This window comes from Cherax quadricarinatus, chromosome 47 (assembly GCF_038502225.1).
Source record: "Cherax quadricarinatus isolate ZL_2023a chromosome 47, ASM3850222v1, whole genome shotgun sequence".
In the NCBI taxonomy this organism is placed as follows: domain Eukaryota; kingdom Metazoa; phylum Arthropoda; class Malacostraca; order Decapoda; family Parastacidae; genus Cherax; species Cherax quadricarinatus.
Window position 1 is genome coordinate 16,093,502 of NC_091338.1, and position 144,179 is coordinate 16,237,680.

Consider the following 144,179-nt stretch of genomic DNA (forward strand, 5'->3'; position numbering starts at 1 on the left):
TGTCCGGGCGTGGACCCTAGTCCACTGGTGTTGGAGGATGGTCCCTAGTCCACAGGTGTTCGAGAATGGATCCTAGTCCACAGGTGTTGGAGGATGGTCCTTAGTCCACGGTTGTTGGAGGGTGGTAACTAGGTGTTGGAGGATGAACCCTAGTCCACTGGTGTTGTATGATGGACGCTAGTCTATTGGTCTTGGATGGTGAATCTTAGTGCTCTGGTGTTGGAGGATGGACCCTAGTTCACTGGTGTTGGAGGGTGGAAATTAGTTCACTGGTGTTGGAGGGTGGAAATTAGTCCACTGGTGTTGGAGGGTGGAAACTAGTCCACTGGTGTTGGAGGGTGGAAATTAGTCCACTAGTGTTGGAGGGTGGAAATTAGTCCACTAGTGTAGGAAGATGTACCCTAGTCCACTGGTGTTGGAGAGTGGACCCTAGTCCACTGGTATTGGACTGTGGATCCTAGTCAACTGGTGTTGGAGGATGGACCCTAGTCCACTGGTGTTGGAGGGTGGACCCTAGTCCACTGGTGTTGGAGGGTTGACCCTAGTCCACTGGTGTTGGATGGTGGACCCTAGTCCACTGGTGTTAGAGGATGGACCCTAGTCCACTGGTTTTGGGGGGTTTATCCTAGTTCCCTTGTGGAGAATGGACCCTAGTCCGCTGGTTTTGGAGGTTGGATCCTAGTCCACTGGTGTTGGAGGGTGGAACCTAGTCCACTGGTATTGGAGTGTGGATCCTAGTCCACTGGTGTTGGATGGCGGACCCTAGTCCAACTTTTTGGAGTGTGGATCCTAGTCCACTGGTTTTGGAGTGTGGATCCTAGTCCACTGGTGATGGAGTGTGGATCCTAGTCCACTGGTGATGGAGGGTGGATCCTAGTCCACTTTTTTGGAGGGTGGACCCTAGTCCACTGGTGTTGGAGGGTGGATCCTAGTCCACTTTTTTGGAGGGTGGACCCTAGTCCACTGGTGTTGGAGGATGGACTCTAGTCCACTGGTTTTGGAGGGTGGATCCTAGTCCTCTGGTGTTTGAGGATGGACCTTAGTCCACTGGTGTTGGAGGGTGGATCCTAGTCCACTTTTTTGGAGGGTGGATCCTAGTCCATTGGTGTTGGAGGATGGACCCTTGTCCCCTTATGTTGGAGGGTGGACCCTAGTCCACAGGTTTTGGAGGGTGGATCCTAGTCCAATTTTTTTGGATGGTGGACCCTAGTCCACTGGTGTTGGAGGATGGCCCTTAGTCCACTGGTGTTGGAGGGTGGATCATAGTCCACTTTTTTGGAGGGTGGATCCTAGTCTCCTTATGTTGGAGGGTGGACCCTAGTCCACATGTTTTGGAGGGTGCATCTTAGTCCACTGGTGTTGGATGGTGGACCCTAGTCCACTGGTGTTAGAGGGTGGACCCTAGTCCACTGGTTTTGGGGGGTTTATCCTAGTTCCCTTGTGGAGAATGGACCCTAGTCCGCTGGTTTTGGAGGTTGGATCCTAGTCCACTGGTGTTGGAGGGTGGAACCTAGTCCACTGGTATTGGAGTGTGAATCCTAGTCCACTGGTGTTGGATGGCGGACCCTAGTCCAACTTTTTGGAGGGTGGATCCTAGTCCACTGGTTTTGGAGTGTGGATCCTAGTCCACTGGTGATGGAGGGTGGATCCTAGTCCACTTTTTTGGAGGGTGGACCCTAGTCCACTGGTGTTGGAGGGTGGATCCTAGTCCACTTTTTTGGATGGACCCTAGTCCACTGGTGTTGTAGGATGGACTCTAGTCCACTGGTTTTGGAGGGTGGATCCTAGTCCTCTGGTGTTTGAGTATGGACCTTAGTCCACTGGTGTTGGAGGGTGGATCCTAGTCCACTTTTTGGAGGGTGGATCCTAGTCCATTGGTGTTGGAGGATGGACCCTTGTCCCCTTATGTTGGAGGGTGGACCCTAGTCCACAGGTTTTGGAGGGTGGATCCTAGTCCAATTTTTTTGGATGGTGGACCCTAGTCCACTGGTGTTGGAGGATGGACCTTAGTCCACTGGTGTTGGATGGTGGATCATAGTCCACTGGTGTTGCAGGGTTGATCCTAGTCCACTTTTTTTGGAGGGTGGATCCTAGTCTCCTTATGTTGGAGGGTGGACCCTAGTCCACATGTTTTGGAGGGTGCATCTTAGTCCACTGGTGTTGGATGGTGGACCCTAGTCCACTGGTGTTAGAGGGTGGACCCTAGTCCACTGGTTTTGGGGGGTTTATCCTAGTTCCCTTGTGGAGAATGGACCCTAGTCCGCTGGTTTTGGAGGTTGGATCCTAGTCCACTGGTGTTGGAGGGTGGAACCTATTCCACTGGTGTTGGAGTATGTACCCTAGTCTTTTTTTGGAGGGTGGACCCCAGCCCACTGGTGTTGGAGAGTGGAACCTAGTCCAGTGGTGTCGGAGGATGGACCCTGGTCCCCTTATGGAGGGTGGATCGTAGTCCACTGGTGTTGGAGGATGGAACCTAGTGCACTGGTTTTGGAGGATGGATCCTAGTCCACTGGTGTTGGAGGATGGAACCTAGTCCACTGGTGTTGTAGGGTGGACCCTAGTCCCCTTATGTTGGAGGGTGGATCCTAGTCCACTGCTGTTGGAGGGTGGACTCTTGTCCACTGGTGTTGGAGGGTGGGTCCTAGTCCACTGGTGTTGGAGGGTGGATCCTAGTCAACTGGTGTTGGAGTGTAAGCACTAACAGGAATCAGTGGAGACTGAATACTGCCCAGTGTTCTGTTATTTACCTAAGAATGCGCCTAGTGTTAGCCATAAACCTTGAGTCCACTGTGTTGCAGTGTGACGACTTTTAGCTCTCTTGAGTTTTTATAGACTGAACACCGCTCAGCTCACTTGAGCTTTCTCAGAGTGAACACCGCTCAGCTCACTTGAGCTTTCTCATAGTGAACACTGCTCAGCTCACTTCAGCTTTCTCAGAGTGAACACCGCCCAGCTCACTTCAGCTTTCTCAGAGTGAACACCGCTTAGCTCCCTTGAGCTTTTTCAAAGTGAACACCGCTCGGCTCCCTCGAGCTTTTACAGAGTGAACACGCTGAACTTCCTTGAGCTTTTTAAAGAGTGAATGCCACTCCTATCATTCAGTCTAGAGACTAAATGCCATGGACTTTGTCCATACTCTATATATATGGGACTTTGCGATATTACTGAACTGTTCAGTAATATTGCACTGTGTCCCTTGTATATATTTCCATTTATATATGGGACTGCAATGTTACTGGACTGTGTCCAGTAATGTTGCGTTGTGGCCCGTATGTACTTCAATTTATATGGGATTGCAATATTACTGGACTTCGTCCGGTAATATTGCATTGTGTCCCATATCAGTTTATATGGAACTGTCTGTAATGTTACTGGACTGTGTGCAGTAATGTTGCTTTGTGTCCCATATATCACTGCAATCCTTCCCAGCATTTATGCTTCATAGTTTTTTCGTTGTATCGACGTTGTCTAAACATCATAATTTTTCATGTCCACATTGTGATGTTGACGCAACATTGTTAGAGCGTAAGTTATGTGGTGTTTTCTGGGGTTCCCAACCTTATCCTTCCCCCACCCAACTCTCTCTCGCGCCGCTCCCTACGGGAGCTGGCCTGCCGCATATCACCTTCAGCCTCTTGTCCTGGCAGTTGGTGAGCGATTTCTGGTGGTAGCCTAGCTGCCACTGGTTATCAGCCAAAGTAACCTTCGGTGCATGGTTTAGGGTTCCATGTAACAAAGGTTCTCTATGAGAACCTTTGGACGAGTAACCCTGGTCCGGCTCGAAGATCGCAGACCTCATCGTGGTAAGCCGGTGTAACTTGGAGCTGCATTTATCTCTTAAAATATGGTGAATTAGGCGCATGTACAACATCTGGGTATCTTTATTTGTAGATGTTTCGCCAGCCAGTGGCTTTGTCAGTACAATACAAGGCCATAATGTGAAGAATGTAGAAATATATGCAAAAGGTGACACCCAGCGTGACTGTCAGCGTGCCTCGTTGTGCTCCCGGTTTTCTGGTGTTTTCACGGTCGCTCTTACGTGCTAGAACTTTAATTTGTGTCATCAATCCTATACGATACATCCCTCTAGCGCCTGGAACCAATCTTGGGCGGAAAACATTATATACTGAGTCAAAAAAGGAGAATTAGTGTGCATTACCTAGCAGAGTTTACTGCCAGAGGGGAATCATAGGCCTGTTTTCCGTGTGAAAAAATAATAATTGAACTTTGTGTCAGAGGAAAGAAAGTCTCCCTGAAAGCATTGAGTATACATAGTGTATAGTGTATACTACAGTGGCTCCCTAGTATATTGATGATAAAGGCTAAAGTGTCATTTGAAAACAGGTGAATTTGTAAATGAAGTGATAAGCCTATAGAGGCAGGTGCCAGAAGTCGCCAGAAACTTACCACAGGTCAGCTGTTTTTAATAATCTTCCTGGCCTGCTAGTGTACTCGCATATAATCTAGTGATACCAGTGAATAGCAGAATACAGTGTTGTAGTAGCAACTAACCAGTATTATAATGGTACTTAGTGGAGTGGAGTGACTTTCATTAGTTTCTTTTTCTTGAAATACCAGACGTTACTGTGAATTTCATATAACCTGTAGTTACCAGCGGTCGCAATATACACAACGAGAAGCAATTATTACTACAGAAAAAGCGTCCTTCCTCCAAAATTTGCACCAGTCAACTATAGTGATAATATAGCATTTATTGTGGTGGAGACGGAAAAAACAAAAATAGAAAAGCCAGATACAGCGATTGATAAACAAAGAGGTCGACTGTACGTCATTGTAGGAGCTGCCAGATATCACCGGCTCTTCAACACGCAAGTTATACTTTTGTATCAGTCAAATCACATATTACTCGGGTAGATAATTTCCAGTAGATCCTTCATGTGTTAGCTCAAATCACCGACCAGTATGTTTTAAATAAGTGACCCACTGATCAGAGCAGATCGACTGGTCCGAACCCTTGACTGGTCCGAACCCGGGACTGGTTTCAAACAGTTTCGTTGGACAATAAAGCAGACTGTAAACGGATGGGTTTGTAGGCGCCCTTATAAACACAAACATTAAAAATCAGGAATGTGACGGTAAGCTGTCCAATATACAAAAAGAGTTAGAAACAGAAATACAAATAGCTAGAGCTTCATTTAAGGTTATTAATATAATATTCAAGAGGTTGCTAGTAGAATTGCAGTAAATCAACCATTCAAATCATTATGAAGCTGTGTGTAGTCTGTGGTCAGTCAAACAAACGGGCTTCCACATGGATAAATTGTCATTTTTGTGGAAATTGGTGTCACGCTCCTTGTGCAGATATCCCAGAACTAGCTACAAGCAGTATTAAAACAGAGAAGTGTTTTTGGGTATGCTCAAATGAGGAAAATCTGTGGACTAAAATCACAAGGGTATTAAAAGAGGATAACATCAAAGCTGCTTTCATAGAAAACCTGGAAGCTTTCTACAACAGATGGGAACATAAAAAGTCTGGGCTGAATGGTACTGCCCTTGATACTGGCCATGTAGTCACAAACTGTAAGGCTGGAGGTGATGTCCTGGTAGTCAGTAAATGTGGGGCTGATAGTGCTGTCCTGGGAGACAGTAATGGTGAAGCTGGAGGTGCTGTCCTGGGAGACAGAAATGGTGAAGCTGGAGATACTGTCCTGGGAGACAGTAATGGTGAAGCTGGAGATTTTGTCCAGGTAGTCGGGAATTATACGCAGGAAGGAATACATATAAATGACCTCATAGAGGACAGGAGCCATAGTAGGGAAACAAGTGTAGTCAAAGATAAGATAAAACCAATATTGCAAACTAGAAATACCGCAGGAAATAGCAAACAAGAGGACTCCAATAGCAACAGTGAGGATAAATTACCAAAAACAACTGGTGGGAGCTCCATTGTTGGTGCTAGGGAGGATAGGAGTAAGACAGGGAAACATGCACCAACAGGGAATACAGTCACAGAAACCCAAGGCAAACGGAAACCAAGCCTGTGCACATACTATGCACTTGGTATCTGCTGGCATGGGAAATCTGGAAAAACAGATGGGACATGCAACTATGACCACCCTAGAAAATGTCATGCCCATATGACAACAGGAAAATGCAAACTCCCTTCCTGTAAGCTTTTTCACCCTGAAATGTGTACCTCTTCAGTACAGGAAAGACTGTGCTATAACTTAAATTGCCAGGCATACCATCTAAAGGGGACAAAAAGATACAAAACATCCAGGCCATGGGAAAACCTGGGTAGCCACAGCCACTCAAGAGGGAGAGGTTTTTTAGTGCCAGGAAGGAAAAAAAAACTGGCAGGAAATGGCAGAAATCGTACACCAAATCCAGTCATTCCTGGAGTGGAACCACAGTCGATGGCCTCCACTCCAAACCAACAGATACAGATACTAATGCCAGAAAAAAAATCCCCCCCCAGTACCAACAATACCACCAGTCCGATAACATTCTTCTTTGCAAATATACAGGGTCTAAAGCCAGCAACAAACAACAAAATACCTTTCATCCGTGGACTGCTTGCAGAGGCAAAGGCAATGTTCGCGGCTTTCACTGAGACCCACATAAAGGATCACTTGGACAACGAAATATGGATCCCAGGTTACAACCTATACAGATGTGACAGAGTGAACAGGCAAAAGGGGGGGGTTGGCCTGTACATTGCAGAGTCACTTGTTTGCACAGAACTGCTTAATGCCTCAAATGACGTAGTGGAAGTTTTAGCAGTAAAGGTCGAGAACCAAAACCTAGTCATTGTGGTAGTCTACAAGCCTCCGGATGCAACATCCCAGCAATTCCAGGAACAGCTGTTAAAAATTGACCACTGTCTGGAAAATCTTCCAGCTCCTGCACCCAACATCTTGCTCCTGGGGGATTTCAACTTAAGGCACCTAAAATGGAGGAATATAGCAAATAATATTGTTGCAGTAATAACACCAGGAGGCAGCTCTGATGAAAACTCACACTCACACGAGCTTTTAAATCTCTGCACAAAATTCAATTTAAACCAGCAAATAATAGAGCCTACTAGACTGGAGAATACACTAGACCTCATCTTCACTAACAATGATGATCTGATAAGAAATGTCACCATATCAAAAACAATATACTCAGATCACAACATAATTGAGGTTCAGACATGTATGCGTGGAGCCCCAGACCGACAAAATGAGACTAGTCACGAGGGAGCATTCACCAAATTCAACTTCAATAACAAAAACATAAAGTGGGACCAAGTAAACCAAGTCCTAACCGATATAAGCTGGGAAGATATACTAAGCAACACAGACCCAAACTTATGCCTAGAACAGATTAACTCGGTGGCACTCGATGTATGCACAAGGCTTATTCCTCTAAGAAAAAGGAGGAGTAGATGTAAAATAGAAAGAGACAGGCGCTCCCTTTACAGGCGACGGAAAAGAATAACAGAGCGGCTAAAAGAGGTCAATATATCTGAAATGCGCAGGGAGACACTGGTCAGAGAAAGAGCAAGCATCGAACTTAAGCTAAAAGAATCCTTTAGGAGTCAGGAATCGCGGGAAGAACTAAAAGCCATAAATGAAATCGAAAGAAACCCAAAGTATTTCTTCTCCTATGCCAAATCAAAATCGAGAACAACGTCCAGTATTGGGCCCCTACTTAAACAAGATGGGTCCTACACAGATGACAACAAGGAAATGAGTGAGCTACTCAAGTCCCAATATGACTCAGTTTTTAGCAAGCTGCTAACCAGACTGAGAGTCGAAGATCAAAATGAATTTTTTATGAGAGAGCCACAAAATTTGATTAACACAAGCCTATCCGATGTTATCTGACGCCAAATGACTTCGAACAGGCGATAAATGACATGCCCATGCACTCTGCCCCAGGGCCAGACTCATGGAACTCTGTGTTCATCAAGAACTGCAAGAAGCCCCTATCACGAGCCTTTTCCATCCTATGGAGAGGGAGCATGGACACGGGGGTCGTCCCTCAGTTACTAAAAACAACAGACATAGCCCCACTCCACAAAGGGGGCAGTAAAGCAACAGCAAAGAACTACAGACCAATAGCACTAACATCCCATATCATAAAAATCTTTGAAAGGGTCCTAAGAAGCAAGATCACCACCCATCTAGAAACCCATCAGTTACACAACCCAGGGCAACATGGGTTTAGAACAGGTCGCTCCTGTCTGTCTCAACTACTGGATCACTACGACAAGGTCCTAAATGCACTAGAAGACAAAAAGAATGCAGATGTAATATATACAGACTTTGCAAAAGCCTTCGACAAGTGTGACCATGGCGTAATAGCGCACAAAATGCGCGCTAAAGGAATAACAGGAAAAGTCGGTCGATGGATCTATAATTTCCTCACTAACAGAACACAGAGAGTAGTCGTCAACAGAGTAAAGTCCGAGGCAGCTACGGTGAAAAGCTCTGTTCCACAAGGCACAGTACTAGCTCCCATCTTGTTCCTCATCCTCATATCCGACATAGACAAGGATGTCAGCCACAGCACCGTGTCTTCCTTTGCAGATGACACCCGAATCTGCATGACAGTGTCTTCCATTGCAGACACTGCAAGGCTCCAGGCGGACATCAACCAAATCTTTCAGTGGGCTGCAGAAAACAATATGAAGTTCAACGATGAGAAATTTCAATTACTCAGATATGGTAAACATGAGGAAATTAAATCTTCATCAGAGTACAAAACAAATTCTGGCCACAAAATAGAGCGAAACACCAACGTCAAAGACCTGGGAGTGATTATGTCGGAGGATCTCACCTTCAAGGACCATAACATTGTATCAATTGCATCTGCTAGAAAAATGACAGGATGGATAATGAGAACCTTCAAAACTAGGGAGGCCAAGCCCATGATGACACTCTTCAGGTCACTTGTTGTATCTAGGCTGGAATATTGCTGCACTCTAACAGCACCTTTCAAGGCAGGTGAAATTGCCGACCTAGAAAATGTACAGAGAACTTTCACGGCGCGCATAACGGAGATAAAACACCTCAATTACTGGGAGCGCTTGAGGTTTCTAAACCTGTATTCCCTGGAATGCAGGAGGGAGAGATACATGATTATATACACCTGGAAAATCCTAGAGGGACTAGTACCGAACTTGCACACGAAAATCACTCACTACGAAAGCAAAAGACTTGGCAGACGATGCACCATCCCCCCAATGAAAAGCAGGGGTGTCACTAGCACGTTAAGAGACCATACAATAAGTGTCAGGGGCCCGAGACTGTTCAACTGCCTCCCAGCACACATAAGGGGGATTACCAACAGACCCCTGGCAGTCTTCAAGCTGGCACTGGACAAGCACCTAAAGTCAGTTCCTGATCAGCCGGGCTGTGGCTCGTACGTTGGTTTGCGTGCAGCCAGCAGCAACAGCCTGGTTAATCAGGCGCTGATCCACCAGGAGGCCTGGTCACAGACCGGGCCGCGGGGGCGTTGACCCCCGAAACTCTCTCCAGGTAAACTCCAGGTAATCAGTCCCTCAGCCTTGGAGTTGAAGATCACCGTAGTCTTCAAGACTACGGTGCTGTTCACTACAAGGCTGAGGGACTGATTACCTCTTTGTAAACGTTTTTGCATTCTTCCTTGTACTGATAAAGCCACTGGTTGGCGAAACGTCCATTAATATGGCCAGATGTTGCAAATGTCTTAATTCATCTTGAAGATATTGTATACCATTCATATACATCTGTTAAGAGCAGTAACCGTATCTTGAATATACTTTTTATTTGTTGCCTGATAAATGCCACTTCAAGGCTAACATGCGATCATTTCTTTCTGAAAAAAAAAAACACTGAAATGAAACCTCAGAATCCTAGTGATCGTTTTATTAACCTGGATAAACTGATGGGTTTAAATAAAACTGTATATATAGCTTTCACTTGGCTGGTCAGCACCAGCGAGTTCTTGCTCTCCAGGACTAGCAACAACTCTTGCATGCCGGGGGATAGTAAGAGCTCTTGATTCAAGGAATTGACGGCGCAGTATGACCCTTATGGGTTTAGCGCTTAATGATCATTGTAAGAATTTAACCTACCCTTGCGCTGTATAGTCCCTACGGATTTAGCGCTCCCCCATGATTGTAATTCCCCGTGGACCTCATTATTCCTAAAGCGCTCTTTGACCCCTATGGGTTTAGCGTTTCAAAAAAATAAGATACAAATTACCTTAGAGGAGCCTTGCAAATGAGGGGCTCTTGATCCACGGCATTAGAGATGCCCCCTCTAGGATCTTGATGCTAGTGAGGGCAATATAAACACAAATGCAGTATAATGTGATCCTTTATTGACTACGTTTCGCCCACACAGTGGGCTTTTTCAAGTCACAAACAGAACTGTTTGTGACTTGAAAAAGCCCACTGTGTGGGCGAAACGTAGTCAATAAAGGATCACATTATACTGCATTTGTGTTTATATTGCCATTGTGTCGGTATTTTATACCATTTATTTCCATGCTAGTGAGGGGCTCTTGATCTAAAGAATTGGATCTGTGCAGGAGTTCCCCAAATTAAGCCTAAATATCTTCAATCCCCCACTGGCGCTGTATAAACCTACGGGTTTAGCGCTCCCCATGATTATGATAGCCTGTGGAATAAGCACTAGATTGGGTTTCGTGTGGAGACGTATTGTCCAGTGACTCCCGAAATCGTAACACGACTGCAAACTACGGAACAGATGAGGTTTGAACTCGTGGCGAATGAGCCGTAAAACTCCTGTGGTGTGTAAATACACCCAATTGGATTAATCGTATTGTAGTCAGTTGGCCCAGTGTCTTGCGCATTGGCCTGGAGTTGTACGACCCGTTCCGTGGTTTGTCCCAAGATCTGGTTAGGGGCTCTTGATCTAGGGAATTGGATCTGTGCTCCAGTTCCCTGAATTAAACCTGAATGCCTTCCATATCCCCCACAGGCGCTGTATAATCCTATGGGTTTAGTGCTTCCCCCTTGATTATAATATTAATTGTCCTAAGATATACACACTAAGAACATTAAGATATGTTTATAACTTTGACCATAATTTTTGTAGATGAATGGTTCAGAGAACCGACATGTTGATAAATTAGACACATGTGCAACTCTTGGGTATCTTTATTGAGGAAACCTCTTCAAGGGGGGCTCCTTGGCGTGGTGAAGAGGCTCTTGGTCTGAGGAATTAGCCCTGTCGGTCTTCTTCCTCAGACCGAACCTAATTACCCCCCATTCTCCCCTCCCCTATCCCATCCTCCCCATCCTCCCCTTTTTCCATTCCTCCTCCTCCTCCTCACCCCTCCCTTTTGCCCTTCCTCTTTTTAGCCTTCGTGATTTCTCCCACAGGCGCGCTAGTTCCTAGGTAGGGGAAAGGACACCGGGGTCCATCCCATTCCGTTGAGGTTTCTTGGCGGTGGCGTAGTTTGCCGTGGAATCTGGATTGCCTAGGGATGTCCCGATCCCTCTCCGGTATCCCGGAGTGGCTTTGGGTGTCTTTTGGGCGACGGGTGTATCTCTGGAAGCCACCTTTCGGATTCCGGGGGTGGTGGCTGAAGGAGGTATGCTTTGTGGCGGATATCCGGCCGCCCTCTCTTTTGTCCACCGAGGTAGCTCGGCAGATGTGAGGTTGCTATCCCAGATTGCTGGTTTACTGGCATGAAGGGTAGGGTATGGCACGGGTTCCATGCTGCATCTGCGCTACTAGCGGTGTCGAGTCCTCTTGGGCGCGGAGGGGGATTTCCGGCCCTTTCATTCCTCCTGGGAACTATTCCTCCCCGCTCCCCCCTTTTTTTATTCTTTTTTTTATTTTTATTTTCTTTTCTTCTTTCTTTTTTTTTTCTTAAAAACAAAAAGCAAAGGAGTAACCTAACCATGGCAGCCCTAGTCCATGAAACCACTACCCCCGGGCCCCTTCTTGATACCGCACCCCATTCTGACCCTGCCTTGTGTTTAGACCACTCTTCGGACACTCCTGATGCCCCTGTACCTCTTGCTGGTGCTGTTTCCTCACCCGCTTCAGGTACCGGGGCTTCGACTGACTCCTTCGATTTGTCTGAACTCCGCTCTCCTTTGACTATGCTTCCGGCTTCTCCCTCTACGGTACGGCAATTTTCGAATCGCCCACCCATTTCCTGCCGGACCAACTCCGGTCCTACTCCTAAACGCCAACGTCAATCTCCTGATGATGCTCCGTCGTTACCTTCCCATTCTACTCGGAAACGACCGACACGTCAAGCACTCCCTCTCCACGCTCAGTTTCGGACCACACAATGGACTAAATTCTTTACTTTAAGACCAACTTCTTCTTCTGCCTACCTTTCTGACCATAGTATTGCCAAAGCGCTCCTGCGTCATGTTGGCAGAGATATTTCATTTCACGCTCTCAAGAGCGGTACACGCATCGTCACTGTCCAGAATGCTACCCAAGCTCATGATCTTTCTCTCCTTTCGAATATCGATACTACTCCTATCACTATTGAAAAACATCTTTCTCTCAATTCTTGTAGTGGTACTGTCATTCTGCCCCATACCATAGTCCAACAGAATTTCCAGTCATGTGGCAATGACATTTTTGAACAGCTGGAACTCCAGGATCTCCCAATCCTCAAAGTAGACACTTATGTCCTTCCTGCCCGGGGGCGGAGACGTTACCCTTGCAATGTGGCTCGTTTAACTTTTGACAGCCGAGAACTCCCGTCCTCTGTATATGTCGCGGGACATCGGTTACAAGTTCGAAAGGTGATACCTACACCGCAACAATGTAGAAATTGCTGGCGTTTTGGTCACCCAGCGAAATATTGCAGATCTATGGCCGAATGCCCAGTCTGTGGTGCCGACAACCATTCTAATACATCTTGCAGTCAACCTCCATCTTGCCTTAATTGTAATGAAGCTCACCCTTCGTACTCCCGCCGTTGCCAGGTCTACTTAAATGAACGTGAAATCCGTTGCCTCAAAGAGGCAGAAGGTCTCCCTTATGCTATGGCAGTTACTCATCTCCGCCTCCAAGGGAGACTACCCCGTGTTTCTTATTCTCGTGTTTCCAAACGTCCCCCCACTTCTGGGGTCCCATCTTCTGCAGCCTCCTCTGTTGTTACCCCTCCCATAGCCACTACGGCATCTAATCCTTTTGCTGTCCTTGGCTCTGACGTCCCGACTACAACTCAGTCTGTTCTCACATCTTCGCGTCCTTCCTCACAAGCCCCAGTATCGACAAGACCTCGTACGACACCTAATACCAATCGCCCCTCTACTCAGAAGTCCAAAAAATCCACATTGCTCAAATCTTCTTTGCCCCTTCCTTCCCTTCTTCCACCTCCACACGTTACCTTTCCAGTCTCTGTACCTAGTTCTTCCCCTCTCTCTGGCTCTATTACAAGTGTGGAGATTCACCCTCCTCCTCGTACTATGCCTTCCACCCCCGTCCCCTCCCAAGTTTCTCCCTCTTCTGTCACCTCCCAGGTTTCTACCTCTTCTGTCCCCCCCCACACTTCATCTCCAGTCCCTTACACTTTTCCCTCCCCCTCTACTTTGGTACAGTCCATTACTGTCCCAATCTTTACTCACCCTCCTCCTCCTATCTCCAATATGGTTTCCCATACATCTTTGAATTCAGAAACACTTGAAGCCATTTCAGAATATATTGCAGAGACTAAACCTTCAATGGACACTGATTCACTTCCTGTTCCTTCTCTTCCCTCTCCTCCATCTTCACAACCCCACTCTTCGCAACGCTCCGTTCCTTCGCTACTTGAACATCTTCCAATGCCACCACACGTTGACTTTTCTAACCCCTGTAGTCCGTAGGTGCCTTTACCTACAGATTCCTGATATTTTCTTCATCGCCAATCATGGCCTATTTACAGTGGAATATCCGCGGCCTCAGGGGTAATCGGGGTGAGCTTCAGATGTTGCTTTCCAGGTTTTCCCCTGTTGGTGCTTGCTTACAAGAACCAAAATTACACTCGGCTGTTTTCCAACCTATCTCAGGCTATAATTTATTGTATTCTTCGGATCCTTTCTCAGATGGGACCTTTAATGAAAGTGCCCTGCTTCTACGCAATGATATTCCGTACTGTCAACTATTTGTCCATACCTCGCTGCATTACACTGCAGCCCGTATCCACTTGAATAAGTGGTTTACAATATGTTCTTTATATCTCTCTCCTTCTCGAGCATTTTCTATCCCAGACTTTGCCTTTCTTGTTTCATCCTTACCACCACCACTTCTGTTACTTGGTGATTTTAATGCCCACCATTTCCTCTGGGGGGGGTCTCATTGTGACTCACGTGGCATTCAGTTGGAGGCTTTTCTTGCCTCTCACCCCCTCCATGTTTTAAATACGGGTACTCCCACCCATTTTGATCCTCGTACTCATACTCTCTCTTGCATCGATCTATCAGTCTGCTCTTCCTCCACTGCACTAGACTTCACCTGGTCTGTTCTACCAGACTTACATGACAGCGATCATTTTCCGATCATTCTTACTTCTCCTTCCTATTCACCACCTTCCCGTAGCCCTCGCTGGCAATTTGATCGGGCAAATTGGGATCTTTACTCACACCTCACTGCTTTTAGTGAGGTTCCTTCTTCATCCTCCATTGATGAGCTCCTACACATCTTCTCGACATCAGTTTATACCGCAGCTTCTCATTCTATACCCCAAACCTCAGGCAGGCATTCTCAGAAGTGCGTGCCTTGGTGGTCTCCTGCTTGTGCTCGTGCAGTACGTTTGAAACGTGCTGCATGGGGCAGGTACCGGTACAATAGAACCGCTGAGAGACTTGTTGATTTTAAGCAGAAGCGTGCGATCGCTCGCCGTGTCATCCGTGAAGCTAAACGCACTTGTTGGCGAGACTATGTTTCCACCATCACCTCTGCTTCTTCTATGAGTGCAGTCTGGAAAAAAGTGAGGAAATTGAGTGGTAAATACTCTCCTGACCCGGCTCCTGTTCTACGGGTCACTGGTGTTGATATAGCAAACCCTCTCGACGTTGCCATTGAACTTGGCACACATCTGGTCCGTATTTCCCGAGGGCTCCATCTATGCCCCTCGTTTCTTTCCTCAAAGTCTGCCAGAGAGTTAGTACCCTTGGACTTTTCTTCTCTCGGAGAAGAACAGTATAATGTGCCTTTTACACTTCAAGAACTGGAGGCAACGCTCTCAGCTTGCCGATCATCGGCAGCTGGGCCTGATGACATTCATATTCGTATGTTACAACATTTACATCGGTCAGCCCTTGTAGTCCTCTTACACCTCTTCAATCTTATTTGGGCACAAGGAGTTCTTCCCCAGCTGTGGAAATCTGCCATTGTTCTCCCTTTCCGCAAACCGGGTACTACAGGACATGATGCCTCCCACTATCGCCCCATCGCTCTTACAAGTGCAGTTTGCAAAGTGATGGAACGCCTCGTAAATCGACGTTTAATGTGGTATTTAGAGACTCACAACAGTCTCTCCGCTAGTCAATATGGCTTTCGTAAGGGTCGTTCTACCATAGACCCCTTACTACGCTTGGATACGTATGTTCGTAATGCCTTTGCGAATAATCACTCAGTTATTGCCATATTTTTTGACCTTGAGAAGGCATATGACACAACTTGGAGGTATAATATTTTGGCCCAGGCCCATTCCTTAGGCCTCCGAGGCAATCTACCATCCTTCCTTAAGAACTTTTTAACTGACAGACATTTCCGTGTTCGAGTCAATAATGTTCTTTCCCCGGACTTCGTCCAAGCTGAAGGTGTCCCTCAGGGATGTGTTCTAAGCACAACACTTTTTCTCCTTGCTATAAATGATTTGGCCTCTGTTCTTCCACCCAATATTTGGTCATCACTCTATGTTGATGACTTCGCTATTGCTTGTGCAGGCGCTGACTGTCACCTTATTGCAGTTTCTCTCCAGCATGCGGTCGACCGTGTTTCCACTTGGGCCACCACACATGGGTTTAAATTTTCAAGTACCAAAACTCACCAAATTACTTTCACTAGACGCTCTGTTATCTCCGATCATCCTTTGTATCTCTATGGCTCCCGTATCCCCGAACGTGATACAGTCAGGTTTCTAGGCCTTCTCTTTGACCGTCGGTTAACCTGGAAACCTCACATTACCTCTCTGAAGGCAACTTGTCACAGCCGGCTAAACCTTCTTAAAACCCTTGCTCATCTTTCCTGGGGAGCTGATCGTCGAACTCTGCTTCGCCTACATTCAGCCCTCGTTTTATCGAAACTCGATTATGGTGACCAGATTTATTCCGCGGCCTCTCCTGCTACTCTCTCTAGCCTTAACTCTATCCATCACCAAGGCTTACGTTTGTGCCTTGGTGCTTTTCGCTCTTCCCCTGTTGAGAGCCTCTATACAGAAGCAAATGTTCCATCCTTGTCTGATCGCCGTGATGCCCATTGCCTTCGTTACTATGTACGCTCTCACGATCTACACAATCCTTCCATTTATAGAATGGTCACCGATATTAGTAGACATTCTTTATTCGTTCGCCGCCCCTGTTTGCTCCGTCCCTTTTCTCTTCGCCTACATTCACTCTTGTCTTCCCTTCAGTTACCACCTTTATATGTTCATGTAGCATCTCACTTTTCCCTGCCCCCCTGGGAAGTTCCAGCTGTTCGGGTCTGTTCTTTCTCACTCCCTTGCTCGAAAGCTCAACTGCCTACGGTGGCTTCCCGCTCTCTTTTTCTTGATCACTTCCACTCCCATTCTCATGCCACCGCTGTGTACACAGATGGCTCTAAGTCTTCAGACGGCGTCGGATTCGCAGCAGTGTTTCCGGACAGCGTCGTACGAGGGCATTTACTATCTTCAGCTAGCATTTTTACTGCTGAACTGTATGCCATTCTTGCAGCACTTATTCGTATTGCATCTATGCCTGTGTCATCATTTGTAGTAGTCTCAGACTCCCTTAGTGCTCTACAGGCTATACGAAAATTTGATACATCTCATCCCCTAGTTCTCCGTATCCAACTTTGGCTACGCCGTATCTCTACCAAACATAAAGATATTGTTTTTTGTTGGGTCCCTGGTCATGTCGACGTACAGGGCAATGAACAGGCAGACACTGCTGCGCGGTCAGCAGTATATGACCTACCAATTTCCTATCGAGGTGTTCCATTTCTGGACTATTTTGCTGCAATAGCTACCCACCTTCGCACCCGTTGGCAACAACGTTGGTCAACTCTGCTCGGTAACAAACTTCATTCTATTAAACCGAGCATAGGTTACTGGCCGTCTTCTTGTCATCAGTGCCGAAGTTGGGAGACCACTCTCTCCCGCCTTCGCATTGGCCACACTCGTCTTACTCATGGGTATCTCATGGAGAGGCACCCTGTTCCTCTCTGTGAGCAGTGTCAAGTTCCAGTATCGATTAGCCACATTCTGTTAGACTGCCCTCTCTATCAACGAGCACGCAGAATTTACCTCCAACGTCGTCTTCGTTCTACTACTCTCTCTTTACCTTCCCTTCTTGCTGATGGACCCTCCTTTAATCCTGACTCTCTCATTGACTTCTTGACAACGACCGATTTACTCCACAAACTCTGATGATACTTTTCGCACTCCCCTCAGCCCTTTCTGGTTCAGTCTCTTGCTGCCCTTTACCCTTTCACCATCCACTGCCCCGCTGTTATCCGTAACCTGTTGCTCATCCATCTCCCTTTTGCCACCTGATGCCCTCACTTCCTTCCTGCCCTGCAGCGCTGTATAGTCCTTGTGGCTTAGCGCTTCTTTTTGATTATAATAATAATAATAATTTATTGAGGAAACGTTTCGCCACACAGTGGCTTCATCAGTCCATACATAGGAGAAACTTGAAGAACAGGAGGAGAATGAGGTAATCAGTCCCTCAACCTTGAGTCGATGTGTTCAGTCCATCAATCTTGAGTAGAATACGGCATATGAGCGGAGAAGCAGCTTATAAACCGTATGGCAGGAGAGGTGCAGCAAGATAAGATAAGATAAGATTTTGTTCGGATTTTTAACCCCGGAGGGTTAGCCACCCAGGATAACCCAAGAAAGTCAGTGCGTCATCGAGGACTGTCTAACTTATTTCCATTGGGGTCCTTAATCTTGTCCCCCCAGGATGCGACCCACACCAGTCGACTAACACCCAGGTACCTATTTGCTGCTAGGTGAACAGGACAACAGGTGTAAGGAAACGTATCGAAATGTTTCCACCCGCCGGGAATCGAACCTGGGCCCTCCGTGTGTGAAGCGGGAGCTTTAGCCACCAGGCCACCGGGCCACCGTGTCACATTTGTTCAATGTGGAAGTAGGTCGTGCCCAAGAATTAGGCAAGCGAAACGTTTCCTCAATAAAGATACCCAAGAGTTGCACATGTGTCTAATTTATCACCATAATTTTTAAAGGGGTGGACCGGTAAGCCAGTGGAAGGCCTCGGTCAGATGACCAAAAGCTACAGTGACAGGTCATCTAAGACCCGCGTCAGGAAACACTTGTCCTGTTTCATAAGAACATAAGAACGAAGGAACACTGCAGAAGGCCTACTGGCCCATGCGAGGCAGGTCCAAGTCTCCTACCGGCTTAAGCCAATGCACCCAACCTAGTCAGGTCAGGTCACATTGACTTAAGGGAGGAACACGGCAACCGACCTGGTAGCACAAGCTTAGCGCTTCTTTTTGATAATAATAATAATAATATTTTGCACGATTTATTACCTACAGTTATCCATAATAAGTCGCCACGTGAAGGTGGCTGCTCTCCTGTATACAAGTGAACTAACTCATCACCAAGCCGATGCGCTGTATGATTGTAGGTTTAGCGCTTCTTTCTGATCATAATCATACCGAATATATTTATGGACTTCTTGAAGGAGCGGTGAATGTAGCTGCCACAAGGTCAGTCGCGTTGAGTAAGTCCTTGGCAGAAATAGGAAGGTCGAAACTGTCCTGTCCCTATCCTTTCCTATATATACTGGCTCCCTTGACTTGTAATGTTCCAAGATGGACCAAAATGTCTTTATAAGCGTCTCCTGTGTGCGGGTTATTTGTGTATTGTTCCAGTCACGGTATTGTGCTTGTGTGTTCCTCACTGTCGTGACTTTTACGTTTGAGTTGCAGCGCTGTATAGCCCTTGTGACATAGCGCTTCTTTTTGATTATAATAATACGTTTGAGTTGTCAGGTTCCAGTTTCTGTTAGCCACATACTGTTGGACTGCCCACTCTATCACGCAGAATTTACCTCCAACGTCCTCACCGCTCTACTGCCCTTACTTCACCTTCATTTCTTGCTGATAGAGCCTCCTGAACCCAGACTCAGTGACTCTGAGGATGCCTCTAGCATTCCTCACAGTCCTTTCTACCTCAGTCTCTTGCTACCCTTCTACCCCTGCACTAGCCACTGCTCTGCTGCACTCCATGCCCTACTAATCATCCCTCTCTCTCGCTTGCTACCCAATACCCCTGCATCCTTCCCTGCTCTGCTGCACTGTATGACCCTTGTAGGTTTAGCGCTTCTTTATTATAAAAATAATAATTACGCTTGAGTAGACCAATGGCTTATGTGCCTGGCACTCTGATGGAGAATAATGTCACCTCAGAACTACATAGCTTGTTCTTGACTCATAAGAACATAAGAAAGAAGGAACACTGCAACAGGCCTGCTGGCCTAAGCGAGGCAAGTCCAATTCTCCCACCGACTTAAGCCAATGCCTTGACCTAGTGAGATCAGACACTGTGTGGCCCTATATATATATATATATATATATATATATATATATATATATATATATATATATATATATATATATATATATATATATATATATATATATATATATATATATATATATATATTATATAATTATATATATATATATATATATATATATATATATATATATATATATATATATATTTCAAATTGTTTTTTTATATTATAAGTTTATATTATAATTCCTACCATCTGTCCATTTAACTTTTCTTACCATTACTTAATTTTAGTCCCTTATATATTTTCTCCTTTATTTTAGCTTTATATAACTATCCTAGTTTATATATCCACAACTGTTAAAATAATCAAGGTGCTATTCTCAGGTGCTAAAGTAGAATAAGCTCACAATTTTGCCATTATATTCCAAAGCTCATTTATTTGATTACCACTTTGTTGTTCACCACAACCTATATTAGTCCCTTTTTATTATAATTTTAAACTATAATTCTAACTTTAAAAAATTACCTTTATAGTACTACCTACTATCATATTCCCAAGTACTATTATATGATCATCACTTTATTTGTATTAGTCCCTTAGCTCATTATTTTACATTTGTTAAATAATTCAGGTGCTCTTTTTTAGCTTAAGACTATTTACTTTGTTTTATACTTAATTCTAACTATAAATTCACTACAAATCTTATGATTACAAGCATTGATCCTGATACCAACCTCTTATTTAATGACTTAAATGAATCAAACAGTTACTGTAATTACTACACTGCAGAACAATCAAAGGCACTTCTCAGTGCCAACAACAACATAACTATCTTTAACTACAATATCAGATCTTTAAGCAAGCATTACGATGACCTCATAGCATTACTAAATTCCTTACATGCCAATATGTCCATCATTACACTAACTGAAACCTGGCTAAAGCCTGATAGTACAGATGTCTATGCCATTCCTGGTTACACAGCCATACACAACTGTAGGCCAGACCAACAAGGGGGTGGCACAGCCATATACTACTCAGACCAACTAGAATGTATCACTAATACTTGCACAAGGGATGAACATGGGGAATATATAATAGCTAAATTCAAATCCAAATACCTACAAAAACCTCTCACATTGATAAACATCTACAGAGTTCCACAGTCAAACATTAGCCAATTTAGTCAAAATCTAGGAAGTATGATAACTGATGCACGCATGAACAAAGATCACTTACTACTCTCAGGTGACTTCAATATAAATCTCCTGCAAGACCAGGACCCACACGTTACTGAATTCACAAACACGATGAGTAACTGTATGTTACTACCAGCAGTAACAAAACCTACAAGAGTTACAGAGACTAGTGTTTCCCTACTTGACCACATCTGGACCAACACCATATCCCCTTTAAAATCAGGCATAATTACAGATAATACCACAGACCACTACCCTACTTTCCTCATAACAACTCTTGGTAAACTACCCCAAGACACTACTAAAGTCACCTTCAGACTTCACAATGAGGCAGCCATTAATAACTTCACAACAGCATTAGCAAACATTGATTGGCACACTGAGCTAGAAATCTATACAGATATTGACGAATGTATTAATAATTTTCTAAAAAAGACCAAATACCTCTATAACAAGCACTGCCCTAAAAAAACTAAACAGATGACAGCAAAGAGACTGAACAGTCCCTGGCTAACACCCAGCATTCTCAAATCCATAAATACAAAACACCAATATGAAAAGCAGTACAGAATGGGTCACATAACCAGAGACCAAACAAAACGTTACTCGTCAATCCTAACCAGCCTGATAAGAAGGGCAAAAAAATTGTATTATGAGAACAGATTATCCAACTTACGAGGTGATATAAAAAAGACCTGGAAAACCCTATCAGAAATTCTGGGAACAAAAAAGATATCACGAAATAGCGAAATAAAATTAGCAAAATCAGATGAACCCCAACTCCCACCAACAGAAACAGCAAACAGACTCAATGATTTCTTCTCCACTATAGGACAAAACCTTGCCAATAAAATCCCAAGCTCAGATACCCCACCAAATGACTACCTCACCGGCAACTACCCGAACACACTGTTCCTAGCTCCGACTAACCCATACGAAGTCTCCCTTATTATCAATGCACTAAAAAACAAGGCAGGAGATTTAAGTACCTTACCACCCTTTATATACAAAAAAGTGTCACAAGTGCTATCTCCAATCATTGCAACACTCTTTAACAAATCCATTGAATCCTCCACCTTCCCTACAGTACTCAAAATAGCAAGGGTCACCCCGATCCACAAAGGAGGAGACCAAACAGAGTTGAATAACTATAGGCCAATATCCAACTTACACCCTCTCTCAAAAATCTTCGAAAAATTAATTCATAAACGAATCTACTCCTACCTTATCTCCCAAAACATACTCAACCCCTGCCAGTTTGGATTCAGGCCTAATAAAAATACTAATGATGCTATTATACACATGCTAGAACATATATACACTGCAATAGAGAAAAAAGAAGTCCCACTGGGGATCTTCATTGACTTACGTAAAGCTTTTGATACAGTTGACCATGACTTGCTCCACGTAAAATTGTCACACTATGGTATAAGAGGGCACTCCCTCAACTACCTCAAGTCATACCTCAGCAACAGAAGCCAATATGTGTACGCAAATGGGGCAAACTCTTCTGCGCAACCAATTACAGTTGGTGTCCCACAGGGAAGTGTCCTTGGCCCTCTTCTCTTTCTCCTATACATAAATGACCTTCCAAATGCTTCGCAATTACTCAAACCCACACTATTTGCAGATGACACTACATACGTCTTCTCTCACCCGAGCCCAGTCACACTAGCCAATACTGTAAATACCGAATTACAGAAAATATCTACCTGGATGAGGACTAACAAACTTACACTAAACATTGACAAAACCTACTTCATTCAGTTTGGTAACAGAGCTACAGATGTCCCTCTTAACATAATGATAAACGGATCACCTATCACAAAGCTAACAGAGGGAAAATTCTTAGGAATCCACCTTGATAATAGACTCAAATTTCATACACATATACAACAAATTTCTAAGAAAATTTCCAAGACTGTAGGCATACTATCGAAGATACGGTACTATGTTCCACAGTCAGCCCTCCTGGCCCTATATCACTCTCTTATTTACCCCTATCTCACCTATGGAATTTGTGCATGGGGCTCAACAACAATTAACCATCTCAGACCACTAATTACCCAACAAAAGGCTGCAGTTAGAATGATAACAAATTCTCACTACAGGCAGCACACTCCACCAATATTCAATACACTAAACCTACTCACCATACAAAACATCCATACTTATTACTGCACCTATTACATACATAGAACACTTAACTCTGATATTAACCCTTCCCTCAAACATCTCCTTGCCAACCTCAACAGAACACATGACCATAACACAAGGCACAGATCACTCTTTGATGTTCCTCGTGTTCATCTCACACTATGCAAAAACTCAATGCACATAAAAGGCCCTAAAATCTGGAATTCATTACCTGTAAATATAAAAGAAACACTACCTATTTATAAATTCAAGTCTCTACTCAAAGATCACTTACTCACCCAAAACCAAATAAATACTGAATAACTGAACCTTATAAATTGTATATCTTAAATGTTTCTCACAATTATATCACATAAATGTTAAACCTAAAACCGAATCTAACTTTATTATTTTTTAAATACACTACCTAACAGAATCCTTCATATGACCTGTCTTTGTAATACTCACTTGTGCTTTATAGTAATCTGTTTACATTAATGTTTTATCACTGACTTCATCATTGCTTAGTTAATCTTAAGTTAATTTTAAGCCAGCCCGTAATGCTATGCATAGTATAAGTGGCTTTGGCATACTGCTCTTATCTGTATTTTTTTTTGTACCTCTGTATGTGTGCACAAATTTAAAATAAATAAATAAATAAATATATATATATATATATAGATATATATATATATAGATATATATATATATATATATATAGATATAGATATATATATATATATATATATAGATATAGATATATATATATATATATATATATATATATATATATATATATATATATATATATATATAAATATATATATATATATAAATATATATATATATATATATATATTTTTATTATTTTTTTTATTATCACACCGGCCGATTCCCACCAAGGCAGGGTGGCCCGAAAAAGAAAAACTTTCACCATCATTCACTCCATCACTGTCTTGCCAGAAGGGTGCTTTACACTACAGTTTTTAAACTGCAACATTAACACCCCTCCTTCAGAGTGCAGGCACTGTACTTCCCATCTCCAGGACTCAAGTCCGGCCTGCCGGTTTCCCTGAATCCCTTCATAAATGTTACTTTGCTCACACTCCAACAGCACGTCAAGTATTAAAAACCATTTGTCTCCATTCACTCCTATCAAACACGCTCACGCATGCCTGCTGGAAGTCCAAGCCCCTCGCACACAAAACCTCCTTTACCCCCTCCCTCCAACCCTTCCTAGGCCGACCCCTACCCCGCCTTCCTTCCACTACAGACTGATACACTCTTGAAGTCATTCTGTTTCGCTCCATTCTCTCTACATGTCCGAACCACCTCAACAACCCTTCCTCAGCCCTCTGGACAACAGTTTTGGTAATCCCGCACCTCCTCCTAACTTCCAAACTACGAATTCTCTGCATTATATTCACACCACACATTGCCCTCAGACATGACATCTCCACTGCCTCCAGCCTTCTCCTCGCTGCAACATTCATCACCCACGCTTCACACCCATATAAGAGCGTTGGTAAAACTATACTCTCATACATTCCCCTCTTTGCCTCCAAGGACAAAGTTCTTTGTCTCCACAGACTCCTAAGTGCACCACTCACTCTTTTTCCCTCATCAATTCTATGATTCACCTCATCTTTCATAGACCCATCCGCTGACACGTCCACTCCCAAATATCTGAATACGTTCACCTCCTCCATACTCTCTCCCTCCAATCTGATATTCAATCTTTCATCACCTAATCTTTTTGTTATCCTCATAACCTTACTCTTTCCTGTATTCACCTTTAATTTTCTTCTTTTGCACACCCTACCAAATTCATCCACCAATCTCTGCAACTTCTCTTCAGAATCTCCCAAGAGCACAGTGTCATCAGCAAAGAGCAGCTGTGACAACTCCCACTTTGTGTGTGATTCTTTATCTTTTAACTCCACGCCTCTTGCCAAGACCCTCGCATTTACTTCTCTTACAACCCCATCTATAAATATATTAAACAACCACGGTGACATCACACATCCTTGTCTAAGGCCTACTTTTACTGGGAAAAAATTCCCCTCTTTCCTACATACTCTAACTTGAGCCTCACTATCCTCGTAAAAACTCTTCACTGCTTTCAGTAACCTACCTCCTACACCATACACTTGCAACATCTGCCACATTGCCCCCCTATCCACCCTGTCATACGCCTTTTCCAAATCCATAAATGCCACAAAGACCTCTTTAGCCTTATCTAAATACTGTTCACTTATATGTTTCACTGTAAACACCTGGTCCACACACCCCCTACCTTTCCTAAAGCCTCCTTGTTCATCTGCTATCCTATTCTCCGTCTTACTCTTAATTCTTTCAATTATAACTCTACCATACACTTTACCAGGTACACTCAACAGACTTATCCCCCTATAATTTTTGCACTCTCTTTTATCCCCTTTGCCTTTATACAAAGGAACTATGCATGCTCTCTGCCAATCCCTAGGTACCTTACCCTCTTCCATACATTTATTAAATAATTGCACCAACCACTCCAAAACTATATCCCCACCTGCTTTTAACATTTCTATCTTTATCCCATCAATCCCGGCTGCCTTACCCCCTTTCATTTTACCTACTGCCTCACGAACTTCCCCCACACTCACAACTGACTCTTCCTCACTCCTACAAGATGTTATTCCTCCTTGCCCTATACACGAAATCACAGCTTCCCTATCTTCATCAACATTTAACAATTCCTCAAAATATTCCTTCCATCTTCCCAATACCTCTAACTCTCCATTTAATAACTCTCCTCTCCTATTTTTAACTGACAAATCCATTTGTTCTCTAGGCTTTCTTAACTTGTTAATCTCACTCCAAAACTTTTTCTTATTTTCAACAAAATTTGTTGATAACATCTCACCCACTCTCTCATTTGCTCTCTTTTTACATTGCTTCACCACTCTCTTAACTTCTCTCTTTTTCTCCATATACTCTTCCCTCCTTGCATCACTTCTACTTTGTAAAAACTTCTCATATGCTAACTTTTTCTCCCTTACTACTCTCTTTACATCATCATTCCACCAATCGCTCCTCTTCCCTCCTGCACCCACTTTCCTGTAACCACAAACTTCTGCTGAACACTCTAACACTACATTTTTAAACCTACCCCATACCTCTTCGACCCCATTGCCTATGCTCTCATTAGCCCATCTATCCTCCAATAGCTGTTTATATCTTACCCTAACTGCCTCCTCTTTTAGTTTATAAACCTTTACCTCTCTCTTCCCTGATGCTTCTATTCTCCTTGTATCCCATCTACCTTTTACTCTCAGTGTAGCTACAACTAGAAAGTGATCTGATATATCTGTGGCCCCTCTATAAACATGTACATCCTGAAGTCTACTCAACAGTCTTTTATCTACCAATACATAATCCAACAAACTACTGTCATTTCGCCCTACATCATATCGTGTATACTTATTTATCCTCTTTTTCTTAAAATATGTATTACCTATAACTAAACCCCTTTCTATACAAAGTTCAATCAAAGGGCTCCCATTATCATTTACACCTGGCACCCCAAACTTACCTACCACACCCTCTCTAAAAGTTTCTCCTACTTTAGCATTCAAGTCCCCTACCACAATTACTCTCTCACTTGGTTCAAAGGCTCCTATACATTCACTTAACATCTCCCAAAATCTCTCTCTCTCCTCTGCATTCCTCTCTTCTCCAGGTGCATACACGCTTATTATGACCCACTTCTCGCATCCAACCTTTACTTTAATCCACATAATTCTTGAATTTACACATTCATATTCTCTTTTCTCCTTCCATAACTGATCATTTAACATTACTGCTACCCCTTCCTTTGCTCTAACTCTCTCAGATACTCCAGATTTAATCCCATTTATTTCCCCCCACTGAAACTCTCCTACCCCCTTCAGCTTTGTTTCGCTTAGGGCCAGGACATCCAACTTCTTTTCATTCATAACATCAGCAATCATCTGTTTCTTGTCATCCGCACTACATCCACGCACATTTAAGCAACCCAGTTTTATAAAGTTTTTCTTCTTCTCTTTTTTAGTAATTGTATACAGGAGAAGGGGTTACTAGCCCATTGCTCCCGGCATTTTAGTCGCCTCATACGACACGCATGGCTTACGGAGGAAAGATTCTTTTCCACTTCCCCATGGACAATAGAAGAAATAAAAAGAACAAGAGCTATTTAGAAAAAGGAGAAAAACCTAGATGTATGTATATATATATATATGCATGTGCGTGTCTATGAAGTGTGACCAAAGTGTAAGTAGGAGTAGCAAGATATCCCTGTTATCTTAGCGTGTTTATGAGACAGAAAAAGAAACCAGCAATCCTACCATCATGCAAAACAGTTACAGGTTTTTGTTTCACAGTCATCTGGCAGGACGGTAGTACTTCCCTGGGTGGTTGCTGTCTACCAACCTACTACCTATATATATATATATATATATATATATATATATATATATATATATATATATATATATATATATATATATGTCGTGCCGAATAGGCAGAACTTGCGATCTTGGCTTAAATAGCAACGCTCATTTTGCCATATAGGACAAGTGAAAATTTGTGTATGCAATAATTTCGCCAAAATCATTCTGAACCTAACGAAAAAAATATATCTGATTGTGTTTGCTTAGTATTAAATTATTGTAAACAAATCTAAAATATATTTAGTTGGGTTAGGCTAAAATAAATTGTAATTGTTATAATAAGGTTAGGTAAGTTTTCTAAGATTCTTTTGGTGCAAAATTAAATTTTTTTACATTAACATTAATGAAAAAAATATATCTTTAAACGTATAAGAGAAAATTTCAGAAAGGACTTAACTTTAAATGAGTTCTTGCTAATTGACCAGTTTTACATATTCGGCACGACATATATATATATATATATATATATATATATATATATATATATATATATATATATATATATATATATATATATATATATATATATATATATATATATATATATATATATATATATATATATATATATATATATATATATATATATATATATATATATATATATATATATATATATATATATATATATATATATATATATATATATATATATATATATATATATATATATATATATATATATATATATATATATATATATATATATATATATATATATATATATATATATATATATATATATATATATATATATATATATATATATATATATATATATATATATATATATATATATATATATATATATATATATATATATATATATATATATATATATATATATATATATATATATATATATATATATATATATATATATATATATATATATATATATTAAATAAAATTAAATACCCCAAAATAATCAATGACAAAAGGTATTTATAAGTGTTCATCCTATCTAGTAATATCGTTTTCTTCTACAAACTAGCCACTTGCATTTCTAAATAGGAATTTTAAATTTTTAAGCATTGTAATGTTTTCCCTAAAAAGTTCTAGATATTAATTAAAGGCAAAATAATACTAGATAATCCTGAAGTGCCTAGTTTTTGCATATTCAAATTGACAGAATTTATTTAAGATATTTGGGTTAGCCTAGATTAAATTACACACTGTTCTATATATATATGTGCATGCTTGTAACACTTCTGTACCTTCAAGATTATTGTAAAAACTTATTAATATATTAAAAATATATAAACACTTATTTAGAAACATACAATAATGGTAGAGGGGCTGGTGGAGCCTCAGTGTCAACAAAGACTCCACCAGATATTTTGAGCTGGTGAATAATCCTTGTGTCACAGGATATATACACAGAAACGTGTATTTCTCTGGGTGTATTTTATGCCGAGAGTTTGCTTTAATCCCTATTATAGGAATTAAAGTAATCCTTATTTTGAGTATTAGTGTTGTTGCCTGGTGGTGGAAGAGGTTACGTGCAGGCATAGTGACTGGTGTAGTCGATAGGCTTTAAACCCCCCTAATAACCAAACCTTGGTGTCCTGAGTGTAGTGATCAGCAGCTGTGATATGTTACTGGTCTATGTGAAGCAGTAGCAGAGTGTGAGCAGACAGTAGTGTGTTTGTAGGGACCAGGGAATTAGGTCATCAAAACTAGCCATGTTGTTTCTGTTCTCTTTTTTTTTTTTTTTAATTCGTCAAATATTGGATGAAATGTTATCTTCTGGTCTGATATCTACGTTGATTTTGCGTGATGGAATGAGTTCATGGTTTGGTTGGTAGTGCGCCAGCTCACACTGAGGGTTCGGGATCGATCCCCAGCACTAGTGGAAACGTTGGGCTGTTTCCTTAGACCTGCTGCTCGTGGTCACCTAGCAGTAATTAGGTACCTGGTTGTTAGTTACCTTACACTTGCTGCCCCTGGTCACTTAGCAGTAAGTAGGTACCTGGTTGTTAAACTGGTGTGTGGCATCCTGGGGACAATTAATCTAAGTTACCAGAAATTCTCGGTATAACCAGGAGCTTTCTATATAGTATATCAATGTCAGCTAATGTGTAATACTTGTATCATTTAATTTGTAGAAATAAAGATTAATAATAAATTTTTATACAGTTATATTTATTATATAATTTTATTATGTTATTATTATTATTGTAAATTTTATTTTATATTATTGTATTTTATTATTATTGTAAATTTTATTTTATTGTATTTTATTTTATTGTATTTTATTATTATTATTATTATTATTATTATTATTATTATTATTATTATTATTATTGTTGCCACCTGACAGTGTTTGTATTTTAAACAAAAATTATGTTTTTAAAAACATCTTTCTTATAGTTATACTCAAATAACTCGCACATAAAAGAGAGAAGCTTACGACGACGTTTCGGTCCGACTTGGACCATTGACAAAGTCACACTAACCAGAGGTGGAGCAGGACGGCTATATATAGGCAGGAAGAGGTGGTGGTAGTAGTAGTAGTACAAGAGTTGTATATAATACCGACAAGATGAAATTAAGACACATGCACAACACCCGGGCATCTCCATCATAGACGTTTCGCCATCCAGCCAGCCACTGGATGGCGAAACGTCCACAACAAAGACAACCTCATGACTCCAGTCTCTTCCAACCGTTTCTTGAAGCTCTTAATAATCTTGCCCCTTCCATTAAGTTTAAAGCTGAATGGGAATCTAATTCCTTGCTTCCTTTAAATAACAAAAAGGCACAATACCGTGACTGGAACGATACACAAATAACCCGCACATAAAAGACAGAAGCTTACGACGACGTTTCGGTCCGACTTGGACCATTGACAAAGTCAATGGTCCAAGTCGGACCGAAACGTCGTCGTAAGCTTCTGTCTTTTATGTGCGGGTTATTTGTGTATCCTTGCTTCCTTTCCTTGATGTCCATGTCCACCGCTCAGATACAGGTTTTTCCTTTTCCGTTTACCGTAAACCTATGCACAGTGGCATGTATATTCACTACTTTTCCTATCATGCTTCTCCTGTCAAGAAAAGTGTTCTTATCTCCCTCTTTCTCCGTGCCCTGCGCATCTGTGATCCTCAGTTCCTTCCAGCAGAAATTTCCACTCTTCATAATTCGTTCTCCCGTCTTGGCTACCCTTCCCATTTCATATACTCTGCCCTCTCACGTGCTAAACGCAATTTCTTCTCTCCCAAACTCTCTACTCATGAGAACTCTTCTATCCTCTGCCTTCCCTACATTTCCGGTCTTTCTAATCTCAACAATTCTCTCCGTCCCTTAGACATCAAGCTTACCTTCCGCCAGACTAACACTCTTTGCACTAATCTCGTTCATACCTCTCCTCCCTCTACAGATGTTCCTGGTGTCTACTCTATTCCTGATCAGCCGGTCAGTTCCTGATCAGCCGGGCTGTGGCTCGTACGTTGGTTTGCGTGCAGCCAGCAGCAACAGCCTGGTTGATCAGGCTCTGATCCACCAGGAGGCCTGGTCACAGACCGGGGCGCGGGGGCGTTGACCCCCGGAACTCTCTCCAGGTAAAACTCCAGGTATTTCTTGCTCCTCCTGTCCTCTTCAATACTTCGGAGAAACTGGTCGATCTCTTTCTGATAGACTTAGGGAGCACAAAAATAGTGTTAGGCTTGCCGACACTAACAATGCTCTTTTCTGTCACGTCAGAGATCATAGCCATCCTATTGACTAGTCTTCTGCTAAAACTGTCTTCCCTACTTCCAACTCGAACAGTCGCTGTCTAATTGAATCCTCTCTAATACACAACTTTCCTTGTATGAACCTTAGCCCTGGCTTCGTCTCTGTAGATGCCTTCCTCTCCCACTACATTGTAAAATGCTCCAAATTTCAGAACACCCGTGACTTAACCTGAATCCTCATTTTTTCTTTTTCTTTTTCTTCTTCTTCCTCTTCTCCTTTCCTCTTTCCTTTTCTCCTCTGGGTTGTCTTTCTCTCTCCTGTCTCGTGTTTCTGTTCCTTCTTCATTTATTTCACCACTTCCCCTTTCACGCACCTCTGTGCGCTTGCTCTCCCTCTGTGGGCATCTAGCTCTCTTGCAGTGCTCCCCTTCCTTTGTATTTGACTGGCTCGTCCTCCTTATTTCCCACTTCTACCACTACCACTACTACTACCTCTTCTTCTTCTACTACTACTACAACTACTGATGAAATTAAGACACATGTGCGGCGTCTGGTTGTCTTTGTTGTGGACGTTTCGCCATCCAGTGGCTGGCTGGATGGCGAAACATCTATGATGGGGATGCCCGGGTGTTGTGCATGTGTCTTAATTTCATCTTGTCGGTATTATATACAACTCTTGTACTACTACTACTACTACTACCACCACCTCTTCCTGCCTATATATAGCCATCCTGCTCCACCTCTGGTTAGCGTGACTTTGTCAATGGTCCAAGTCGGACCGAAACGTCGTCGTAAGCTTCTCTCTTTTATGTGCGGGTTATTTGTGTATCGTTCCAGTCACGGTATTGTGCCTTTTTTGCTATTTCTTATAGTTATGCTTCAGCAGCATTAGTAAGCACATTATATGTCAGTTTTCTTAATGTTTTCAGTGCTTAAAAATGACTATACTATACAAATATAATATGGCTGATAAAAGCATTATTTTTATAAAGATATATGTAGTATAAGCTTCTTGCTAATTATGTGGGAAATCATACTTTTCTGTCCTCACTTATATTATTTAAAAAATTGGGTTCTGTAGTTTAAAAAAAAAAAAAACTTTTGAAAACTGATGTACTGTTATCTGGAAAGGTTCCAGAGCTCATTCTGAACAAATGAACCTTTTGAAATTGTCTCATAACCTATAGGGGGAATAACTCATTGTCATCCTCAAGTAACCAATGAGAGTTCTATCTCCTTGCAAAGGAGAATGAGGAAATGAGGTTTGAAGTTGTGTAGTTCCAGACTTGGGAACAGGTGGTTCCCAATTGCTCATTTGTTGGAATAATGACTGGTGAGATTCACTTTAAAAAAATTCATAAAAAACTATGACAGGTAAAGCAAAATTTATAGAAGTAAAAAAATCTCAGAAATGGCAGTCTGAAACATGTTAGAAGTATATTCAAATCCCTCCAGTATTTCTGTGATGAAACATTAAAGGGTCAAGGTACATTTTTTTTAACATTAACACCTTTGATATATTGTACCTCTGGCTGGTTTCAAGAGTTTTCCTATTCTCACAGCTTGGCATTGGATCAGGCTTGTTTGGTTATTGTCTGGTGGATGAATAAGACACACTTGCAACACTGGGTATCTTGATTGCTGAAACATTTCACCTTTACAACAGGCTTTTCAGTCCAATACAGGAGATGGTATAAGTAGTTTTAACATGATCAGTCCATCACCTTGGGTGGAGTGTGGTCAGTCCCTTAAGCCTAAAAGCTTGCCTGGTCAACCAGACTTTTACTGCTGGCTCACGTATCTATCACATCATTGTTGGCTTAGCACTTGACGATGATACTGGTCAAGTTCACTGCAGTTATAAATTCAGTCAAACACCTAAATTACTGGTAATGTTTGAAGTCCCTCAACATGTACTCATTGGAATGCAGGTGAAAAACAATTCATGATAATTTACACTTGGAAAATCCTAGTGGTCCCAAATCTGCATACAAAAATCTCTCCTTATGAAAGCAAAGACTCGGTATATGGTGCAAAATACCCATAAAGAAAAGCAAAGGTTCATGAGTACACATACATAAAGAGGATTACCAACAGACCCTTGGCTGTCTTCAAGATAACTTTGAGTTCTTCAAGCCAGTTGCTAGTCAACCTGGCTGTGGTTTGTACTTTGAACTGTGTGCAGCCAGCAGTAATAACCTTGTAGATCAGACCATGGGCATGTTGACTCCTAAGTAAGTTTATTTAGGCACAAGTACACATTAGTGCAGTTGCCATACACAGTGTAAATTACCTAGGATAACCCAAAAAAGTCAGTGACTAATTCCCATTGGGGTCCTTTTGGATATCCTTCAGGAGTTTCCTCTTTAAGTCTTCTTCAGTCTTCTTCACTTCTTACAGCAGTGTTTCTGATTTCTTCTGGTAGAATGTTGCTGTCAAAACTTTTGTATCAAGAGAATTAAACTTAGAAACAATAACCTTACAAACCACAACACTAAAACCAAAAAAACTGTCTCACTGGCAACTACCCAAACACACTTTTCCTGAAATTAAGACACATGTGCAACATCTGGGTATCTTTATTGTAGACGTTTCGCCATCCAGTGGCTTTATCAATACAAATTCCAGGACATAACTTGAAGATAGTAGAACTATGTACAGAAGATGAGGTAATCAGTCACTCAGCCTAGTAGTAGGTGCAAAGAGCACCGTAGTCATGGAGATTCTGAAGCAGAAGCAAGGCACCTGACGCTTGTATACTAACGTCAGGTGGAAATGGGACGGGTAGCAGACGAGGGCATAGTCACTGGTAGGCGGGATTCCCCAGTGGAAGTTGGTTCTACCCAAAGAGATGGGTTAGTTGTAGTAGTAGTTGTCGTAGTCGTGAAGGTTATGTACATGTCCTCAGAATCAAGATTCCATGATGTTGCAGTGTATGACAAGTTGTACAAGAATGGTATATAATACCGACAAGATGAGAAATGAGAATCTCCACGACTACGGTGCTCTTCGCACCTACTACTAGGTTGAGGGACTGATTACCTCATCTTCTGTACATAGTTCTACTATCTTCAAGTTATGTCCTGGAATTTGTATTGATAAAGCCACTGGTTGGCGAAACGTCTACAATAAAGATACCCAGATGTTGCACGTGTCTTAATTTCATCTCGCTTATGGTATTCGTGCATGGGGTTCAACCACAGCAAATCACCTTAAACCTTTAATTATTCAACAGAAAGCTGCTGTGAGAATGATTACAAACTTCTGTGCCAGGCAACACACCCCACCACTATTTAAGAGCTTGAACCTGGTTAACATACAAAATATCCACTTATATTATTGTGCCTACTACATACACAGAACATAATTCTGCAATATAAACCCTCCTCTCAAACTCTCTCGAGAACTACAATAGAACACACTTGCATGACACAAGACACAAAACACTATTTGATATCCCTCGTGTCCATCTCTCTCTGTGCAAAAATGCAATGCATATAAAGGGCCCCAGAATCTGGAATTCATTGCCTGAAAACACAAAAGGGCCCTTACCTGCACACCAATTCAAGGCACTACTTAGAAATCACCTCATCTCCCAAAACTAACAACACAAACACTTTATACTATTGTCACCATTAGCCCAAAAACTCCAAATTTGATAAGATTATTTCAAAACTAAAATTGTCTAAGTCTCATTATATTTAATATGCTAAAATATACATGTAATTCTGTAACTTACAATTCAACTACTTGTTAATTTAATTATACTGTGAAACCGCTACTACCTCTGTTGATATATAAAAAAATGTTCAGTTCGAACCAACTATGATATACATATATATGTCTAGTATTAAATAGTCTGTAAAGCATTAGGTTAAGACCGCCCAAAATGCCTCGGGATGATAGTGGCTTTCTTTGCACTTAGCAAACCAATATTGTAATTTCATATTGTAAACTATGCAAGTACATGTATAAGGCATACAGGCCTAGCTGACCCTAACTTCTTACATCATAAAAATCTTCAAAAGAGTGATGAGATGGCAGATTACAAATTTCATGGACCAATACAACCAGCATAACCCGAACCAACATGGTTTTATAGCAGGATGATCATGCCTGTCACAGCTGCTGAACCATTATGACAGAATTACGGAGGCATTGGAAGAAGACCAAAACACAGATGTGATTTACACAGATTTTGCAAAGGTGTTTGACAAATGCAATCATGGAGTGATAGCGACCAAAGTGAGGGCCATGTGCATTACGGGGAAGGTAGGCAGATGGATATTCGGATTCCTAACACACACAACACAACAAGTAGTAAACAGAGCAAGATCCAGCATCAGCAAGGTCAAAAGCTCAGTGCCCCAAGGCACTGTCCTGGCACCTCTGCTGTTTCTCATCCTTATAACAGACATAGCTCAGAACACCCGTCACACTTTTGCATCATCATTTGCAGATGGCACTAAAGCAAGCATGAAAGTCACTACAGTAGAGGACGCTGAAAAATTACAGGAAGACATAAGCAGGGTTTTCCAGTGGGCAGTGGAGAACAACAAGACGTTCAATGCGGATAAGTTGCAGCTGCTTAGGTATGGAAAGAATGAAGAACTCAAAAGGAACACTATATACAGAACTCGAGAGGGTCACCAAACAGAACAAAAGGAACACATAAAAGTTCTGGGAATAATTATGTCAGCTGATCTTTCATTTGAGGAACAGAGCAAGATAAAGATTACAACCTCCAGGAAGATGATGGGGTGGGTATTGAGAACTTTCAAAACAAGGGAAATAATGCCAGTGGTGACACTCTTCAAATTGTTAATTCTCCCTCATTTAGAATATAGCTCAGTGCTGACGGCCCTGTTCACAGCAAGAGAAATATCAGAGCTGGAACAAATACAGAGATGGTTTACGGCTCGCATCGAGCCAGTAAAGCACCTAAATTACTTTGAATGCTTTCAAGTCTTGAACATGTACTCATTGGAGTGGAGGAGAGAGAGATGCATGATAATATACACCTGGAAAGTACCCGAGGGCCTGGTCCCAAATCTGCACACTGCCATATCAACATACTGGAGTGAGAGATATGGGAGGAAGTATAAAATAAACCCAGTGAGGAGCAGGGATGTGGTGAGGAAAATAAGGGAACACTGTATCAACATCCGGGGTCCCAGACTATTCAACGCCTTACCAGAAGATATCAGAAACATAGCTGGAACAAGTGTAGAAGCCTTCAAGAGGAAACTGGACAAGTACATATCTTCACCAGGTGCCAGATCAACCAGGCTGTGATGGGTATGTGGGGCAGCAGGCCTCCAGCAGCAACAGCTTGGTTGGTGTGGCAAGCACCAGATGAGCCTGGCCCATGGCCTGGCTCTGAGAGTACGTAGTTAAACTCTTGAAACTCTTCAGAGGTATATCAAAGGACATCAGTGACATACTACTACATAGAAAGTCGTTTGTTATGCAGAGCATTTTGGGTAAATTTTGTCGGTTTTTGTCCCAGGATGTGATCCACACCTGTCAACTAACACCTGGACCCGGACCCTCATCGCGTGAAGCGAGAGCTTTTGCCACCAGGTCACAGGCCACCATTAGTCCTAGATATTTCACAGACGTTATCAGTTAGATGCTCATTACTGTAACTTAAAAGTACGTACACCTACCATCCGATTTACGACCGAGCATGGTTCGGACTAACCAGTCGTAAATCAAAATGGACGTAAGTTGAGCCTTACCACTGAATATCAACATCACATTATTGTAATGATTTTATTTTATTGTTTTACGTATTTTGGTATTTAATTTTTTACTTTACATTTTATGCTGTTAGTACTGTATTTTATGCTGTAACAACAGCATAAAACACTGTGTACAACAGCAGAAACACTGTGTACAGCACAAACAGTTGTTTATTTCCCAGAACATTTGCATACAAAACATAGTCGTAAGTCGAGTGGTCATATGTCGAGCAGTCATATGTTGAGCAGGTTGTAAGTCGGTTGGTAGGTGTAGCTGTTATTTAGCACTAGGGTACTTGTTTAAGTTGTCTGTTAAACTTTGCCCTCATGACTGGTTTAGGTGATACTACTATATAGTTCAGGTGATACTACTATATAGTTCAGGTGATTCTACTATATAGTTCAGGTGATACTACTGTATAGTTCAGGTAATACTACTGTATAGTTCAGGTGATGCTATGTATAGTTCAGGTGATGCTATGTATAGTTCAGGTGATACTACTGTATAGTTCAGGTAATACTACTGTATAGTTCAGGTGATGCTATGTATAGTTCAGGTGATACTACTGTATAGTTCAGGTAATACTACTGTATAGTTCAGGTGATACTACTATATAGTTCAGGTAATACTACTGTATAGTTCAGGTAATACTACTGTATAGTTCAGGTGATACTACTGTGTAGTTCAGGTGATACTACTGTATAGTTCAGGTGATATTACTGTATAGCATGTTGGTATGCATTGTGTTACTCCTGTTGGTAATTCCATATACAGTATGCACATTATGGTTGTAGCTGGTATGGTTCACAAAGCTCATTGACAATTCTTGTTCTGTGTAAATAAATGTGTATAGTATGATAGAATTTAGCACTGATGCCAAGGGCCTGGCATAGCGCTGCAGCATAAAATAAGGGACACCTATACTGTAAATAATCAAACCTATAATTCCTCTCAATTAAACTTGTTAAAGCCATATAGCATGAACTAATAGAATATTCATTTCTTTTGTATTCATTGTAAACTCCTAAATTTACACTTTATTCTTATTGCCTTGTTAACCTTAAGATAGTCTTAAGTTTACCCAAAATGCTCTGCATATATAGGGGCTTTCGGCATGTACACCCAAATGTCATCATCTGTACAAACGTATCATGCTGAAATAAACTATTATTATTATTATTATTATTATTATTATTATTATTATTATTATTATTATAGTAGTACCCTGTCTAATAGTGTAGACATTCTGCTCCTGTAATAGTAATTAGTACATGTTTACTAAAAGTACTGTAACTGCTGACATCTGATCTATTATTTTTCTTGAAGATAGGATAACTGGCAAATTTAAGCTCATCAGGCATGGGTGTTCTACAATGAATTGTTGCTGTTTACAGAAATACCAAGAAGTACACATTTATGGTAAGTATAGTAGTACTGCATATTTTTCACGTGGTGAAAGCATTTTCTCTTTTTCAAACCACCTTACCTTTGCAGGAGATGGACATGTGTTAAATAATAAATCAATATTTACTGAATAAATAATAAATATTTGTTGTTTGGAGGGACATCTGAACTGTCGTATCACTGATAGTGTGAATGATGGTGAAAGTGTTTCTTTTTCATGTCACCCTACCTTGGTGGGAGATGGCCATCATGTTAAAAAAATTTATATATATGTCGTGCCGAATAGGTAAAATTGTCAGTTAGCAAGAACTCATTTAAAATTAAGTCCTTTCTAAAATTTTCTCTTATACGTTTGAAGATATATATTTTTTCATATATGTTATGTAAAAATAAAAATTTTGTACCAAAAGAACCTTAGAAAACTTACCTAATGCAGTTTAATTTAGCCTAATCCAACTAAGTATATTTTAGATAAGTTTACAATAATTTAATAATAAATAAACTGAAATATTTTTTGTGTTAGGTTCAGAATGATTATTGTAAAATTATTGCATACACAAATTTTTGCTTGCCTTATTCGGCAAGAAGAGTATTGCTATTTAAATCAAAATCGCAAGTTTTACCTATTCAGTATGAACACACACGCATGCCTACACACACACGAGAGTGGAAGGCAGGCAGGCAGGCAGGCCAAGAAGAATATGAAGAGAGCAACAGAGCAATGGTAGACACACTAGCCAACGTGGCCAGAAGAGCTCACATGGGTAGAGCAAAGTTACTAGTTATGGGTGATTTCAGTCACAAGGAGATTGACTGGAAAAACCTGGAGCCCCATGGGGGTCCCAAAACATGGAGAGCCAAGATGATGGATGTGGTACTGGAAAACCTCATGCATCAACATGTTAGAGACACTACCAGAGAGAGAGGTGAAGATGAACCAGCAAGACTGGACCTAGTACAGTGGTACCCCGAGTTTTGGCCCCCTCCCAACTCAAACCGTTATGTAAGTGTATTATTGCAAGTGCTTTTGTAAGTGTAATTTTGGGGGTCTGAAATGGACTAATCTAATTTACTTCATTCATTATGGGAACAAATTCGTTTGGTAATGGCACTTGAACAGCCTTCTGGAACGAATTATGGCCGAAACTCAGGGTACCACTATATTCACCTTGAGTATTTTGGACATTGAGGATATCACTTATGAAAGGCCCCTTGGAGCAAGTGATCATGTGGCTCTGTGCCTTGAATACATAGTTGAGCTACAAGTGGAGAGGGCAGCAGGAATATAATGGGAGAAGCCCAACTACAAAAGAGGGGACTACACAGCCATGAGGAACTTCCTGCAAGACATTCAGTGGGAAAGAGAATTGGCAGGAAAATCAGTAAAAGAAATGATGGACTACGTGACAACAAAATGCAAGGAGGCAGAGGAGAGGTTTATTCCCAAGGGAAACAGAAGTAATGGGAAGACCAGAATGAATCCTTGGTTCACCCAAAAGTGTAGGAAGGCAATAACTAAGTGCACTAGAGAATGGAAAAAGTACAAAAGACAAAGGACCCAGGAAAATAAAGAGATTAGCTGAAGAGCCAGAAAGGAATATGCACAGATAAGAAGGGAGGCTCAGCGACAATATGAAATTGACATAGCATCGAAAGTCAAGTCTGACCCGAAGCTGCTGTATAGCCACATCAGGAGGAAAACAACAATCAAGGACCAGGTAATCAGGCTGAGGAAGGAAGGTGGGGAGTTCACAAGAAACGACCAAGAAATATGTGAGGAGCTCAACATGAGATTTAAAGAAGTATTTACAGTAGAGATAAGAAGGACTCCAGGAAGTCAGAATAGGGAGGTACACCAACAAGTGCTGGATGAAATACACACAACCGAGGAGGAGGTGAAGAAGCTGCTATGTGAACATGATACCTCAAAGGCGGTGGAACCAGACAGCATCTCTCTGTGGGTCCTTAGGGAGGGAGCAGAGATGCTGTGTGTGCCACTAACAAAAGCCTTAACACATCCATTGAAACTGGGCAACTACCTGAGGTATGGAAGATGACAAATGTAGTCCCAATTTTTAAGAAAGGAGACAGACACAAGGCAGTAAACTACAGACATGTGTCACTGATGTGTATATTATGCAAAATCATGGAGAAGATTATCAGGAGGAGAGTGGTGGAGAACCTAGAAAGACATAAGCTTAAAAACAACAACCAGCACGGTTTCCGGGAAGGAAAATCCTGTGTCACAAACCTACTGGAGTTTTATGACAAGGTAATGGAAGTAAGACATAAGAGAGAGGGGTGGATAGATTTCATTTTCTTGGACTGCAAGAAGGCCTTCAACACAGTTCCTCACAAGAGGTTAATGCAAAAGCTAGAGGATCCAGCATGCATAACAAGAAAGGCACTACAGTGGATCAGAGAATATTTGACAGGGAGGCAACAATTAGTCATGTTATGAGACGAGGTGTCAAAGTGGGCGCCAGTGACGAGCGGGGTTCCACAGGGGTCAATCCTAAGATCTGTGCTGTTTTTGGTACTGTATATGTGAATGACTTGATGGAAGGGATACACTCAGAAGTGTGTCTGTTTGCAGATAACATGAAGTTAATGAGTAAAATTAAATCGATGAGGATCAGGCAGGACTACAAAGAGACCTGGACAGGAGGCTACAAACCTGGTCCAGTAACTAACTCCTTGAATTTAACCCCACCTAATACAAAGTCATGAAGATTAAGGAAGGGCAAAGAAGACATCAGGTGGCCAAACACTGCAAACCTAACTCAAGGAAAGAGATCTTGGGGTTAGTATAATACCGAGCATATCTTCTGAGGCGCATATCATCCACATAACTGCTGGAGCATATGGGCGCCTGGCAAACCTAAGAATAGCGTTCTGATACCTCAGTAAGGAATCATTCAAGACTCTGTACACCATGTACGTCAGGCCCATATTGGAGTATGCAGCACCATTTTGGTCAAGCATGTCAAGAAATTAGAGAAAGAGCAAAGGTTTGCAACAAGACTAGTCCCAGAGCTAAGGGGATTGTCCTATGAAGAAAGGTTAAGGGAAATCGGCCTGACGACACTGGAGGACAGGAGGGTTAGGCGAGACGTGATAACAACATATAAAATACTGCAAGGAATTGACAAGGTAGACAAAAACAGGATGTTCCAGAGATGGGACACAGAAGCAAGGGGTCACACTTGGAAGTTGAAGGCTCCGATGAGTCAAAGGGGTGTTAAGAAGTATTTCTTCAGTCACAGAGTTGTCAGGAAGTGAAATAGCCTAGATAGTGAGATAGTGGAGGCAGGAACCATGCATAGTTTTAAGACAAAGTTTGATAAAGCTCATGGAGCAGGGAGACAGAGGACCTAGTAGCGATCAGTGAAGAGGCGGGGCCAGGAGCTATGACTTGACCCATGTGACCACAAATAGGTGAGTACACACACACACACATTGTGTGTGTGTGTGTGGCTTGGACATTTAGAAAGGATGGAACAATATACGTATATTGATTTGGAGGACATATAAATCTGAAGTGGAAGAAGGTGGTGTAAGGGTCATCCTAGGAAAGGTTGGAGGGAGGGGGTGAAAAAGGTTTTATGTGTGAGTGGCTTGGGCTTACAGCAAGTGTTCTTGAGCATGTTAGATAGGAATGAGTGAAAATGAATGGTTGTTAATGATGATGTGCTGTTGGAGTGTGAGCAAAATAACATTTATGAACGAATTCAGGGAAAGTGGTTAACCGGACTTGAGTCCTGGAAGTGTACAGTGCCTGCACTCTAAAGGAGTGTCAGTATGTTGCAGTTTTTTAACTGTAGTGTAGGCATGCCTCAGGCAAGACAGTGATGGAGTGAATGATGATGAAAGTGAATCTTCTTTTTCAGGTCATTTATAAATACATACATATATAATACTTTTAGCATTTTTGCATCACATTCATCAGTCAGAATAATGTATTATATATGATTACCGTACAATAGACCCCCAGTTTTTTTAACTAATCCATTCCAGAATGTTGGCCTAAATCCAAAAGGGCTGAAAACTGAAGTAATATTTCCCATGAGAAATAATGTAAATCCAATTAATCCATTTCAGACACCCAAAAATATTAACAAAAAATAAATTTTATAGAGAATAACTATAGTGTTGCAGATCTTCAGTGGTTAGTATATTCATTACTTACCTTAAAATATTTGTAGTCTTATTGTAGGGTGAGAGGTGAATAGTATTTATTTGTAGGAAGTCAGTGTAGGTAACTGGTAGATGTAGGTACATGTATGTAGTCCCTCTGGGCTACACCTACTGGCTACCTACACTGCAGAACACAGCCATATTATTACCATTAACATACCATGTTCACTGAGTTTAATCATTTCTAACTACCTTTAGATGCCATCATAAACAGAGGGAGAAGTAATGAATAATTCATGCTGAGAATTATAAACAAACGTGTATTAAGGGCGGTGACTGGGCCAGACGCCAGATTCACAGTTTTCTCTAACACTAGACCAGAGAAAACATAATGTTTACCCTCCACCCGACTCACCATTCAATAGCATATAAACATTGCATGTTTACATGCTATGTAACGTGTTTCTTATATAATTTTGAAGAAAATACAGTGGACCCCCGCATACCGTTGGCATCACATAATATTAAATCCGCATACCGATACATTTTATCGCTAAGATTTTTGCCTCGCATACCGCTAAAAAACCCGCTCAACGCTATTCGGCCGAGACGCGTCTAATGTGTGGCCTGAGCCAGCCTCACATGTTCCGCTGGTGGCATTGTTTACCAGCCAGCCTCCGCGGTAACATCCAAGCATACAATCGGAACATTTCGTATTATTACAGTGTTTTTGGTGATTTTATCTGCAAAATAAGTGACCATGGGCCCCAAGAAAGCTTCTAGTGCCAACCCTACAGGAATAAGGGTGAGAATTACTATAGAGATGAAGAAAGAGATCATTGCTAAGTATGAAAGTGGAGTGCTTATCTCCGAGCTGGCCAGGTTGTATAGTAAACCCCAATCAACCATCGCTACTATTGTGTCCAACAAAACGGCAATCAAGGAAGCTGTTCTTGCCAAAGGTTCAACTGTGTTTTCAAAACAGAGATCGCAAGTGATGGAAGATGTTGAGAGACTCTTATTGGTATGGATAAATGAAAAACAGATAGCAGGAGATAGCATCTCTCAAGTGATCATAAGTGAAAAGGCTAGGAAGTTGCATCAGGATTTAATTAAAAAAATGCCTGCAACTAGTGATGATGTGAGTGAATTTAAGGCCAACAAAGGTTGGTTTGAGAGATTTAAGAAGCGTAGTGGCATACATAGTGTGATAAGGCATGGTGAGGCTGTCAGTTCGGACCACAAAGCAGCTGAAAAATATGTGCAGGAATTCAAGGAGTACATAGACAGTGAAGGACTGAAACCTGAACAAGTGTTTAATTGTGATGAAACAGGCCTGTTTTGGAAGAAAATGCCAAGCAGGACCTACATCACTCAGGAGGAAAAGGCACTCCCAGGACATAAGCCTATGAAAGACAGGCTTACTCTGTTGATGTGTTCTAATGCTAGTGGTGATTGCAAAGTGAAGCCTTTATTAGTGTATCACTCAGAAACTCCCAGAGTTTCAGGCAAAAGAATATCCTCAAGGCTAATTTGTGTGTGCTGTGGAGGGCAAACATTAAGGCATGGGTCACTAGGGACTTTTTCTATGACTGGTTACACCAAGCATTTGCCCCCAATGTGAAAGATTACCTAACTAAAAAGAAATTAGACCTTAATTGCCTCCTGGTGTTAGACAGTGCTCCTGGTCATCCTACAGACGTGGCAGAGTGACTTTATGGGGACATGAGCTTCATTAAGGTGAAGTTTTTGCCTCCTAATACCACTCCTCTCCTGCAGCCCATGGACCAGCAGGTTATTGCAAACTTCAAAAAACTGTACACAAAAGCTCTGTTTGAAAGGTGCTTTGTAGTGACCTCAGAAACTCAATTGACTCTTAAGAGAGTTTTGGAGAGATCACTTTAATATCCTCAATTGTGTAAACCTTATTGGTAAGGCTTGGGAGGGAGTGACTAAGAGGACCTTGAACTGTGCTTGGAAGAAACTGTGGCCAGAATGTGTAGACCAAAGGGATTTTGAAGGGTTTGAGGCTAACCCTGGGAATCCTATGCCAGTTGAGGAATCCATTGTGGCATTGGGAAAGTCCTTGGGGTTGGAGGTTAGTGGGGATGATGTGGAAGAGTTGGTGGAGGAGGACAATGAAGAACTAACCACTGATGAGCTGCTAGATCAACTTCAACAGCATGAGGTCAGACCTGAGGAAACTGGTTCGGAGGAGGGGAGAGAGAAATTGAAGAAGTTGCCTACTTCAAAGATTAAGGAAATGTGTGGAATGTGGCTTAAAGTGCAAACCTTTATGGATGAAAATCACCCTAACACAGCTATTGCAAGCCGTGCTGGTGACTATTACACTGACACTGTTGTGGAACACTTTAGGAAAGTCATAAAGGAACGAGAGGTACAAGCCACTATGGACAGATATGTTGTGCGACAGAAGTCCAGTGACTCTGAAGCTGGTCCTAGTGGCATTAAAAGAAGAAGGGAAGTAACCCCAGAAAAGGACTTGAGACCTCAAGTCTTAATGGAAGGGGATTCCCCTTCTAAACACTAAGACTCTCTCCTCCTCCCATCCCATCAATCATCACCAGATCTTCAATAAAGGTAAGTGTCATGTAACTGTGCATGCCTTTTTCAGTTTGTGTGTATTAAAATTAATATTTCATGTGGTAAATTTTTTTTTTTTCATACTTTGGGGTGTCTTGCACGGATTAATTTGATTTCCATTATTTCTTATGGGGAAAATTCATTCGCATAAAACGATAATTTCGCATAACAATGAGCTCTCAGGAACGGATTAATATCGTTCTGCGGGGGTCCACTGTATTGTAGATGGATTAATGAAAATGTCTATACAGTGGACCCTCGGTTATTGGCCGTTCCAGATATCGGCCAATTCGGTTTTCACCCTCTTTTTTTGGATGAAATTCTATCCCGGTTGTCGGCCGTTATTTCGGAGATCTGCCGTATTGGACGCTTCCACCTGCCGCTCCACTGCGTTCGTGAGTCAGTCTGGCTGTGTCTCTGGATGAGTGAGGAAGCCTCCACTCATTCATCCAAACATTTCGCTATAATCCATTGTTTTTTGTGGTTATTGATTGAGTGCAACTGCGAAATAAGCCACCATGAGCCCAAAGAAAGTTCCAAGTAAAGTTCCTTTGGTAAAGAAAGTGAGAAATGTGATGGAATTTAAGAAAGAAATTGTTGAAAAGTATGAGAGTGGTGTACATGTGCTTGAGCTTGCCAGGATGTATGGGAAATCCAAATCAACAATCACTTCCATCCTGGCAAAGAAAGTAGAAATCACAGAAGCTAATGTTGCGAAAGGGGTAAATGTGTTAACAAAACGAAGGTCACCAATAATCAAAGGTGTGGAGAAGTTATTGTTGGTGTGGATCAACGAAAAACAATTAGCGGGAGATAGTGTTGTGGAGTTGATCATTTGTGAAAAAGCAAGGCAGTTGCATGTGGATCTCGTAAAGAAAATGCCTGGAACGAGTGCTGCTCTTAGTGAATTTCAGGCCAGCAAAGGCTGGTTTGAGAGATTTAAGAAACGTAGTGGCATACACAGTGTTGTAAGACATGGCGAGGCTGCAAGTTCTGACAAATGTGAGGCCAAAGCATTTGTTGATGAGTTCAAGTGGTACGTAGAGGCTAAAGGATTCCTCCTTCAACAAGTGTTCAGTTGTGATGAAATGGGCCTCTTTTGGAAGAAAATGCCAAAGAGGACTTATATCACACAGGAGGAAAAGGCACTGCCAGGACACAAGCTTATGAAAGACAGGCTTACTCTTTTGTTCTGTGGTAACGCTAGTGGGGATTTCAAAGTGAAGCCTTTACTGGTGTATCACTCTGAAAATCCCAGAGTGTTCAAGAAAATGTTGTCAAGAGTAAATTGTGTTTGTTGTGGAAAGCTAATTATAAGGCATGGGTCACAAGGCACATTTTCATTGACTGGGTCCATGAAATGTTTGGCCCGAGTGTGAAAAACTACCTCCAGAAAAATAAATTGCCACTCAAGTGTCTCTTGGTACTGGACAGTGCTCCTGCTCATCTTCCGAACTTGGTAGACCAATTGTCTCTGGAGTTAAGTTTTATAACAGTGAAATTCTTGCCTCCTAACACCACTCCTCTCATCCAGCTCATGGGCCAGCAGGTCCATGGGCTGTTCAGTATGTTTTTTTTTTTTTTTTTTTTTTCAAATCGGCCATCTCCCACCGAGGCAGGGTGACCCAAAAAGAAAATACTTTTATCATCATTCAACACTTTCACCTCACTCACACATAATCACTGTTTTTGCAGAGGTGCCCAGAATACAACAGTTTAGAAGTATATACATATAAAAATACACAATATATCCCTCCAAACTGCCAATATCTCAAACCCCTCCTTTAGAGTGCAGGCATTGTACTTCCCATTTCCAGGACTCAAGTCCGGTTATATAAAATAACTGGTTTCCCCGATTTTTTTTTTTTTTTTTCAACAAGTCGGTCGTCTCCCACCGAATCCCTTCACTAAATATTACCCTGCTCACACTCCAACAGCTCATCAGGTCCCAAATACCATTTGTCTCTATTCACTCCTATCTAACACGCTGACGCATGCTTGCTGGAAGTCCAAACCCCTCGCCCACAACACCTCCTGTACCCCCTCCCTCCAACCTTTTCGAGGATGACCCCTACCCCACCTTCCTTCCCCTACAGATTTATACACTCTCCATGTCATTCTACTTTGATCCATTCTCTCTAAATGACCAAACCACCTCAAACCCTCTTCAGCCCTCTGACTAATACTTTTATTAACTCCACACCTCCTAATTTCCACACTCCGAATTTTCTGCATAATATTTACACCACACATTGCCCTTAGACAGGACATCTCCACTGCCTCCAACCGCCTCCTCGCTGCAGCATTTACAACCCAAGCTTCACGCCCATATAAGAGTGTTGGTACTACTATACTTTCATACATTCCCTTCTTTGCCTCCATAGATGACATCTTTTTCCTCCACATATACCTCAGTGCACCACTCACCTTTTTTCCTTCATCAGTTCTATGATTAATCTAATCCTTCATAAATCCATCTGCTGACATGTCAACTCCCAAATATCTGAAAACATTCACTTCTTCTATACTCCTCCCCAATTTGATATCCAATTTTTCTTTATGTAAATCATATGATGCCCTCATCACCTTACTCTTTTCTATGTTCACTTTCAACTTTCTACCTTTACACACACACCCAAATTCATCCACTAACCTTTGGAATTTTTCTTTAGAATCTCCCATAAGCACAGTATCATAAGCATAAAGTAACTGTGTCACTTCCCATTTTGTATTTAATTCCCCATAATTTAATCCCACCTCTCTCCCGAACATCCTAGCATTTACTTCTTTTACAACCCCATCTATAAATACAGTGGACCCTCGACCAGCGATGGCATCGATTAACGATAAATCTGACTAGCGATGCATTTTATCGCAAAAATTTCGCCTCGATTAGCACTAAAAAACTCGACCAACACCATTCGTTCCGTCTGAGACGCGTCCACTTCTGGCCAGTGTTTACAAGCCAGCCAGCCACCGCGGTCGCTTCCAAGCATACAATCGGAACATTTCCTATTATCACAGCCTTTTTAGTGATTGCACCTGCAAAATAAGTCACCATGGGCCCCAAGAAAGCTTCTAGTGCCAGCCCTACAGCAAAAAGGGTGAGAATTACTATGGATATGAAGAAAGAGATCATTGCTAAATATGAAAGTGGAGTGCATGTCTCCGAGCTGGCCAGGTTGTACACAAAACCCCAATCAACCATCGCTACTATTGTGGCCAAGAAAACGGCAATCTAGGAAGCTGTTCTTGCCAAAGGTGCAACTATGTTTTCGAAACTGAGGTCGCAAGTGATAGAAGATGTTGAAAGACTGTTATTGGTATGGATAAACGAAAAACAGATAGCAGGAGATAGCATCTCTCAAGCGATCATATGTGAAAAGGCTAGGAAGTTGCATGACGATTTAATTAGAAAAATGCCAGCAACTAGTGGTGATGTGAGTGAATTTAAGGCCAGCAAAGGTTGGTTTGAGAGATTTAAGAATCGTAGTGGCATACATAGTGTGATAAGGCATGGTGAGGCTGCCAGTTTGGACCAAAAAGCAGCTGAAAAATATGTGCAGGAATTCAAGGAGTACATAGACAGTGAAGGACTGAAACCTGAACAAGTGTTTAATGGTGACACTGACAATGTTGTGAAACACTTTAGGAATGTCATAAAGGAACGGGAGGTACAGGCCTCTATGGGCAGATATGTTGTGCGACAGAGGTCCAGTGACTCTCAAGCTGGTCCTAGTGGCATTAAAAGAAGAAGGGAAGTAACCCGGAAAAAGGACTTGCCACCTCAAGTCCTAATGGAAGGGGATTCCCCTTCTAAACACTAAGACCATCAACACACTCCCCTCTTCCCATCCCATCAATCATCACCAAATCTTCAATAAAGGTAAGTGTCATGTAACTGTGCATGTCTTCTTCAGTTTGTGTGTATTAAAATTAATATTTCATGTGTTAAATTTTTTTTTTTCAATACTTTTGGGTGTCTTGCACGGATTAATTTGATTTCCATTATTTCTTATGGGGAAAATTAACTTGACTAACGATTATTCTGACTAACGATGAGCTCTCAGGAATGGATTAATAGCGTTAGTCGAGGGTCCACTGTATATTAAACAACCATGGTGACATTACACATCCCTGTCTAAGACCTACTTTTACCGGGTAGTAGTCTCCCTCTCTTCTACACACCCTAACCTGAGCCTCACTATCCTCATAAAAACTCTTTACAGCATTTAGTAACTTACCACCTATTCCATATACTTGCAACATCTGCCACATTGCTCCTCTATCCACTCTATCATATGCTTTTTCTAAATCCATAAATGCAATAAAAACTTCCCTACCTTTATCTAAATACTGTTCACATATATGCTTCAATGTAAACACTTGATCTACACATCCCCTACCCACTCTAAAACCTCCTTGCTCATCCACAATTCTACATTCTGTCTTACCTCTAATTCTTTCAATAATAACCCTACCGTATACTTTTCCTGGTATACTCAGTAAACTTATTCCTCTATAATTTTTGCAATCTCTTTTTGTCCCCCTTCCCTTTATATAAAGACACTATACATGCTCTCCGCCAATCCCTAGGTACCTTCCCCTCTTTCATACATTTATTAAACAAAAATACCAACCACTCCAACACTATGTCCCACCCTGCTTTTAATATTTCTGTCATGATCCCGTCAGTTCCAGCTGCTTTACCCCCTTTCATTCTACGTAATGCCTCACGCACCTCCCCCACACTCACATCCTGCTCTTCTTCACTCCTAAAAGATGGTATACATCCCTGGCCAGTGCATGAAATTACCGCCTCCCTTTCTTCGTTGACATTTAAAAGTTAATCAAAATATTCTCGCCATCTACCCAATACCTCCATCTCCCCATCTACTAATGCCCCTACTCTGTTTTTAACTGACAAATCCATTCATTCCTTAGGCTTTCTTAACTTGTTTAACTCACTCCAAAATTTTTTCTTATGTTCATTAAAATTTCTTGACAGTGCCTTTCCCACTCTATCATCCACTCTCCTTTTGCACTCTCTTCACCTTTCTTTTACTCTCCATATACTTTACTCTTCTTGTAACACTTCTGCTTTGTAAATACCTCTCATAAGCTACCTTTTTCTCTTTTATCACACCCTTTACTTCATCATTCCACCAATCACTCCTCTTTCCTCCTGCACCTACCCTCCTGTAACCACAAATTTCTTCCCCACATTCTAATACTGCATTTTTAAAACTATTCCAACCTTCTTCAACCCCCTCACTACTCATACTTGCACCAGCCCACCTTTCTGCCAATAATTGGTTATATTTCACCTGAACTTCCTCCTCCCTTAGTTTATACACTTTCACCTCCCTCTTACTTCTTGTTGCCATTTTCCTCTTATCCCATCTACCTCTTACTCTAACTGTAGCTACAATTAGATAATGATCCGATATATCAGTTGCCCCTCTATAAATGTGTACGTCCTGGAGCCTACCCATCAACCTTTTATCCACTAATACATAATCTAACAAACTACTTTCATTATGTGCTATATCATACCTTGTATATTTATTTATCCTCTTTTTCATAAAATATGTATTACTTATTACTTATTACTGAAGGGGGGTTGTTAATGTTGCAGTTTAAAAACTGTAGTGTAAAGCACCCTTCTGGCAAGACAGTGATGGAGTGAATGATGGTGAAAGTTTTTCTTTTTCGGGCCACCCTGCCTTGGTGGGAATCGGCCAGTGTGATAATAATAATATTACCAAACCTCTTTCTACATATAGCTCAATTAAAGGCTCCCCATTTTCATTTACCCCTGGCACCCCAAATTTACCTACTACTTCCTCCACATTATTTTTACCCACTTTAGCATTAAAATCCCCAACCACAAGTACTCTCACACTTGGTTCAAAACTCCCCACGCATTCACTCAACATTTCCCAAAATCTCTCTCTCTCCTCTATACTTCTCTCTTCCCCAGGTGCATATATGCTTACTATAACCCACTTCTCAGTATGGTTATCCCTTTCAAATAACTCAGTGTTTACTTGTTCTTGCTTGTTAGTTGACTTTAATAATTATTGTTTTTTTGTAAAAGCGTTCCTTACATGTAAAGGAATGGAGAGTAATTCACTTAGGCTACTCTACCTTGAGTATGCTATATGGCCCATATGGGTTTAGCACTTTCCCATGAAGATAATAATATTCTACCATTAAATAAAAAAAAAATCATATTTTGCAATTTATTAATCTCTTGAGTTTTTCAAGCATTTTCATGGAATATAAAATTAAGCTATTTTTGGCTACAAAGCATTAATTGGATTGAAAATGAGTGATGTTAGTGCTGTTGGTCTATAATTGTTTGCTGTTGCTTTATTGCTACACTGTACTTTCATAAAGTGGGCCTATAAGAATATTGGTATGTGTGTAAATTGTCTTTTTTTTTTTTTTTTACTCGGCATACACTACTATACACACTATTTGTGTTAGTTTATTTACCTTAACACTTAGTATGTACTATATAATTCTCCTTAACATGCTTTGATACTGTTCATTAGGGACAGTATTAGTTCTTTTTAATAAACATTTTGAAAAAATATTTTTGAGAATTACATAATACAGGTTTATATTTTTAGTGTCAGACTAGCTGACCTTATTGCCCTTACTTTTGTGTTTCTATTTACAGAATTTGTTCCTACCTAAAAGATCTGTACAAAATGCCTTGTTTTTCTTCAGGTTACAAAAAAGTTGCTATAAAAGGAGATATTAATGTAAACTTAGTCAGTCATGGATAGTCGTAATGGATCAAAGCATATCTCAAGAATTCGCATCTTGAGCCTTGGTAACCCTGGAGTGGGCAAGGTAATAATTCTCATTATTACTGAGTGTAAATATGATTGTTTTGATGTTTAAAATCTAACACTTTAAGCAGTATGTAATTTTTTGAATTATTTTTTTATTTTAACTACATATTGTTTCAAATTTTTTTGAGAAAATTATGACAGAAGATTTTTTTATAAATAATAATTGTTTCACTACAGTGTTTTATTTTTCAGAGCTGCCTGATAAAGAGATACTGTGAAAATCGTTTTGTTAGCAAATATATACCTACCGTTGGTATTGACTATGGTTCAACAACTGTCGATGTTGATGGCCGTAAAATCTCTGTGCACTTCTTTGACACTTCTGGTAGCCCATTATTTGAAGAGGTATGTACGTATATCTATATGTGCAATACTTTGGTCATGGTAATGACGGCAAGTAATTCACATAATACTATATTATTACTAAATACGTAATGTCTTTAAATTAGCAATCATTTGTATTTCTGGATAGCTTTTTCTACTATAGAGTACTGTACAGTGTTTGAGCATTCTGTACAGAGTGCCTTGAGTGCTGTAGTCATTATTCATTGCTTACCTTTGATATACCTTTGAAGAATTTCGAGAGTATATCTACTCTCTGAGCCCGGCCATGGGCCAGGCTTGTCTGGTGCTTGCCTGGTCAACCAGGCTGTTGCTGCTGGAGGCCCGCTGCCCCACATATCCATCACAGCCTGGTTGATCTGGCACCTGGTGAAGTTACTTTTCTAGTTTCCTCTTGAAGGCTTCAACACTTGTTCCAGCAGTGTTTCTGATATCTTCTGGTAAGATGTTGAAAAGTCTGGGGCCCCGGATGTTGATACAGTGTTCCCTTATTGTCCCCACCGCACCCATGCTCCTCACTGGGTTTATTTTACACTTTCTCCCATATCTCTCAGTCCAGTATGTTGTTATGGCAGTGTGCAGATTTGGGACCAAGCCCTCGAGTACCTTCCAGGTATATATTTTCATGTACCTCTTTTTCCTCTGCTCCAGTGAGTACATGTTCAAGACTTGCAGGCATTCCCAGTAGTTTAGGTGCTTTACTGGCTCAATGTGAGCCGTAAACGATCTCTGTATTTGTTCCAGCTCCGATATTTCTCCTGCCCTGAACGGGGCCGTCAGCACTGAGCAATATTCTAAGTGAGGGAGCACTAGCGATTTGAAGAGTGTCACCATCGGCATTGTTTCCCTTGTTTTGAAAGTTCTCAATACCCATCCAGTCATTTTCCTGGCTGTCGTGATCTTTGTCTTGTTATGGTCTTTAGAAGAAAGGTCAGCTGACATAATTATTCCTAGGTCTTTTACGTGTTCCTTACATTCTATTTGGTGACCCTCTTGAGTTTTGTATATAGTGCTCCTTTTGAGTTCTTCATTCTTTCCATACCTAAGCAGCTGGAACTTATCACCATTGAATGTCATGTTGTTTTCCACTGCCCACTGGAAAACTCTGTTTGTCTTCCTGTACTTTTTCAGTGTCCTCTACCATACTGACTTTCATCTGCAAATGATGATACAAAAATGTGCCGGGTGTTTTTATCTATGTCTGCTATGAGGATGAGGAACAGTAGAGGTGCCAGGACAGTGCCTTGGGGCACTGAGCTTTTGACCTCGCTGATGCTGGATCTTGTCCTGTTCACTACCACTTTTTGTGTTCTATGTGTTAGGAAACCGAAAATCCATCTGCCTACCTTCCCCGTAATGACCATGGCCTTCATTTTGTGTGCTATCACTCCATGATCGCATTTGTCAAATGCCTTTGCAAAATCTTTGTAAATCACATCTGCATTTTGGTCGTCTTCCAGTGCCTCCGTAATTCTGTCATAATGGTTCAGCAGCTATGACAGACATGATCGTCCTGCTCTAAAACCATGCTGGTTTGGGTTATGTTGGTTGTGCTGGTCCATGAAATTTGTAACCTGCCATCTCATCTTTCGAAGATTTTTATGATGTGAGAGGTTAGGGCTACTGGTCTGTAATTTTTAGCTAGTGCTCTACTACCTCCCTTGTGCAAAGGAGTTATGTCTGCACTCTTTAAGGCCTCCGGTATTTCACCTAGATCTAAGCTCTTTGCTCATCATTGTTACAATCTCAAATTTACAGGAAGCTCTCAGATTTATCCGTACCCTTCATTTGTAACTAAAAAATCATTGAGCATGAAAATGCAGGGACAAATTTAGCGTCCTAATTTGTACATGATTTAGCCAGTGTATGTGGAAGGTCCAGTGTCTCCACTCTGAAGGAAGGGTGGAGGTATGTTGGCAGATCCTTTTGATATTAGATGGAATATTGGGCAGACATATCCTCATTTCTTCCTCGACTAATTGTAGCCTTTTCCTCGTTAATTTTTATGTTTGTAGAAATGGTGACTTATAGAAATTTACTTTCCCATCATAATGCCCCTTGACTTAATGTTAATCATGCACAGTGGAACCTTGACTTATGAGTTTAATCCGTTCCGTGGCCTAGCTCATAACTCAATTTACTCGTATGTCAAATCAATTTTCCTTATTTAAATTAATTGAAAAGCCATTAATCTGTACCTGCACTCTGGAGACAAGACAAAATACTTAAATACGACAGCTTATTTATCTATCACAATTCATCTTACATAATAAACAATATAATTAACACAGAAACATGATATATACTTTAGAATGAATAAAATAGACCATAATATGGTGTCAGAGGCAGCGGCGGAAGCATCCGCCATTTCCTGTCCAACTTTGACTATAGTATCTTCCTGTGCTTTTATTGTAAGAGAAAACAGAGTATTTGTGAGGCTAACTACAGTAGATCACTAGTTTTCTAAGGAAAACACTGAAAATATAGTGTATATAAAACATAATAAATCATAATACACTACAGAATGTAAAGAAATATTAAACTGTTTATATAAAATGTATATGTACTTGGAGCATAGATGGTAACTCATAAAATTTATTTTATTACTAAACTTAACTGATACAATCTGTTTTGTTTAATCGTTGAACTTTAATGATACAACTTGTTTTGTTTAACTTTTCACTTCTTTCACTTGTTTTTACTTTTCACTGATTTTTGGCTTTTTCTCAACGCTCTTCTCACTTTCCTCTGCAGGACATTTCAATAAAAACCTGTCCAAGGAGGTTTGTTTCAGCCTCCCTTTCAGAATGTTTTGGAAATGTGTTAGGCAAGTGTCATTAAATAGCTCTGATGCACGACCAATTGCAACTTTCTGTGGGTGTTTTCTTTCAATAAACTCTGAGAGTTTCTCCCAGATTCCCAGCATTTCCTTTATGTCACTGGCAGAGATAACCTCCTCCACATCTGCCTCCTCCGTGGTACGAATGTCCTTCAAAACTTCATGATGCTGCTGCATGTGTAGTTCGTCTAACTCCTCCGTTGTCAGCTCCTCGGAGTGCTCCTTGATGAGCTCGTTCACATCTTCATCCACCTCCATGCCCATGGACTTTCCGAGGGACACAATCTCATCTACCACTTCTGCTTTGGGTTCAAATCCTTTGAAGTCCCTTTGAGACACAATCTCAGGCCACAGCTTCTTCCACACAGAGGTCAAGGTCCTCCTTGTAACACCCTGCTAGGCCAGGCATATCACGATGTTATAGTGGTCCTTCCAGAACTATCAAAGAGTCGAGTTTGTGTTCTCCGTCACGTCAAAGCAGCGGTGGGACAGATGCTTGGTGAAGAGCTTCTTGAAATTAGAAATCACCTGCTGGTCCATGGGCTGCAAGATAGGGGTGGTGTTGGGTGAAAGGAAGAGAACCATAATAAACTTGAACTCTTCAAGGATGTCATCTTCAAGGTTCAGTGGGTGAGCAGGTGCATTGTCCAGGACGAGAAGGGCTTGCAGGGGTAGGTTAATTTCCTGGAGATACTTCTTAATGGCAGGACCAAATATCAGGTTTTCCCACTCCACAAAGAACTGCCTGGTGACCCATACCTTCGGGTTTGCCCTCCACATAACCTGCAGTTTTTCTTTTAGAATCTTAAGCAACTCAAAGGCTCTGGGGTTTTCCAAATGATATACCAGCAGTGGCTTGATCTTGCAGTCGCCACTCGCACTGGCACACAATGCAAGGGTTAACCTATTCTTCATGGGTTTGTGGCCTGGCATCTTCTTCTCCTCTGCAGTTATGTAAGTCCTCCCTGGCATCTTCTTCCAGAAGAGCCCTGTCTCGTCACAGTTGAAGATGTGCAGAGGGATGTATCCTTTAGCTGCTATCACTTCTGCAAAAGTTTTGAGGAAATCCTCAGCTGCCTTCACATCAGAGCTCACTCCCTCACCATGCCTGTTGACAGAGTGAATGCTGGCCCTCCTTTTAAAATTGTCAAACCAGCCCCGACTGGCTTTAAACGACTTTTCCAGTGCCTTGTCCGCTGAAATGCCTGGGGTTTGCTGTAGCAAATCAGCGTAAATGCCTCGTGCCTTCTCACAGATGATACCCTCAGTCACGGTATCTCCTGCGAGCTGCTTCTTTCTCAACCACGTCAGCAGCAGCTTCTCCCTCTTTTCATGGACAGAGGTTCACAGCTTAGAAATTATCGTAACGCCATTGGCTGGCACTGTAGCCTTTATCGACTCCTGCTGCTTTAGTATCGTACATATAGTAGATGTACTTCGTTGGTATTGTCTGGCTAAATCCAGAACTCGTGCACCTTGCTTATGTTTATTTATGATTTCATGCTTTAACCATTTGGGGGTCGCCAGGCCCTCTCAGAGACTTGTTCTCAGGGTTGCCAAAATTTAAAAAAAAAAAAAAAAAATTTCTCATGAAAAGATAGATGATCTTTTCCCAATCATAATGACACCAAAAGTATGAAATTTGATGGAAAACTAACAGAATTATGCTCTCGTGAAGTTAGCGGTCTCGACGATGTTTACGCATTGGTGATTTTGCCCACTTTGAGCCCTATTTTCGGCCAATTCCAGTGTACTAGTCGACAAAAATCATAACTATTTCGCTAGAACTTCATTTTTTCTATTCTATCGAATGAGTACAAGAAACCACCCATTTACCGATTTCAACTATCCAATAAAGCGGTCAGAATTTAGCAATTTTGCCAATTTCACACAAATTTCAAAAGATGCCAATTTCCAAATAGGGTCCAGAATAAACAAGAAAGACATTCCTGGCACTAAAATAACAAGTTCTTTGTTCGTTAGTGACATCCCCAGGCCCCTCTTATATTTATTTGGCTTTCCACTTTGAATTTTTATTCTTACAAAAAATAGAAGATTTAGTTTTATGCAGACTACTGCATTAGTGTAGAAATGGTATAAATAATATCAGCGCACATGTGAAAGAATATTAGACTCGCCATTTGACGTGTGTTGGACGCTTGGCATGATTTGTTTACTTTTGAACTTTGGTAAAAATCGAACATTTCTGCTGCTTTGAGCTCAATTTCAAGGTACTTTTCATTGTAAAACCAATCAAAATCATCTCAATTTCTATAAAATGAGCCCAAGAAAACTAAAATACAACAATAAATACCATACGAAAATACAGTGCAAAGTCGCTGTTTTATTCCAAAAACACAAAGTTTTTTTTTCTCTCATTACGCACTGTGTGCTGCAGGATTTTTTTTATACTGCGCACACTGACCACATAGACCCATTCTTTCATATGTAGGCCTACCAGCTTTCTCTCACTAGATTTGAGGGCACTAGAATTTAGGCATACAGGAAGGCCCCGCTTTACGGCGTTTCACTTTACGGCGTTCCGCTAATACGGACATTTCAAATTATGACCAAAACTCACTATACGGCTCCCCCCACCTGACTTTCTAATACGGTCACCGTGCCCCACCCTGTTTGTTTACATTCTCCATGAGCTCAGTAAGCACTAAGTCTCTCCATTTTGTCTGGAAACTCCAAAATTTCAAATGTTTTTAAAAGTTATTTCATATTTTATATATACTCTGATAATTATACTTATGTATACCTGTACCTAAATAAACTTACATACATCGAGTCATTTAAATGTCGTATATTACGTTAATATACACATTTTCATTAATCCATCCATGATATTTTTTTCAAAATTATATAATAAACACGATGCATAACATATAAATAAGATAAATACACCCCACAGTAGAATAAATAAACAAATGTGAGATGTCGTAGCAGACGACTTGCACAAGTGGTGATAATAACAATACTGAGTCTCATTAAATGTCGTATATTACGGTAATATACACATTTTCATTAATCCATCCATGATATTTTTTTCAAAATCATATAATAAACACGATGCATAACATATAAATAAGATAAATACACCCCACAGTAGAATAAATAAACAAATGTGAGATGTCGTAGCAGACGACTTGCACAAGTGGTGATAATAACAATACCGAGTCTCATTAAATGTCGTATATTACGGTAATATACACATTTTCATTAATCCATCCATGATATTTTTTTCAAAATTATATAATAAACACGATACATAACATAAAAAGATGATAAATACACCCCACAATAGAATAAATAAACATAAATATAAGATGTGGGAGCCACATAACTTGTACAAGTGACGCCAAGAATAACATTTTCTCTAATCTAACATAAGAGTAAATGTGTTACTGGGGGTAACTGTAGAAAATTATTCCTTTCGTATGTATGTAAGTAAGTTTATTCAGGTATACACAAATACAGTTACATAGATTATCATACATAACAACATACGTGTAGAGAACCTAGGATAACCCAAAAAAGTCAGTGTGACTTATTTCCATTGCCTTCACTCAGAGCTTCATTTCTTCTCAAAATGATGTTACATGAGAATGGGAGTGTTCTTCTTTATTAATTCTACCGTATCAATGTAGAGACAACCTGTACACAATGTAACTTGTACACAAACCAGACGTGTACACTTCGTTTGTTTACAAAACTTACCTTCGCCTGGTTTGTTTACATAACTGCGCCTGCCCCCTCTCATGTATTCATTCTTTCTCTCTCTCATTTATTCGTTTTATCTCATTTACTTACTCCTGACCCTACATTAAGACTACAAATATTTTAAGGTAAGTAATGAGTGAACTGTATATACATTTTATCGCTCTGGGATGCTTAAATATCATAGAATAGTATGTGTGGGTGGGGTGGCCTGGTGAGGCTATTACAATACATACCACACTTGATTTCTTACAATAAATACTACTTGTCTCACCCTAGATTAAGACTATAAATATTTTAAGGTAAGTAATGAGTGCACTATGTGTGTATTGTACCTTTTTATTGTTTTTTGATGCCTGGTTCTATTGCTAACTTAATATATGTTAGTGTAAACTTGTTATCTAGTGTTTGTATGCATTTATAAGTGGAAAAAAAGGGTGTTCCACTTTACGGCGATTTCCGCTTTACGGCGGTAGCCTGGAACCTAACCCGCCGTATAAGTGGGGCCTTCCTGTACTAATACGTCAAAAACCCTGGGGCGTATGCCGTACTAGTACGGCCGAAACCCCCAAAGGGTTAATTCCATGGAAATCATCGTCTTTTTCTTCTCAGGACTGTCCTTTGCACTTATTTTCTTATGACCCATGGTTAGAAAAAGAAATTTGGCCAAATAACTTAAAAAAAAATGCAAGCGAGACAAGAGAACTGCTCCTACAGCGATGTAAACACGTGTTCTGCTTACCGGATGTTTTGGAATCAGCTGTGCCAACTAGCGGCAGCATTCTGAATCATTATTACGTACATTTTATGTACTATTATTATTATTATTATTATTAATTTAAGGAACTGAAGCTCTATTGTTATTGTAATAATTTTTATTATAATTTTTTTTTTTTTCAACAAGTCGGCCGTCTCCCACCGAGGCAGGGTGACCCAAAAAAGGAAGAAAATCCCCAAAAAGAAAATACTTTCATCATCATTCAACACTTTCACCACACTCACACATTATCACTGTTTTTGCAGAGGTGCTCAGAATACAACAGTTTAGAAGCATACACATATAAAGATACACAACATATCCCTCCAAACTGCCAATATCCCAAACCCCTCCTTTAAAGTGCAGGCATTGTACTTCCCATTTCCATGACTCAAGTCCGACTATATGAAAATAACCAGTTTCCCTGAATCCCTTCACTAAATATTACCCTGCTCACACTCCAACAGATCGTCAGGTCCCAAGTACCATTCGTCTCCATTCACTCCTATCTAACACGCTCACGCACGCTTGCTGGAAGTCCAAGCCCCTTGCCCACAAAACCTCCTTTACCCCCTTTCTCCAACCCTTATAGGACGACCCCTACCCCGCCTTCCTTCCCCTTTAGATTTATATGCTTTCCATGTCATTCTACTTTGATCCATTCTCTCTAAATGACCAAACCACCTCAACAACCCCTCTTCAGCCCTCTGACTAATACTCTTATTAACTCCACACCTTTTCCTAATTTCCACACTCCGAATTTTCTGCATAATATTTACACCACACATTGCCCTTAAACAGGACATCTCCACTGCCTCCAACCGTCTCCTCGCTGCTGCATTTACCACCCAAGCTTCACACCCATATAAGAGTGTTGGTACTACTATACTTTCATACATTCCCTTCTTTACCTCCAGAGATAACGTTTTTTGACTCCACATATACCTCAACGCACCACTCACCTTTTTTCCCTCATCAATTCTATGATTAACCTCATCCTTCATAAATCCATCCGCCGACACGTCAACTCCCAAGTATCTGAAAATTATCTGAATATTATAATTATTATTATTAATAATAATTTAGGGAACTGAAGCTCTTTATTATTATAATAATCATTTTTATTATTTCTCCATAGGGAAGTGGAACAGAATTCTTCCTCCATAAGCCATGCGTGTCGTAAGAGGCGACTAAAATGCCAGGAGCAAGGGGCTAGTAACCCCTTCTCCTGTATACATGTATATTATTATATTTAAAAGGCGAAACTTTCGTTTTTCCTTTTGGGCCACCCCGCCTCAGTGGGAAATGGCTGGTGCATTGAAAGATAGATAGATTTCTATTATTATTATTTTTATTATTATTCTTATAATTATTAATTTAGGAATCTAGAGCACAGATCCAGTTCCCTAGATCAAGAGCCCCTCACCAGCATCAAGGAACCTTGACACTGGTGAGGGGCTCTTGATTTAGGGAATTGGATATGTACTCAAGTTCCCTAAATTAATAATAGTAATAATAATAATAATAATAATATTATTATTATTATTATTATTATTATTATTATTATTATTATTATTATTATTATTATTATTATTATTATTATTATTATTATTTTTTGTTTTTTTTTTTTTTTGTTTTTTATTTTTTTTTTTTTCAACAAGTCGGCCGAGAGCTTCAGAACAAAGCCAACTCAGTGCACTGTTTACCCTCGCTGTGGGAGCAGTTCTCTCATGTTTTGCTTAAATTTTTGACAGTCATTTGGCCAAATTTTGCTTTTCTAAGCATGGGTCCTAAGAAAGCAAGTATAAAGGACAGTGCTGAGAAGAAAAAGAGGATGATTTCCATGGAATTAAAGCATGAAATCATAGATAAACAAGAGAGGTGTCCTGGTTTTGGGTTGAGGGGGAAGTGGGGGGGGGAAAACTGGCTTGTAACTCAGAGCAAAAAATCGATGGAGCGACGGCTCATATCTCAAAAAACTCATACTTTGGGACACTCCTAAATCAAGGTTCAACTGTATTTACTGTTATACTATAATAGTTTATCATTTAATGACATTGTTTAAAAAATTATAACTTTTTTATCGTATTTAATTATACAGATACTAGTCAAAAAAACTGGGTGTTTTAATTATGATGAAGAAGCTAGGACAAAATTACTAACAATTTGGTGGCACCTCTGGGCACTATTAATGGCACATCAAGGTGCCGTGGCACCCTGGTTGAAAAACACTGCATTAGCCTGTACTGTATTGTACTTTGCAAATTGTGAGAAGCATTCTTCATGCAATTTATAAAATATTGGTATTACTGATTTAAACTTAAGATTTGTGTGTCTACTATTTTATCTGGCATGTATGTCTACATACAGTATATGCACACAATTTGGTATTCTGGTTGTATTTACAGTCCTGTATATTATGTTCACATTTTCTTTTATTTTTGTGGGTAGTGTATTAGGTAAGCTAATTTCTGATTATTATTTACAAATTTTCCATATTTTTTTTTTCTTTCAACATGTCATCCATCTCCCAAAGAGGCAGGGTGAACCCAAAAAGAAAGAAACACTTTCATACGATAGTTTAGATGTCACTCCAAACAACCAATATCCCAAACCCTCCTTTAAAGGGCAGGCATTGTACTTCCCACCTCCAATTTCAACTACAGCCTCTCCTCATTTAGCGATGTACTCGTTTGCCAACGCCTCAGGCTTATGACGGGATCTCTGACCAGCATGCATGCCTAAATAATGTATATTAGAGCTGATTTCCTCTATTCTGTTTATTACAATATACAGTACACTACTGTATAAACATTTAAAAATGTACCAGAAGTGTTATAAATGGTGCAAAGGTGACATTAAAACAATATCAAAAATAGTTGACACAAACCCACTACCATTATAGTATGCTCCTCACTTAGCGACGAATTCATTTACCCACGTGGTCTTAGGAATGAAACTCAGTCGTCAAGTGAGGAAAGGCTGTAATTATGTTGTAGGATAGTCAGGATTGCCATCTTATCACTATTGGTGCATGGTGACACATTCCATAAACTCGTATGGGAATATGAAGGGTTGTTAGTATATGAATTCTTACCAGCAAATATCATCCCTAGCAAGGGCACATTTTTTTTTAATTATACTACATCTATAGTTTTCCACCAAGGTAGGTTAATCACAAGAAAAAACTCATTCACCGAATGATGGTGTATGTGTTTCTTTTTTGGATCACTCTACTTTGGTGAGAAAAACCAGTGTGCAGGTTTTTACAGCACTTGACCATATGTAGTACAACTACATTATGTAAAAGCAAATTACTGTTCCACATATAGAGGACAACTGCAGAATCCATTATTTTCTTTTACCTGTATAAACCTTTGAAGGTTTTTCATTAACACTTCATGTAATGAAACTTGTCATCCCTGATGTGTGATATACTCACACTTCATTTTCTGAATCTTATGTAGCCAGGTAGGGAACAGATGTTTTTCATGTATTAACTCGATCATCCTCCACACAACCATAGATTATTGGGCAATTCAAGGTGAAATGAAATTAAATTTTGTATCATCCCTGCTTGACCTTTTGGTTATTACTAAGGATGACTTTTTCATGTATTTCACAATGATTAAGAAGACATATCCATTCTTGAATATATACCTATGCCTCTTCATTATAACTAATAAGAGAGTTAGTTATAAAATATGTTAAAATAGCATCAAGTAAAAAAACAGTAATGTAAGTATTGGAAAAGCATCTGATTTGATGAGAAGAAAGAAGTGTGTCATCTGTCCACCTGAAAGTGGCATTGAGTAGTGCAGAACCTTCATCTGTTTTATTTTGAAACCAGCAGTGTTCTAGACATGGCTGAGCAAAAAATAAATTTGGCAAACCTAGAAGTTCAAAATTTTTGCATGAATAGTTTTGCCAGCATTGCAGTGAAGTGTTGGAAAGGGCTGAAAGGTTTCACACAACTTAACCCTTTCACTGTTGGTACCGTATAGATACGTCTTACGAGCCAGTGTTGGTGACGTATTAATATGCCAACAATTCTAGCAGCTTCAAATTTAGGGGGAGAAAACTGGTAGACCTGCATGTGAGAGAATGGGTCTGCAAGATCAGTGTGCAGTATAAAAAAAATTGATGGGCCAGTGGTGCATTGTGGGAGTCCCATTTCAGTAGGCCTTGTTTATCATGCTTTGAGGTAAGATATACCTCTCTCCCCAGTGAATTGGGACTGTACTCTTCCCAAGTGATAGTTCTAACACAGATGGAAATGTCAGTGAAGATGAATTTCATGGTTTTGAGGAGTTTGTGACCAAAAGCAATGCCCAGGATACCAGAAATAGTGCTGAAAACCCAGACAACCATCAAACTAGGATAACCAAAAAAAGTCAGATGACTTAGTTCCATATGAGTGGTGGGGAAGACAGCATGCTTGTTGGGGAAGACGGTGTGGGTAATGGGTGGTGGTGGTGGTTTTGTGCAAGACAGGTATACAATACCGACAAGATGAAAGTTAAGACACTTGTGCAACATCTGGTTATCTTTATTGTAGACGTTTTGCCATCCAGTGGCTTTATCAATACAGATTCTTGGACATAATTAGAAAACAGAAGACCTATATACAAAAGATGAGGTAATCAGTCCCTTAGCCTTGGAGGTGGTGTTTACAGCACTTTGGTTGTAGAGATTCTGAAGCACAGGTAAGGAGACTGGTGCTTATATAGGCATCAGCAGATGAGGGCATAGTCACTTGTAGGCGGGATTCCCCAGTGGAAGTAGGTCCTACCCAAATTGATGGGTTAGTTGTAGAAGCCGTGACCTTCTTCACGGCTTCTACAACTAACCCATCAATTTGGGTAGGACCTACTGGCGCTTATATAGGCGTCAGCAGACAAGGGCATAGTCACTGGTAGGCGGGATTCCCCAGTGGCAGTAGGTCCTACCCAAATTGATGGGTTAGTTGTAGAAGCCGTGACCTTCTTCACGGCTTCTACAACTAACCCATCAATTTGGGTAGGACCTACTTCCACTGGGGAATCTCGCCTACCAGTGAATATGCCCTCGTCTGCTGATGCCTATATAAGAGCCAGTCTCCTTACCTGTGCTTCAGAATCTCTACAACCACGGTGCTGTAAACACCACCTCCAAGGCTGAGGGACTGATTACCTCATCTTTTGTATATAGTTCTTCTGTTTTCTAATTATGTCCAAGAATCTGTATTGATAAAGCCACTGGATGGCAAAACATCTACAATAAAGATAACCAGATGTTGCACAAGTGTCTTAACTTTCATCTTGTCGGTATTGTATACCTGTCTTGCACAACTTGTCAGGCACTGCAACATCATGGAATCTTGGTTCAGAGGACATCTACATGACCTTCTTCACGGCTTCTACAACTAACCCATCAATTTGGGTAGGACCTACTTCCACTGGGGAATCCCGCCTACCAGTGACTATGCCCTTGTCTGCTGACGCCTATATAAGGACCAGTCTCCTTACCTGTGCTTCAGAATCTCTACAACCACAGTGCTGTAAACACCACCTCCAAGGCTGAGGGACTGATTACCTCATCTTTTGTATATAGTTTTTCTGTTTTCTAATTATGTCCAAGAATCTGTATTGATAAAGCCACTGGATGGCGAAACGTCTACAATAAAGATAACTAGATGTTGCGGTGGTGGTTTTGTAGAGTCATTTGACATCAGCCATGGCGCTTTCAGCACAGTAACAACAAAGGCTACCTCCACCCATCCACACACAAACAACCTTCCACGGGTTGTAGCAGCTCTAGAAATGTGTCCAGTGAATCTGGAGTGTGAGCAGGGTAATATTTAGTGAAGGGATTTAGGGAAACCGGTTAGCCGGACTTGAGTCCTGGAAATGGGATATTGACAGTTTAGAGGGACTTCTAAACTGAGCGCCTCTGCAAAGACAGTGATTATATATGAGTGAGGTGAGTGTTGAATGATGATGAAAGTATTTTCTTTTTGGGGATTTTCTTTCTTCTTTGAGTCACCCTGCCTCAGTAGGAGACAGCCGACTTGTTAAAAAAAAGAAAAATACTATAGAACAATAGTAGTAAACAACTTTTTTTATTGTTGGTTTGTGTAAACAGGTTTTGTTAACACTATAATGATAACAGTGTTTGTCCAGTTATTGTATTGCATACAATGAGTGGATATATATGCATTACACATTACAGTGGGACCTCGAGTTTCGTACTTAATCCGTTTCAGGAGCTGGTACTAAAGTTCAAACGTACTAAGGTTGAAGCAATATTTCCCATAAGAAAATATGTAAATCCAATTAATCCATTCCTGCTATCAGGAGGCATGCAAAATAGTACGTACTTCAATATGATGTTATTATCAGCTCTACAGGTTATTTACATATCACAATTCATCTAATATGACATAAACAATATAAATGACATAAAAACCTGATATACACTCTAGAATGAATAAAATATGTAGCTGGGGGTTACATGCCTACCACACTTTTATACCTACCTACCATACTATTCACCTTGCACCCTATACTAAGACCATTTAGACTACGAATATTTTAAGGTAAGTAATGAGTGTACTGGATATGCATTTTATCGCTCTAGGGCACTTAACCCTTTCACGGTCGAGAGGCCTTCTCCTAAACTTGTTCTCAAGGTCGAAAATTTTTTGGAAAAAAAAATTTCTTATGAAAAGATAGAGAATCTTTTCCCAGTCATAATGACACCAAAAGTATGAAATTTGATGGAAAACTTACAGAATTATGTTCTCACGAAGTTAACAGTCTCGACAATGTTTACGCATCGGCGATTTCGCCCACTTTGAGCCCTATTTTTGGCCAATTCCACTGTACTAGTCGACAAAAGTCATAACTATTTTGCTAGAACTCCATTTTTTCTATCGATTGAGTACAAGAAACCACCCATTTACCGATTTCAACTATCCAATAAAGTGGTCCAAAATTAGCAATTTTGCCAATTTCACACAAATTTCAAAAGATGTCAATTTCCAAATAGGGTCCAGAATAAACAAGACAGGCATTCCTGGCACTAAAATAACATTTCGTCTGTTCATTAGTCACGTCCCCAGGCCCCTCTTACATTTCCTTTGCTTTCCACTTTGAATTTTTATTCTCACAAAAAATAGAAGATTTACTGTTATGCAGACTACTGCATTAGTATAGAAATGGCATAAATAATATCAGCGCACTTGTGAAAGAATATTAGACTCACCAGTTGATGTGTATTGGATGCATGGCATGATTTGTTTACTTTTGAACTTGGGCAAAAATCGAACATTTCTGCTACTATGAGCTCAATTTCAAGGTACTTTTCATTGTGAAACCAATCAAAATAATCTCAATTTCTGTAATATGTCTTCCATTCTATAAAATGAGACCAGGAAAACTAGAACCATAAATACCATACGAAAATACAGTGCAAAGTCGCTGTTTTAAACAAAAAATACGGTCAAAGTTTTTTTTTCTCATTACGCACTGTGTGCTGCAGGATTTTTTTATACTGTGCACACTGACCACATAGACCCATTCTTTCGTATGTAGGCCTACCAGCTTTCTCTTGCTAGATTTGAAGGCACTAGAATTTAGGCGTACTAGTACGTCAATAACTCTGATGCATAAGCCGTACTAGTACAGGAAGGCCCCGCTTTACGGCGTTTCACTTTACGGCGTTCCGCTAATACGGACATTTCAAAGTATGACCAAAACTCACTATACGGCTCCCCCCAGCTGACTTTCTAATACGGTCACCGTGCCCCACCCTGTTTGTTTACATTCTCCATGAGCTCAGTAAGCACTAAGTCTCTCCATTTTGTCTGGAAACTCCAAAATTTCAAATGTTTTTAAAAGTTATTTCATATTTTATATATACTCTGATAATTATACTTATGTATACCTGTACCTAAATAAACTTACATACATCGAGTCATTTAAATGTCGTATATTACGTTAATATACACATTTTCATTAATCCATCCATGATATTTTTTTCAAAATTATATAATAAACACGATGCATAACATATAAATAAGATAAATACACCCCACAGTAGAATAAATAAACATAAATGTGAGATGTGAGCAGACGACTTCCACAAGTGACGCCATAATAACAATACTCACCGAGTCTCATTAAATGTCGTATATTACGGTAATATACACATTTTCATTAATCCATCCATGATATTTTTTTCAAAATTATATAATAAACACGATGCATAACATATAAATAAGATAAATACACCCCACAGTAGAATAAATAAACATAAATGTGAGATGTGAGCAGACGACTCCCACAAGTGACGCCATAATAACAATACTCACCGAGTCTCATTAAATGTCGTATATTACGGTAACATACACATTTTCATTAATCCATCCATGATATTTTTTTCAAAATTATATAATAAACACGATGCATAACATATAAATAAGATAAATACACCCCACAGTAGAATAAATAAACAAATGTGAGATGTGAGCAGACGACTTGCACAAGTGGTGATAATAACAATACTCGCCGAGTCTCATTAAATGTCGTATATTACGGTAATATACACATTTTCATTAATCCATCCATGATATTTTTTTCAAAATTATATAATAAACACGATGCATAACATATAAATAAGATAAATACACCCCACAGTAGAATAAATAAACATAAATGTGAGATGTGGTAGCAGACGACTTGCACAAGTGGTGATAATAACAATACTCACCGAGTCTCATTAAATGTCGTATATTGCGGTAATATACACATTTTCATTAATCCAGCCATGATATTTTTTTCAAAATTATATAATAAACACGATACATAACATAAAAAGATGATAAATACACCCCACAATAGAATAAATAAACATAAATATAAGATGTGGGAGCCTGGTTTGTTTACATAACTCTGCGCCTGTTACCTCTCATGTACTCATTCTTTCTCTCTCTCATTTATTCGTTTTATCTCATTTACTTACTCCTGACCCTACATTAAGACTACAAATATTTTAAGGTAAGTAATGAGTGAACTGTATATACATTTTATCGCTCTGGGATGCTTAAATATCATAGAATAGTATGTGTGGGTGGGGTGGCCTGGTGAGGTAGCCTGGCTATTACAATACATACCACACTTGATTTCTTACAATAAATACTACTTGTCTCACCCTAGATTAAGACTATAAATATTTTAAGGTAAGTAATGAGTGCACTATGTGTGTATTGTACCTTTTTATTGTTTTTTGATGCCTGGTTCTATTGCTAACTTAATATATGTTAGTGTAAACTTGTTATCTAGTGTTTGTATGCATTTATAAGTGGAAAAAAAGGGTGTTCCACTTTACGGCGATTTCCGCTTTACGGCGGTAGCCTGGAACCTAACCTGCCGTATAAGTGGGGCCCTCCTGTATGTCGGAAACCCCAAAAGGGTTAAATGCCTAGTATATAATGTGTGAGTGGGGTAGCCAGATGGGGGTTACATACCTACCACACTTTCATACCTACCTACCATACTATTCACCTTGCACCCTATATTAAGACCATTAAGACTACAAATAGGACACATACTAGGACGCATACTTGGACTACATATTAGGACACTTTAAATGCCTAGTATGTAATGTAATGTTCACTCGAGGAGAAACAAAGCCAGACTGACTCACGATGGCTGCTCGGGGAGGCGCGCAGGTGTGGGCAGGCGGACAGGTCTGGTACGTGGGACGAAACACGGGGCACAGTGCGAATCTCGGGACAAAATTTAGCTGAAAAAATGGTTTTAAACTCAAAGCATACAATACTCAGAGCATACGAAACTTGGGGTTCCACTGTATACTGGTCTCACAAGCCACAAAAGTTACTTGAAAATATAAAATATTAAAAAAAAAAAAGAAAAAGAAAAAAGTAGAATAAAAGTAAAAATAATAATACCAAGTGAGCAGCAGTTGCCAATGTTGCCATAAGCAGTTCACTTTCTGTCAACTTCATGCCTCTATATCTCGGTAAGTAGTGATTGCAAAAAATTTTTTTTTAAACGCACACAAAAATATTCATAAGATTTTGGTAAAAAAAATATTTTTTTTTTTTTTTTGACACAGGGACATCAGGATCAGAGCTTTCAACAGTGAAATGGTTAAGATTGCAAATGTGAATATTCTCCACACTGACTTGTAATTTTTATTCACAAATAAGAGTACAGTATTGTATATTACTGGAAAGGAATTCTGGACTAGCTTTCACTCCCTTAACCCTTTGACTGTCGCAACCCCCAATCCTGAGGTGTCTCCTGGTGTCGCAAAATTTAAAAAAAAAAAAAAAAAAATTCTTATGAAATGATAGAGAATCTTTTCCCGATTGTAAAGACACCAAAAAAAAAAAACGAAATTTGATGGAAAACTGACGGAATTACGCTCTCGCGAAGTTAGCAACCTCGGCGATATTTACAAATCGGCGATTTCGCCCACTTTGAGCCCTATTTTCGGCTAATTCCATTACTCCAGTCAACCAAACTCATAGCTATTTCTTCAGAACTCCATTTTTTCCATCGATTGAGTACAAGAAACTGCTCATTTACCGATTTCAACTACCCAATAACATGGTCAGAAATTTGCAATTTGGCCAATTTCACGAAAATTAAAAAATATGACAATTTCAAAATAAGGACCAGAATGAACAATGCAGACATTCCTGGCTCTAAAATAACATTTTCTTTGCTCATCAGTCATGTCTCCAGGCCCCTGTGATATTACTCTTGCTTTTTATTTTGAAATTTTATTCAAACAAAAAATAGAAGATTTACTGTTATGCAGACTACTGCAATACTGTAATAATTGTAAAAATTACATCAACCCATTCATGACTGCATATTAGAATGGCTATTTGGACATTTATTGGACAATGACATCATTTGTTTACTTTTGAACATCGGCAAAAATCAAACATTTCCCTACCTTGTGCTCCATTTCCAGGTTCTTTTTATAGTAAAATTAATCAAAATCACCTCTATTTCTATAATATAGTTTCCATTCTATCAAATGAGACCAAGAAAACGAGAATACAACCACAAATACTATACGAAAATAGACCACAAAGTCGGCATTTTAATTAAAAAAAACGGTCGGAGTTTTTTTTTTCTCATTATGCACTGCATGCTCCAGGATTTTTTTAATATGGTGCACACTGACCACACAGACCCATTCTCTGACATGTGGGCCTACCAGCTTTCTCCTGCCTGATTTGAAGCCGCTAGAATTTATGAGTATACAGTGGACCCCCGGTTAACGATATTTTTTCACTCCAGAAGTATGTTCAGGTGCCAGTACTGACCGAATTTGTTCCCATAAGAAATATTGTGAAGTAGATTAGTCCATTTCAGACCCCCAAACATACACGTACAAACTCACTCACATAAATACACTTACATAATTGGTCGCATTCTGAGGTAATCGTTATGCGGGGGTCCACTGTATATACGTCAAACACGGTACCTCGTAAACGTATATATACGGCCGCGACAGTCAAAGGGTTATATACCCCAGTCTAATATTATGCTTTGTCTCTTGCTTGTACAAACACTCTCTTTCCCTCCCCCCCTCCCCTCCTTTTCTGACTTGATGCTGGGATATTGCTTCCCGTCATTTATAACATCTATGATAATTTTTTCTTTACAATTCTAATACATACACACAGATTTAAATTATTCATTTTCAAGATTTATTTCCTTGTCTTTTTATTTAATCAGTTACAGGAAAGGGGAAACTCAGCCTGTTGCTCCTGGCAATTTAGTCATCTATAACATAAATGACTTAAGGGGTAAGCATACCAACCCACTTTCTGAGGCACAGTTGGAAGGTGTAAAAGAGGTCTTGAGAGGCAGGGCTTTGGCAACCCAGTAAATACAGTATACATACAGTAGGGCCCCACTTTACGGTGTTTCACCTTAAGGTGTTCTGCTAATACGGCGATTTAAAATTATGACCAAAACTTTCTATACGGCAACCCATCTTTCTAATATGGCACACCCCACCCAGTTTGTTTACATTCTCCATGAGTACGTCTATTATGTCCGGAAACTTTCCAAAATTTCAAGTGTTTTAAAGTTATTGCATATTTTATATGTATGTTTTTTTTTTTTATTGTTTTTTTTATTTTCTTTTATTTTTATGTTTTTATTTTTTTTTTTTTCAACAAGTTGGCCGTCTCCCGTCTCTCTGATAATTATACTTATGTGTACCTGTACCTAAATATACTTAACCCTTAAACTGTCCAAGCAGATCTGCGTTCACATGCGTAGTGCTCCAAAAGTAGAATTCGTTTCTTTTACATATTTTCAAATATAACAAAAAAAAAAAAGGAGCTCAAAGTTTTTTTACACGTTTTCAAATCTAAAAAACAAAAACAAAGAAGATCTACTTGTTTTACATACTTTCAAATGTTGAAAAAAACGTAGATCTACGTTTGGACAGTTTAAGGGTTAAAGACTGTGCTGGCATGCAAGTACACATTAAAATCACTAAGTCTCTCTCTACTCTTGATGCCATATTAATAATAATAAGTAATCTCTTGGGCACATTAAATGTCATATATTACATTAATATAGACATTTCCATTAATCCATTTATGATATTTTTTCAATGTTATATAATAAACACGCTACGTAACATATAAACATGATAAATACACCCCACAGTAGAATAAATTAACATAAATATAAGATGAAGCAGCCAGGCAAACAGAGAAAATGTATACACTATAATATTAATGGGGGTAACTAGAAAATTGTTCCTTTCGTATGCTTTCACTTTAGAGTGTCATTTCTTCTAAAAATGGTGTTACATGAGAATGGGAGTGTTTTTATTTATTTATTCTACTGTATCAACATGGAGACAACTAGTACACAATGCAGAGTGTTTATATTATGGTTTAATATAAATTTGTGTGAACTTTTAAATGTTGACGAAGACAGGGAGGCGGTAATTTCATGCACTGGCCAGGGAGGTATACCATCTTTTAGGAGTGAAGAAGAGGAGGATGTGAGTGTGGGGAAGGTGTGTGAGGCATTACATAGAATGAAAGGGGGTAAAGCAGCTGGAACTGACGGGATCATGACAGACATGTTAAGAGCAGGAGGGGATATAGTGTTAGAGTGGTTGGTATTTTTGTTTAATAAATGTATGAAACTCCATGGAGAAGTGGAACAGAATTCTTCCTCCGTAAGCTATGCGTGTTGTAAGAGGAGACTAAAATGCCAGGAGCAAGGGGCTAGTAACCCCTTCTCCTGTATAAATTACTAAATTTAAAAAGAGAAACTTTCGTTTTTCTTTTTGGGCCACCCTGCCTCAGTGGAATACGGTCGGTTTGTTGAAAAAAAAAAATGTATGAAAGAGGGGAAGGTACCTAGGGATTGGCAGAGAGCATGTATTGTTCCTTTATATAAAGGAAAGGGGGACAAAAGAGATTGTAAAAATTATAGAGGAATTAGTTTACTGAGTATACCAGGAAAAGTGTATGGTAGGGTTATTATTGAAAGAATTTGAGGTAAGACAGAATGTAGGATTGTGGATGGGCAAGGAGGTTTTAGAGTGGGTGGTGGATGTGTAGATCAAGTGTTTACATTGAAGTATATATGTGAACAGTACATGTATTTAGATAAAGGTAGGGAAGTTTTCATTGCATTTATGAATTTAGAAAAGGCATATGATAGAGTGGATAGGGGAGCAATGTGGCAAATGTTGCAAGTATATGGAATAGGTAATAAGTTACTAAGTGCTGTAAAGAGTTTTTATGAGGATAGTGAGGCTCAGGTTCGGGTGTGTAGAAGAGAGGGAGACTACTTCCCGGTAAAAGTAGGTCTTAGACAGGGATGTGTAATGTCACCATGGTTGTTTAATATATTTATAGATGGGGTTATAAAAGAAGTAAATGTTGGGGTGTTGGGGAGAGGGGTGGGATTAAATTATGGGGAATCAAATACAAAATGGGAATTGACAGTTTCTTTTTGCTGATGATACTGTGCTTATGGGAGATTCTAAAGGAAAATTGCAAAGGTTAGTGGATGAGTTTGGAAGTGTGTGTAAAGGTAGGAAGTTGAAAGTGAACATAGAAAAGAGTAAGGTGATGAGGGTATCAAATGATTTAGATTAAGAAAAATGGATATCAAATTGGAGAGGAGGAGTATGGAAGAAGTGAATGTTTTAAGATATTTGGGAGTTGACATGTCAGCGGATGGATTTATGAAGGATGAGGTTAATCATAGAATTGATGAAGGAAAAAAAGTGAGTGGTGTGTTGAGGTATATGTGGAGACAAAAAAACGTTATCTATGGAGGCAAAAAAGGGAATGTATGAATTTTAGTGGTACCAACACTCTTATGGGTGTGAAGCTTGGGTTGTCAGTGCTGCAGCGAGGAGACGGAGGCAGTGAAGATGTCTTGTCTATGGGCAATGTGTGGTGTAAATATTATGCAGAGAATTTGGAGTGTGGAAATTAGGAGAAGGTGTGGAGTTAATAAAAGTATTAGTCAGAGGGCTGAAGAGGGGTTGCTGAGGTGGTTTGGTCATTTAGAGAGAATGGATCAAAGTAGAATGACATGGAGAGCGTATAAATCTGTAGGGGAAGGAAGGCGGGGTAGGGGTCGTCCTCGAAAAGGTTGGAGGGAGGGGGTAAAGGAGGTTTTGTGGGCAAGGGGCTTGGACTTCCAGCAAACGTGCGTGAGCGTGTTAGGAGTAAAGGGAGACAAATGGTATTTGGGACCTGATGAGTTGGAGTGTGAGGAGGGTAGTATTTAGTGAAGGGATTCAGGGAAACTGGTTATTTTTATATAGCCGAGCTTGAGTCCTGGAAATGGGAAGTACAATGCCTGCACTTTAAAGGAGGGGTTTGGATATTGGCAGTTTTGGAGGGATATGTTGTGTATCGTTATACGTATATACTTCTAAACTATTGTATTCTGAGCACCTCTGCAAAAACAGTGATTATATGTGTGTGTGGTGAAAGTGTTGAATGATGAAAGTACTTTCTTTTTGGGGATTTTCTTTCTTTTTGGGTCACCCTGCCTCGGTGGGAGATGGCCGACTTGTTAAAAATTTTTTTTTTTTTTTTATTATCACATTGGCCGATTCCCACCAAGGCAGGGTGGCCCGAAAAAGAAAAACTTTCACCATCATTCACTCCATCACTGTCTTGCCAGAAGGGTGCTTTACACTACAGTTTTTAAACTGCAACATTAACACCCCTCCTTCAGAGTGCAGGCACTGTACTTCCCATCTCCAGGACTCAAGTCCGGCCTGCCGGTTTCCCTGAACCCCTTCATAAATGTTACTTTGCTCACACTCCAACAGCACGTCAAGTATTAAAAACCATTCGTCTCATTCACTCCTATCAAACATGCTCACGCATGCCTGCTGGAAGTCCAAGCCCCTCGCACACAAAACCTCCTTTACCCCCTCCCTCCAACCTTTCCTAGGCCGACCCCTACCCCGCCTTCCTTCCACTACAGACTGATACACTCTTGAAGTCATTCTGTTTCGCTCCATTCTCTCTACATGTCCGAACCACCTCAACAACCCTTCCTCAGCCCTCTGGACAACAGTTTTGGTAATCCCGCACCTCCTCCTGACTTCCAAACTACGAATTCTCTGCATTATATTCACACCACACATTGCCCTCAGACTTGACATCTCCACTGCCTCCAGCCTTCTCCTCGCTGCAACATTCATCACCCATGCTTCACACCCATATAAGAGTGTTGGTAAAACTATACTCTCATACATTCCCCTCTTTGCCTCCAAGGACAAAGTTCTTTGTCTCCACAGACTCCTAAGTGCACCACTCACCCTTTTCCCCTCATCAATTCTATGTTTCACCTCATCCTTCATAGACCCATCCGCTGACACGTCCACTCCCAAATATCTGAATACATTCACCTCCTCCATACTCTCTCCCTCCAATCTGATATCCAGTCTTTCATCACCTAATATTTTTGTTATCCTCATAACCTTACTCTTTCCTGTATTCACTTTTAATTTTCTTCTTTTGCACACCCTACCAAATTCATCCACCAATCTCTGCAACTTCTCTTCAGAATCTCCAAAGAGCACAGTGTCATCAGCAAAGAGCAACTGTGACAACTCCCACTTTATGTGTGATTCTTTATCTTTTAACTCCACGCCTCTTGTCAAGACCCTCGCATTTACTTCTCTTACAACCCCATCTATAAATATATTAAACAACCACGGTGACATCACACATCTTTGTCTAATGCCTACTTTTACTGGGAAATAATTTCCCTCTTTCCTATGTACTCTAACTTGAGCCTCACTATCCTCGTAAAAACTCTTCACTGCTTTCAGTAACCTACCTCCTACACCATACACCTGCAACATCTACCACATTGCCCCCCTATCCACCCTGTCATACGCCTTTTCCAAATCCATAAATGCCACAAAGACCTCTTTAGCCTTATCTAAATACTGTTCACTTATATGTTTCACTGTAAACACCTGGTCCACACACCCCCTACCTTTCCTAAAGCCTCCTTGTTCATCTGCTATCCTATTCTCCATCTTACTTTTAATTCTTTCAATAATAACTCTACCATACACTTTACCAGGTATACTCAACAGACTCTTTTTTTTTTTTTTTTTTTTTTTTGTTTCAACAAGTCGGTCGTCTCCCACCGAGGCAGGGTGACCCAAAAAAGAAAGAAAATCCCCAAAAAGAAAATACTTTCATCATCATTCAACACTTTCACCACACTCACACATTATCACTGCTTTTGCAGAGGTGCTCAGAATACAACAGTTTAGAAGCATATACGTATAAAAATACACAACATATCCCTCCAAACTGCCAATATCCCAAACCCCTCCTTTAAAGTGCAGGCATTGTACTTCCCATTTCCTGGTCTCAAGTCCGACTATATGAAAATAACCGGTTTCCCTGAATCCCTTCACTAAATATTACCCTGCTCACACTCCAACAGATCGTCAGGTCCCAAGTATCATTCGTCTCCATTCACTCCTATCTAACACGCTCATGCACGCTTGCTGGAAGTCTAAGCCCCTCGCCCACAAAACCTCCTTTACCCCCTTTACAACCCTTTCGAGGACGACCCCCACCCCTCTTTCCTTCCCCTATAGATTTATATGCTTTCCATGTCATTCTACTTTGATCCATTCTCTCTAAATGACCAAACCACCTCAACAACCCCTCTTCTGCCCTCTGACTAATGCTTTTATTAACTCCACACCTTCTCCTAATTTCCACACTCCAAATTTTCTGCATAATATTTACACCACACATTGCCCTTAGACAGGACATCTCCACTGCCTCCAACCGTCTCCTCGCTGCTGCATTTACCACCCAAGCTTCACATCCATATAAGAGTGTTGGTACTACTATACTTTCATACATTCCCTTCTTTGCCTCCATAGATAACGTTTTTTGACTCCACATATACCTCAACGCACCACTCACCTTTTTTCCCTCATCAATTTTATGATTAACCTCATCCTTCATAAATCCATCCGCCGACACGTCAACTCCCAAGTATCTGAAAACATTCACTTCTTCCATACTCCTCCTCCCCAATTTGATATCCATTTTTTCTTTATCTAAATCATTTGATACTCAACAGACTTATCCCCCTATAATTTTTGCACTCTCTTTTGTCCCCTTTGCCTTTATACAAAGGAACTATGCATGCTCTCTGCCAATCCCTAGGTACCTTACCCTCTTCCATACATTTATTAAATAATTGCACCAACCACTCCAAAACTATATCCCCACCTGCTTTTAACATTTCTATCTTTATCCCATCAATAAAGTGTGAATGAAAACCAGACGCGTTTGCCTGGTTTGTTCACATTACGTGTGGGTGGGGGTGGGCTGCCCTGGCTGGCTACCATACTTTCCAAATCTGACTTCCTACAAATAAAACTCACCTCTTACCCTACATTAAGACTGCAAATATTTTAAGGTAAGTAATGGGTGTACTGTGTGTATATTTTACTTTTTATTGTTTTTAATGCCTAGTTCTATTGCTAACTTAATATATGTTAGTGTAAACTTGTTATCTGGCATTTATATGCATTTATAAGTGGAAAAAATTGTGTTCTGCTTTCCGGCGATGTCTGCTTTCCGTCAGTAGCCTGGAACCTAACCTGCCGTATAAGTGGGGCCCTACTGAATATGAAAATTGTTCAGAAAACAGAATGAAGGAAGGATAATTGCTTATTCATGTTTTCATTATAAAATACTCTGATACCTATTTACATTTCAAATACTCTATATATAGCATACTACTACTGTACATAATTGTTTATTTCCAGGTTAGATCAGAATTTTATCGAGATATGCAGGGGATCTTGTTAACGTACGATGTGACTGATAGATCATCATTTATTGCTTTGGATGCCTGGTTAGCTGAGTTAAGACATAACCTAGGAGTGTAAGTATTTACTACTGTGTTTACTTCAACTCTATTTATTATCTGTCTGTCATTTTCAAGTAATAATAACATGCCACTTCAGTATTTTTTTCTTCATTGAATTAGGTAGGTCATATTTTAATACAGTATCGATATTCTTTACGATGCTCATGCATGTAAGATATTAATATTCCATATACATTCTTGTGATGGAGAAATTCTACATGTAAGAGAGAAATTTTAATGCATTTATTAAATTTCTTTCCAAATCATGATATAATTTTTTTATTATTAAACTAATCTTACCTGTGAGAAACTAACTTGATTTTTTTGTGCTGTTAAATAATATTTTTAGGCTAAAACATATGTTGGGTTTATAAATGAAAAATATGCCTCCTTTTTTCTGGGCTATTCTGAGGTATTGGACTATATAGGAAGGCTCCACTTTATGGCACTTTGCTTTATGGCGATTTCCGCTTTATAGCGGTGGTGCCCTCCTGTACAGTACATTTTGTAATGTTATTTACCTTCTTGAATATTCATTTGATTTACTTCCATAAAAAACAGCATTTGATAAACTTAATCATTGTGCAAATGAAAAAATGAGAACATTTTTCTTGTTTAGCAAGACTCAGTTTTCCAGCTGTACTCAGTATACATTAAATATTACACTGAAATGGTTAAGATTGTGTGTAAGAAATCATAATACAGTACTGTACTCTGCATTAGCAAGTGATGTGTTCAGAGAAAAGCCTGTAATTGGTGAATTTATAGTTTTTTTTTTTTTTCAACAAATCGGCCGTCTCCCACTGAGGCAGGGTGACCCAAAAAAGAAAGAAAATCCCCAAAAAGAAAATACTTTCATCATTCAACACTTTCACCTCATTTACACATAATCACTGTTTTTGCAGAAGTGCTCAGAATACAACAGTTTAGAAGCATATACGTATAAAGATACACAACATATCCCTCCAAACTGCCAATATCAGAATTATATTTATATTTACATAAATATAGAAGGTGTGTATTCCAGACTCCCATTGTCCCCATACATAGACATACTTCAGCAAATTGCAAAAACTACTACCAGAGTGAAAGTTACCATGAACCAAATGCAGACACAATGTCCCGTGTAGGCTGGTTGTCAGTCACCTCAGAGTGATGAGTCCGTTCCCACAGCCTTGCCAGATGGCAGTACTCATTTCCTTAGGCTTGTAGGGCAGAAAGTATGAAGTACAGTAAAAAATAGGCCTACAAGATTACCTTATATTATTTAGTTCTTAGTGATCTAATTATATAATTTTCAAACTAATTTTACGTATGCCAAAGGGGTACCTTGAAATGGTTGCTATAATTTTTTTCATCTCAAGTTTTGTTTTTTGAACTGCCCCTAATTTTTTTTATCTTAGGATAAATGAGACACTCCAGGATCCCAAGTGACTGACTCTAAAATGGCCACAGACCCTCCTCAGAACCCAGAATTACTCTTGGGCAGTCACATATTGCTTGAACAGAATACTGGCATTATACCTGCCCTCCCTCTGGTACCTCTGACCCCCTCATGATGCAATGCTGATTCGCAGATTATTTGTGCATTAAGGGGCAGAGTGACTTAAAGCCATCTACCAAGATACAATAACAGACAAGTGACGATGCTGACGTAGCATATACACCCCGATCACACACCAAGAAAAAACAACATGAAAACCTTCTCCTACTAACAGAAATCTTCAAAACATACCAGTGTCTATTTTTACATGTTTGATTTGGTTCATTTTAATATTTTGTTTCATCATGGGCCAGAAACCCATCTATTACTTGAAGTGATGGATACCTGTACATGCCCAGTGGTGGCTACTCCCTTTTTTGGCTTCAAGACATTGGAGCTAGAAAAAAGATAGCCTAACAGTTTGGAAGGAGGGGGTAAAGGAGGGTTTTGTGTGCAAGGGGTTTGGACATACAGCAGGCATGTGTGAGCATGTTAGATAGGAGTGAATGGAGACAAATAGTTTTTGGGACTTGACGAGCTGTTGGAGTGTGAGCAGGGTAATATTTTGTGAAGGTATTCAGGGAAACCAGTTAGCCGGACTTGAGTCCTGGAGGTGGGAAGTACAGTGCCTGCATTCTAAAGGAGGTATTTGGGATATTTGCTGTTTAGAGTGACTTCTAACTGTCTGTTTCTGTGTGCCTCTGGCAAGAATGATTATGTGTGAATGATGGTAAAAGAGTTTCTTTCTCAGTGGGAGACTGCCAGTGTGTTAAACAAAAACAATTCAATACAGTTACACAATAGCTGTAATATGTAATCTGTGGTAGAATAGTATGTGTTTACCCATGTGGGCTAGTGTTAGTGAGCAGCACTAACTGGTTTGGAGACGAGTTCATAAGTTGTTAATACAGCTGTGTGTGGAGACTAGCATATATAAGTTGCTAAACCATAAGCTGGCTCTCAGATTATGAGCAATAAAATATAAGACAAGTTCGCCAATAGTTGAATTCTTCAACATGGAATTCATACATGCAGAGGAAGTAATGTTCACATTTATCCATCATTAATAAACCCAGCATTTTTTCTGTTTGACCTTAAGTCATTTGTTATGTAGTAGACCAGGATTGAACAAGTGCTATACCTTTTATTTTCATATTTCTGTTATAATGCATGTTATTTAAAGACTGTTACTCAAACATTTGTTATCAGTGTGTGGCTAAAAACTATTACCCTTGGCAAGCAGCTTGGTGATGGAGGGAACCTGATCTTTATGCAGTCTTCATGCCAGGAAGAAGGTTTGTAGTGAGTTTCTCTTTGTTGTCAGCTATATATGTTAGCTTTCACCACAAGCACTTAAAAATTTGAATTCATATTACATAGCTATACACATTGGTATCAGCATTATTTTTATTTGAAGCTCTACACCCAAAGGAGTCATTCAGTGCAACAAGGGATCAAGGCTCCATCCTCTGTCCCCTAAGTGCCAGACATAAACAAACTCACGACTAGGTTCTACCCCCCCCTAATACACACACATGCTCTTTCTTAATCTTTTAACAAACCGACCGTATCCCACTGAGGCAGGGTGACCCAGAAAGAAAAAAAATGTTTCTCTTTTTAAATTTAGTAATTTATACAGGAGAAAGGGTTACTTGCCCCTTGCTCCTGGCATTTTAGTCGCCTCTTACGACATGCATGGCTGACAGAGGAAGAATTCTGCTCCACTTCCCCATGGAGACACATGCCCTTTATTCTCATATATTACTTTAAATCATAATTTAGTTTTAAGCTTTTATTGAGTTACTAAATACCTCCAATATTTTATTAACTATACATTCTTATTTTAATATTCGTATAATCATATTTTAATTTTAAGGCTGCCTAAAATGCTTTCCATAACAATGGGATTTCAATAAAGTATTTATGTGTCAACTTTAATTGTATAATATATTGTACTCCACTTTATAGAAATCTAGTTTTTTTTTTGTTTTGTTTTTGTTTTGTTAGAGCATCATTAAAGGGAGGTGGTATCATACACTGCTATACAAATACTATACACATCTCTACAATTAAGACGTTAATTTCAGTTGAAGCATTATACAGAATTCTACATACCGACATACAAGCTTCTTTGACAGCCTTGAAGACCTAATCATTATTATTAGACCAAGTATCACCAAATAATTGTTGGAAATTTTTAATGATAATTTCAGTCAGCTGGAGGACTCAAGCTGCAAGCTTCTGGAATAGTGTGCCTTTAAAAAAATAACTAGAATACGTTAACGTAAGTGTGAACATGTTAACTTCTAAATTCTCTGGAATTAACACTGTCCTCTTAAGAACAAAATCACTCATAAAAACTAGATGTCACATGGCTTACTTAGGTGTATTGACAAGAAGGTTGTCCATAATATGCTGTACATTAGGACAAAATTGGACTCTAAAATGCCTGCTGTAAAACTGGTTTTTGAGGAGAAAAATCTTGTGCTGTCAATTATATGAAATGTATAAGACTACCATGATTATTCATCTGAATTATTTAGTAAAGAGTCAGATGAGCAGATGATATTTCTTTAGGTTTCCACGAAGCTTTCGGTTGAGTTCTTATGAAAGTTATCTGGGAACTATCGGACTTGGGAGGAATAAAAGGCAAACTACAGTGGAACCTCGGCACTCAAACTTAATTGGTTCCAGCAGGTTGTTCAAGTGCTGATCTGTTCAAGTACAGAACAAATTTTTCCCAACCAGTTTTCTTTTTGGTTGGCTGTTATCACTAACCCTCTTATGCCTTGTGGTGACTTATACAAATACAGCCTCTCCTGACTTAACAATGGAGTTCCGCTCCTATGACCACGTCAGTAAAGGAATTCGTCGTTAAGTGAGGAGCATACTATAATGGTAGTGGGTTTGTGTCAGCCATCTTTATTGTTTTAATGTCACTTTGCACCTCGCTGCAGCATTTACAACCCAAGCTTCGCACCCATATAAGAGTGTTGGTACTACTATACTTTCATACATTCCCTTCTTTGCCTCCATAGATAACATTTTTTGCCTCCACATATACCTCAATGCACCACTCATCAATTCTTTGATTAACCTCATCTTTCATAAATCCATCCACTGACACGTCAACTCCCAAATATCTGAAAACATTCACTTCTTCCATACTATTCCTCCCCAATTTGATACCCAGTTTTTCTTTATCTAAATCATTTGATACTCTCATCACCTTACTCTTTTCTATGTTCACTTTCAACTTTCTACCTTTACACACATTCCCAAATTCGTCCACTAACCTTTGGAATTTTTCTTTAGAATCTCCCATAAGCACAGTATCATCAGCAAAAAGTAACTGTCACTTCCCATTTTGTATTTAATTCCTCATAATTTAATCCCACCCCTCTCCCGAACACCCTAGCATTTACTTCTTTTACAACCCCATGTATAAATATATTAAACAACCATGGTGACATTACACATCCCTGTCTAAGACCTACTTTTACCTGGAAGTAGTCTCCCTCTCTTCTACACACCCTAACCTGAGCCTCACTATCCTCATAAAAACTCTTTACAGCATTTAGTAACTTACCACCTATTCCATATACTCGCAACATCTGCCACATTGCTCCCCTATCCATTCTATCATATGCCTTTTCTAAATCCATAAATGCAATAAAAACTTCCCTACCTTTATCTAAATACTGCTCACATATATGCTTCAATGTAAAAACTTGATATACACATCCCCTACCCACTCTAAAACCTCCTTGCGCATCCGCAATTCTACATTCTGTCTTACCTCTAATTCTTTCAATAATAACCCTACCGTACACTTTTCCTGGTATACTCAGTAAACTTCTTCCTCTTTAATTTTTACAATCTCTTTTGTCCCCCTTCCTTTTATATAAAGGGACTATACATGCTCTCTGCCAATCCCTAGGTACCTTCCCCTCTTTCATACATTTATTAAACAAAAATAGCAACCACTCCAACACTATGCCCCCCCCCCCCCCTGCTTTTAACATTTCTGTCATGATCCCGTCAGTTCCAGCTGCTTTACCCCCTTTCATTCTACGTAATGCCTCACACACCTCCCCCACACTCGCATCCTGCTCTTCTTCACTCCTAAAAGATGATATACCTCCCTGGCCACTGCATGAATGTTTTTTTTTTTTTTTTTTTCAACAAGTCGGCCGTCTCCCACCGAGGCAGGGTGACCCAAAAAAGAAAGAAAATCCCCAAAAAGAAAATGCTTTCATCATTCAACACTTTCACCACACTCACACATAATCACTGTTTTTGCAGAGGTGCTCAGAATACAACAGTTTAGAAGCATATACATATAAAGATACACAACATATCCCTCCAAACTGCCAATATCCCAAACCCCTCCTTTAAAGTGCAGGCATTGTACTTCCCATTTCCAGGACTCAAGTCTGACTATATGAAAATAACCGGTTTCCCTGAATCCCTTCACTAAATATTACCCTGCTCACACTCCAACAGATCGTCAGGTCCCAAGTACCATTCGTCTCCATTCACTCCTATCTAACATGCTCACGCACGCTTGCTGGAAGTCCAAGCCCCTTGCCCACAAAACCTCCTTTACCCCCTCTCTCCAACCCTTTCGAGGATGACCCCTACCTCGCCTTCCTTCCCCTATAGATTTATATGCTTTCCATGTCATTCTACTTTGATCCATTCTCTCTAAATGACCAAACCACCTCAACAACCCCTCTTCTGCCCTCTGACTAATACTTTTATTAACTCCACACTTTTTCCTAATTTCCACACTCCGAATTTTCTGCATAATATTTACACCACACATTGCCCTTAGACAGGACATCTCCACTGCCTCCAACCGTCTCCTCGCTGCTGCATTTACCACCCAAGCTTCACACCCATATAAGAGTGTTGGTACTACTATACTTTCATACATTCCCTTCTTTGCCTCCATAGATAATGTTTTTTGACTCCACATATACCTCAATGCACTACTCACCTTTTTTCCCTCATCAATTCTATGATTAACCTCATCCTTCATAAATCCATCCGCCGACACGTCAACTCCCAAGTATCTGAAAACATTCACTTCTTCCATACTCCTCCTCCTCAATTTGATATCCAATTTTTCTTTATCTAAATCATTTGATACCCTCATCACCTTACTCTTTTCTATGTTCACTTTCAACTTTCTACCTTTACACACATTCCCAAACTCATCCAGTAACCTTTGCAATTTTTCTTTAGAATCTCCCATAAGCACAGTATCATCAGCAAAAAGTAACTGTGTTAATTCCCATTTTGAATTTGATTCCCCATAATTTAATCCCACCCCTCTCCTGAACACCCTAGCATTTACTTCTTTTACAACCCCATCTATAAATATATTAAACAACCATGGTGACATTACACATCCCTGTCTAAGACCTACTTTTACCGGGATGTAGTCTCCCTCTCTTCTACACACCCTAACCTGAGCCTCACTATCCTCATAAAAACTCTTTACAGCATTTAGTAACTTACCACCTATTCCATATACAGTGGACCCCCGGTTAACGATATTTTTTCACTCCATAAGTATGTTTAGGTGCCAGTACTGACCGAATTTATTCCCATAAGAAATATTGTGAAGTAGATTAGTCCATTTCAGACCCCCAAACATACACGTACAAACGCACTTACATAAATACACTTACATAATTGGTCGCATTTGGAGGTAATCGTTATGCGGGGGTCCACTGTACTTGCAACATCTGCCACATTGCTCCCCTATCCACTCTATCATATGCCTTTTCTAAATCCATAAATGCAATATAAACTTCCCTACCTTTATCTAAATACTGTTCACATATATGCTTCAATGTAAACACTTGATCTACACATCCCCTACCCACTCTGAAACCTCCTTGCTCATCCGCAATCCTACATTCTGTCTTACCGTCTACTGTATACTTTTCCTGGTATACTCAATAAACTTATTCCTCTATAATTTTTACAATCTCTTTTGTCCCCTTTCCCTTTATATAAAGGGACTATACATGCTCTCTGCCAATCCCAAGGTACCTTCCCCTCTTTCATACATTTATTAAACAAAAGTACCAACCACTCCAACACTATATCCCCCCCTGCTTTTAACATTTCTGTCATGATCCCATCAATTCCAGCTGCTTTACCCCCTTTCATTCTACGTAATGCCTCGCGTACCTCCCCCACACTTACATTCTGCTCTTCTTCACTCCTAAAAGATGGTATACCTCCCTGACCAGTGCATGAAATTACCGCCTCCCTTTCTTCCTCAACATTTAAAAGTTCCTCAAAATATTCTCGCCATCTACCTAATACCTCCCTCTCCCCATCTACTAACTCCCCTACTCTGTTTTTAACTGATAAATCCATACTTTCCCTAGGCTTTCTTAACTTGTTTAACTCACTCCAAAATTTTTTCTTATTTTCATTAAAATTTCTTGACAGTGCCTCTCCCACTCTATCATCTGCTCTCCTTTTGCACTCTCTCACCACTCTCTTCACCTTTCTTTTACTCTCCATATACTCTGCTCTTCTTATAACACTTCTGCTTTGTAAAAACCTCTCATAAGCTAACTTTTTCTCTTTTATCACACCCTTTACTTCATCATTCCACCAATCACTCCTCTTTCCACCTGCCCCCACCCTCCTATAACCACAAACTTCTGCCCCACATTCTAATACTGCATTTTTAAAACTATTCCAACCCTCTTCAACCCCCCCACTACTCATCTTTGCACTAGCCCACCTTTCTGCCAACAGTCGCTTATATCTCCCCCGAACTTCCTCCTCCCTTAGTTTATACACTTTCACCTCCCTCTTACTTGTTGCCACCTTCCTCTTTTCCCATCTACCTCTTACTCTAACTGTAGCTACAACTAAATAATGATCCGATATATCAGTTGCCCCTCTATAAACATGTACATCCTGGAGCCTACCCATCAACCTATTATCCACCAATACATAATCTAACAAACTACTTTCATTACGTGCTTCATCATACCTTGTATATTTATTTATCCTCTTTTTCATAAAATATGTATTACTTATTACCAAATCTCTTTCTACACAGCTCAATTAAAGGCTCCCCATTTACATTTACCCCTGGCACCCCAAATTTACCTACTACTCCCTCCATAACATTTTTACCCACTTTAGCATTGAAATCCCCAACCACCATTACTCTCACACTTGATTCAAAACTCCCCATGCATTCACTCAACATTTCCCAAAATCTCTCTCTCTCCTCTACACTTCTTTCTTCTCCAGGTGCATACATGCTTACTATAACCCACTTTTCACATCCAATCTTTATTTTACTCCACATAATCCTTGATTTAATACATTTATAGTCCCTCTTTTCCTGCCATAGCTTATCCTTCAACATTATTGCTACTCCTTCTTTAGCTCTAACTCTATTTGAAACCCCTGACCTAATCCCATTTATTCCTCTCCATTGAAACTCTCCCACCCCCTTCAGCTTTGTTTCACTTAAAGCCAGGACATCCAGCTTCTTCTCATTCATAACATCCACAATCATCTCTTTCTTATCATTTGCACAACATCCACGCACATTCAGACTTCCCACTTTGATAATTTTCTTCTTCTTATTCTTTTTAGTAATCTTTACAGGAAAAGGGGTTACTAGCCCATTGTTCCCGGCATTTTAGTTGACTTTTACAACACGCATGGCTTACGGAGGAAAGATTCTTATTCCACTTCCCCATGGATATAAAAGGAAAAGTAATAAGACCAAGAACTATTAAGATAAAATCAAAGAAAACTCAGATGAGTGTGTATAAATAAACGTGTACATGTATGTGTAGTGTGACCTAAGTGTAAGTAGAAGTAGCAAGACATACCTGTAATCTTGCATATTTATGAGACAGACAAAAGACACCAGCAATCCTACCATCATGTAAAACAATTACAGGCTTTTGTTTTACATTCACTTGGCAGGACGGTAGTATCTCCCTGGGTGGTTGCTGTCTACCAACCTACTACATTAATGTATATGGGAATAAAATTTCCATTAACAAAGACATTGCCTCTTCCAACTGAAGAAGCCATGAGACATGGCACAGTGACACTACATCCAAGTCTTGTTAGTGCTGGTTTTACTATCATAATAAAGTTTATTATTTAAAGATTTTCTTTCTTTTTTGGGTCACCCTGCCTCGGTGGGAGACGACCGACTTGTTGAAAAAAATAAAAAAATAAAGTTTATTAACTGTTGAAATTAATTTTGAGGTTCATTATTTATCTTATTTCTTTCAGAGCTAATGAATGGAATTTAGCAGTAGTTGTGTGTGGCACAAGGACTGACACTGGTGGGACAGGTGGACGGCAAGTGTCAGAAGCTGATGGTCGTAGCTGGGCTGAAAAACACAGCTTTTCTCATGTATTGACATCTGCTGCTCTAGGCAATGGAATTACACAAGCCTTTCATGTAAGTTAGTATGAGTACTGCTTATGGAAAGAGAGTGATAAATAGAATAAGATCCAAATAGAAAGCTAAAATGAGCAAAAGTGACACATCAAACACTTGTGCAACATATTTTAGTGATAGGGATTTGCAATTTTATGGTATAGGCTGATTAGCCTCTCATTAGCCCAAGCTACAACTACACTTAAAAATTATTAATGGAGAGTTTATATATATTGCCTGACTCCAAACTTCATAGGTCACAAAATCTGGAACTTTAACCACCTAGGAGTTATGTTGCCACAGTATTCTAAAGAATTAAGATGTATATCAGAAGTTATAGATTCTACAAAGGGAATTTAGTCCCAATATGTGCAGCTTTTAAATAGTAATGCTTCACTTGTTACAAAATGTAAGTCTAGTATGCTAGGTTATTGAATTTTAGAAGTATGCACATTATTGTAGCTAAGGTTACAGTTAGGCACCTAGTATAGTAAAAGTCTGATAAAATGGACTAAGGGGGATGGAGATGGGGTGTCCAATTTACCGAAAAATTCCGTTATATTGAACATTTCGTTTAGCCCATTCACTGGCCATCACATAGAACTGCATCACTGAGGCCAGATGCCATTATGAGCTCACTTACTCAGATAAGCTATGGGCCGTAGATTTTGGCCTAGATATGAGAGAAAGGGTTTTTGCAGCGAGTGTTCACAGTATAAAAAAAATCCTGCCCCCATGCATTGCATGATGGAAAAAGCAAAATTCTAACCATGGGTTTGGTTTAAACAGCAATTTTGAGGTGTTTTCTTGGATAGTTTTCATGGTTTCATTGGCTGTTTCTTAGTATCATTTGATAGACTAGAAGACATACTACTGAAATAGAAATGATTTTAGTTGATTTTCAGAATGAAAGTAGCTTGAAATTGGGCTCAACGTAGCAGAGATATTAGATTTTTGTTGATTTTCCTGAGAATGGGTTAGGTTTCCCTACACCCCCAGTCTGTTTTATAACTTTTTGGTAAGTCTGATTAAATTATTGGGATGCCATAAACAGTGACAAATGATTCCTAGTTATATTTTATTACCCAGGAAATAGAGTAACTCTTCTATTTTTGTTTGATTATGAATTAAAAATGGAAGGCAAGTGTACTAGAGGAGAAGCCTGGGGACATGGTTAATGAACAGTGGAAATGTTTTAGTGCTAGGAATATCTGCATTGTTTATTTTGCACTCTGTTCTAATCTTTTTTATTAATTTGTGTAAAATTGGCCAAATTGCTGACTTCTGTGCACTTCATAAGATAGTTGTTATAGTTAAATTGGTGGTTTCTTGTATTCAGTAAGGAGAACAGAAGAAATTCTAGCAAAATAGCTAAGAATTTGGTAGAAGGAAGCAGTGAAATTGACTTTAAATAGGACTTAGTCAGCAAAATTGCAGTTGCATGAATTATGCCAAGGCCATTAACTTTACACCCTCATAATTCCATTAGTTTAACATCAAATTTCATACTTTTGGTGTCATTACCTTCAGAAAGATTCTCTACCATTTATTTTTTTTTTTTTAAAAAAGTGGACACTAAGATCAATATTAATTTCAGGAGTCTGGACAGTGAGAGGGTTAAATGGATGTAGTCCACCTAAGCAGTTGACTACCGGATATGGACAGATGCCGTATAAATAAAACAGACTTAGTCCACTGTATTGTGATGTAAGCGTACATACCAAGAAAACTAATGCAAGCATACTTTGATATCTCCCTCGACCTCCCTTTCTCAACTCTTTCCCCACTTTCCCTTCCTCCTTCCTCTATCCCCTTGCCTCCCCTCCCCCCTCCCTTTTTCCCTCCTCTCTCCCAACTCCCTCTCTCTACCCCCTTCTTTGCAACTCCCTCCCTCTACCTCCTCCCTCCCAACTCCCTCTCTCCCCTCCACCTCCCTCTCCCCCCTCCCTGCCCCTCTCTCTCACTCCCCTCTCCCTTAATGGAAATATTGAAAGTCTGCTTGCTTGCCTATCTTAATGGAGTGATGGTGGAGGGTGTCGGGAGGGAGGGAGGGAGGGTTGGGTAGATGGCAGGCAGGCATACTGTACATGGTGTACCACATGCAGGAGACAGAGTGCACTTGTACCAGACACAGACGATGCAGAGTGTATATGTACCACACACGGGCAATGCAGAGTGTACATGTACCACACGTGGGAGACTCAGACAATGCACATGTATCAGACATGGGCGATGCAGAGTGTACATGTACCAGACACTGGAGACTTGTGACAACAAGAATGTAAATATTAAGTCTACAGTTCTTTAACAGACAGGCAGGCAAGCAAGCACACACAAGCTGGTTGGCTGCTGGGCTGGCTGCCTGCCTGCTTGCTTGCTTTTCCTTTTCTTGTCTGCACTTCTCGTAAACAGTTATTGTCTCTTGCAACATAATTTCCAGTTGGACACAAGAGGCTTGTCTGTACCACCACAATGACAATGGATGAAGCCTGGACTGTACCAACTTGTGATTAAGTAGAGTTGGTAGATTTTATTGAGTGTATGGTTGTTTTAGCATATTTATAGATGGAGCTGTTAAAGAAGTAAATGCTAGGGTGTTGGGAAGAGGTGTGGGATTAAAATATGCAGGATCTAACACAAAATGACAGTTAGTCACAGTTGATTTTTGCTGATGACTGCTTTCCATGGGGAAGTGGAACAGAATTCTTCCTCCGTAAGCCATGTGTGTTGTAAGAGGCGACTAAAATGCCGGGAGCAAGGGGCTAGTAACCCCTTCTCCCGTATAAATTACTAAATTTAAAAGAGAAACTTTCGTTTTTCTTTTTGGGCCACCCTGCCTTGGTGGGATACGGCCGGTGTGTTGAAAGAAAAAGACACTGCTTTTGAGAGATTCTGAAGAATGAGTTGTCAAGATTGGTGGATGTTCGGAAGGATATGTAAAAGAAGGAAATTAAAGGTGAATATGGGAAAGAGCAAGGTGATGAGGGTAATAAATGATTAGGTAATAAAAGATTGGACATCAGATTGGAAGGAGTGAGTTTGGTGAAAGTGAATGCATTCAGATATTTGGGAGTGGACTTGTTGGTAGATGGGTCAATGAAAGATGAGGTGACCCATATAACTGATGAGGAAAAACAAGGTAGGTGGTGCATTGAGGCATCTGCAGAGACAGATCCATAGAGGCAAAAAGGGGAATGCATGAGAGTATAGTGGTGTACCAGCATTCTGATATGGGTTTTTGTCTTGCACTTATTTGGCAGGACAGTAGTACTTCCCGGGTGGTTGCTGTCTACCGGCCTACAATGTTATTTGCTTATATACATTTTCTCTTAGTTATTCAATATTTTTTTTTCAACACATTAGCCATTTCCCAGCGAGTCAGGGGTGACCCGAAAAATAAACACTTTCATCGTCACTCATCCCATCACTGTCTTGCCAGAGGTATACCACTACTACAGTTCAAATACTGCTACATATCTCTACCCCTCCATAATTATATGATACTTGTTGTGATGAGGGAGGTAGTAGCATAAAATATGTTAGAAGATAATTTCTTATGCAGAAAATAATGTTCTGTCTCTTACTCACAATAAGTAAGAGAAAAAGTATGGTTCTGTAAGAGAAACAGAAATTATTTATCTGTTGAGATTAAAATAGAATTGCAGAGAAAGTTGGTCTTGGAGTACTGAGTGAATAGCTCTTTCATTTGGAAGAGTATATGCAGTGCTGGTATTGTATATAAAGGCACAGAAAAAAATCTTAAATTTTATGCTGAAAGTAAAAGCCATGTTCAATCAAAAATAATTAGATAATTGTTCATTTAAATTTAAATAAGATATATAAAATAGTTTCATGTTTAAAGGATTTATTTAGTTGCATCCAACACAGCCATTAAAATTCTATATGTATAGATTGTATGTAAAGATCATAGGTAATTTATTGTATATTAATACTGTAGTGAAAAGTGGCCTAGCATGGTTAAGTAGACCTGCTACAGTGATCTATTCTTATACTCATGTGTAACAATACAGGCTGTTATCAAAAACACTCCCTGATTTCAAACAGGTATAACATGTAACTTTATTGTAATAATCTTTCACAGTTAGTAGCTTCAGATGCAGGATTTCATTCAGTTTCATGTGGTATAGGGTAGCATTAAAGGCACTCAGTGTGCGCCCATCTGGTTGCTCGGCAAACATTGATGTGATAGTCCAGTTCGGTGCGGACGCTCTGCAGGATATCTGGTGTTATCATGCGAACTGCTTCAGTGATCGAAATTTTCAGCTTCTCCAGGGATGCAGGCAGTGGTGGTACATAAACTGTGCTCTTCACGTACCCCCAAAGAAAGAAGTCACAAACAGGTTCAGTGACCTCTGCAAGTGGCCTGCGAGGTCACCGGACCTAACTGTTTGTGACTTCTTTCTTTTGGGGTACATGAAGAGCACAGTTTATGTACCACCACTACCTGCATCCCTGGAGGAACTGAAAATTTCGATCACTGAAGCAGTTCGCATGATAACACCAGATATGCTGCAGAGCATCTGGACCGAACTGGACTACAGCATTGATGTTTGCCGAGCAACCAGAGGGGCGCACATTGAGCTCCTTTCATGCTACCCTATACCACATGAAACTGAATGAAATCCTGCATCCGAAGCTACTAACTGTGAAAGATTATTACAATAAAGTTACATGTTATACCTGTTTGAAATCAGGGAGTGTTTTTGTGGAAACCCTGTATACATTTATTTCATGAAACTGTTGTGTTTGATGACATTTTTGAAGGTGGGATATGGTGCACAGTGCCTTTCTGACTTACCTTAATGTGATCAACCATGTCTTGTTTTAACATTATAATGTTTTAACTTGCAGACATTATTTGTACAAGCACTCCAAATGAAAGATGGAGTGCGGCAGCCAGGAGCAGCAGCTGGAGCTGTGGATCCTGACGTTGTACAGGCTATTCACCGTCTAATACATGCTATAGATGATTTTGATAAGTTGGGAATCAATCGACGCTCAATTTCAAGGTATTTATTTACTTCATTTTGTACTGATTAGTTCATCATTTTATTAACATATAACCTTAACCCTTGTAGGTAGTAGGTTGGTAGACAGCAACCACCCAGGGAGGTACTACCGTCCTGCCAAGTGAGTGTAAAACGAAAGCCTGTAATTGTTTTACATGATGGTAGGATTGCTGGTGTCTTTTGTCTGTCTCATAAATATGCAAGATTACAGGTATGTCTTGCTACTTCTACTTACACTTAGGTCACACTACACATACGTGTACAAGCATATATATACACACCCCTTTGGGTTTTCTTCTATTTTCTTTCTAATTCTTGTTCTTGTTTATTTCCTCTTATCTCCTTGGGGAAGTGGAACAGAATTCTTCCTCTGTAAGCCATGCGTGTCGTAAGAGGCGACTAAAATGCCGGGAGCAAGGGGTTAGGAACCCCTTCTCCTGTATATATTACTAAATTTAAAAGGAGAAACTTCAGTTTTTTCTTTTGGGCCACCCCACCTCGGTGGGATACGGCTGGTATGTTGAAAGAAAGAAAGAAGAACCTTAACCCCTAGGTAGTAGGTTGGTAGACAGCAACCACCCAGGGAGGTACTACCGTCCTGTCAAGTGAGTGTAAAACAAAAGCTTGTAATTGTTTTACAAGATGGTAGGATTGCTAGTGTCTTTTTTCTGTCTCATAAACATGCAAAATTTCAGGTACATCTTGCTACTTCTACTTGCACTTCGGTCACACTACACATGCATGTACAAGCATATATATATATATATATATATACACACCCCTCTGGGTTTTCTTCTATTTTCTTACTAGTTGTTCTTGTTTATTTCCTCTTATCTCCATGAGGAAGTCGAACAGAATTCTTCCTCCGTAAGCCATGCTTTTCCTAAGAGGTGACTAACATGCTGGGAGCAAGGGACTAGTAACCCTTTCTCCTGTATGCTTTACTAAAGTTAACAAGAGAAACTTTTGTTTTTCTTTTTGGGCCACCCTGCTTCAGTGGGATATGGCCGGTTTATTGAAAGAAAAAGAATAAACTTAAACCTAGTTTATCCAAGCCTCAGATAACTGGAATTTACCAGTAATCAAACAGCATCTAGCTTACCTAGACACCACCATGTGATTTTATAATAACTTAAACTAAGGGTATTGGCAAAAATTTTGATCCAATCGTTTATGTATATTGTGAACAACAAAGGGGCCCAACACTGACCCCTGTGGAACACCGCTTGTAATGTGTCCCCACTCTGATTTCTCCCCATTTATGCAAATTCTCTATTGCCTATCTGTCAACCATGCCATACTCAGCAGACAGAATCATAGACAATTTCTGGGTTTAATGGACTTTATCTGTTGCCTCCAAATGTTGTCCGGCTACAGATTTTGTCTATTGAATTTAAAATTCATTATATTGAGGTTTTACTGTTTAACAGTTAAGAGAAAATTGGGATTATTGTTTCCATAAAGTAACTAGAGAATGTTTCTTCTGATTGACTTTGAACTTTGCTCCTTGGTGTATTTTTCTCAAACTAAAATTTACAATGCTATTTGGCTGTGCAAGTTCCAATTTGTCATTGTTATTAAATTGTTGCATTGGCTTCTGTCTGATAATGAAAATACCTCTTCTGATGAGCTTCAAACATTTAGTGTAGAAATGTTAGCTCCTCTTTCTTAGAAGAAAGTCTAAGTTTTGTTTTGAGCCGTGTTGGTGGTAAATTAATTGTACTGAAGAAACTGTGGAATCTGGAATACAGTAAGCTTTTATAAAGCTCCTTTATATAGTGCTCTTTTTCTTGTGAGTGCAGTTGAATAGCACATTGAAAAGCCTTTATTGTACACACTTTAACTTTGGATGTACTTTTTTTTAATTGTATTTGCAATCAGTGTCACCCTATAAAGGAGCCTACTGTATTGGTTATCCATGGGATAACTTTTAACAGTGCTCTGTTGTGATCTGCCTTAATGCTGATGTTTCTTACTAGGAGGGATGCTTGCTTTATTATCACAATGTGTAGCTCCTGAGTTGGCCAGTTTTATTTTTATCTTTGCTGTGGGTGCATTGATACTAGTTCCAGGACCTGACTGCCCATCTCTTTAAAAAATATAGAAAATAGTATAGTTTTTTCTTAAAGATTTATGGTGAATTTTAAAGAAAATATAACTGAAAATAAAACTGGAAAACAAAAAATTCCATTAAGTGGGTTCTTATGCTGGAAAATTTAATATAGAGCCCCATTAATTTCTATTATTGCTTCACGCACAACATTTTGGTCAATCTGGTAACTTAACCAGTGCTGTGTAGATAGCAGAGCTGTGGCTAATGAGTATAAGTTAGTATTTTAATTGCATTTTTGTGAAGAATGAGTTGTGGTGAACTGGTAAAGTATGTCTGGGTTGACTTATGATAAGACCTGATCACTAGTGTGTTGACGCTGCAATACTATATACAACACCATGGCAGTGATACTCGTCTTGTATGTATAAATCTTCTTTCAACAAACTGGCCACATCCCACTAAAGCAGGATGGCCCAGAAAGAAAAACAAAAGTTTCTCTTTTTCATTTTAGTAATGTATACAGGAGAAAGGATTACCAGCCCCTTGATCCTGGCATGTTAGTCGCCTCTTACGACACGCATGGCTTACTGAGGAAGAATTCTGTTCAACTTACCCATGGAGATAGGAAATAAACAAGAACTAGTAAGAAAAATAGAAGAAAACCCAGAGGCAGGTAGGTGGGTGGGTGTGTGTGGGTGGGTGTGTGTGTGTGTGTGTGTGCGTGCGTGCGTGCGTGCGTGCGTGCGTGCGTGTGCGCGCACACAGTGGGCAACTGTGACGAGCGGGGTCCCACAGGGGTCAGTTCTAGAACCAGTGCTATTTCTGGTATATGTGAATCACATGATGGAAGGGTTAGACTCAGAAGTGTCCCTGTTTGCAGATGATGTGAAGTTAATGAGGAGAATTAAATCAGATGAGGATCAGGTAGGACTTCAAAGAGACCTGGACAGGCTGGACACCTGGTCCAGAAACTGGCTTCACGAATTTAACCCCGCCAAATGCAAAGTCATGAAGATCAGGGAAGGGCAAAAAAGACCGCAGACAGAGTATAGGCTAGGTGGCCAAAGACTGCAAACCTCGCTCAAGAAGAAAGATCTTGGGGTGAGTATAACACCGAGCACGTCTCCAGAAGCACACATCAACCAGATAACTGCTGCAGCATATGGGCACCTGGCAAACCTGAGAATAGCGTTCCAATACCTTAGTAAGGAATTGTTCAAGACACTACACCGTGTACATCAGGACCATGCTGGAGTATGCAGCACCTGTTTGGAACCCACACTTGATCAAGCACGTCAAGAAATTAGAGAAAGTGCAAAGGTTTACGACAAGGTTAGTTCCAGAGCTAAGGGGAATGTCCTACGAAGAAAGGTTAAGGGAAATCGGCCTGACGACACTGGAGGACAGGAGGGTTAGGGGAGACATGATAACGACATACAAAATACTGCGTGGAATAGACAGGGTGGACAGAGACAGGATGTTCCAGAGAGGGGACACAGAAACAAAGGGTAACAATTGGAAGTTGAAGACCCGGATGAGTCAAAGGGATGTTAGGAAGTATTTCTTCAGTCAAAGAGTAGTCTGTGACTAAAGAAATACTTCAGTGAGGTAGTGGAGGCAGGAACCATACATAGCTTTAAGATGAGGTATGATAAAGCTCATGGAGCAGGGAGAGAGAGGACCTAGTAGCACTCAGTGAAGAGGTGGGGCCAGGAGCTGAGTCTCGACCCCTGCAACCACAGTTAGGTGAGTACACACACACTAGGTAGTAGGTTGGTAGACAGCAGCCGCCCAGGGAGGTACTACCGTCCTGCCAAGCGAGTGTAAAACGAAAGCCTGTAATTGTTTTACATGATGGTAGGATTGCTGGTGTCTTTTTTCTGTCTCATAACCATGCAAGATTTCAGGTAGGTCTTGCTACTTCTACTTACATTAAGGTCACACTACACATATATGTACAAGCATATATTTTTTTTTTATTATCACACTGGCCGATTCCCACCAAGGCAGGGTGGCCCGAAAAAGAAAAACTTTCACCATCATTCACTCCATCACTGTCTTGCCAGAAGGGTGGTTTACACTACAGTTTTTAAACTGCAACATTAACACCCCTCCTTCAGAGTGCAGGCACTGTACTTCCCATCTCCAGGACTCAAGTCCGGCCTGCCGGTTTCCCTGAACCCCTTCATAAATGTTACTTTGCTCACACTCCAACAGCACGTCAAGTATTAAAAACCATTTGTCTCCATTCACTCCTATTAAACACACTCACGCATGCCTGCTGGAAGTCCAAGCCCCTCGCACACAAAACCTCCTTTACCCCCTCCCTCCAACCTTTCCTAGGCCGACCCCTACCCCGCCTTCCTTCCACTACAGACTGATACACTCTTGAAGTCATTCTGTTTCGCTCCATATGTCCGAACCACCTCAACAACCCTTCCTCAGCCCTGTGGACAACAGTTTTGGTAATCCCGCACCTCCTCCTAACTTCCAAACTACGAATTCTCTGCATTATATTCACACGACACATTGCCTTCAGACATGACATCTCCACTGCCTCCAGCCTTCTCCTCGCTGCAACATTCATCACCCATGCTTCACACCCATATAAGAGCATTGGTAAAACTATACTCTCATACATTCCTCTCTTTGCCTCCAAGGACAAAGTTCTTTGTCTCCACAGACTCCTAAGTGCACCACTCACCGCTTTTCCCCTCATCAATTCTATGATTCACCTCATCTTTCATAAACCCATCCGGTGACACGTCCACTCCCAAATATCTGAATACATTCACCTCCTCCATACTCTCTCCCTCCAATCTGATATCCAATCTTTCATCACCTAATCTTTTTATCCTCATAACCTTACTCTTTCCTGTATTCACTTTTAATTTTCTTCTTTTGCACACCCTACCAAATTCATCCACCAATCTCTGCAACTTCTCTTCAGAATCTCCCAGGAGCACAGTGTCATCAGCAAAGAGCAACTGTGACAACTCCCACTTTATGTGTGATTCTTTATCTTTTAACTCCACGCCTCTTGCCAAGACCCTCGCATTTACTTCTCTTACAACCCCATCTATAAATATATTAAACAACCACGGTGACATCACACATCCTTGTCTAAGGCCTAGTTTTACTGGGAAATAATTTCCCTCTTTCCTACGTACTCTAACTTGAGCCTCACTATCCTCATAAAAACTCTTCACTGCTTTCAGTAACCTACCTCCTACGCCATACACCTGCAACATCTGCCACATTGCCCCCCTGTCATACGCCTTTTCCAAATCCATAAATGCCACAAAGGCCTCTTTAGCCTCATCTAAATACTGTTCACTTATATGTTTCTCTGTAAACACCTGGTCCACACACCCCCTACCTTTCCTAAAGCCTCCTTGTTCATCTGCTATCCTATTCTCCGTCTTACTCTTAATTCTTTCAATAATAACTCTACCATACACTTTACCAGGTATACTCAACAGACTTATCCCCCTATAATTTTTGCACTCTCTTGTCCTCTTTGCCTTTATACAAAGGAACTATGCAAGCTCTCTGCCAATCCCTAGGTACCTTACCCTCTTCCATACATTTATTAAATAATTGCACCAACCACTCCAAAACTATATCCCCACCTGCTTTTAACATTTCTATCTTTATCCCATCAATCCCGGCTGTCTTACCCCCTTTCATTTTACCAACAAGTCAGCCATCTCCCACCGAGGCAGGGTGCCCCAAAAAGAAAATACTTTCATTATTCAACACTTTCACCTCACTCATACATAATCACTGTCTTTGCAGTGGTACCCAGATACAACAGTTTAGAAGCATATGTAAAGATATATAACATATCCCTCCAAACTGCCAATATCCCAAACCCCTCCTTTAAAGTGCAGGCATTGTACTTCCCATTTCCAGTACTTGAGTCCGACTCCATAAAAATAACTGGTTTCCCTAATACCCTGCTCACACTCCAACAGCTCATCAGGTCCCAAAAACCATTCGTCTCCATTCACTCCCCTCTAACACGCTCACGCACACTTGCTGGAAGTCCAAGCCCCTCGCCCACAAAACCACCTTTACCCCCTCCCTCCAACCTTTTCGAGGATGACCCCATACCCTGCCTTCCTTTCCCTAGAGATTTATACACTCTCCATATCATTTTACTTTGATCCATTCTCTCTACATGACCAAACCACCTCAACAACCCCTCTTTAGCCCTCTGACTAATACTTTTATTAACTCCACACCTTCTAGTTTCCACACTCCAAATTGTCTGCATAATATTTACAACACATTGCCCTTAGGATATCTCCACTGCCTCCTCACTGCAGCATTTACAATCCATGCTTCACACCCATACACTCTTGTACATATCCTTCTTTGTCTTCATGGATAACGTTAGTCTCCACAGATACCTCAATGCACCACATCTTTTTTCCTTCATCAGTTCTATGGTTAAACCCATCCGGCTGAGCTTACAAATTGTCCTGTATAAAATAATACATTTTGTATAATATAATTATTTTAATAACATTAAAAGAGAAGAAAAATCAAGTGTAATAATACATAAGTTTGCTGTAACATGGGAATGCTCTTTTTCTGTGGGTTTCTGTAGATTTCCCCTTTCTAATTCTTTTTCCAAAATGTATTAATATGCACCATTTCTTTCTCAAAATCACTAGATATTCAAGTATTTCACTTGGTCTTAAAATCCACAGATTTACTTTGCACATCTCGATAACATTATGATGCTGTGCAGAATCTTTGGATGCAAGTGTTCCATTTAATATAGTCATGCACAGTAAAATAAATTTATCTTTTTTTTTTTACTAATGGAGGCAGTGAAATGTGAAACTAACATTTATTTGTGACTTAGGGATGAAGTCAACAAAGCATATCGACGATTAGCGGCACTAGTTCATCCCGATAAGTGCAAGGCACCTGGAGCCGAAGAAGCCTTTAAGGCACTTACACAAGCAAGAAATAACCTTCTCAAGATAATGACAGAAACCACAGTGTAACTACTTAAGAAATAGGTATTATATAGTGCAAATATTGTTGAAATAATTTTATCATGTAATGTTTTCAGTAGAATGTGTCAAGCAAGTACTTGTCGAGTCTTTCGAAATATTAATGTAAGAGTATACGAGATATTCTGGAAATTGCAGCAGTTATGTTGCTCATTATATCTAAGGTCTTTTTTTATTTCTAAAAGTTGATATTCTGTTTGTCATATGTCATCTTGTGATGTAAGATGGCAGTTTCTTACCTAGAAACCTAGTCAAAAAAAAAAAAAGTTTTTAAAGGCAGATAAGACTGCACTTTCATCCAACGTATGATTGGATATAGTGTGTATACTCATCATATCTGCAGGGAGTGGAGATGATTTAGGAGTGTACAGATGGTATGGTTGTTTGTATTGTTTATATAGAAATGAATTTTTCCTTTGTACATGAATGTTAAGTTTGTTAAAGAAAATAATCTTCAAGCTGTACGAAGTAATACTGTACAGCATTACAGCCTCTCCTCATTTAGCGACTTGTTTACTGGTGACTCGGACTTACGACAGGCTCTCTGACTAGTATGCATATACGTGATGTATATTAGAGTTGATTTCCTCTATTCTGTTTATTACAATATTGTATAAACATTAAAAAATATACCGGAAATGTTGTAAATGGTGCAAAGATGACATTACAACAATATCAGAGATGGTTGACACAAACCCATTACCATTGTAGTATGCTCCTCACTTAGCGACGAATTCATTTACCAACATGGTCTTAGGGGCAGAACTCTGTCGTTAAGTGAGGAGAGGCTGTATTTTATATTTTGAAGTGAGAGATGCAGTGTAGAAAAGTAATCCAGTGAATTTTTTTTTTTTTTTTGCCTACCTGGAGTGTGTTCTGGGGGTCATTGCCTCCATGGCCTAGTTATATGACCACGCCTCACAGTGAATTGGCCTGATCAACCAGGCTGTTGCTGCAATCCAACATAGGAACTACAACCTGGCTGGTTAGGTACTGACTTCAGTTGTCTGTTCATCTCCCTGTTAAAGACAGTCAGGGGTCTATTGGTAATCCCTAATAAGAACAGAAAAGAACTCAAACAGGAAAAATAGCAGTTACATTAAATTGAAAAAGGAACACAAAAGAAAGTTCTTTTAAAAGGGCAGTGTTAATAAATGATTTTGGATAGAAAATTTTTAGGAAATACATTGTATTATATCTAATAGGCAGCTACCTTAATGCAGTAGCTGAACCTGCATTTAACAGTTACATAGCAAATGTTTTGCAAGAAAATAACAGTACTGTATATGAAATTTTGAAGTACAGTGGACCCTCGGTTTTCGTGTTTAATCTGTTCCAGAGCAATTGGCGAAAACGGAAACCATTTTCCCCATAAAGAAATAATGTAAATCCAATTAATCCATTTCAGACACTCAGAAGTATTAACAAAAAAAATTTTTTTTAGCTTATAGATTTACATGCAGAAAAGAATGACAAATAAATATAAAGCACTAATAAAATGTATAAATGAACATTCAACATCACACTTACCTTTATTAAAGACTTGTTGGTGTATGGCAGACTGAGAGGGGAGAGGGAATTATTATTATAATCAAGGGGGAAGTGCTAAACCTAGAGGATTATACAGCGCCTGGGGAGGGGGGGGATGTGGAAGGCATTCAGGCTTTATTCGGGGAACTGGAGCACAGATCCAATTCCCTAAATCAAGAGCCCCTCACCAACATCAAGGAACCTTCCTTGAGGGGAGGGGAGAGGGAAGCGAGTTTATGTTGGAGACAGGACAATATGCTTCAATACGACACTAATGTCAACTCCACGGCTTATTTATCTATCACAATTCATCTAATATGACAAACAATATTGATAACATAGAAACATGACATATATTCTAGAATGAATAAAATGTCATTATGTATGTCACGAAAGGTGTTGTTGTTGTTCTTGGGTGTATAAGGGCCACTGAGAGCATAAGCCGTACATAGTGGTGATGAAGGCGACAGCGGTGTTGTCACTAGCCCTACATAACTCCAACAACATTGGAGGAGTTAGGTTCATGCTGTCCTTTTTCTATCGATTAATAACCTAACTTGCTGCACTTTATAGCTGGCGCTGTAGCCTTTATTGACTCGTGTTGCTTTAGTATCGCACATATCATATTATTATTATAATCAAGGGGGAAGCGCTAAACCCGGAGGATTATACAGCGCCTGGGGGGGGGGGGATGTGGAAGGCATTCAGGCTTAATTCGGGGAACTGGAGCACAGATCCAATTCCCTAAATCAAGAGCCCCTCACCAACATCAAGGAACCTTCCTTGAGGGGCGCACATATCATAGAATCACTGAAGAAGGCACATTCTCCCCTCTCTTCCTCCTCCACTTTGGTACTTTGCTATGATTTCTTTTTAATTCTATCGTGTTACTCGCTTTCATTGGGCCCATGGTGGCTTATTTAGCAGTCACACACAATAAACAAGTGCCAAAAACAATGGATTATCGAAATGTTTCATATGACCTCGCAGGATATGTTCACTCACCGAGAAACAAGACGACATTGCCTGAGAATGCGTGTGGGAGGCGGCTTTGTCTGTGCACTGGACAGGTTCTGTACCATAGACAAAAAGAGAGGGTCCACTGTATAGTAAATTAATATTGCTCTTTTTATTTGTGGTTATTCATCATTACAGTATCAGCTTTGTAGACACATTTTTGTCCAAGTCTAAGTGAATGTTATATCTAACTACAGTGGACCCCCGCATAACGATATTAATCCGTTCATGAGAGCTCATTGTTATGCGAAATTATCGTTATGGGGATGAATTTTCCCCATAAGAAATAATGGAAAACAAATTAATCCGTGCAAGACACCCCAAAGTATGAAAAAAAAACATTTTTACCACATGAAATATTAATTTTAATACACACAAACTGAAAAAGGCATGCACAATTACATGACACTTACCTTTATTGTAGATCTGGTGATGATTGATGGGATGGGAAGAGGAGAGAGTCTTAATGTTTAGAAGGGGAATCCCCTTCCATTAAGACTTGAGGTGTCAAGTCCTTTTCTGGGGTTACTTCCCTTCTTCTTTTAATGCCACTAGGACCAGCTTCAGAGTCACTGGACTTCTGTTGCACAACATATATGTCCATAGTGGCCTGTACCTCTCGTTCCTTTATGACTTCCCTAAAGTGTTTCACAACATTGTCAGTGTAATAGTCACCAGCATGGCTTGCAATAGCTGTGTGAGGGTGATTGTCATCAAAAAAGGTTTGCACTTTCAGCCACATTGCACAGATTTCCTTAATCTTTGTAGTAGGCAACTTCTTCAATTTCTCTCTCCCCTCCTCCGAACCAGTTTCCTCAGGTCTGGCCTCTTGCTGTTGAAGTTGATCTATCAGCTCATCAGTGGTTAGTTCTTCATTGTCCTCCTCCACCAACTCTTCCACATCATCCCCACTAACCTCCAACCCCAAGGACTTCCCCAATGCCACAATTGATTCCTCAACTGGCATACTCCTCTCAGGGTTAGCCTCAAATCCTTCAAAATCCCTTTTGTCTACACATTCTGGCCACAGTTTCTTCCAAGCAGAGTTCAAGGTCCTCTTAGTCACTCCCTCCCAAGTCTCACCTATAAGGTTTACACAATTGAGGATATTAAAGTGATCTCTCCAAAAGTCTCTTAGAGTCAGTTGAGTTTCTGAGGTCACTACAAAGCACCTTTCAAACAGAGCTTTTGTGTACAGTTTTTTGAAATTTGCAATAACCTGCTGGTCCATGGGCTGCAGGAGAGGAGTGGTATTAGGAGGCAAAAACTTCACCTTAATGAACTTCATGTCTCCATAAAGTCGCTCTGCCACGTCTGTAGGATGACCAGGGGCATTGTCTAACACCAGGAGGCACTTAAGGTCTAATTTCTTTTCAGTTAGGTAATCTTTCACATTGGGGGCAAATGCATGGTGTAACCAGTCATAGAAAAAGTCCCTAGTGACCCATGCCTTACTGTTTGCCCTCCACAGCACACACAAATTAGCCTTGAGGATATTTTGTCTGAATGCTCTGGGAGTTTCTGAGTGATACACTAATAAAGGCTTCACTTTGCAATCACCAGTAGCATTGGAACACATCAACAGAGTAAGCCTGTCTTTCATAGGCTTATGTCCTGGGAGTGCCTTTTCCTCCTGAGTAATGTAGGTCCTGCTTGGCATTTTCTTCCAAAACAGGCCTGTTTCATCACAATTAAACACTTGTTCAGGTTTCAGTCCTTCACTTTCTACGTACTCCTTGAATTCCTGCACATATTTTTCAGCTGCTTTGTGGTCCGAACTGGCAGCCTCACCATGCCTTATCACACTATGTATGCCACTACGCTTCTTAAATCTCTCAAACCAACCTTTGCTGGCCTTAAATTCACTCACATCATCACTAGTTGCAGGCATTTTTTTAATTAAATCCTGATGCAACTTCCTAGCCTTTTCACTTATGATCACTTGAGAGATGCTATCTGTTTTTCATTTATCCACACCAATAAGAGTCTCTCAACATCTTCTATCACTTGCGATCTCTGTTTCGAAAACACAGTTGAACCTTTGGCAAGAACAGCTTCCTTGATTGCGTTTTTGTTGCCCACAATAGTAGCGATGGTTGACTGGGGTTTATTATACAACCTGGCCAGCTCGGAGACACGCACTCCACTTTCATACTTATCAATGATCTCTTTCTTCATCTCTATAGTAATTCTCACCCTTATTCCTGTAGGGTTGGCACTAGAAGCTTTCTTGGGGCCCATGGTCACTTATTTTGCAGATAAAAATCACCAAAAACACTGTAATAATACGAAATATTCCAATTGTATGCTTGGATGTTACCGCAGAGGCTGGCTGGTAAACAATGCCACCGGCGGAACGTGAGGCTGGCTAAGGCCGCACATTAGACGCGTCTCGGACGAACAGCATTGAGCGGGTTTTTTAGCGGTATGCGAGGCAAAATCTTAGCGATAAAACGTATTGGTATGCGGATTTAACGTTATGTAAGGCCAACGGTATGCGGGGGTCCACTGTACTATATAATTTCTATGTTATTAACCACTTTGTAATAACTTAGTCTTGTAGATGAAGGGATAAACAGTTTGCTGCTAATTATGCAAAACTTTGACCCTCTCTCTCATTTTTCTTTTACCAATGTCCTTCCCTTGACACCACTACCTACACCATTTCTTTTTTCCTCTTACCTGTTTAATGTGCTCCTTAAGTGTAATAATTTTATTCCAAGATGTTTCAGTTAATGGTGATATCAGAGATGTTAGTTAGACAATTTAGTGTATGCACTGCATGCTTAGTAATAATTTGTTTATCCTATTCACTAATGTGGTCTTCTTGGTTATTACTAGGAATGAGAGTAGGTCAGTTTTGTTTATTCTACTCACCAGTGTGGCATGCATTGATAGTAGGCTGAGTTTGCAATACTAGCTATTAAACAAATCAATACAGTACTGTATCAAAACAAGTTGACTATCTCCTTGATTAGAATGAAAAAGGAAGGGTGCAGAGCACTAATTTTGCTTTATTGTTAATGATTTGAATGCATTACTAAGCTTACATAAAATTTTGTCTGCCTTCAAAATTGAAAATGCATATACAGTACTACATTATATTGCTTCATTTGAAATTATAGAATAAATATTTCTGGAAATATACTATTGAATAACTGCTAATCAGAAACATTGAACATGGACAAAAATAACTTACTGCAATGCAAGTGTTCTATAAATACTGTAACATCCTCTGCACACTCTTTGTATTACAGTAAAACCTCTAATTAACAGACCTCCCTTTTAATGGTTTTCAGAAATTGAGGACAAAAAATTAACTGGACTAACGTCAAAATCATCATAGTATGAAAAAAGTCTAATTCCAGATTTTGTGCTTAGCAGAAGTGTCCAACTGTCTTCTTGTTACGCAGAAATGTGGGATAGCTGGGGGCTAGAGCCTTGTCTAAGGGCAAAGGTAAAAGTTACACATATCTCAAGCATAAACAGGCTACCCAGGGCTATCCCAGTCAAAACAGAAAGCACTAAACCAGTATTTGTTACTTCAGAGGGTTAGGCAAAAATCGTAGGTAGGAAAATATATCTATTTATTCAACATAACACTATATACACACTTTAGAAAACACCTTCACGTATCTCCTATCCTAAACGCCCAAGAAGCAGGCGGCTGGTGGTCCAGCAACCATAACACTCAGCCTAGTCAGCGCTAGGCCTTCACTACTACAATACCAACCCCATTTCTTATTTCCTCATTCATCCCACAGCACCCTGACCATAGAAGAGCCTATGGCTTGAGTTAGCTAAACAAAAGGAGTACACCACTACAAAACTTAGCTTAAATACACAGCATCTCTGATGCCAGCCTCCATGCCATGCGGACCCCACGTCTCTTTCCCACGCTTATCCGCTCACCCCCCAAACACAGTTGGAAAATAAATCCCTGGCAGGATTTCTTTATAATTTACATTAGAGTACTTGACAGTACCCCCAAATGCACATTATGAATTATAAAATTATGGTTTACAATTACAGTGGACCCTCGAATTTAGTCGTGCCTTTTCTGTATGCAAAACTATTTTTATCTATAAAATGTATTTTTTGTTAATATTTCCCATAGGAAATATTGTAAATCCAATTAAACCATTCCAGACACCCAAAAATATTAACAAAAAATACATTTTATAGATAAAAATAGTTTTGCATACAGAAAAGGCACGACTGAATTCGAGGGTCCACTGTATAACATTCATACTATTATGGTACCCTTCTCTACTGTATATACATTACAATGTCATGCATAACACCCCCACCCCCAGGCCATAGGTCTCACTGTGTTAGCGGGATCCCGGCAGACACTGCTAGGCAAAAGGAAAGAGAAAGAAAATAAATCCCACACTGAAGTCTGAGGCAACAGGCAAAATGATAACTGGAATGACCACCATACAATCATGGTCTTTTGGTACTACAAATATGCAATATTAAACTGAGGTACTAGACTGCGGACATGTGAGACTCGCCGAACATAAAAGTGATCAAGTTCCATGCCAAATGAGCCCACAGTCATGCTCTTACACAATTGTGTTAGGAAAAGGCACCATCACAACACAGCGCTGGCCAGCCACTGGTGTTGATGCATTTTACCTAAATTACATCAAGCAACCTTAAAAACTAGCAAGTTAACTTTGTACCCAAGTGCCCTGAGAAGTGCCATTTATAAAGTAACACCAAAGCTCAGCATGTTGCAAGACAGACCAAACGACATATGACACCAAAAAAAAAAATTCTTTTAAACAATGAGTACATTTTCCAGGAGGAGCTCAAAGAAAAGAAAAACAGATTTTACATGTTAAATTCCACACCTACCATCCGACCACTCGACTTACGACCATGTTTTTTTATGCCAAATTTCTGGGAAATAAACAACTATCTGTGTTGTACACAGTGTTTATCCTAAACCTTACAGTATAAAATACAGTACTAACAACATAAAAAGTAAAGTAAAACATGAGATACCAAAATAAAACAATAAAATAAAGTCATTACAAAAATGTTTTGGTGATATTCAGTAGTAAAGTTCGACTTACGACCGGTTTCTCGGAACCGAACTCGGTCGTAAGTCAGATGGTAGGTGTACTTAGAAAGCAACATCACATTATCACTCCCACCTCACAGCAATCTTTAGTAAACAAAACTGATTCCCCATGACACACATCTGCGAGAATCAGGAGAGCACAGAAAGGGAAAAAAATATCAGGCCCCGAAAACAACAGGTGGATTGTCACATCAATCATGTTGGTGGAACTGTGGCCGTAAAACCCTGGAGTCATCATTGAAAACCCCCAAAAGGTGGACCTCCCAGGCCGACACCTACATGTAATTCCAAGGACCCTGGAGTCACCCCAGCGGTGATCCAAAAAGGAAAAATTGAAAAGAGTCCTGGAGAACCAAAACACCTCGGATCAAGAGACACGACCCAACAAGTGGAGGGCATCACCGCCAGCCCCACATTCATTAAAACATTAGGTCCAACAGTCCCTATACCAACACAAAACAGAGGCGAGGTATCCTAGCCAACACCTAAAAAACGTAGCATACCTTACCTAGGCATGGCACTTGATGTGACTACCCCCTAAACACACACACTAGGGAATCCTGATACCTCCAGCTCCAGCTCAACCTGCCCTTCTCCTTTGGGTGGTCCAGGGTTCCATCTACTCGTCTACCGCAAATCACTGCAAAATAAGAATAGATAAGTGATCTATACACTACATCGTGCACTTTAAACATGAGACAAGGCATCAGCAATCACATTCTCCACTCCCTTCACATAATGAATCACAAGATTAAGAGGTTGGAGAAACAAGGTCCACCTCATAAGTCTCTGATTGTGGTTCCTCATTAAGTGAAGAAAACGTAAAGGATTATGGTCACTATACACAGTTATAGGGTGAACTGATGATGATATATACACCTCAAAATGTTGCACTGCCAACACTAAAGCAAGAGCCTCCTTTTCTATGGTGGCATAATGCTGCTGGCGTTTCTTCAGTTTTGCCGAAAAGTAGCCGACTGGCAATAATTGTCCCGCTACTTCTTGCAGTAATACAGCCCCAACACCAGTATCACTGGCATCTACTTGTAGAGAAAATGGCAATGTGAAATTAGGACTAGCTAGCACAGGAGCACTAGTAAGCAAAGCTTTTACATGTTCAAATGCCCTCTGACACTTCATATCCCACACAAATGTATGCTTGGGGCTAGTCAGGTCAGTGAGTGGAGAGATCACCTTTGATAAATTTGGACAAAACTTTCTATAAAATGTTACCATGCCCACAAAATGCATAACCTCCTTTCGGTTCCTTGGTACAGGATAATTGTCTATAGCCTCCACCTTGGCATTCACTGGGGCCACCTTTCCCTGGCCAATAACATGTCCTAGAAAAGTTACCTGGGCTTGTCCAAAAACACACTTTGCCAAATTAACTGAGCTGAGCACCAGCGAGCCTAGAGAAAAGCTCTCTAAGCTGCCTCACATGCTCTGTCCAACAGTCACTAAAAATAACCAGGTCATCAATATAACACCTCATGCCCTTTAGGCCACGTATAACTTCCTGCATTCTGCGTTGAAAACAGGAGGGTGTGTTACGAAGCCCAAAGGGGAGAACCTTGTACTGAAAAAGCCCATCTGGTGTTACAAAAGCAGAGATGTCACTGGCACATGGGGTTAAAGGTATCTGGTAATAACCCTTCAACAGGTCTAACTTACATATTTAGCTCTCCCCACTGCATCAATGACATCATCCATTCTAGGAAGAGGAAAACATTCAGCTTTAGTTATTAAATTAACCTTACGGTAGTCAGTGCACATCCTCATGGTGCCATCTGGTTTGGGAACCATCAGACAGGGATGTGCCCACTCACTCTCGCTTGGTATTATTAAATCACTGTCAAGTAGAAATTTCACCTCCTTCTACATACCTTTTCTCTTTTCTGGGTTCATTCTGTAAGGAACCTGCCAAATTGGATCAGCTTTCCTTACATCTACAGTGGACCCCCGCATAGCGACTTAAATCCGTGCAAGAGGGCTCATTGTTATGCGAAATAATCGGTATGCGAATGAATTTTCCCCATAAGAAATAATGGAAATCAAATTAATCCGTGCAAGACACCCAAAAGTATGAACAAAAAAATTTTACCACATGAAATATACATTTTCCTACACACAAAGAGAAGGATACATGCACAGTAGTAGAGTAGTACATGCACAATATATATTGTGCATGTACTACTCTACTAAATGAAGAATAAATGACACCTTTATTGAAGATGCAGCAATGACTGATGAGACACTGTGTCCTGGGAGTGCCTTTTCCTCCTGAGTACTGTAGGTCCTGTTTGGCATTTTCTTCCAGAACAGGCCTTATCACACTGTGTATGCCACTACGATTCTTAAATCTCTCAAACCAACCTTTGCTGGCTTTAAATTCACCAATATGAGCACTAGTTCCAGGCATTTTTCCCTGTTCACCTGGGTGTTAGTCGACTGGTGTGGGTTGCATCCTGGGAGACAAGATTAAGGACCCCAATGGAAATAAGTTAGACAGTCTTCGATGACACTGACTTTTTTGGGTTATCCTGGGTGGCAAATCCTCTGGGGTTAATTGTTTCTTGGTATTCTCAATAAGCCACACCAACAACAGTGCTACAGCAGCAGCAGCTGACAGTGCTACAGCAGCAGCAGACGATGCTACAGCAGCAGCAGACGGTACTACAGCAGCAGCAGACGGTACTACAGCAGCAGCAGCTGACGGTGGTACAGCAGCAGCAGCAGACGATGGTACAGCAGCAGCAGACGGTACTGCAGCAGCTGATGGTGGTACAATAGCAGCAGCAGCTGACGGTGCTACAGCAGCAGCTGACGGTGGTACAGCAGCAGCAGCAGCTGTACCACCAATAGTAGCGATGGTTGATTGGGGTTTATTATACAACCTGGCCAGCTCGGAGACACGCACTCCACTTTCATACTTATCAATGATCTTTTTCTTCATCTCTATAGTAATTCTCACCCTTATTGCTGTAGGGTTGGCACTAGAAGCTTTCTTGGGGCCCATGGTCACTTATTTTGCAGATAAAATCACCAAAAACACTGTAATAATACGAAATGTTCCGATTGTATGCTTGGATGTTACCGCGGAGGCTGGCTGGTAAACAATGCCACCGGCGGCACATGTGAGGCTGGCTAAGGGCGCACATTGGACGCGTCTCGGACGAAGAGCGGTGAGCGGGTTTTTGAGCGGTATGCGAGGCAAAATTTTTGCGATAAAAGCGAGCGGTATGCGGATTGAACGTTATGTGATGCCGACGGTATGTGGGGGTCCACTGTATATCATGGGGCCTTAGCTTGCTTACACAAGGGATATCCCCAAACAAATCCTCAAAATTCCAGAGAAGCTGAACCATCTCAGCAGCCCTTAACTTATTAAGAAATAACATACATTGTGAAGGGTCTTGTAACAATGCCCTGTTACTAAGGTGTACATCTGTGGCTCCCTGCGCATCAGTGTCCACCCCTGGGTCACCTACTATATTAACACATGCCACACCTCTTTGGTGGTACCTTTTCAGCCTGTTTATATGCACCACCGTTCAGACTTCCGCCACCCAGGTGTGTGAATTCTGTAATTTTGATCTGTGACCTTTTCCACCACCTTATATGGCCCACTGAACTTTGCTGTTTCAAGGAATTACCAGGCACCGGCTCCAATGCTAGTACCTCCTCTCCCACTTCAAAGGTACGGGGCATGGCCTTGCAGTCAAATTGTTTCCTCATCTTGGTTTGGCTGATGTGCAGGTTCTCAGCTGCCAGACACTTCATGTGAGCCAAATGTTCTCTGAAAGCGAGAAAATCTTCCGAGGGGGCAGCCTCACAATCCTCACCAAGTCAGTGATCCTTCAAAATCGTCAGTGGTCCCCGTACCTGGTGACCATGGATCAGTTCAAAAGGACTATAGTGTAATGAGTCCCGAGTGCTGTCCCGCACGGCAAATAAAAGGAGGGGGATACCCTCATCCCAGTCCTTCTGGTACTGGGCACAATAAGCACGCAGCACAGTCTTGAGAGACTGGTGAAACCGCTCCATAACCCCTTGACTCTCTGGGTGATAGGCAGTGGAGGTTGTCATTTTAATGTTGAACTCCCCCAAAACTGTGCAAAAATGTTTAGATGTAAAATTTGACCCCTGATCTGTTTGAATTTCCTTAGGGATCCCGACCTGCATAAAAAATTAAACCAATGCTCTCAAGACCACGCTTGTTGTAATTTTACGTAGTGGAATGGCCTCCGGAAACCTGGTAGAGGAACAAATAATAGTAAGTACTGGTTTCCCATCTTGGTCCTGGGTAGTGGCCCCACACAATCTACCACCAGCCTGCTAAAAGGTTCTCTGGCTACTGTAATAGGGTTAAGAGGGGCAGGTTTAATTCCCTGATTAGGTTTTCCTACCCTTTGGCAAACTGGGCATGATTCTACATACTTACCTACCGATTCCCATACCTGGGGCCAGTAAAAATATTTAGAAATCTTGCCCATAGTCTTTTTAACACCAAAATGTCCTCCCATGGGAACATCGTGGGCCAAACACAAAACCTGATACCTAAATGGTTCCGGCACCTCCACTTGGTAGAGTGCCTTCCTTGCTCCATCATTAGATGTCGCATCCGATAGGGTCTTTCTCATCAAAATACCATCTGCAAAAAAAGAAACATTTAGTCGAGAGGCCTCTTCCTCAGTAACAGCAGATGACCGAATAGCTTTCATGGTGTCGTCACACCCTGGACCTCGATCAGCTGCTCTCGAGTAGAAGTCACCCCCCCCCCATACCAGCTCCAAGACCCCCACTCAAACAGGGTTCTGCCTGGGATGGTTCATCACAGCCCTGAGCCCCCTGCAGGCTAGGCTCGAGGAATAGATTTCCCAAACCCAAATCATTCCCAGAATTGGAAGAGTCAAGGAGAGAGACTGCACTCTTATCTTTTGACATTTTCTTGGTTACTGCACACACTGGAAATAACAAGGGCAAGGTAGCCCTAGCTTTTTCCTCCCAACTCTGTGAGGCTGGGTCCCTCCAAACCAGAGATTCCTCACTTTCAAGACAACCCATGACATTATTGCCTAAAAGTCAGTCAACACCCTCACAAGGTATATCCTCTGTGATACCTACAGCTAAGTAACCACACTGGTATGCAGACTCCACCCATAACCTGTGCACTGGAGTCTTGACAGTGAATCCGGTAATTCCTTTGAGCAAAACATCCAACCCAGTGTATGCGTCATCCGACACTTGCAATATGCCCCTATGAAGCAAGGTGTACGTGCTACCAGTGTCCCTCAAGGATATAACACCTGTTACCCTACCTTCATTTTGGTGTAAGGCCACCGTGGACTTGTAAAGACCTTCATCCGAGGGTCCAAAACTGCTGAGTTACCCGATGTACCCAGAGGTGATGCTTCAGTATTAGCTACTGTGAGGGTACCTGGTGTATCTACCTGAGAAGCTCCAGCAACCGCCTGATCTCTAGGCATCTTCTTGCAATACGGCTGCAGATGGCCCTGTTTATGACAATAAGTACAGTAATAAGGTTTAAAGGCCCCCTGCCCATTTGACCTAGGTTGGATCCCTTGACTCTGGAGAACTGGACTCGTCCCACCTGTTCCTTGTAGTCCTAGACCAGTGACTGCGGACAGGTACTGGAGAATTAGGCTTAATCACACTGGTGGAGAATAGGCTGAGAAACATGTGGCTTAAACTTCTGAAATTTCTTATTCCTATTGGAGGGGGAAGAAAACTTACCATTATTAGTATGTGGTGGGTGGTAACTACTACCAAATCTTTGGTTAGCTAAAAATCTGTCACCCAGCTCTAAAGCATTATTAAAATCATCAAGATCTTTCTCCTCAGAAAATGCCTTAAGGTCAGGAGGAACATTTCTCAAAAGATCCTCTAACAAAATTAAGGTAATTACACCCTCATTGCCTACCACACCCTTTGAGCAACACCACCTATTTAGAAGTGACATCATCTCCTTACCATATTCCACCAAAGACTGCCCTGCTTGAAACTTTAATCCTCTAAACTTCTGCCGGTACCTTTCCGGCAACATTTGATAAGCCACTAAAACTACCTCTTTTAGTTTATGATAATCGGAAAAGGCCGATCACTAAAGAACTAACGGCCTGTAACCCTTTACCAACTAACTGGGTTCTCGCTAATGTTGCCCATTCCTTTTCTGGCCAAATTTGGGATTTGGCCGTACTTTCAAATAACACAAAAAACTGGTTTGGGTCTTTCTCTAGGAATTTGGGCACAAATTTTATGGCTTTATCCAAATGAAAAACATCTACCCTCATGTCTGTGTCTGGGTGAGAAGCAAGCTGCCTCTCTTTAGCTCTTTCTTGAGCCCTAAGCTCCTCTAAGGCTCTCTGTTCCTGGATCTTTGTACATTCAATCCTTAACTGTTCTTTTTCTTCCACAACTAGGGCTAATTTCATTCGTACAAGTTCTACTTCCTTATCCAGGTCCCTAACATGGGAATTTGATTCAATGTCACCTTCCAAATGCATGTCATCCCCAGAATTTTCACTAGCGTCAGCTATTTTGGGAAATAATAGCACCAAATCTTGCTAACAGCCACAGAACTTACTGATATAAAATATAAAGAATGGGTCTATGTGGTCAGTGTGCGCAGTATAAAAAAAAATCCTGCAGCACACTGCGTAATGAGAAAAAAAAAAACTGACCGTGTTTTGGGATTCAAACAGTGACTTAGCACTGTATTTTCGTATGGTAATTGTTGTATTCTAGTTTTCCTGGTCTCATTTTATAGAATGGAAGACATATTACAGAAATTGAGATGATTTTGACTGGTTTTACAATGAAAAGTACCTTGAAATTGAGCTCAAAGTAGCAGAAATGTTCGATTTTTACCGAAGTTCAAAAGTAAACAAATCATGCCAAGCGTCCAATACACATCAACTGACGAGTCTAATATTCTTTCACAAGTGTGCTGATATTATTTATACCATTTCTACACTAATGCAGTAGTCTGCATAACTGTAAATCTTCTATTTTTTGTAAGAATAAAAATTCAAAGTGGAAAGCCAAAGAAATATAAGAGGGGCCTGGGGATGTGACTAACAAACAGAGAACTAGTTATTTTAGTGCCCGGAATGTCTTTATTGTTTATTCTGGACCCTATTCGGAAATTGGCATCTTTTGAAATTTGTGTGAAATTGGCAAAATTGCTAAATTCTGACCGCTTTATTGGATAGTTGAAATCGGTAAATGGGTGGTTTCTTGTACTCATTCGATAAAAAAAAAATGGAGTTCTAGCAAAATAGTTATGATTTTTGTCGACTAGTAAACTGGAATTGGCTGAAAATAGGGCTCAAAGTGGGCAAAATTGCTGATGCGTAAACACCATCAAGACCGCTAACTTCGCGAGAGCATAATTCCGTAAGTTTTCCATCAAGTTTCATACTTTTGGTGTCATTATGATCGGAAAAAGATTCTCTATCTTTTCATAAGAATTTTTTTTTTTTTAAATTTGGGGACCCTGAGAACAAGTCTCGGAGAGGGCCTGGGGACCCTGAAAGGGTTAATAACACCTTAAAAATCAACAATATTGCACACAAAGGTAAATTATTCACAGGGTATTAGTTAAAAAGAACACCCTAAAAACCAGCAATATTGCACAGAAAGGTAAATTATTCATAGGGTATTAGTTAATAAGAACACCCTAAAAACCAGCAATATTGCACACAAAGGTAAATTATTCACAGGGTATTAGTTAAAAAGAACACCCTAAAAACCAGCAATATTGCACAGAAAGGCAAATTATTCACAGGGTATTAGTTAATAGAACACCCTAAAAACCAGCAATATTGCACACAAAGGTAAATTATCATTTTAGTGTGAGTGTTATAGTTAAGGCTTCCTCTAACCAACCCAGTAAAGAATGATTGACTTTCCAGGTTGCAAACTTGAATTACCACAAAATTTTATAATTCTCCCGGAGAGGCCCCCATGTTACGCAGAAATGTGGGATAGCTGGGGGCTAGAGCCTTGTCTAAGGGCAAAGGTAAAAATTACACACATCTCAAGCATAAACAGGCCACCCAGGGCTATCCCAGTCAAAACAGAAAGTGCTAAACTAGTATTTGTTACTTCAATGGGTTGGTCAACAGTGGGTTAGGCAAAAATCCTAGGTAGGAAAATATATCTATTTATTCAACATAACACTATACACACACTCTAGGAAACACCTTCATGTATCTCCTATCCTAAATGCCCAAATAGTGGGCACAAAAAGCAGGCGGCTGGCAGTCCAATAACCATAGTCAGCGCCAGGCCTTCACTACTCCAATACCAACCCCATTTCTTATTTCCTCACTCATCCCACAGCACCCTGACCATGTCAGAGCCTAGGTGAGCATACGGGTAAACCATAGAAGAGCCTATGGCTTGAATTAGCTAAACAAAAGGAGTACACCACTACAAAACTTATCTTTAATACACAGCATCTCCGACGCCAGCCTCCATGCCATGCGGACCCCGCGTCTCTCCCACGCTTATCCACTCGCCCCCCAAACACAGTTGGAAAATAAATCCCTGGCAGGATTTCTTTATAATTTACATTAGAGTACTTTACAGTACCCCCAAATGCACATTATGAATTATAAAATTATGCTTTACAATTATGTACATGTATAACATTCATACTATTATGGTATCCTTCTCTACTGTAAATACATTACAATGTCATGCAGAACCCTGCATAACACTTCTGAATCATCAGATTGGGGCAGATGGTTCTGATATTTGTCCCGTATGGACCAGAGCATCCATGTGCAGGATCTGTCTGTTGTCATTGTTCCTCAAGCCATAGGCCGTTTGTGCTCACGCATACAGGTGTCATTCAGTCTCCAACTATCTCTGGATTTACAATGTTTTGTGTGACTTTTTTAACATATTAAGCAAAGTGCAGTTAACAAAGATTCTAAAGCAAGTGGTGGTGTGAATATCAAAATGGTGTACAATACCGACAGGTTGGTAGGTAAGACACATAGGCAACAGTTAAGCAACTTTATTTGAAACGTTTCGCCTACACAGTAGGCTTCTTCAGTCGAATACAGAAAGTAGGCAGGAGCAGTGTCTTGCCTACCAAATGGTGGTGTCAAGAGGAAATGTGTGTGTATCAGTGTTAAGCAGAATAAACAAACTATTTCTTTCTGCAGTATACAAAATGTAGAGTACATGAAATAAAATACTGTTAAGCACAAAAGAAAGCCACTAGCATGTGGTGCATTTCAGGCAGACTAATCCTAAAGCTTACAGACTACTTAAGAACTAGACATAGGTTCAGTTTTTTAAATGTACAAAAAGTGAGGTAGCTAAGTGAACAATAGTTACAGTTTTAGGCATGCATTAACACAAACAAAAGATAGGTATCTTTATGAAAATAGTAAAATTTTAAGTATTCATTAATATTTTAAATTGATTCAGTGATCTTAAGTTGATTGAGATTTCTTAAGCAGTTTCAAACTATGTCTTCAGGCTATGGAACAGTTATAAGAGATGGTGACAAAGCAGGAAGTTTATTAAGATTCTGTAGAATTATAATGGAACAGGAGGAGTAATTAATTATCTAGGGGAGTTTGAGGAAGACTGGAAGAACAGGGAGAGTTGGACGAGCTGGTTTTGTTTGGTTGCTGTATAGTCCTTGTGGCTTAGCGCTTCTTTTTTGATTATAATAATAATGGTTTTGTTTGGTATAGCATAGTGTTGGTTTAGTTATGTTAGGGAGATGACGTGATCTTTAACAATAGCTCTAAATTGATTGGCATATGGGGCCTTTCACTAGTCTGAGCAATGAATTCCAGATCTTAGGGCCTTTTATGTACATTGCGTTTTTGCATAGAGCAAGGCGGACACGGGGATGTCGAAGAGAGCTTTGTGTCTTGTGTTGTGCTATGTTCTGTTCCAGCTATCAAGGAAAAGTTTCAGGGGAAGGTTTGTTGGAATTCACACAAGCATGCTTGAGCATGTTAGATAGGAGTGAATGGAGACGAATGGTTTTTGGGACCTGACGAGCTGTTGGAGTGTGAGCAGGGTAATATTTTGTGAAGGGATTCAGGGACACTGGTTAGCTGGACTTGAGTTCTGGAAGTGGGAAGTACAATGCATGCACTTTAAAGGAGGGGTTTGGGATACTGGCAGTTTGGAGGGATATCTAAACTGTCATATCTTAGTGCCTTTGCATAGACTGATTATGTATGAGTGATGGTGACAGTGTTGAATGATGAGTTTTTTCTTTCTTTTGGGGTTTTTCTTTTTGGGTCAACCTGCCTCAGTGGGAAATGGCCGACGTGTTAAAAAAATATAGTAGGCACAGTAATATGAGTGCATGTTTTGTATATTAAGTAAGTTCAACCTCTTAAAGAGTGCGGGGATGTCTGGCACAAGAATGGGTGATAGTCCACACAGCAGCTTTTTGTTGGGTTATTAATTGTTGAGGGTGATTAGTTGTAGTATATCCCCAGGCACAAATATCATAGGTGAAGTAAAGGTAGATTAGAAAGTGGTATAGTTCAAGTAGTGAACTACTGAAGTAGGTTGAATCTGGCATCTCAGTGCACTGGTATGTGAGGAAGATGGTATTAAAAAAGTGTGATATCTACATTTTCTCAGCCATTTACATTTTCACTAGTAGAGCTTTAACAGCTCCTCTCACTCATAACAAAAGTTATTATTACGAGCCACCACTATCAGTCACAGTAGTTTACACCTCATCTCTCCACTATGATGAGGTAAGTAAAATTACTGTACATTATGTACTATAAAATTACTCTATAGTGCCATAGTATAGTAGTACTTTAGGTTACAATACCTGTATTCATAGTGTCCTGCAGTCTTCTGAATCAGTGGATCAAGTCCACTGATTATGAGTTTTGTCCATTTATGTTACGATTATGAAAAATTTATTTTGTAATTTGGAATCTAATGGACAATCGGCAAAAACATACATCTTCCCCAGTTAGTCCGTTAATTAGAGTATTTACTTTTAAGACTAAGGTTGTACAGATCTTCTCTAATTCTGCAGTTTTTGTGAATGCAGCTCTGAATGATCTATGTGGGTTTAATGCTTTCCTTGAATATAACAACACTGCATTGTTGTAATGAATATAACAACACTGCATTGGTGTAATGTGCAGTACAAGTTGGAAAATAGTATGTTTCATTTTCAGAAATAATCAAAATTTTATTAAGTTGTATTTCATTATTTGGCCAAGTGGCTTATCGAAAAAAATTAATGTGTGATGTACAGTAGTTTAAATTAAGGTTGACTGTATTACATTTATATGGTCACTTTCAGTAATGATATAACTGGTAACAGGCCAGTTGGTCATCTTATGTGCAGACTAACTGTGCTATATGCATGCATGCATACAAATTTTCACACCTTGAGTCAAACTGGTTTGGATTTGAGAGTTTCCTGGCGCTGCTCAGCTGCAACATTGCTAGGTGTGTCGTGGCTATATTTTTTATTAGCTTATTTGCAATTAAATCTTTTTTTTTATATAGATTTATGTGACATAACTTAAAACAAAGAAAATAGTATTTGTAAGTTTACTGGTCATTAAGAAATTGAGGTTGGGAGTTGCATATGAATATTAATGCAGTTGCAGTAAAATGATGACAGTTTGTACTCACCTAATTGTGGTTGCAGGGTCAAGACACAGCTCCTGGCCCCACCTCTTCACTGATCACTACTAGGTCCTCTCTCTCTCTCTCTGCTTCCAGAGCTTTGTCATACCTTGTCTTAAAGCTATGTATGGCTCCTGCCTCAACTACATCACTTGTTGGGCTATTCCACTTCCTGACGACTATGAAGAAATACTTCCTAACATCCTTATGACTCATCCGAGTCTTCGGCTTCCAATTGTGATCCCTTGTTTCTGTGTCCCCTCTCTGGAACAAACCTGTCTCTGATACCTTATCTATTCCACGCAGTATTTTGTATGTCGTTATCGTGTCTCCCCTGACCCGCCTGTCCTCCAATGTCGTCAGTCCGATTTCCCTCAACCTTTCTTCATAGGACATACCCGTTAGCTCCAGAACCAGCTGTGTTGCAAACCTTTGCACTTTCTCTAATTTCTTGACATGTTTGCCCAGGTGTGGGTTCCAAACTGGAGATGCACACTCCAGTATGGGCCTGATGTACACAGTGTACAATGTCTTGAACGATTCCTTACTAAGGTATCGGAACGCTATTCTCAGGTTTGCCAGGCGCCCGAATGCTGCAGCAGTTATCTGGTTGATGTGTGCCTCCGGAGACATGCTCGGTGTTATGGTCACCCCAAGATCCTTCTCCTTGAGCGAGGTTTGCAGTCCTTGGCCACCTAGTCTATACTCTGTCTGCGGTCTTCTTTGCCCTTCTCCAAACTTCGTAACTTTGCACTTGGCAGGGTTGAATTCAAGAAGCCAGTTGCTGGACCATGTGTCCAGCCTGTCCAGGTCTCTCTGAAGTCCTGCCTGGTCCTCATCTGATTTAATTCTCTTCATTAGCTTCACATCATCTGCAAACAGGGACACCTCTGAGTCTATCCCTTCCATCATGTCATTCACATATACCAGAAATAGCACTGGTCCTAGGACCGACCTGTGGGACCCCGCTCGTCACAGGTGCCCACTGATACCTCATCCCGTACCATGACTCGTTGCTGCCTCCCTGTCAGGTATTCTCTGATCCATTGCAGTGCCCTTCCTGTTATACGCGCCTGATCCTCTAGTTTCTGCACTAGTCTCTTGTGAGGAACTGTGTCGAAGGCCTTCTTGCAGTCCAAGAAAATGCAATCAACCCACCCCTCTCTCTCTCGTGTTGCGCTTCTGTAACTTTGTCATAGAACTCCAGAAGGTTTGTGACACAGGATTTGCCTTCCATGAATCCGTGCTGGTTAACATTTATAATCTTATTCCGTTCCAGGTGCTCCACCACTCTCCTCCTGATAATCTTCTCCATGACTTTGCATACTATACAGGTCACTGACACTGGTCTGTAATTTAGTGCCTCTTTTCTGTCTCCTTTTTTAAAAATGGGAACTACATTTGCGGTCTTCCATACCTCGGGTAGTTGCCCAGTTTCAAGGGATGTGTTGAAGATTGTGGTTAATGGCACACACAGTATATCTGCTCCCTCCCTGAGGACCCACGGGGAGATGTTGTCCAGTACCATTGCCTTTGATGTATCAAGGTCATTAGCTTCTTCACCTCCTCCTCAGTTGTGTGCCTATCTTCCAGCACCTGTTGGTGTCCCCCTCTGTCCTGTCTTCCCAGAGTCCTTCCTGTCTCCACTGTGAATACTTCCTTAAATCTCCTGTTGAGCTCCTCGCATACCTCTTAATCGTTTCTTGCGAGTTCCCCACCTTCTTTCCTCAACCTGATCACCTGGTCTTTGACTGTCGTCTTTCTCCTAATGTGGCTAAACCGCAGTTTCGGGTCAGACTTGTATGTGTGTGTGTGTATCTGTGTAGCTGACCCAGTGCCAGGTGTTGTATGGCATCTAGTGTGCAGTAATTTTAGCACCTTAATTCCTTTTTGTCATAATTACTCATCTCTTATATTAAAGTTTCTCTCCCTCTCTTCTACTATTCAATGGCTGACTACCTGCCAACATTTCAAGTGTTTAACAAGCTTCACAACACTGAGTGAAAAGACCTGGCCGCAGGCAAGAGTTGGTGTACATAACAGGATATGATCCTTGTGATCTGTGGTGTGAAAAGGCCTAGGTGCAGGCAAATTGTGGTGTAAATAGCAGGATATGGTACTGGAGATTCTATGGTATGAGCAAGGTATGGCTCCTTCCTAGGGAGGTTGTTTAATTGACAAGTGAAACTATACTAAATCAGGTTGGAAAATGGAAATGATTTAAAAATATTTGAATCTGTACATGGTTTGCCATTCTGGTCTTTATGAAGTCATGTCAGCCAAGCATCAGTTAACTTGTGGAACAAGAACACAAAATGCTAACCTAAGCCACATTCCTGTAGTTTGGTTGGCCAATATGAGCAGGACTGGCTAAGATTAGGCAGTCAGTACACTGAATGATGAGATATGGACTACACAGCTTGGTCAATAGTAGTATTCTGTGAAGGTGGTGCTTTAGTGAAAGGAAAGTGTCACTAGTACTGTTAATATAACAGTGCTGGGACAAACCACCTGGATAAAACCCCACATAGGACAACCTTTGGAGTACATTAGGGCCCCGCTTTACAGCGTTTCGCTTTACGGCGTCCCGCTAATATGGTCATTTCAAATTATAACCAAAACTCTCTATACGGCTCCCCCTATCTGACTTTCTAATAAAGTCACCGTGCCCCACCTGCTTTGTTTACATTCTCCATGAGCTCTGTAAGCACTACGTCTCTCCATTGTGTCAGGAAACTCCAAAATTTCAAGTGTTTTTAAAAGTTTTCATATTTTATATTTATTTTTTTTATTATCACACTGGCCGATTCCCACCAAGGCAGGGTGGCCCGAAAAAGAAAAACTTTCACCATCATTCACTCCATCACTGCCTTGCCAGAAGGGTGCTTTACACTACAGTTTTTAAACTGCAACATTAACACCCCTCCTTCAGAGTGCAGGCACTGTACTTCCCATCTCCAGGACTCAAGTCCGGCCTGCCGGTTTCCCTGAACCCCTTCATAAATGTTACTTTGCTCACACTCCAACAGCACGTCAAGTATTAAAAACCATTTGTCTCCATTCACTCCTATTAAACACGCTCACGCATGCCTGCTGGAAGTCCAAGCCCCTCGCACACAAAACCTCCTTTACCCCCTCCCTCCAACCTTTCCTAGGCCGACCCGTACCCCGCCTTCCTTCCACTACAGACCGATACACTCTTGAAGTCATTCTGTTTCGCTCCATTCTCTCTACATGTCCGAACCACCTCAACAACCCTTCCTCAGCCCTCTGGACAACAGTTTTGGTAATCCCGCACCTCCTCCTAACTTCCAAACTACGAATTCTCTGCATTATATTCACACCACACATTGCCCTCAGACATGACATCTCCACTGCCTCCAGCCTTCTCCTCGCTGCAACATTCATCACCCATGCTTCACACCCATATAAGAGCGTTGGTAAAACTATACTCTCATACATTCCTCTCTTTGCCTCCAAGGACAAAGTTCTTTGTCTCCACAGACTCCTAAGTGCACCACTCACCCTTTTCCCCTCATCAATTCTATGATTCACCTCATCTTTCATAGACCCATCCGCTGACACGTCCACTCCCAAATATCTAAATACATTCACCTCCTCCATACTCTCTCCCTCCAATCTGATATCCAATCTTTCATCACCTAATCTTTTTGTTATCCTCATAACCTTACTCTTTCCTGTATTCACTTTTAATTTTCTTCTTTTGCACACCCTACCAAATTCATCCACCAATCTCTGCAACTTCTCTTCAGAATCTCCCAAGAGCACAGTGTCATCAGCAAAGAGCAACTGTGACAACTCCCACTTTATGTGTGATTCTTTATCTTTTAACTCCATGCCTCTTGCCAAGACCCTCGCATTTACTTCTCTTACAACCCCATCTATAAATATATTAAACAACCACGGTGACATCACACATCCTTGTCTAAGGCCTACTTTTACTGGGAAATAATTTCCCTCTTTCCTACATACTCTAACTTGAGCCTCACTATCCTCGTAAAAACTCTTCACTGCTTTCAGTAACCTACCTCCTATACCATACACCTGCAACATCTGCCACATTTCTACCCCCTATCCACCCTGTCATACGCCTTTTCCAAATCCATAAATGCCACAAAGACCTCATTAGCCTTATCTAAATACTGATCACTTATATGTTTCACTGTAAACACCTGGTCCACACACCCCCTACCTTTTCTAAAGCCTCCTTGCTCATCTGCTATCCTATTCTCCATCTTACTCTTAATTCTTTCAATAATAACTCTACCATACTCTTTACCAGGTATACTCAACAGACTTATCCCCCTATAACTTTTGCACTCTCTTTTGTCCCCTTTGCCTTTATACAAAGGAACTATGCATGCTCTCTGCCAATCCCTAGGTACCTTACCCTCTTCCATACATTTATTAAATAATTGCACCAACCACTCCAAAACTATATCCCCACCTGCTTTTAACATTTCTCTCTTTATCCCATCAACCCCGGCTGCCTTACCCCCTTTCATTTTACCTACTGCCTCACGAACTTCCCCCCACACTCACAACTGGCTCTTCCTCACTCCTACAAGATGTTATTCCTCCTTGCCCTATACACGAAATCACAGCTTCCCTATCTTCATCAACATTTAACAATTCCTCGAAATATTCCCTCCATCTTCCCAGTACCTCTAACTCTCCATTTAATAACTCTCCTCTCCTATTTTTAACTGACAAATCCATTTGTTCTCTAGGCTTCCTTAACTTGTTAATCTCACTCCAAAACTTTTTCTTATTTTCAACAAAATTTGTTGATAACATCTCACCCACTCTCATTTGCTCTCTTTTTACATTGCTTCACCACTCTCTTTTTCTCCATATACTCTTCCCTCCTTGCATCACTTCTACTCTGTAAAAACTTCTCATATGCTAACTTTTTCTCCCTTACTACTCTCTTCACATCATCATTCCACCAATCGCTCCTCTTCCCTCCCGCACCCACTTTCATGTAACCACAAACTTCTGCTGAACACTCTAACATTACATTTTTAAACCTACCCCATATCTCTTCGACCCCATTGCCTATGCTCTCATTAATTAGCCCATCTATCCTCCAATAGCTGTTTATATCTTACCCTAACTGCCTCCTCTTTTAGTTTATAAACCTTCACCTCTCTCTTCCCTGATGCTTCTATTCTCCTTGTATCCCATCTACCTTTTACTCTCAGTGTAGCTACAACTAGAAAGTGATCTGATATATCTGTGGCCCCTCTACAAACATGTACATCCTGAAGTCTACTCAACAGTCTTTTATCTACCAATACATAATCCAACAAACTACTGTCATTTTGCCCTACCTCATATCTTGTATACTTATTTATCCTCTTTTTCTTAAATTATGTATTACCTATAACTAAACCCCTTTCTATACAAAGTTCAATCAAAGGGCTCCCATTATCATTTACACCTGGCACCCCAAACTTACCTATTACACCCTCTCTAAAAGTTTCTCCTACTTTAGCATTCAGATCCCCTACCACAATTACTCTCTCACTTGGTTCAAAGGCTCCTATACATTCACTTAACATCTCCCAAAATCTCTCTCTCTCTCTCTCTCTCCTCTACATTCCTCTCTTCTCCAGGTGCATACACGCTTATTATGACCCACTTTTCACATCCAACCTTTACTTTAATCCACATAATTCTTGAATTTACACATTCATATTCTCTTTTCTCCTTCCATAACTGATCCTTCAACATTACTGCTACCCCTTCCTTTGCTCTAACTCTCTCAGATACTCCAGATTTAATTCCATTTATTTCCCCCCACCGAAACTCCCCTACCCCCTTCAGCTTTGTTTCGCTTAGGGCCAGGACATCCAACTTCTTTTCATTCATAACATCAGCAATCATCTGTTTCTTGTCATCCACACTACATCCATGCACATTCAAGCATCCCAGTTTTATAAAGTTTTTCTTCTTCTCTTTTTTAGTAAATGTCTACAGGAGAAGGGGTTACTAGCCCATTGCTCCTGGCATTTTAGTCGCCTCATACGACACGCATGGCTTACAGAGGAAAGATTCTTTTCCACTTCCCCATGGACAATAGAAGAAATAAAGAAGAACAAGAGCTATTTAGGAAAAGGAGAAAAACCTAGATGTATGTATATATATATATGCATGTGCGTGTCTGTGAAGTGTGACCAAAGTGTAAGTAGGAGTAGCAAGATATCCCTGTTATCTAGCGTGTTTATGAAACAGAAAAAGAAACCAGCAATCCTACCATCATGCAAAACAGTTACAGGTTTCTGTTTCACAGTCATCTGGCAGGACGGTAGTACTTCCCTGGGTGGTTGCTGTCTATTTCATATTTTATATATACTCTGATAATTATACTTATGTATACCTGTACTTACACACTGTGCTGGCATGCAGGTACACATTAAAATCAGTAAGAGTGTCTTATGTCTCAAGATGCCTTATTAGTAATGATGATAATGTGCAATAATAATCACCAAGTCTCATTAAATGTCGTATATTACGTTAATATACACATCTTCATTAATCCATCTATGATATTTTTTCAAAATTATATAATAAACATTATACATAACATATAAAGAAGATAAATACAACCCACAGTAGAATAAATAAACAGATATGAGATGTGGTAGCCAGACAACTTGTACAAGTGACAGCAAGAATAACGTTTTCTCTAGTCCAACATAAGCGAAAGTATGTATGTAGAAAATTATTCCTTTCGTATGCCTTCAGTCAGAGTGTCATTTCTTCTAAAAATGGTGTTACACGAGAATGGGAGTGTTCTTTATTTATTCTACTGTATCAATATAGAGACAACTTGTATACAATGTAACTTGTACACAAACCAGACATGTTCGCCTGGTTTATTAACAAAACTTGCGTATGACTGATTTGTTTACATAACTCCATGAGTGTCCTCTCTCATGTACTCATTCTCTTCTGTGTCTCATTTATTCGTTTTATCACATTTACTCACCTCTGACCCTACATTAGGACTACAAATATTTTAAGTAATGAGTGAATTGTATATGCATTTTATCGCTCTGGGATGCTTAAATGTTATAGAATATTATGTGTGGGTGGGTTGGCCTGGTATGGTAGCCTGGCTGGCTACCATACATACCACACTTGATTTTTTTACAATAAATACTACTCATCTCACCCTAGATTAAGACTACAAATATTTTAAGGTAAGTAATGAGTGTACTATATGTGTACATGTATTTTACTTTATTGATTTTTAATGCCTAGTTCTATTGCTAACCCCAATGGAAATAAGCCACTGGCTTTTTTCCTAGGTACTTTACACATATGCTGCTATGTATGATAATCTGTGTAACTATTTGTGTATACCTGAATAAACTTACTAACTTAATATATGTCAGTGTAAACTTGTTATCTAGTACATGCATTTATATGCATTTATAAGTGGGAAAAAAAGGTGTTTCACTTTACGGCAGTAGCCTGGAACCAAACCTGGCGTATAAGTGGGGCCCTACTCTACTTTGTGTGTGTGTGTGTGTGTATACTCAATCGACTCTGTTAATTAGTGTCAGCTTAGTCACCTAGAGCCTGCCAGCCTTTCATGAGCTCTACCAAATATTTAGTCAATACCTCCTCTACGAGTGGCTGTGAAAAAACACCCAGGTGTAAATTACCAGTTTCATGTCCTTATTGACACCTGGTTCCTGGTTAATGGCTAAGCAGAATGAAACTTACACATTGCTTTAATATGACACTTGACAAGCTCTGGAATTGACTTCCACTAGTCATATTCCCAACACTGCTGTACTTCAGTTAAATCCCTGCATACCTTGTACAAGAGTATGGATTGCAATCTACATGACAAACAAGTTGGGAAAAAGATGTGGATTTGTGTGCCCCCAAGGTCTTTCTCTGTCTAACTGGGGATTGGGTGTCTTGGACTTGGTGACATCAAGCACTCTGCTTAACAGTGAGCTTTCACAGTACTTGAATGTCATTAAGTCATTACATTGACATTCACCACTTTAACTGAGAAAGTTCTCAAAATGAAGTCTTGTTTCTGAAGAGTGTAGATTCTGGCTTTAGTGCAGGAAGCCCATTGATAACACAAACGAGTCTTGGTACCTAATCTCATTTATCAGAGAGACATCAGCATGTCTTCTCTCACTGGCACATTCAGAGCAATATTGATCTAATCTGGCACTGATGGAAGACAAACCACCATGTCAGTTCTTTCTGGTTCTTTACCTAAAAAGCTGGCTCCTGGCCTTCAAAAAAAACAGCCCCTTAAGTGCCAATGATGCTCTGGGGCAACATTGCCAAATGGTTGGCAGAGGAATGTTAATCACTCGATATGTGAGTCACTGTTATATTTGTAAACTCAAGGCAGGTGACCTAGCATATGGCACTCTAGCATGGTGAGAAAGCTGTTGTACCCATCTTTCCCTGGCAGAGATGAGATAACAGTTACAAGCCTCCTTTTGATGGCCCTATGGAGAACACTGACACACAGGCATTCAAAAAATTCCCAAAAAGCCCACCTAAGACAAGAAGAAATAAAAGTCCATCTAAGGCATATTTATATACACTAAGCTAGCTTTACCTAACCTAATCAAATCAAACCTAACCTATCCTTGATTAGGTGGTTGAATAGAGGATGCTCTTCCAGGACCGAGTGGATTATGTCCTATTTTGCACTTTCACAGAGTAGTTTTTCACTGGTTGGCTTTTGTTCTAGTAGGTGTGGATGTTGCATTTCAGAGGGCCATTTGAGTTTTAATGTCTTGTGTAAATTTCTGGCAGGACAGCTATACTAATGTGTTATAGTGAATGTATTTCCTTCCCCTCCAAGGTGGGGAGACTCAAAATACAGACGCCCCCAACTTACGAACAAGTTACGTTCCAGAAGACTATTCGTATCATGAATTGTCTGCAAGTCATTATTTTGCCATTTTTCTATTGTTACAATTATTATTACTGTTTTAATATTATCATCATTATTATTGTTCCCTCTCTCTGCCGTTGTTCATTGAAAACTTAGACAGTACTGTACAGTATCAGTAATGTATGGTTCTTAATACTAAAGCATATTTTAATAAATGCTGTAATAAAAAACTTCTTTAACTAACATGGCAGTCTGTTTGTATGTCTGAATGTTCGTAGCTCAAGTGTTCATAAGTAGGGTAGCTTCTGTACTGTATATATTTATGCATACATGGGCTCCCTTAATAATTTAATAATAAAGTTTTCTATTTCTTATTCTCATGGTTTCATTATCTGCAAAAGATAATTCCCTCATTCTTAGAATCTTGGTCCACACTAGGTTGGATGCCTCTGGCCCCAATCCTTGGTCTAGTTCTAATATCATGAGATCACTGTAAATAAATGAATTTTTCCAAACTCTCGGGCGCCATGGAAAACGATTGGCTATATTGTTTATTGTGTTTTGCCATTTAAGTTTTTGAGGGATAATGCCAGTGTAGTAAACATCCTCCATACGGAAGGGGTGGGTCTTGTTGGCTGCATGGTACAGTGGTGCTATCAGTCTCCTGCAAGACAAAGCAACAATAATATCTTATTTTTATGTGAAAAAGTTATAATTTCAAGCCTACAAACCCTTCATTGGAGATTTCTTATGTTGAGGGGCTCTTGATCTAAGGAATTGGAGCATTGCTTCAATTCCTTGAATCAAACCTGAATGCCTTGCATCTCCCAGGAACTGCATTACCCCTGCAGGTTTAGAACTCCCCTCTCCCCATAAATGTACGGTAGAACCTCGGCTTACGAATGCCCCACCATGCGAATTTTTCAGGATACAAAGAGTTATTTGGTCGATATTTGCTTCTGGATATGAATGAAATTTCAGGATGCAGACTTCCCCCTCAAAGAAGCTTCCTTGGTGAGGGGCTCAATCTAGGGAATTGGATCTGTGCTCCAGTTTCCTAAATTAATAATAATAATAATTATTATAATACTAAGTATAATTTAATAATAATGTCATACGTATAATATAATAATTATAGTAGTATACTATAATAAGTGAGTTTGAGAGCGCCATGACAAGATGGCAGACTGAGTACTGAAACAACGTTGACGGAGTTTACCTCGCGGTGGAAGGAATTCTTGTGTTTTCCTTACATTTCATGCAGTTATTCTGCCAAATTTATTTTTTCTAACCATGGATCCTAAGAAAGCAAGTCCAAAGGACAGTGCTGAGAAGAAAAAGTGGATGATTTCCATGGAATTAAAGCAGGAAATCATAGATAAATGCACTAGGTGCAAGGGTTAAGGACTTGGCCAGGGAGTACCAGTGTAGCAAATCTATGATATGTACAATATTAAAGCAGGAGGAGTCTATAAAGTGCCGTCAACCTTTGCCCGCATTTTTTCTCCAAGGTACATATACCAGTTTATTTCTACATTGTTTTCCTTATGAAAGTAGTGATCTAATGCAGTTAGCCTCACAAACTCCATTTTCTCTTATAATAACACCTCTGAAGGGGAGACGTTTTCATAGCGGGAGCCACCACTCTCCTCCGTTGTCGTCCACTAGCCACATACGTAATGACATTTTATTCATTCTAGAGTGTACATCAGGTTTCTATATTATTTATATTGTTTATGTCACATTAGATGAATTGCGATAGATAAATAAGCCATAGAGTTGATATTAGCTTTATTTTGTCATGCCTCCGGAGATCAGGAATTTCGCCGAAACAAATTGATGGCATTTCAATTAATTTAAATGAGGAAAATTGACTCGGCATATGAATAAATCGTGTATAGGGCAAGGAGGAATAACATCTTGTAGGAGTGAGGAAGAGCCAGTTGTGAGTGTGGGGGAAGTTCGTGAAGCAGTAGGTAAAATGAAAGGGGGTAAGGCAGCCGGGATTGATGGGATAAAGACAGAAATGTTAAAAGCAGGTGGGGATATAGTTTTGGAGTGGCTGGTGCAATTATTTAATAAATGTATGGAAGAGGGTAAGGTACCTAGGGATTGGCAGAGAGCATGCATAGTTCCTTTGTATAAAGGCAGAGGGGACAAAAGAGAGTGCAAAAGTTATAGGGGGATAAGTCTGTTGAGTATACCTGGTAAAGTGTATGGTAGAGTTATTATTGAAAGAATTAAGAGTAAGACGGAGAATAGGATAGCAGATGAACAAGGAGGCTTTAGGAAAGGTAGGGGGTGTGTGGACCAGGTGTTTACAGTGAAACATATAAGTGAACAGTATTTAGATAAGGCTAAAGAGGTCTTTGTGGCATTCATGGATTTGGAAAAGGCGTATGACAGGGTGGATAGGGGGGCAATGTGGCAGATGTTGCAGGTGTATGGTGTAGGAGGTAGGTTACTGAAAGCAGTGAAGAGTTTTTACAAGGATAGTGAGGCTCAAGTTAGAGTATGTAGGAAAGAGGGAAATTATTTCCCAGTAAAAGTAGGCCTTAGACAAGGATGTGTGATGTCACCGTGGTTGTTTAATATATTTATAGATGGGGTTGTAAGAGAAGTAAATGCGAGGGTCTTGACAAGAGGCGTGGAGTTAAAAGATAAAGAATCACACAAAGTGGGAGTTGTCACAGTTGCTCTTTGCTGATGACACTGTGCTCTTGGGAGATTCTGAAGAGAAGTTGCAGAGATTGGTGGATGAATTTGGTAGGGTGTGCAAAAGAAGAAAATTAAAAGTGAATACAGGAAAGAGTAAGGTTATGAGGATAACAAAAAGATTAGGTGATGAAAGATTGGATATCAGATTGGAGGGAGAGAGTATGGAGGAGGTGAATGTATTTAGATATTTGGGAGTGGATGTGTCAGCGGATGGGTCTATGAAAGATGAGGTGAATCATAGAATTGATGAGGGGAAAAGGGTGAGTAGTGCACTTAGGAGTCTGTGGAGACAAAGAACTTCGTCCTTGGAGGCAAAGAGGGGAATGTATGAGAGTATAGTTTTACTAACGCTCTTATATGGGTGTGAAGCATGGGTGATGAATGTTGCAGCGAGAAGGCTGGAGGCAGTGGAGATGTCATGTCTGAGGGCAATGTGTGGTGTGAATATAATGCAGAGAATTCGTAGTTTGGAAGTTAGGAGGAGGTGCGGGATTACCAAAACTGTTGTCTAGAGGGCTGAGGAAGGGTTGTTGAGGTGGTTCGGACATGTAGAGAGAATGGAGCGAAACAGAATGACTTCAAGAGTGTATCGGTCTGTAGTGGAAGGAAGGTGGGGTAGGGGTCGGCCTAGGAAAGGTTGGAGGGAGGGGGTAAAGGAGGTTTTGTGTGCGAGGGGCTTGGACTTCCAGCAGGCATGCGTGAGCGTGTTTAATAGGAGTGAATGGAGACAAATGGTTTTTAATACCTGACGTGCTGTTGGAGTGTGAGCAAAGTAACATTTATGAAGGGGTTCAGGGAAACCAGCAGGCCGGACTTGAGTCCTGGAGATGGGAAGTACAGTGCCTGCACTCTGAAGGAGGGGTGTTAATGTTGCAGTTTAAAAACCGTAGTGTAAAGCACCCTTCTGGCAAGACAGTGATGGAGTGAATGATGGTGAAAGTTTTTCTTTTTCGGGCCACCCTGCCTTGGTGGGAATCGGCCACTGTGATAATAAAATATAAAAAATGAATAAATCAGGATACGAACAAGGTCACGGAACGGATTAAGTTCATAAGCCGAGGTTCCACTGTAATAATAATCTCTCAAAGATTGTAGTGTTGTGTGACTCGATAATGGTCCAGGACAAACAGAAGCATCTGATTTTCATTTCAGTTTTATTTATGAAAGATCATTCTGCAACAAATAATGTAGTGTACGCACATGTATGTGCAACAATTTTTTTTTTCTTTTCAACACGTTGGGCATCTCTCACCGAGACAGGGTGACCCCCCAGAAAAAAAAAAATTCACCATCATTCACACACAATCACTCTTTGCAAAGGTGCTCAGATAATTATTATTACTATTATTATTATTATTATTGCTTAACCCCACACCTCTTGCCAACACCCGAGCATTCACTTCTCTTACAACTCGATCTATAAATATATTGAACAACCATGGTGACATCACACATCCCTGTCTAAGGCCTATTTCCCAGTAAAAGTAGGCCTTAGACAGGGATGTGTGATGTCACCATGGTTGTTCAATAGTATACAGTATTTATAAATGGAGTTGTAAGAGAAGTGAATGCTCAGGTGTTGGCAAGAGATGTGGGGTTAAAAGACAAAGAATCTAACACAAAGTGGGAGTTGTCACAGTTGCTCTTTGCTGCTGACACTGTGCTTTTGGGGGATTCTGAAGAGAAGTTGCAGAGGTTGGTTGATGAGTTTGGTAGAGTATGTAAAAGAAGGAAATTAAAAGTGAATATAGGTAAGGTGATGAGGATAAAAAAAATTAGGTAATGGAAGACTGGATATCAGATTGGAGAAAGTATGGAGGAGGTGAATGTGTTCAGATATTTGGGAGTGGATGTATCAGTAGATGGGTCTATGAAGGATGAGGTGAATCATAGAATTAACGAGGAAAAAAAGGTGAGTGGTGCACTAAGGAGTCTGTGGAGACCAAGAACTTTATCCATGAAAGCAAAGAGGGGAATGTATGAGAGTATAGTTATACTAATGCTCTTGTATGGGTGTGAGGTATGGGTTGTGAATGTTGCAAAAAGGAAAAGGCTGGAGGCAGTGGAGATGTCATGTCTGAGGGCAATGTGTGGTGTGAATATAATGCAGAGAATCCGTAATTTGGAGATTAGGAGATGTAGGATTACTAGCACTATTATCCAGAGGGCTGAGGAGAAGTTACTGAGATGGTTTGGACATGTAGAGAGGATGGAACGAAATAGAATGACTTCGAGAGTGTATAAATCTGTAGTGGAGGGAAGGCAGGGTAGGGGTTGGCCTAGGAAAGGATGGAGGTGGGGGTAAAGGAGGTTTTCTGTGCGAGGGGCTTGGACTTCCAGCAAGCGTGTGCGAGCGTTAGATAGGAACGAATGGAGACAAATGGTTTTTAGGACTTGACGTGCTGTTGGAGTGTAAGCAAGGCAACATTTATGAAGGGATTCAGGGAAACCAGCAGCCCAGACTTGATTCCTGGAGGTGGAAAGTACAGTGCCGGCACTCTAAAGGAGGGGTGTTAATGTTGTAGTTTTATAACTGTAGTGCAAGCATGCCTCTGGGAAAACAGTGATGGAGTGATGATGAAAGTTTTTCCTTTTCAGGCCACCCTGCCTTGGTGGGAAATGGCCAATATGTTAATAAAAAAAAATTGCTTGTCATGTGGGGGGGTTAGAGTTGAGAGTTTACCATGTGTGTAGCAGCAGCCTTGTAGGTTGCCCAAGACAAACTGGTGGTAAGATATCTGCAAAAAAAATGACTAAAATCTAAGACTGAAGTGTTTTGTAACTACATAAGAGCTGGGAGGATGGTAGACAGATGGCTAGATGAGTTAAAACATGTATGCCTTCACCTGCCACTCTGAACACACTAACAATCCAACTACCTCATTCAGCATTAGCTACTGGCTTCAGCACACTGTCAAATAAGCCACAGAATGTTCTCTCCTGCTCTCCTTTTTTTTCCCTCCATTCAGTATTGAGTGCTGAAGTGTTGTTAATTTGCTACCAGAAGTCACAGTTGTCATCACTCATGACATTTTCTTGAGCATCACATTCACCCCAATACCAGCACAGTCTTAAGGTTGGTTTATGGACCTACACTTCATCCGCACATTCACCTTTAAAAACATGCAAGTTTAGCACTTTTTTTTATACGTATATTAACTGGTACGAAGTTGAAACCCATGTTATGTTTTTCAGTCAGTTTTTGAATGTCCTCGAGTCTATTTATAGTTCTTGTTGAAGTATGTAAGACTCAGATTAGCTCTAAGACTACAACTTCTTGGTGTATAATACAGCCTCTCCTCACTTAACAATGGAGTTCCATTCGTAAGACCACATCAGTAAACAAATTTGTCGCTAAACAAGGAGCATACTGTTATGGTAGTGGGTTTGTGTCAACCATCTTTGATATTGTTTTAATGTCACCTCTGCACCATTTATAACATTTCTGGTATATTTTTAAATGTTTATACAGTGTGTACTCTATATTGTAATAAACATAATACAGTGGACCCCCGGTTAACGAACTTTTTTCATTCCAGTAGTATGTTCAGGTGCCAGTACTGACCGAATTTTTTCCCATAAGGAATATTGTGAAGTAGATTAGTCCATTTCAGACCCCCAAACATACACGTACAAACGCACTTACATAAATACACTTACATAATTGGTCGCATTTGGAGGTGATCGTTAAGTGGGGGTCCACTGTAGAGGAAATCAGCTCTAATATACATTATTTAGGTATGCATACTAGTCAGAGAACCCATCGTAAGTCCGAGTCATCGGTAAACGAGTACGTCGCTAAGTGAGGAAAGGGTGTAATATATATGACTTCCCGAAGCATCGTAAAACGACTGTAAACAGCTCATGGAACAGACAGGCTTCGAACCCATGGCTTACAATTTGGCCAGTATGTTAATAATATAAAAATAATGAATAATAACACTTGAAAATAGTAAGTCAGTCAATAGTAACCTAAGGCCCAGGTGTACAGGCATAATTTATAAGCATAAATACCCTTCAAGGGAGGCGAGTTGATGCCAGGAAGGGGCTCATGATCCAAGAAAGTTCCTATCCCTTTGGCTTGAATCTGATTTCCTCCTATTCCCTATGTGCTGTATAACACTTTTCCTCCCAGTTATACTGCATAATTCATCCGCCTGCATATCTCATACTTTTGAGTCTTGCCTCTCTTGATTCACAACCTCCTAGATTTATATTCTGCTACCAAAGCGGCTAGTTTATTGTGCACCCTATACCCATCCTGTAGATGGTAGTGCAAGAGCATGTACAGCGGACCCCTGCCTTACGATATTAATCCGTTCCTGAGAACTCATCGTAAGCCGAAATTATCGTTAGCCGAATTAATTTTCCCCATAAGAAATAATGGAAATCAAATTAATCCATTCCTGACACCCCAAAGTATGAAAAAAAAAAATTTACCACATGAAATATTTATTTTAATACACACAAACTGAAGAAGACATGCACAATTACTACTCTACTAAGAATAGAATACATGACACTTACCTTTATTGAAGATCTGGTGATGATTGATGGGATGGGAGGAGGGGAGAGTGTGGAAAGTTATTGTTTAGAAGGGGAATTCCCTTCCATTAGGACTTGAGGCAGCAAGTCCTTTTCCGGGGTTACTTCCCTTCTTTTGCCACTAGGACCAGCTTGAGAGTCACTGGACCTCTGTCGCACAACAAATCTGTCCACAGAGCTCTGTACCTCCCGTTCCTTTAAGACTTTCCTAAAATGGGCCATGACATTGTCATTGTACAGGTTGCCAACACAGCTTGCAGTAGTTGTGTCAGGGTGATTTTCATCCGTAAAGGTTTGCAGTTCAACCCACTTTGCACACATTTCCTTAATCTCTTTTTTTAAATTCCACACTAATTCTCACCCTCTTTACCACAGGGATGGCATTAGAAGCTTTCTTGGGGTCCATGGTGACTTATTTTGCAGTTACAAGCACTAAAAACACTGGGATAATGTGAAATGTACCGAATGTATGCATAGATGCGACCGCACTGGCTGGCTTGTCAACACTGGCACTGAGGCCACACGTGGGACGCGTCCCGACGAATCACGTAAGGCGAGTTTTTTATCGTGAGGCGAGGCAAAATTTTTGCGTTCAAATGCTTCGTATGGCGGATTTAACGTAAGGCAATGTGTTCGTAAGGCAGGGGTCCACTGTACATACAAAAGGCCTAGGAACTAGGCCCAAAAAGGGTTAACAGGAGTAAACCTGGATTTGTATCTACATTAGAATTATCTATTGCAAACAAATTTAGGATATTTGCTTAATATGTTTAGTATCTTATTTTCATTAATAAGATATCTTGACATATCACACAGGTTATTATACTGTTTATATATTCCTCAGTAAGTGGACAATTAAGCACATATTGTTCAAGACAGTGACCATATGGCTGACCACATACTTTGCACTTAGTTTGATTATCATGTGTGTGTGTCTGCCAAACCGCCAGAAATACTTGCAAACCTAAACCTGGCTACTACAACATCAGTCTGTCTGTTCACATTGCAAGCTGTTCCGTAAATGTACTTAAGTATCTATTTTTACGTTATAGTAAGTGATAAATATACTCGGGCTTCTAATTGCGTTCCTATAACATTGTTTCATTATTTACTCCTATTATTCCTAATGCTAGGCAGACATCCCAAAATTATTATACATTTTCTTTCAGGGTACTTTGGCTAACTTATTACAACCTCCTATAAGCTGATCAACCATGTATGTTACTTCCATCACTATCAAGCACTGTCACACATGCATTTATTAATGCCAAGCCTCTTGATTACCTTAGCACCTAGCCACTATTACCTGGAGTTTACCTGGAGAGAGTCAACGCCCCCGCGACCCGGTCTGTGACCAGGCCTCCTGGTGGATCAGAGCCTGATCAACCAGGCTGTTACTGCTGGCTGCACGCAAACCAACATACAAGCCACAGCCCGGCTGGTCAGGAATCGACTTTAGGTGCTTGTCCAGTGCCAGCTTGAAGACTGCCAGGGGTCTGTTGGTAATCCTCCTTATGTATGCTGGGAGGCAGTTGAACAGTCTCGGGGCCCCTGACACTTATTGTATGGTCTCTTAACGTGCTAGTGACACCCCTGCTTTTCATTGGGGGGATGTTGCATCGTCTGCCAAGTCTTTTGCTTTCGTAGTGAGTGATTTTCATGTGCAAATTCGGTACTAGTCCCTCTAGGATTTTCCAGGTGTATATAATCATGTATCTCTCCCGCCTGCGTTCCAGGGAATACAGGTTTAGGAACCTCAAGCGCTCCCAGTAATTGAGGTGTTTTATCTCCGTTATGCACGCCGTGAAGGTTCTCTGTACATTTTCTAGGTCAGCAATTTCACCTGCCTTGAAAGGTGCTGTTAGTGTGCAGCAATATTCCAGCCTAGATAGAACAAGTGACCTGAAGAGTGTCATCATGGGCTTGGCCTCCCTAGTTTTGAAGGTTCTCATTATCCATCCTGTCATTTTTCTAGCAAATGCGATTGATACAATGTTATGGTCCTTGAAGGTGAGATCCTCCGACATGATCACTCCCAGGTCTTTGACGTTGGTGTTTCGCTCTATTTTGTGGCCAGAATTTGTTTTGTACTCTGATGAAGATTTAATTTCCTCGTGTTTACCATATCTGAGTAATTGAAATTTCTCATCGTTGAACTTCATATTGTTTTCTGCAGCCCACTGAAAGATTTGGTTGATGTCCGCCTGGAGCCTTGCAGTGTCTGCAATGGAAGACACTGTCATGCAGATTCGGGTGTCACCTGCAAAGGAAGACACGGTGGTGTGGCTGACATCCTTGTCTATGTCGGATATGAGGATGAGGAACAAGATGGGAGCGAGTACTGTGCCTTGTGGAACAGAGGTTTTCACCGTAGCTGCCTGGGTTGTGCAACTGATGGGTTTCTAGATGGGTGGTGATCCTGCTTCTTAGGACCCTTTCAAAGATTTTTATGATATGGGATGTTAGTGCTATCGGTCTGTAGTTCTTTGCTGTTGCTTTATTGTCCCCTTTGTGGAGTGGGGCTATGTCTGTTGTTTTTAGTAACTGTGGGACGACCCCTGTGTCCATGCTCCCTCTCCATAGGATGGAAAAGGCTCGTGATAGGGGCTTCTTGCAGTTCTTGATGAACACGGAGTTCCACGAGTCTGGCCCTGGGGCAGAGTGCATGGGCATGTCATTTATCGCCTGTTCGAAGTCATTTGGCGTCAGGATAACATCAGATAGGCTTGTGTTAACCAAATTCTGTGGCTCTCTCATAAAAAATTCATTTTGATCTTCGACTCTCAGTCTGGTTAGCGGCTTGCTAAAAACTGAGTCATATTGGGACTTGAGTAGCTCATTTCCTTGCTGTCATCTGTGTAGGACCCATCTTGTTTAAGTAGGGGCCCAATACTGGACGTTGTTCTCGACTTTGATTTGGCATAGGAGAAGAAATACTTTGGGTTTCTTTCGATTTCATTTATGGCTTTTAGTTCTTCCCGCGATTCCTGACTCCTTTAAGATTCCTTTAGCTTAAGTTCGATGCTTGCTATTTCTCTGACCAGTGTCTCCCTACGCATTTCAGATATATTGACCTCTTTTAGCCGCTCTGTTATTCTTTTCCGTCGCCTGTAAAGGGAGCGCCTGTCTCTTTCTATTTTACATCTACTCCTCCTTTTTCTTAGAGGAATAAGCCTTGTGCATACATCGAGTGCCACCAAGTTAATCTGTTCTAGGCATAAGTTGGGGTCTGTGTTGCTTAGTATATCTTCCCAGCTTATATCGGTTAGGACTTGGTTTACTTGGTCCCACTTTATGTTTCTGTTATTGAAGTTGAATTTGGTGAATGCTCCCTCATGACTAATCTCATTATGTCGGTCTGGGGCTCCACGCATACATGTCTGAACCTCAATTATGTTGTGATCTGAGTATATTGTTTTTGATATGGTGACATTTCTTATCAGATCATCATTGTTAGTGAAGATGAGGTCTAGTGTATTCTCCAGTCTAGTAGGCTCTATTATTTGCTGGTTTAAATTGAATTTTGTACAGAGATTTAAAAGCTCGTGTGAGTGTGAGTTTTCATCAGAGTTGCCTCCTGGTGTTATTACTGCAACAATATTATTTGCTATATTCCTCCATTTTAGGTGCCTTAAGTTGAAATCCCCCAGGAGCATGATGTTTGGTGCAGGAGCTGGAAGATTTTCCAGACAGTGGTCAATTTTTAACAGCTGTTCCTGGAATTGCTGGGATGTTGCATCCGGAGGCTTGTAGACTACCACAATGACTAGGTTTTGGTTCTCGACCTTTACTGCTAAAACTTCCACTACATCATTTGAGGCATTAAGCAGTTCTGTACAAACAAGTGACTCTGCAATGTACAGGCCAACCCCCCCCCCCCTTTTGCCTGTTCACTCTGTCACATCTGTATAGGTTGTAACCTGGGATCCATATTTCGTTGTCCAAGTGATCCTTTATGTGGGTCTCAGTGAAAGCCGCGAACATTGCCTTTGCCTCTGCAAGCAGTCCACGGATGAAAGGTATTTTGTTGTTTGTTGCTGGCTTTAGACCCTGTATATTTGCAAAGAAGAATGTCATCGGACTGGTGGTATTGTTGGTACTGGGGGGGATTTTTTTTCCGGCATTAGTATCTGTATACGTTGGTTTGGAGTGGAGGCCATCGACTGTGGTTCCACTCCAGGAATGACTGGATTTGGTGTACGATTTCTGCCATTTCCTGCCAGTTTTTTTTCCTTCCTGGCACTAAAAAACCTCTCCCTCTTGAGTGGCTGTGGCTACCCAGGTTTTCCCATGGCCTGGATGTTTTGTATCTTTTTGTCCCCTTTAGATGGTGTGCCTGGCAATATAAGTTATAGCACAGTCTTTCCTGTACTGAAGAGGTACACATTTCGGGGTGAAAAAGCTTACAGGAAGGGAGTTTGCATTTTCCTGTTGACATATGGGCACGGCATTTTCTAGGGTGGTCATAGTTGCACGTCCCGTCTGTTTTTCCAGATTTCCCATGTCTGCAGATACCAAGTGCATAGTATGTGCACAGGCTTGGTTTCCATTTGCCTTGGGTTTCTGTGACTGTATTCCCTGTTTGTGCATGTTTACCTGTCTTATTCCTATCCTCCCTAGCACCAACAATGGAGCTCCCACCAGTTGTTTTTGGTAATATATCCTCACTATTGCTAGCAGAGTCCTCTTGTTTGCTATTTCCTGTGGTATTTCTAGTTTGCAATATTGGTTTTATCTTATCTTTGACTACACTTGTTTTCCCACTACGGCTCCTGTCCCCTATGAGGTCATTTATATGTATTCCTTCCTGCGTATAATTCCCGACTACCTGGACAAAATCTCCAGCTTCACCATTACTGTCTCCCAGGACAGCACCTCCAGCTTCACCATTACTGTCTCCCAGGACAGCACCTCCAGCTTCACCATTACTGTCCCAGGACAGCACCTCCAGCTTCACCATTACTGTCTCCCAGGACAGCACCTCCAGCTTCACCATTACTGTCTCCCAGGACAGCACCTCCAGCTTCACCATTACTGTCTCCCAGGACAGCACCTCCAGCTTCACCATTACTGTCTCCCAGGACAGCACCTCCAGCTTCACCATTACTGTCTCCCAGGACAGCACCTCCAGCTTCACCATTACTGTCTCCCAGGACAGCACCTCCAGCTTCACCATTACTGTCTCCCAGGACAGCACCTCCAGCTTCACCATTACTGTCTCCCAGGACAGCACCTCCAGCTTCACCATTACTGTCTCCCAGGACAGCACCTCCAGCTTCACCATTACTGTCTCCCAGGACAGCACCTCCAGCTTCACCATTACTGTCTCCCAGGACAGCACCTCCAGCTTCACCATTACTGTCTCCCAGGACAGCACCTCCAGCTTCACCATTACTGTCTCCCAGGACAGCACCTCCAGCTTCACCATTACTGTCTCCCAGGACAGCACTATCAGCCCCCACATTTACTGACTACCAGGACATCACCTCCAGCCTTACAGTTTCTGACTACATGGCCAGTATCAAGGGCAGTACCATTCAACCCAGACTTTTTATGTTCCCATCTGTTGTAGAAAGCTTCCAGTTCTTAGTCCCATGCTATTTAATATTCTGATTAATGCTCTCCTAAATGCTCTACCTGCCTCACCTAAACATATAGCTATAAGCTATGCTGATGATATCATGATCCATACAACAGGGCATAAGAAGATGAATACCATTCCTAATGAAGTTCAAGCAATTTGTAATCGACTAGGCCTCATAATATCTTCCTCTAAAACTAAGATATTAACAAGCAAACGACATCCCCCACCCATCTATTTGCAGGGTGAAATCATTAGCTACGTTAAAACTTACAGATATCTTGGTGTAGATGTACCCTTTAACAAATCCACTATACCACAACTAAACAAGAAATGTAAAGCTAGGCTAAATGCTCTCAAAGCTGTTGCTGGCTACAATCCCAACTATGGTGCTAATGTGAGAATCGTGAGAATGATGTACATAGCCTATGTTAGGTCCTTAATTGATTATGCTGCTCCCATGTTGATATTAGGTAGAGAAAGTTCTCTCCGACCCTTGGAGTTAATGCAAAATGAAGCTCTCAGGATTATTCTTGGCTGTCCCAGATCTACAAAAGTTCTTAACATGAGGAAGGAGCTTGGTATTTCTAGTATCAGTGATAGGATTGTTGAAATTAACACTGTACTCGGTATTAGAATGTCGAGAAACGAACCAGACACTGTCACAGTGAATCTTACCAAGTGTCTAGAGGTAAATACACACAGATCTAAATGGATTGTGAAAACGTGCAATTGCATTAAGTTTTATAACCTGCATGAACTGTATCACTGTAGGCAACAAGAGCATTTCACCCCTCCATGGAAGATGTGTTCATTTAATATCACATACCTACAAGTCCCTCCCAAGAAGCTCATTGCTAGTAATCCCTTCCTTAAATCTCTTGTTAGAGCAACTGCTCAAGAAGAAATTTCTCACCTAGCTGGTAGTAACAAGTTATCACAAGTTATATACACTGATGGATCTAAACAGAAGTCTTCTGGCAGGGCTGCATCTGCTCTTGTTGCCACCTCCCTAGTTAAGAACGATAATAAATTTGTTGAGTTAGGCATAAGAATTAACAACTGGGCATCTACACTGCAAACTGAATTGTTTGCAATCCTAATGGCGCTAAAGCTAACCTATGACACTGAGCTTGACTCTATCATCATTACTGATTCTATGTCATCACTGAAGGCTCTTGGCTCATATAATGACTCCAACAACATGCTCATTGGGGAAGCCAGGTATAGATACTCAAAAATTAGGGACAAAGGAATTAATGTACAATTGCTATGGATCCCATCACACACTGGATTACTCCTTCATGATAAAGTTGATATGTTAGCCAAGAAGAGTATTCAGAAGGAGAATGTAGAATATAACTTTGGTATAACTGTGTCTAGCATTAGGAATAATATTAGGAGAGAAGTAAATAATGAAAATGATTGTTATAGAAATGCAGTTAGAAGCCTGAGTAGATCTATAACCCACTATGATAACATGAACTTAGATAAGTATGTTTATGGAGCAACTTGCAATGTGAACAGACTGACTGATGTTGTAGTGGCCAGGCTTAGGCTTGGTTACAAGTACTTCTGGCAGTTTGGGAAACACACAGATGATGATCAAACTAAATGTAAATTATGTGATCAGGCATATGGTCACTCTCTTGAACACTATGTGCTTAATTGTCCACTTATTGAGGAATACAGAGACAGACAGTATAATAACCTATGTGACATGTCAAGATATCTTATTAATGAAAATAAGATACCAGATATACTAAGCAAATTTCCTAAATTTGCTTGTAACAGATAAGTGAACTATAGATATGTAGATATAAATCCATATGTATTCCTGTTAACCCTTTGGGGCCTAGTTCCTAGGCCTTTTGTGTATCCATATGCTCTCGCGCTACCGTCCACAGGATGGATATGGGGTGCACAATAAACTAGCCACTTCGGTGGCAAAATCTAAAAAAATCTAAATCCTCTACCCTTGCACTATCCACTACCCCGCTGCACTCCGTACCCTAATAATCATCCTTCTCCCTCTTACCACCCATTTCCCCTGCATCCTTCTCTGCCCTGCTGTGCTGTATAATCCTTGCAGTTTAGCACTTCCTTTTTTATTATTATAATAATAATAATCTACCCTTATCAAGATGCAAGGTGCATTTCCAATGTGCAATGATGTTCTGCTTTCCAATATTTCCATTCATACTTTACTTCATTACAGTTACATTATCTGTAACTGATGGGCCCTAAGTATGCTATGGAGGAGCATAGACACAGGCGAGATTCCACAGTCACTAAAAACAATGGATATAGCCCCACTTCATAAAGGTGGCAGCAAAGCAGTAGCCAAGAACTATAGACCAATAGCTTTAACGTCCCACATCATAAAAAATCTTTCAAAGGGTTCTAATAAGCAGGATAGCAAACCACTTGGACTCCCAAAAACTGTACAATCCAGGACAACATGGTTTCAGAGCAGGTTGCTCCTTCCTCTCGCAACTATTGGACCACTGTGATATGGTCTTAGATGCACTAGAAAACAAACAAAATGCAGATGTAGTATACACAGGTTTTGCAAAAGCCTTTGACAAGTTCGATCATGGTGTAATATCACACAAAATGTGTGCTAAAGAGGTAACTGGCAAAGTAGGCAGATGGATCTTCAACTTTCTAACCAACTGAACACAAAGAGTAGTGGTAAACAGAGTGAAATCGGAAGCTGCCATAGTGAAGAGCTTTGTTCCACAAGGCACAGTACTCGCCTCTGTCCTGTTCCTCATTCTCATAACAGACATAAACAGAGATGTAAACCATAGTACTGTATCATTCTTTGCAGACGATACTAGGATCTACATGAAAGTATCATCCACTGAGGACACGGGAAATCTCCAAGAAGATATAAACCAAGTTTTCCAATGGGCAATGGAGAACGATATGATGTTCAAACCATACCACGGGCGGGGATAGAACCCGCAATCAGAGAGTCAAAACTCCAGACCGTCGCGTTAGCCACTGGACCAGCTAGCCACAATAAGATTCGTCCAA

The 144,179-nt window shown here is 40.4% G+C and overlaps 2 protein-coding genes across 10 annotated transcripts in view; one reads left to right on the forward strand and one right to left on the reverse strand.

Annotated features, from left to right (window-relative positions):
• The first annotated feature begins 28,753 nt into the window (after window positions 1-28,753).
• Window positions 28,754-106,748, forward strand: LOC128696492 (dnaJ homolog subfamily C member 27). 7 transcript variants are annotated; one of them, XM_053787744.2, is made up of 8 exons: window positions 28,754-28,827; window positions 38,225-38,317; window positions 51,782-51,907; window positions 52,102-52,254; window positions 77,922-78,040; window positions 87,813-87,984; window positions 92,836-92,993; window positions 99,923-106,748. In XM_053787744.2, exons 3-8 carry the CDS (start codon window positions 51,833-51,835, stop codon window positions 100,065-100,067), a joined length of 822 nt encoding a protein of 273 aa, XP_053643719.1. In that variant the 5' UTR covers window positions 28,754-28,827; window positions 38,225-38,317; window positions 51,782-51,832; the 3' UTR covers window positions 100,068-106,748. The 7 variants fall into 7 exon arrangements, with proteins under 7 accessions (XP_053643719.1, XP_053643723.1, XP_053643720.1 ...); XM_053787745.2 differs by having other exon boundaries at window positions 28,770-28,827; window positions 38,229-38,317; XM_070094716.1 differs by lacking the exon at window positions 28,754-28,827 and adding an exon at window positions 28,910-28,929.
• An 18,893-nt stretch (window positions 106,749-125,641) lies between these two features.
• Window positions 125,642-144,179, reverse strand: part of LOC128696493 (beta-1,3-galactosyltransferase 2) — a 59,127-nt gene continuing 40,589 nt past the window's right edge. For 2 of the 3 annotated variants that reach the window (XM_053787752.2, XM_053787751.2), the window contains exon 4: window positions 125,642-128,957. In XM_053787752.2, coding sequence (XP_053643727.1) covers window positions 128,642-128,957 — 316 coding nt within the window. In that variant the 3' untranslated portion in view covers window positions 125,642-128,641. Of the gene's footprint in view, window positions 128,958-133,183; window positions 133,750-144,179 lie in introns of those variants that run through there. The other variant, XM_070094715.1, reaches the window with a different exon arrangement.

Excerpts from the sequence above, each read along its gene's own strand:
- LOC128696492 (XM_053787744.2), top strand. The coding sequence starts at position 51,833 with ATGGATAGTCGTAATGGATCAAAGCATATCTCAAGAATTCGCATCTTG. Across the intron at positions 52,255-77,921 it reads GTAGCCCATTATTTGAAGAG|GTTAGATCAGAATTTTATCG; the intron begins GTATGTACGTAT and ends GTTTATTTCCAG. Across the intron at positions 87,985-92,835 it reads GAATTACACAAGCCTTTCAT|ACATTATTTGTACAAGCACT; the intron begins GTAAGTTAGTAT and ends TTTAACTTGCAG.